The 144,179-nt window shown below is 43.8% G+C and overlaps 1 protein-coding gene across 2 annotated transcripts; it reads left to right on the top strand.

The window, feature by feature from the left end:
- The first annotated feature begins 38,300 nt into the window (after positions 1 to 38,300).
- Positions 38,301 to 137,219, top strand: LOC130291236 (G-protein coupled receptor 83-like). 2 transcript variants are annotated; one of them, XM_056539794.1, is made up of 7 exons: positions 38,301 to 38,472; positions 43,524 to 43,729; positions 49,105 to 49,226; positions 50,216 to 51,030; positions 58,986 to 59,111; positions 84,049 to 84,182; positions 136,596 to 137,219. In XM_056539794.1, the coding sequence occupies exons 4-7, from the start codon at positions 50,641 to 50,643 to the stop codon at positions 137,188 to 137,190; spliced, it is 1,245 nt and encodes a 414-aa protein (XP_056395769.1). In that variant the 5' UTR covers positions 38,301 to 38,472; positions 43,524 to 43,729; positions 49,105 to 49,226; positions 50,216 to 50,640; the 3' UTR covers positions 137,191 to 137,219. The 2 variants fall into 2 exon arrangements, with proteins under 2 accessions (XP_056395769.1, XP_056395770.1); XM_056539795.1 differs by lacking the exon at positions 49,105 to 49,226.
- The last annotated feature ends 6,960 nt before the right edge of the window (positions 137,220 to 144,179 follow it).

Raw genomic sequence — 144,179 nt, 5'->3', positions numbered from 1 at the left:
GTTCCACCCGATAGTGACTCAACCTCACTGACAGCTGAGACAGGCGCAGTACACAAGGACAAGGCAAGAGCAAGGTCGGACATAGCAGAAGGTCTGGGCAGGCAGCAACGGTTCGTAGTCAGGGGCAACGGCAAGGGTCTGGGTACACAGGCAATGGAACACACAGAAACGCTTTCACAGGGCACTAGGCAACAAGATCCGGCAGGGACAGGAAGGGGAAGTGGGTTTTTAAGGAGTGGGGAGTGCTTAGAACTAATTGGGCCAGGCACCAATTAATGGTGCACTGGCCCTTTAAATCTGAGAGACCTGGCGCGCGCGCACCCTAAGGAGCGGGGCCACACGCGCCAGGACTGAGCAGAAGGACGGGGCCAGTAAGTTACACGGAATGCGATGTAGTGGTCCAGCCTGCTGCATCACCCAGTGGCCATCCGCTCCCTCCTTCATCCAGCCAAGGCTCCAGCACTTCAGCCACAGGGAGCTGTGTGTCAAACCCTCCTTCTGTCGCTCCAGATGCTCTTGCTTCTCCCGCTTTTAGTCAGCCATTCCGCCAACAATCCATCGGCGAAGCCATGTCCAAGAGACAACAGTATGCGCCCACTCATCCAACGGCGCAGAAGTTGAATGTACTCCTGTCCAAGTTGCTGGTGCTGCAGTCCCTCCCTTTTCAAGTGGTGGACTCTGCACCTTTCAGAGAATTGATGGCTTGTGCCGAGCCGAGGTGGAGAGTCCCAAGCCGCCATTTCTTTGCAAATAAGGCAGTACCAGCCTTGCATAAGTTTGTACAAGAGAAGGTGGGCCAGTCCTTGAGCCTTTTGGTGTGTTCAAAAGTGCAAGGCAGCGCCGACGTGTGAAGCTGTAACTACGGGCAGGGACAATACTTGTCTTTTACGGCCCACTGGGTAAATGTTGTTCCTGCACAGCCACAACAGCAACCTGGACAGGTCACACTGCTTCCTCCTCCACGCTCTCGCTCTCAGGCAGTTGGTCCTGTGTCATTGTGCAACTCCGCCTCCTCATCCTCCACTGTGTCCTCGGCCTCCACTGCACGTAGAAATCTCAGTGGCCCTTCATCGTACCATGTGTGTAGGGCATGGTGGTGTCAAGCTGTTCTTCACATGTTCACAATAGAGGTAGTGCGGCACTGCTTGTGGTGTCCTGGGGTATAAGACGGCAGATGGGTGCTAGTGTAGCTGTGTTGCTGCAGGTGGTGCTCAGATATGGCGAGCAATTTTCAAAATCAGTCCATAAGAAACAGAAAATATAGGCACTCACCAATTCAGCTTGCAAGTCTTCTTTATTGAAGCATACTTACAAATAGGGTACAGAAGAGAAGGGTAGTGGGGGGACAGTGGATGGCGACCGAGCTCCTGTTTCGCACGCTTGGCGTGCTTCGTCCGGCCATGTCTGAAGGTACCTGTGACTGCTATTTACATGAGTGAACCAAGTGATTCACCTATCCCGTACCTGCACGCCTCTCACGTGTGCAGGTGACGTGAAAGGTGGGGGAGTGCACTAAAAACAAGGTTTTAGAAGCACGCCGAGAGCTCCGTCCTGTCGTTTAACCCAATATTGCCTGTGGCATTAGTTTTTACTATCCATAGTGTTTCTATGCGCAGTAATTTTTGCTCTATCCGCTCATATTTGTTACTAATGATTTTTTCTATGCCTACAAAACGTAGAACTTCAGGATTATTATTATTATGGACCTCTTTTACATGGGTTTGCAGACGAGACGCTCCTGGTCTTCCAGTGCGTTTGGTATAAAAGTGTTCCCTAATTCACATCTGGAGCTGACATTTGGTCTGCCCTATGTAAAACGAAGTCGCATGGACACATAATGGCATATACTACGTTTTTGGTGCGGCAGGTGATCAAATCTTTTATGGTGTGAAACACCGGGCCCAGTCTAATATGTTTTGTTTCCCAGCAGTACTTACATTGATTGCAGTTTTTACACTTGAAATTGCCTTTAGGTGTAATATCATTTAGCCAAGTTTAATTTCCTTTTTCTGTGTTGTTTCTCTTACTATTTTTAAGTTTATCACCTATGGTGGCATTTTTTCTATAGGTTATACGAGGTTTCATTATTGCTCTTTTTTTCAAATCCTCATCGGCTTCCAATAGGAACCAGTTCCTCCTTATTGCTCTCTCAACTATAGGGTTCATAGGGGAGTTCTGGAAAACAAAAGTAAATCTATCTATTCGTCTTTTTGGACAATCCATTCCTTGCAGTCCTACGCTCAATGTGACCGAGCCCCAAGAGGTCTACGAATGTTTTAACCACCAGCAGTCTTTCAAGACGATGACATTTTCATTAAAGCCTGGACTGAGGCTCATCATGAGCATGCAATCAAGCTACTTCATATAGTCCATACACGAACCCGCATTGAGCACGATAAAATCTCAGAACAGCTACAGGCAGCCAAACTGGAATACATAAAAAGATCTCCACAAGAAAAAGCAAACATATTTTTGGATAAACTTAAAGATAAGCTACTACCTCTACAAGAAGACCTGAAAAGCAAGAAAAAAGACAAGTTCATCACGGACAAAAGGGACTATGATAACAATCAAGAGTTTCCATGGCATAGTCAGCACCAGGTAATAAGCCTAATAACCAAAAGCCTAGAATAAAAGTTATAATACTAAACAAACAAGCAAAGTCCCTGCAGAGAACCTCAAAACTGCAGCAGATAAGAAAACGCAACCAGAAAGTAATATTCAATTTGAACACAGTCCTACAGATAATGTCCTTTAGGAAAAGAAAAAGAACCAGAAGAGGGAGATCGAAGTAGAGAAGACGCAAGCACAGATCCACCTGTACAGGAATACAAGAAAAAGAGAACCGCAGCTTGGAGAGGAAAAAGTTAAACTCCAACGTCATAAATCTTACAGTAGATCCATTGGACCCTTCTACCCTGTCACTCCTTACTAAGGGATTGAATTATGGTCTGAACGAAAGCTTCAATGAGACTGCCTTTGAAATAGATCTGGCAACGGCTGTTCGTGATATTAGCTAACAAAAGTTTTTTCTAATAAATCCCCACATTTTCAGCAGTTAAATGAGAGTGATAAAATTATTTTATAGGCTCTCTAGGTTTTTTTTCCTCCTGACACTGACCAGACAGATCGTGAGTGTATCACAATGCTAGCTACTGAGTTTGCAGATAAAAAAGAGTCAGCTGCCAGCCCTATTGAAGAAAAGAGATTTTTTTTAAAAGGAAAAAAGTCTAAATTTACTCCTTCAATAGTACAGGGCAGCAGCATTGACTCTTTCACTAAAGCAGTAATGAAAGATGTGAAAGCCATGATTTACCCTAATCCTATCTCTAACCTTTCTGGTCCCGAACTTCAGGCGTTGAAAAACACAGAAAAAAGAAAAGATCTAACTGTGATTCGTGCCGACAAGGGAGGCAGTGTTGTAATGCAGTACACAGCCGAATATGAAGAGGAAGCTATGAGACAGCTTGCCGACACAGAAGCCTATACCCCCTTGCCGGCCGATCCAATTCCCAAAATACTTACTAATTTAAAATCTCTTCTGCACAGACATGTGGTCAAGTAAAGCACTTTCAGAAAAAAATGCTGAAAAATTACTACCAGATATTGCCAAACCTGCACGCTGGTATCACTTACCCAAGGTCCATAAGTCGCTGAGCCGACCCCCAGGCAGGCCAATTGTGGCCGGGATCGGCTCAGCGACCGAATTTCTATCTCAATATTTAGACTGGGTACTCAACCCCTTACAGACATCTATCTTACCATATGTCAAAGACACTAAGCACCTCGTCCAAATTTTGAATGATTTTCATATAGAAGGGATATAGCTTGTGTTCCATAGACGTTACCAGCCTGTATACCTGTATTCCACACCTAGCGGGTATACAGGCTGTAAAAGAGTCTCTTGCTTATGCCAATGTGTCAGATAACATGATTAATTTTGTTACAGAAGGCCTCTCATTTGTGCTTAATAATAGTACCTTTATGTACAAAGATCAATGGTATAAGCAGGAGACCGGTACCCCTATGGGGACACCGGTCTCCTGCACGTACGAAAACCTATTTCTAGGACATTTTGAAAACATCTATGTGTACAGCGTCAACAATCCCTATCTCCCCTTCATCAAAATGTACTATCGCTATGTAGATGACATTATAGTATTATGGACAGGTACAGAAATATTGTTCAAAGAATTCACAGCATATCTTAAAAACAATCAGGGGAATATGCACTTCACCCATAACTATGGTGGTAACACTTTAGAGTTCCTAGACTTGAAGCTCATTATAGGAAAAGGACACATAGTAACAGAAAATTACAGAAAACCTGTTGCGAAAAATACGTTGCTGCATTACCATAGTTCGCACAGATTTATAACTAAAAATAATATTCCATTTGGACAGTTTGTCCGCTTAAAACGAAACAGTAGCGACACCACTTAAAAAATACAGGCAGACGAACTAGAGAAAAGGCTTACAGAACAAGGTTATCCAGATGAAATAATAAGACACTGCAGATTGAAACAGAAAACCTTAACAGAATAGATTTATTAAAAAACAAAACAGCTACCTTTGAAGTGGATAGACGAATAGATAGATTTACTTTTGTTTTCCAGAACTCCCCTATGAACCCTATAGTTGAGAGAGCAATAAGGAGGAACTGGTTCCTATTGGAAGCAGATGAGGATTTGAAAAAAAGAGCAATAATGAAACCTTGTATAACCTATAGAAAAAATGCCACCATAGGTGATAAACTTAAAAATAGTAAGAGAAACAACAGAGAAAAAGGAAATTAAACTTGGCTAAATGATATTACACCTAAAGGCAATTTCAAGTGTAAAAACTGCAATCAATGTAAGTACTGCTGGGAAACAAAACATATTAGACTGGGCCCGGTGTTTCACACCATAAACTTAGTATATGCCATTATGTGTCCATGCGACTTCCTTTACATAGGGCAGACCAAACGCCAGCTCCAGATCCGAATTAGGGAACACTTTTATACCATACGCATTGGAAGACCAGGAGCTTCTCGTCTGCAAACCCATGTAAAAGAGGTCCATAATAATAATCCTGAAGTTCTACGTTTTGTAGGCATAGAAAAAATCATTAGTAACAAATATGAGCGGATAGAGCAAAAATTACTGCGCATAGAAACACTATGGATAGTAAAAACTAATGCCACAGGCAATATTGGGTTAAACGACAGGACGGAGCTCTCAGCGTGCTTCTAAAACCTTGTTTTTAGTGCACTCCCCCACCTTTCACGTCACCTGCACACATGAGAGGCGTGCAGGTACGGGATAGGTGAATCACTTGGTTCACTCATGTAAATAGCAGTCACAGGTACCTTCAGACATGGCCGGACGAAGCACGCCAAGCGTGCGAAACAGGAGCTCGGTCGCCATCCACTGTCCCCCCACTATCCTTCTCTTCTGTACCCTATTTGTAAGTATGCTTCAATAAAGAAGACTTGCAAGCTGAATTGGTGAGTGCCGATATTTTCTGTTTCTTACGGACTGCTGTTCTTCACATGGTTTGCCTTGGCGAACGGAGTCACACAGGGGAGAAACTGCAAAAGTTCATTCATAAAGAAATCCGAGTATGGCTTACTCCACGAAATCTGGAAGTGGGAACCATGGTGACCGACAACGGGAAGAACATTGTGTCCATGCTGCGACAAGAAAGTGTGAAACATGCGCCCTGAATGGCACACGTGTTCAATCTGGTTGTCAAGCAGTTCCTCAAGTCTTCACCCCATTTGCAAAACATCCTGACAATGGCAAGGAAACTGTGCAAGCACTTCAACCACTTGTACACCGCAAAGCACACCCTCCTTGAGCTGCAGCGTCAGAACGGTATCCCACAACATAGTCTTATTTGTGACGTTGCCACACATTGGAATTCCACTCTCCCTATGTTGGACAGACTATACGAACAAAGAAAAGCCATCACCGATTTCTTGATGATCCAAGCAGATACGAGTACTCCCCTGTGTAATTTCAATGTGAACCAGTGGCAGCTCATACGTGACACCTGCCGTTTGCTGAGGCCCTTTGAGGAAGCCCCATTATCAGTAAGTCGCCTGGATTATGCCATGAACGACATAATTCCACTCCTTCATTTCCTACAACAAATGATTGAAATGATGGCTGGTCATGGCATTGGAGACGTTGTGCCTACATCTCAAGACTACATGAGCCCTGTGGGGGGTGAACTGGATGAGGGGCAGAGTGGAGCACAGGTTAGGTAGGATGAGATGGCCTGTGTTTCTAGTCATCGGAGAGGAGAGGAGGAGCAGGAGCAACCAGAGGAGCTAGAGGGTTATGAGTAAGGCGAGACAGAGGACCCAGACACACCGTGGCAGTATGCAGTGGAGATGGAGGCAGGTAGTCCCTCCATGTCACTGGTGCAAATGGCACGATGCATTCTCAATTGCTTGCGTAGTGACCCCTGAATTGTCAAAATTCGTCAGCGGGATGACTTCTGGATCTCCACCTTATTGGACCCTCACTACCGTCCCAGAATGGGGGACTTTTTTACACCCACCCACCCGCTGCGCTCACCTTCCATTGCCATGGCTGCTGGGTAGGGGAGGGGTGGCAGAAGCAGTACCAGCTCAATCAGCAGCAGCCTGAGTCTACAGTCGCTGATGAGTAGCTTTCTTCACCCGCATAGTGAAGCAACTCATCAGCAGCAGGTAGATATGGAGCAGGACCTGAACCAGCAGGTGGTGGCATACCTTGACATGGCCATGCCAACAAACATTGAAGTTCCACTGGACTTCTGGGAAGCCAAACTTGATTTATGGCCGCAACTAGCAGAGTTTGCCCTGGAAAAGCTGTCCTGCCCGGCCAGTAGTGTCCATCAGAGCGGGTGCTTTGGGCGGCCGGGGCCATATTCACCCCAACGTGAACTCGTCTGTCCACGAAAAATGTAGAGAGACTGAGGTTTGTCAAGATGAATCAGGGATGGATCAGCCAGGATTTCCAGCCACCAATGCCAGATGCCTCAGAGTAGATTGACCATGCTGCTACACCAACACTTCCCAATTATGGTTATGAAACCCTCTTGGGTTATCAATTAGGGTTATTAAACCCTCTTGGGTACTGCGAAAACCTGCTCCTGACTCACCCTGTGTCTTTCAGGAACTACTTGCCTCACTGATGCTTCTGGCCTTGGGCCTTTAATTTTTGGATGTTTAGCAGTAGCTAAATACATTCTTAATGCAAATTTCAAAATTGATCTTTAAATGTAAGGGGTTATTATACCGTAGCTAATGCATGCTTAATGCTAATTTCAACAATGATATTTAAATCCTACCCCGCCCGGGCCAATCCGAGGACCTCACTAAACCATCCAATCGGTAGTAGAGACAAGCGATGTGTACAAAGGGCAGGGACTTAATGAACCCAAGCTTATGACCCGCATTTAGTTGGAATTCTTCTTTCATGGCAAATAATTGCAATCCCCGATCCCTATCACAAACGGGGTTCAGCGGGTTACCTGCACTTGTCGGTGAAGGATAAACACGCTGGTCCATTCAGTGTAGCGCGCATGCAGCCCCGGACATCTGAGGGCATCCCACACCAGTTATTGCTCGATCCCGCGATTGATCGTGCAATGTAAGGGATTATGAAAGCCTCTTGGGTACTGCTGATGCCTACTCCTGACTGCTCCTGTGTCTTTCAGGAACTACTTGCCTTCATGATGCTTCTGGGCTTGGGCCTTTAATTTTAGGATTTTTGAAATAGATACATACATGCTTATTAAACCCTCTTGGGTACTGTTTTTTTTTTTTTTTTTCTGATAATTTTCCAGAATAATAACCGTTACACCATTGAACGCTTGTTGTGTGTGATTTTTTAATTAAAATTTTCAAAAATAATACGGAGATGGATGAACTCTGCTTCTTTATTTCAGAAAACCTTATTTTAGAGAAGAATGTCTTTTTGTGGTCCACCGTCCTGCACCGTCCTTGGATATGCGCTTGTTCTTAAACAAAGGTAAAAAAAAGGCAATGGAGACGTTGCGCCTACATCTCACAGCCACATGAGCCCTTTGGGGGCTTGTTGGATTTGGTCCTTCGTACCCACATGCTGGGGTCCGGGAAACTCAAAGTTTAATTTAAATTTCAAATTACAAAATCAGACATTTCAATGGTCTCCTCGTGCATCAGCCAACTCCAGGCTGTTTCATTCAGGCAATATATGGTTTACTGATGCAGCTTCTGGGCCTGGGTCTGGGAATTTCAAATTTTCTCATAGGTAGCACCCGCTATCCAAAATCTTCTTCAAAAATTGCTAAAATTGTTGTGTTTTTGGGGGGGATTGTGAAGCCCTGGTGTGTACTGATGCATCAGCCAACTCCAGGCTGTGTCATTCAGGCAATATATGGTTTACTGATGCCGCTGCTGGGCCTGGGAAATTCAAATTTTGTCATGGGTAGCACCCGCTATGCAAAATCTTCTATTTAAATTTCTAAATTTATCTTTTAATCTTAGGGATTGTGAAGGCCTCGTGCCTACTCATGCTGCTGGTAACTCCGGGCAGTCCCATTCATCCACTATACGGTGTCCTCATGCTTCAGCCTCATCCAAGCTGTGTCATTCAGCCACTATAGGGTGTCCTTATGCTGCCAACACCTCCACGCTGTGCCACTCGGCCACTATATGGTATCCTCATGCTGCCAACACCTCCACGCTGTGTCATTCAGTCACTATATGGTCTCCTCAAACTGATGCCACCACCAGGCTCTGTCATTGTGCTGCTGTGCGGCAGTTATTCTAAAAGCAAAGCCGGTAATCTGCATGTTATTCTGAATAACAGTATTATTTCACAACCCCAGCACACTCCATATGTGTTTTAGAACACAGCAAAGTGTTCTATACCCCTATTGAGGCTGTCTGTAGGCTAGAAATACTCTTTTTAAATATAGATTCCAAATCAAATTTTTCAAAAGTTCGCTCATCTCTACTCTATGGGTCTCCATTTACTGGCTCTTCAAGACCTAGTGAGGATCACAGCTTCGAATAAAATTTTTAGCTAAGTGTCTGTACACCAAATTTACAGATGTTGTTTGGATGAGTACATTCTGAAACTTGTTTACTGTTTGTCATAAAGAAATTGACGGCTGATATTACTTTAGCTTTGTCATGTCCTAAATCTCATAACTCTGTTTCTGATTGGTCCTTTGGAGAGTTGCCCTTCTTTTACATTGGCTTTACGATGGTGCCATTGATTTAAAAATCGTTGCAAAATACCTCAAATTTGGAATTTATAATCTTTCTGTCCTGAGAGGCAAACCATATAAGATAACATCCATTAAAGTTTACAAAAAGGATACATTCACCCTTCTGTGTCCCAGAAGGGGGCATAATTTTTCTTTGTTAGGAATAAGATGGTGGCCTCAAACTATGTATTGATTACAGAGAATTACATAAAATAAAAATAAAGGTAGAGTCCCACGTGCAGTATTTTGCTGTGCATTTTTCTTGACTTCAATGTGTATGAAAATATGCAGCAAAATATACAACAAAATAACCATCTCATTGGAAATGTGACAAATCGAAAACCACGTTAAACACAACTGAAGGGCATCTAAAGTACCAGGTCAGACCTTTTGGCTTGAATAATGCTCCAGCAATTTTTTCAGAACGTGGTTAACAATATTTTCAAGATTTACATTGGTAGATGTAAATGTATTCCTCTGACTGGCCCTCTCAGGTACACAATGTACCAATGATTCTTTAGATTCTGTTTGTGGGAACCTTTTATTTGTAAAATTGGAAAAAATGTGTGGTTGGGTTGTAGGGGTGTAGCTTTCCTCGTGTATATCCTGACCCCAAAAGCATTCAGGATGGACCCCACAAAGGTTCATACAATTGCAGATTGTGTCTGCCCCTCTTCTTGCAATGTTTTTTTGGGGAGACTTTCTAATTACTACTGCAGATTCGATACATTTTTCTGTTATTGCCACTGCAAGGAAGGCCTACCACACTGGTAACTTGAGGCAGTGTTTTACATAAACTTACTTAAGCTTCTGTCATGTCAGACAAAACCTTTAGTTGTAGAAGTGGATGCTTCTGAGGTAGGTCATTGGGCTAACCAAAACTGCAGGCTGCTCTGTAACCTCCTCCTCTATGTTTTCATACAGGAGAGGAAGAAGCACAGAGAAGTGCTAGTCCCATCCTCACTTATTGGACTTTGTCCCAGCCGGTGCTTAAGTTGGATAGGGCTGTGTTCTGTGGACCCCTAGTGGTCTTTTTTTTTATGAGCCATGATTACTATAAAAGGGAGATAACTTTTTTGGGAAATGTATATCAGTAAGGTTAATGTGCATAGTATAGAATATTAAATATTATTTAATAGTATAGTTCAGTAAATTTTTCATAGTATAGTATTATCATCCACTACATTATACATAATTAACTTGGGTTCATGAATTTGTTACTGTAAGTATATTTTCCATTCTTGTATATCATTAACTTAATGTTTTAATCAGTTATTAGTTGATTGGCGATACCAATTTTGTGGTAATTTGATTTGTAGATCTCTAAAAGCAAAGTAGGTGTTTTCTGATCTCCAGTTTTTTTTTGTAATAAATATAAAATGTAATTTTTTTTATATTAAACCAAACATCTATCTTTTCATAATTCAGTGGTTGTGTTTTTCCTCTTGAAATTATATCATCTTTATTCTATCTTAAAAAGATGTTTTGATGTCTATCTCCAGGATTGGCATTTATTTATAATTTTGAGTGATTCAAAGATATTTTTTTATGCATACAAAGCCCGTTGCTTTCCTAGGGCACATCCTCCCTCATGCAACACCAGCCTTTTACATTTCTCTTGATGGGATTTTCCCCCACAGAGAAAAATTATGATATAGGTAACTGAGAAATATGTGCTATCAAGTGGGCATTTAAAGATTGGTACCACTTCCTCAGCAGAACACAACATTATGTCAAAGTTTTAACTGACCACAAAAAACTAACATTCCTATAATAAGCCAAATGCCTTGCTGAGCTCTATTTTTTACTTGATTAAGCTTTCTAATCACTTACGGACCTAGTTCAGAAATCGTTAAGGTGAATGCCTTGTCTTAAACTATGCCTTGTCTTAAACTTCTATGTCAACCATTCCCCTACATCTGAACTAGAACCCATATTGCCAGCCGGTATTGTTATATGTGCATATGAAATTAAAGCCATTCAAAAACTGGCACCTATAAAGATAAAATATTTGCTACCATTCAATTTCAGCTTCTTCTAGACAAACTATATAACTTTGTCTTGTCAGGACACCAGGTAATTGCTGGTACTAAGAAACTTGTTTCCAGATTTTATTGGTGGCCAACTATTGTAAGGGATATTGCTGCATATGTTTGGGCAGGTGAAGTCTGTATCCAAACCGAAATTCCTGCTGGCAAACTTCACCCACTACCTATTCCCAATTGTCCTATATCTCATATTTTTTGATTTGCCTATGTCTCAGGAGAAAATAGTAATGTGGATGGTGGTTGACAGGATTAATAAACTAATTCTTCTCAGTTACCATCATCCTGTCATTTACCATCATGTGGTATGCATGCATGACATGATTTATGAAAATTGAGCAATTGCCCCTTAAAGAGTACCCATCACCATCTAAACTTTCCCTAATCCCCCTCCCCATCTGTCCCTGACTCTGGCTAAGTCTATCCCTGCATTTATTTTGCTTTAAAAAAAACTAAAAATACCTTTTTTTCTATGCTCTTCAGTAGCTTAGTTCAGAGCACTGTGAAGGGGAGGTTGTCAAAGCAATGGCAAGTCCGGCAGAGAGAGCGAGATAAGCACGGGATATGCATATATAATTAGCCATGTGCTATCATGAATCAGTGCCGGTATACAGCATTCTGAACCTGTGGGAAAAGAACAGCTGGAGGACCAAGAGTGGCCAGAGAGTTAGCATGGAGGGAAACAAAGGGAAAGTGGAGAGAGGGGAGAGGGATTGCGCATACAGCCCTGCTGCAATAAGGCACATGGTGCTCAGCACTCCCTCCCTCAATCAGACAGGTGGGGAGCTGCACTGAGATTGTACGTGTCCTGGTGGCAGTGTGATTTAGGACTCACGCCCTGAGTCTGAAATGCTTGCAGCCAGGGAGACCCCTAGTGGAGGAGTTTTTAAAGTAAAAAAATAAAATGTAAGGAGGGAACATTTTTGAATAAAAGCAATTGAAAAGTTGTTCAGTAGGGCTTTATCTTTAATAAATAAATAGTGTGTTTCATGAGAGGTACACTTTAAAACAATCAGTTTGCTTTTTTTAAAGGTCTTTTTTTATAAAATTAAAGAAGTAATCTAACTGGCTGCTACTGGCAACTGGTCAACTTTTCCACTGTACAAGTTTAAAAAAATCTTCTGCATGTAGTCCGACTATGGGGTTTAGTTTGTGTACAAGTTATGGAGAGCTTTCGGTAATAAGTTTGGAAATACGGGTTAATTTCATATTTAGCTTTAGCAGAGTTTCTTAACCCCTTAACCCCTTAAGGACCAAGGACGTTCTGGAAGGTCCCCGCACCCTGGGCTTTAAGGACCAAGGACGTTCCAGAACGTCCTGGTGTTTCTCCGGTCTCTGCCGCGCGCCGGGCAGAGATCGGCATGGCTTGTTTGCTGTAATCGTTCAGCAGGCATGCCGTGCAAATGCCTAGGGGGGTCCCGGGACCCCTGCATGTCGGCGATTGCTTGCAAAATCACGCAAGCGATCTTCGCGATTCGGGTCATTCGGGTCACTTGTGACCCGATGACCCGGTAATACATGGTGATCGGCGGTATACAATTCACCACCAATCACCTGCTGTTGCTGGGCAGTGGTGACAATACTGTCACCGCCCCAGCAACGCTGCTATTGGCCGGCGATCGTCCAGCCAATAGCAGTGCGGCAGAGGAGGGGTTAACGGTCCCTTCCCGCTGATGCACCCACTCTCTGTGCTCAGTCAGACAGGTAGGATTTAATAAAGTAATTTTTTTTTTAAAGTAAAAAAAAAGTAAAAAAAAAAAAACGTCCCCCCGCCAACCCCCTAATAGGTCCCCAAGGGTCCTATTAGGGTCTGATCCCTGACCCCAGGTCCTATTAGGGGTTCAGGAAGCTGCATTTGCCACCCCTTTTTTGGGGGGGCTACAGCTTTTTTTTTTCTATTACTGTTATTACACTTTTTACACCAAGCACCACACACTACATACTTGCCATGTACAACGATTTTGTACTATCCAAGTACGCTGGCAACACAGGGACATTCCTCCAGTACCAAGAAGTCCTAAGGTTCCTGATCTTTGCTGACCAGGAAAGATCAGGCCGGACTTCCCAAGGGTCTGGAGTTATAGGTGCCAGGATCGTCCCAGGCCAACACTTTCCAGGTGAGGTCCCCCCCCCCCCAGGCGAAAAAAGGGACGATCCCAGAAAAAATGCAGAGTGTTTTACAGGAAGGGGAGATGGAGGGACACCACCATTCAGTGTGACACTTGCCCAGATAATCCGGGCCTCTGCATAGGCTGCTTCAGGGAGTATCATACTTCCCTGAAGCCCTAAATTTTCCCTTTTTATTTGAATTTTCCATAATTTGACCAATGTACCAAGTCCAGAGAACATTCCAAAATATAACCCCCATAAATCACTAAATTGCCCAAAAAAAACTAAAAAAAAAAAAAAAAACCTGATAAGACCTCTGTGGGTGTTTTGTCAAAAATGGGTCATAGGTCACGGAGTCACTATCATCGGGGACTTTTTTATGTTGCCTCAAATGTGCAGTACTCTCTCTCCACCTGAGCGGGTGCGCATTTGAGGCAACAGGTTAGGGACGGCCACACACATCACAATCCCAGAATGATGATTCAGAGCATAGGGTTTGGGGCGGGCATATTTTTTTAAAATTTTGGCTATGCTCTGTGTCATCATTCTGGGAACATATCCTGTTTTATGTTTTATAATTTTCTGGCCCACTGTACCCCATATTACGGGCCTCTGTACCCCACCTGTCTACCCCAGTTACGGCCCTGTGGGGTAATAAGGTTCACTTTACCCCTTTTTACGTTCCTCAGGGGGTCTTGTTTCCATAATATAATGCCATGTGTTTTTTTTTTGCTGTCCTGGCACCATAGGGGCTTCCTAAATGCGGCATGCCCCCCAGAGCAAAATTTGCTTCCAAAAAGCCAAATGTGACTACCCCTCTTCTGAGACCTGTAGTGCGCCAGCAGAGCACTTTTCACCCCCCTATGGGGTGTTTTCTGAATCGGGAGAAATTGGGCTTCAAATTTTGGGCGGTATTTTCTGCTTTAATCCTTTGTAAAAATGAAAAATTTTGGGGAAACCAAGCATTTTCGGTGATTTTTTGTCGTGAAACCCCTGTGGGGTATTAAGGTTCCCTTTACCCCTTTTTACGTTCCCCAAGGGGTTTTGTTTCCAAAATATAATGCCATGTGTTTTTTTTTTTTCTGTCCTGGCACCATAGGGGCTTCCTAAATGCAGCATGCCCCCAGAGCAAAATTTGCTTCCAAAAAGCCAAATGTGACTACTCCTCTTCTGAGACCTGTAGTGTGCCAGCAGAGCACTTTTCACCCCCCTATGGGGAGTTTTCTGAATCGGGAGAAATTGGGCTTCAAATTTTGGGGGGTATTTTCTTCTTTAAGCCGTTGTAAAAATGTAACATTTTTGGGAAACCAAGCATTTTATGTAAACATTTATTTTTTATTTTTTTAGATTTGCAAAAGTCATGAAACACCTGTGGGGTATTAAGGCTCACTTAATTCCTTGTTACGTTCCCCGAGGGGTCTAGTTTCCAAAATGGTATGCCATGTGTTTTTTTTTTTTTGCTGTTTTGGCACCCTTGGGGGTTCCCAAAGGTGACATGCCCCCCAAAAACCATTTCAGAAAAATGTTCTCTCCAAAATCCCCTTGTCGCTCCTTCCATTCTGAGCCCTCTACTGCGCCCGCCGAACAATTAACATACAAATACCAATTAACATACAAATACCAGTAAAAATTTCCCCTTTTACCCCTTGCAAAAATAAAAAAAATTGGGTCTACAAGAACATGCAAGTGTAAAAAATGAAGATTTTGAATTTTCTCCTTCACTTTGCTGCTATTCCTGTGAAGCACATAAAGGGTTAAAACACTTACTGAATGTCATTTTGAATAATTTGGGGGGGGGGTGCAGTTTTTATAATGGGCTCATTTATGGGGTATTTCTAATATGAAGACCCTTCAAATCCACTTCAAAACTGAACTGGTCACTGAAAAATAGTGAGTTTGAAAATTTTGTGAAAAATTAGAAAATTGCTGCTGAACTTTGAAGCTCTCTGGTGTCTTCCAAAAGTAAAAACTCATCAATTTTATGATGCAATCATAAAGTAGACATATTGTATATGTGATTCAAATTTTTTTTTATTTTGAATATTCATTTTCCTTACAAGCAGAGAGCTTCAAAGTTAGAAAAATGCTAAATTTTCATTTTTTTTCATCAAATTTCTGGATTTTTCACCATGAAAGGATGCAAGTTGCCATAAAATTTTACCACTATGTTAAAGTAGAATATGTCACGAAAAAACTATCTCGGAATCAGAATGATAACTAAAAGCATTCCAAAGTTATTAATGTTTAAAGTGACAGTGGTCAGATGTTCAAAAAACGCTCTGGTCTTAAAGGTGTAAAATGGCTGGGTCCTTAAGGGCTTAAGGACGGACCCATTTCTTACCTCAATGACCAGGCTCTTTTTATTTTTTTTTATTTGACATGTATCTCTTTAAATGATAGTAACTCTAGAATGCTTTTTCTGAGCGGAGTGATAATGAGATTGTTTTTTCGTGACATATTGCACTTTATATAAGTGGTGCATTTTTGTTGACACATGCAGCATTTTTTGTGAAAAACTCCAAAATATTGTGAAAAACTGGAAAATTTGGGGCGTTTTTAAAATTTTTATTTTTAAGGTGTACACTGTGCGGTAAAAGTGATGTTATATTTATTCTGTGGGTCAGTATGATTATGGCGATACCCATTGCAAAATTATTTTTCTGCCATTCATTTGTTGTCCGACGCCATTGAGTAAGGGCTTATTTTTGCGGGATGAGCTGTACTTTTTATTGGTATTATTTTTTGCGATACGTGCTACCTTTTGATCTTTTTTATTCCGCTATTTGTACCAAAATTAGCGAATTTTGCACTTTTTGTGATGTTTTTTTTTTTTTTACGGCGTTCACCGTGCGGGATAATTTACATTATAGTTTTATAGTACACGTCATTAGAGATGTGGCAATACCAATTATGCATATGATTTGTGTTTTTGATCTTTTTTGGTGATAATATAGGGCTTTTATTGGGAAATGGGCATTTTTTTTTTTTACAGCTCATCCTTTTATTGAAGTACTTTTCATTTTATTTTTACACAGCACAGCCTGTGGCTGGATCTCACAGGCTTCCGTAGCAGGCAGACAGGAGGTCATGATCTGACCTCCTGCTGCCATAGCAACCAACAGCGACCCGCGATCCCTCTGTCAACACCATAGATGCCGTGATCAGCATTGTCACGGCATCTACGGGGTTAATGCTGCCAGGATCGGCGTGTTCGTGGCTCCGGCAGCTGCAGCGGGACTCCGGCTGTGCTTGACAGCCGGGTCCCGCCACCGATCTCCTGCACTGCCCGCGGCAGTGCCGGAGATCGTTATGACGTATGCATATGTACCATCGCCCGAATGTGTCGGGTGCTGGGACGTATGCATACGTCCTATAATGGGAAGGCATTAAACAACCATGATAGTTTATCTGTTTAAGCATTTTATGGCAATTATGAATTTTATCCTTGATTCTGTTGTGGATGTCATGTGGATATCATGACTAAAGATCTGTGCACAGTCTGGGCCCAGGTCCAACAGAACATGAGGAAATTCCTGGACATTCAAAGAAGGGATGCTAATAAGAAACATACCTGTGGTTCTGGCTTCATTGATAGTGATTAAGTGCAGCATTCTACAAAACAAATTACACTTCATAAATCACATAATTAGTAAATAAGATTGACATGTGTTATTTCAGTATTCAGTACCAGTTCTGTGTGTTAGAGAGCACTACTGAATAGCAGCGTGAAGACCAAGGAGCTTACCAAACAGGTTAGAAAGAAAGTTTGCAGAAGTGCAAAGCAGGGTTAAGTTATAAACAAACATATCCCAAGCTTTAAACATCTTACAGAGAACCATAATCAGAAAATGAAAAGAATATGGCACAACCGTAAACATACCAAGACAACACCGTCAACTAAAACTGACAAGCCAAGCAAGAAGAAAATGAATCATTGTAAACCTGGAGGAGCTGCAAAGATCAACAGCTGAGGTGGAAGATTCTGCCCACAGGACAACTATTAGTCTATACAAATCTGACCTTCATGAAAGAGTGGCAAGATAAAAGATGTTAAAATTGAGCCACAAGAGATCTTGTTTGGAGTTTGCCACAAGCCATGTGGGAGACAAAGCAAACATGTGGAAGAACGAGGTCGGTCCAGATGAGACCTTTTCGTTCTATGATAGGAATTTATTATCATGAAACCCACACTTTTTTATTGGGTTACAAGATACAGTTTTGGGACATTGCCTGTGCCCCAAAATTGTGTCTCACATGCGGCAGAAAATTAGAATGAAACGCTACAATTTGTAAAGAGGGGGTGTGTCCTAGGTTAGGTTTACAAAACCATCAGATTCATCATTTATCATTAGTTTTTTTGGGGCACAAAGCCCCCAAAAATACCCACACTTGGCCACTGCATTTCTCGTTGGGAAAAACACTGTGCCCAGATATTAGCAGGGAATCAATAGGGAAACGCAAAACACCTCTGCCAGCAATTTGCATCTTAATGACCATACCTTGCACCTGTCTCATGCTGGGCCAGACTAGAACCATAAAAAGGTTAAGACATTGTATGCTAAGCAGCCCATGTGAAGGCAGAATCACAAAGGGTGGAGGGGGGCAAATGTCAATCATAATTGGGTACATAACCAGGGGCGTACTGGGGGAAAAAAACAACCCTGAAAATAATTGCATACCAGCCCCACAGCACTGTGTCATATGCTACATATATTACAGAAGAAATACAGCACCACTTTGCTGTTATAGTAAAAAATTGTGGCAATGCTTGAAAAGGTTCTATGGTGGAACTGAAGCATTGCATGTAGAAATGTAGAAATCCTTTATACTGAGACCAATATTAGAGCTGGGCGGTATGACCAAAAATGTGTATCACGGTATTTTTGTAACTTATGGCGGTTCCACGGTATATAATGGTATTTCTTTCACCCCCCCCCAAAATCATGTGACCCGTGAGTGCTGTTCTGCTCCCCCCACCACCAAATCATGTTACCCGCCAGCGCTGTTCTGCTCCCCCCACCCAATTAATTATCAGCCCAGCGGGGTACTACTCACATATGTCACCCGCAAGCACTGCTCTCCTCCTCTTTGTTGCGGGCTGACACCGGCGCTGGAACTCTATCCTGTATGCCAGTGGTCTCCAACCTGCGGACCTCCAGATGTTGCAAAACTACAACTCCCAGCATGCCCGGAGAGCCAACGCTGTCCGGGCATGCTGGGAGTTGTAGTTTTGCAACAGCTGGAGGTCCGCAGGTTGGAGACCAATGCTGTACGCTGTATCCCTATGCCCGGGCTGCAAAAGATAAAGAAAATAAACTTTAACTTACCTACGTCGGCCTCACGCTGGGGACGGGAACGTCGGACAGCCGTCAGCCTATCACTGGCCGCAGCGATGTCCTGCCCTGGCCAGTGATAGGCTGAGCCCACTGTCATGTAAGAAGCCGGCCAGAGCTTCTTACATGACAGTGGGCTCAGCCTATCACTGGCTGGGGCGGGACATCGCTGCGGCTAGTGTTAGGCTGACGGCTCTCAGACGTTCCCGTCCCCAGCGTGAGGCTGATGTAGGTAAGTTAAAGTTTATTTTCTTTATCTTTTGCAGCCCGGGCATAGGGATACAGCATACAGCAGAGGAGAGCAGTGCTTGCGGGTGACATATGTGAGTAGTACCCCGCTGGGCTGATAATTAGTTGGGAGGGGAGCAGAACAGCGCTCGCGGGTCACATGATTTGGTGGGGGGGAGCAGAACAGCGCAGGCGGGTCACGTATTATTAGTTTCCCGATGTGGGGACAGCGATGCGCTGGGCTGATAATTCATTCCCAAAGGGGAGGGGCCCAACCGGTATTGCGGCATGGGAAAAATTAATATCGTGCAGCCCTAACCAATATTATTAATAATTCCAGTATACAAGGAGGAATACGATCACCATTAATGTTACTATCATACTGTTACTGACCAAATCCTGTATACTGAAACCCATTTTACCAATAATACCGATATACAAGGAAGAATATTATCACCATACATATTACCATCATACTGTTACTAACCAAATCATGTATACTGAGATCAATATTACCAATAATACCGGTATACAAGGAGAAATATTATCCCCATATACATTATAATTATAATGTTACTGACCAAATCCTTTATACTGACCAGTATTACCAATAAAACGAGTATACAAGGAATAAATAATACTGCCACACCATGACCACTAACACCACAGAATGACTAATACCCCCACGCTGCTCCTAAATAAAATCCCCTATGCAAAGACCAAGATTCCCACATACAGTGCCCATATACAGGTAGACACCAACACTACACAGGCAGTGCAGACCAGATAAATATTTACAGTTACATTCAGTGAACCACAGGTGACATCTTCTTTGTTCAGAATAGTTCAGGTAGACCATCCCCCCTTACACACATTAGCTAGATAGATCTCACCCCTTAGATTAGGTAGGTAAGTAGGCAAATAGGCAGGCAGCCATCCTCACTCCCCCCCCCCCCCCCAAATTAGCTTAGTAGATCCCACCCCTTAGATTGGGTAGGTAAATACGCAGGTAGACAAGCAGACCTTCCCACCCCAAATTGGTTACCCCTTAGATAGATAAAGGCAGGTAGACAGCCCCCCCCCCCACACACACACACACACATACATACACAGAGGTATACACCTTATTCCAAGTTATTATGCAAATTATCTTTTTCTCATTTACCTAAATAATTGATTTAACCCCTTAAGGACCGGAGGTTTTTCCGTTTTTGCATTTTCGTTTTTTGCTCCTTGCCTTTAAAAAATCATAACTCTTTCAAATTTACACCTAAAAATCCATATGATGGCTTATTTTTTGCGCCACCAATTCTACTTTGTAATGACGTTAGTCATTTTGCCCAAAAATCTATGGTGAAGCGGGAAAAAAAATCATTGTGCGACAAAATTGAAAAAAAAAAACGCTGTTTTGTAACTTTTGGGGGCTTCCGTTTCTACGTAGTACATTTTTCGGTAAAAATGACACCTGATATGTATTCTGTAGGTCCATACGATTAAAATGATCCCCTACTTATATAGGTTTGATTTTGTCGGACTTCTGGAAAAAATCATAACTACATGCAGGAAAATTAATACGTTTAAAATTGTCATCTTCTGACCCCTATAACTTTTTTATTTTTCCGTGTATGGGGCAGTATGAGCACTCATTTTTTGCGCCGTGATCTGAAGTTTTTAACGGTACCATTTTTGCATTGATAGGACTTATTGATCACTTTTTATTCATTTTTAAATGATATAAAAAGTGACCAAAAATGCACTATTTTGGACTTTGGAATTTTTTTGCGCGCACGCCATTGACCGAGCGGTTTAATTAATGATATATTTTTATAATTCGGACATTTCCGCACGCGGTGATACCACATATGTTTATTTTTATTTTTATTTACACTGTGTTTTTTTTTTTATTGGAAAAGGGGGGTGATTCAAACTTTTAATAGGGGAGGAGTTAAATGATGTTTATTCACTTTTTTTTTTCACTTTTTTTTTGCAGTGTTATAGGTCCCATAGGGACCTATAACACTGCACACACTGATCTTCTATGTTGATCACTGGTTTCTCATAAGAAACCAGTGATCAACGATTCTGCCGGATGACTGCTCATGCCTGGATCTCAGGCACGGAGCAGTCATTCGGCGATCGGACAGCGAGGAGGCAGGTAGGGGCCCTCCCGCTGTCCTGTCAGCTGTTCGGGATGCCGCGATTAGCCGCGGCTATCCCGAACAGCCCGACTGAGCTAGCCGGGAACTTTCACTTTCACTTTTAGCCGCGCGGCTCAGCTTTGAGCGCGCGGCTAAAGGGTTAATAGCGCGCGGCGCCGCGATCGGCGCTGCGCGCTATTAGAGGCGGGTCCCGGCTTCACTATGACGCCGGGCCCGCCATGATATGACGCGGGGTTACTGTGTAACCCCGCGTTATATCAGAAGAGCAGGACCAAGGACGTACCGGTACGTCCTTGGTCCTTAAGGGGTTAAATAACAGTCAACAAAATTCACATGTTATCAACGAGTACAATTTAAATTTTATTGAACAAACCTCCTATGATAACGGTATTTTTTTTAAACATAAAAAACTTACAATGCACTGTTGCAAATTAGGCACAGTAAGTTTCAAAACACTTTATAGGTTGTAAAGAACTGAAAATTGTCCTTTGCTGTGTTTGCATCATATTTACTGAAATCAAAAATTATTTCAAAAGCTATTTATTTTTATACATATAAACAGGTCATTACATTTTAACATAGGACCACTTATTTGATAGCAGCTTCACAAGTCTTGCATCCATCGAACTTGTAAGTTTTTGAACAGTTTCTGCTTGAATTTGTTTGCAAGATGTCAGAATAGCCTCCCAGAGCTGCTGTTTGGATGTAAACTGCCTCCCACCCTCATAGATCTTTTGCTGGAGGATTCTCCAAAGGTTCTCAATAGGATTAAGGTCAGAGGAGGATGGGGGCCACACCATGACTTTTTCTCCTTTTATCCCCATAGCAGCCATTGATGCAGAGGTATTCTTTGCAGCATGAGATGGTGCATTGTCTTGCATAAAGATGATTTTTATTACGGAAAGCATAGTTCTTCCTTCAGTACCAAGGAAGAAAGTGTTCAGTCAGAAACTCCACATACCTTGCAGAGGTCATCTTTACACCTTCGGGGACCCAAAAGGGGCTGACCAGCTCTCTTCCCATGACTCCACCACTGCCTTGCTGACATCGAAGCCTTGTTGGAACAGGGTGGCTGTCCACCAACCATCCACTACTCCATCCATCTGGACCATTCAGGGTTGCATGGCACTCATCAGTGAACATGACTGTTTGAAAATTAGTCTCCCTGTATTTTTCGGCCCAATGAAGCCGGTTCTGCTTGTAAACATTGGTTAGTGGTGGCCGAATAGAAGGTTTATGCACAGTTGCAAGACTCTGGAGTACTCTACACCTTGATGTCTGTGGGACTCCACCAGCAGCTTCAAATATCTGTCTGCTACTATGTAATGGTATTTTAGCAGCTGCTCCCTTGATCCGATGCATGGATCTGGCAATCTAATTATCACAGGTGTTCGAGATTGTTTTCAGTTATCAAAAGAGCCCTGAGACACAATGTCATCCATGAGTTAAACTGAAAAACACAATATTTAATCTTTGTGACACTTAAATTGAATTAGCATAATTATTTGAAACAGGGTGTAGGTTAATTCCCCCCCCCCCTTAGATTATATTAGGTAAGTAGACAGACAGATAGGCCGACAGCCCCCCTTCCACCACACATAAAATAGGTAGATCACCCTTTTATTAAACCCTTAAGGACACAGCCCATTTTTACCTTAACCTGTCCATGACCAAGGGCGTACAGGAACGCCCTTGCATTAAGGTACTTAAGGATCAAGGACGTACATGTAAGGAATGGGATGCCTGATGAAATCATTTAGCAGGCATCCCGTCCTGAGACACCCCATGTCGGCCAGCATAGGGGGTCTCAGACCGGCTATATGAGGCAATTCCGGGTCAATTGGGTCTTCTGTGACCTGGTGACCGAGAAAAAAAAAGGGTGATTGGGGCTGTCCGAGACAAGACAACAACTTCCAGCATGTACAGTCAAGGGGCATGCTGGGAGTTCTAGTTATGCAACAGCTGGAGGCACAACTACAACTCCCAGCATGCCCTTTTGCTGTCTGGGCATGCTGGGAGTTGTAGTTATGCAACAGCTGGAGGCACATTTTTCTATGAAAAAGTGTTCCCCCAGCTATTGCATAACTACAACTCCCAGCATGTACTGACAGACCGTATATGCTGGGAGTTGTAGTTTTGCAACAGTTGAGGCACACTGATTGCGAAACACTGATTTAAGTAACAAACTCTCAGAGTTCTGCAACCAGTGTGCCTCCAGCTGTTGCATAACTACAGCTCCCAGCATGAACGGTCTGTCAGTGCATGCTGGGAGTTGTAGTTTTGCAACAGCTGGAGGTTTGCCCCAACCTCCTCCCCCATGTGAATGTATAAGGTACATTCACACAGGCGGGGGTTTACAGTGAGTTCCCCGCTGAAACTCTGAGCTGAAGCAAATTTTCTGCTGCAGCTCAAACTCCAAGCTGGAAACTCGATGTGAACTACCGCCTGTGTGAATGTACCCTAAAAACACTACACTACACTAAATTAATAAAAAAAACACTGCATGTACACACCCTTACACAGTTACACCCCCCCCCCCCACCCTGGGAGAAATTGCCTAACACATTTTGGGGGGCTTTATCTCCTTTTAGTCATTATAAAATGGTAAAGTTGGGGTCTACACTAGCATGTTATTGTAAATTTTTTTTATTTTCTACACTAACATGCTGGCGTTGCCCCATACTTTTAATTTTCACAAGAGGTAAAAGGAAAAAAAAGATCCCCATAATTTGTAACAATTTCTCCTGAAAACGGAAATACCCATTATGTGGACATAAAATGCTCTGCGGGCGCACTACAAGGCTCAGGAGTGAGAGAGCACTATGTACATTTGAAGTGATTTGAACAGGGGTGGCTGATAGTTACAGCGGTTCTGAAATAAACACAAAAAAAACACAAAAAAACAAACACCCATATGTCACCCCATTTTGGAAACTGCACCCCTTTTAACACCCCAAAGGTGTTTGACGAATTTTCGTTAAAGTTAAAGTGAAAATAAAAATTATGTTTTTTTGTTCACTAAGGGCGAGATTTATCAAAACCTGTCCAGAGGAAAAGTTGCTGAGTTGCCCATAGCAACCAATCAGATTGCTTCTTTCATTTTTCAGAGGGCTTTTCAAAAATGAAAGAAGTGATCTGATTGGTTGCTATGGGCAACTCAGCAACTTTTCCTCTGGACAGGTTTTGATAAATCTAAAATATTGTTGTTACTTCAAATATTTCATTTTCACAAGGGGTGACAGGAAAAAAATCACCCCAAAATGTGTAACACCATTTCTTTTGAGTAAGGAAATACCCCATATGTGGATGTGCTCTGAGGGCGAACTACAGGGCTCAGAAGAGAAGGAGCAATATTGGGCTTTTGGAGAGAGAAATTGGCTGAAATTGAAGGCCATGTGCATTTCTAAAGCCCCCATGGTGCCAATACAGTGGAGCCCCCCACATTTGACCCCATTTTGGAAACTAAACCCCTCACAGAATGTAATAAGGGGTGTAGTGAGCATTTACATCAGTGTCATAGGCGTGCACAGCCTATTGCATTAGGGTGTGCACCCTAAAGCACAAACTCACGCTGCACGCGTGCGTATATATACATATATATATATATATATATATATATATATATATATATATATATACACACACACAAAAATACACTCTTGCTTGCATGCACACATACATAAACAGATAAGACAGCACTAGATAAATCCATTGTCCCCGTAGTCATCCACATAGCCAATCCGGATTCCTAACATGCAAGAAAGTCCAAGACCACAGCCCCAAAATTGGAAAAAAGAGCTATTATTTATTGGTTCCTCAAAAAAAACTTTTGGGGAACCAATAAACTACAGCTCTTTTGCACATATCAGTTTATAATTTTTGGTGCTGTGGTCTTGGACTTTGTTGCAGGACCTGTATACCATATAAGTAATTGTATCCAGGATCATATAAAGGTAGATACCAGCTGTACACAGGATCTGTATACCATATAGGTGATTATAGTTACAACTAGGGACTCACAGGTAACATCATTTCTGATCAGCAATGCCCTCTTTCGTTTTCTTGTGCATCTGGATCAGACTGACATGTCAACTTCTTCCAGGTAAAAATTGTCTCTTTAGCATCTGCAGGAAAAACATATTTGACTCTGCATTTTTCCAGTGCAATGCCCTCTCATAATAAGGATAGTAGGTCCCCCATTAAGTTGGCCTATCCCCCACCATAGACCCCCTCAGTAGATAAATACGTCTGATAGTAGGTAGGTTGTTAGCTCGCTAGATAGGTAGCTAGGCAGGTAAGTAGGTAGCTAGCTACATGGGTAGGTTGCAACTATGTCAGTAGCTAGGTATGTTCATAGCTAGCTTGGTTGTTAGCTAGATAGCTTGTTATGTGTCTAGGTAGATTGTTAGCTAGCTAAGTAGATAGCCATACATGTAGGTAGTTTGGTTGCTAGGTAGATAGCTAGGTAGGTAGCAAGGTTGGTTATGAGCAACATAGGTGGGTAGCTAGCAAAGTAGCCAGGTAGGCAATTAGCTAGGTAGGTTGTTAGCTAGCTAGGTAGCCATGTAGTTAGGTTGCTAGGTAGATAGATAGCTAGGTAGGTAGTTAGGTAGATGGATAGTTAGGTAGGTAGATATTCAGGTTGCTAGATAGCCAGGTAGGTAGGCAGGCAGCTAGCTTGCTACGTAGGTAGCCAGGTAGTTAGATAGCCAGGGAAGTAGGTAACCAAGTAGGTAGGTTGTTAGCTAGATTGTTAGGTAGGTATTAACACATTAATAATATAGACACTGATTTGAATGGTTGTCCGTTGTAATTCCATCACTCGTTTTACCATAAAATGTATGGCGCAACCAAAAAAATACTATTTGTGTGGTGAAATTAAAAAGAAAACCGCAATTTTGTTAATTTTGGAAGGTTTCGTTTTCACGCCGTACAATTTACAGTAAAAATGACATGTGTTCTTTATTCTTTGGGTCAATAAAATTAAAATGGTACCCATTATAACATACTTTTCTATTACTGTTGCCCTTAAAAAAATCACAAACTTTTTAACCAAATTAGTACGTTTAAGATCCCCCTATTTTGAAGACCTATAACTTTTTCATTTTTCTATATAAGCGGCGGTATGAGGGCTAATTTTTTGTGCTGTGATCTTTACTTTTTATTGATACCATATTTACTTACATAAAACTTTCAATACATTTTTTATAAAAAAAATTTTTGGAATAAAATGTTCCAAAAAAGCAGCTATTTTGGACTTTTTGTTTTTTTACGCTTCACCGTACGGTATCATTAACATTTTATTTTAATAGTTCAGATATTTACGCATGCGGCGATACCAAATTTGTATACAAAGTATATTTTTTAACTTTTTTGGGGTGAAATAGGGAAAATCGGCCAATTTTAGTTTTTATTGGGGGAGGGGGTTTTTCAAATTTTTTTACGTTATTTTTTTACTTTTATTTTTACACTTTAATAGTCCCCATAGGAGACTATTTATAGCAATCATTCGATTGCTAATGCTGTTCAGTGCTATGTATAGGACACAGCACTGATCACTATTATCGGTCATCTTCTGCTCTGCGGGAAGGCAGATCAGAGCAGAAGACTCCTGGAAGGCAGCGGAGCCAGGTGAGGGGACCTCCGTCTGCCGTGCTGGATGATCAGATCGCCGCGGCAGCGCTGCGGGCGATCCGATCATCCATTTAAGTGACCGCGATGCTGCAGATGCCAGATGTCCGCCATTACCGGCGGGTCCCTGGCTGCGATCAACAGCCGGGACCTGCCGCGCATGATCTGGGCATCGGATGGTTATGGTTATGCTTAGGACGTTAATGTACGTCCTTGTGCGTTAAGTACCACGTCATCAGGACGTACATTTACGTCCTTCGTCGTTAAGGGGTTAAATGGAACTTAATAAAAGGTATATTTTATCATATGGAAGGTCCCTATTCAAATCAGTGCCTATAATGTATGCAGGTTGGTTTTTAGCTAGCTAGGTCAGTTGGTAGCTAGGTGCATTGGTAGTTGATAGCTAGGTAGATAGCATGTAGGCAAAGTCAGATCACAATACACAGTGTCACTTCACACTTTGTATGTTTAGTTCACAAATAGAGCAACTGATAGAGTCACTTCATACAATCATAGATGCAGAGCCTCTAGTGTTATTCAAAGTGCATATATAATTAGTTGTTACTGTTTCACATTTTGTGTAAACTGTGCATTCATAAACATAAGATGCATAACTTTGCCTTGATGTCAGGACCCTTGTATAATTGCACAAATTGCTGTGTATTACATCGGGTCCCTATATTAGCACCAGGTAATGTATTCACTGTTCACGTGCCAACACTGCGCTATTGCATTAGTGCCCGTCACTGGTGGCCCGTGAAACTATATTAGAAGAATACACGCTACAACGTGATCCCTGATTAATTGATGCATGTAGGATCACCTATGGCAATGTGAACAGAGCCCAATTACTTGAAACCAGCTACCACTACCTAGGAAACAGCGAAGTGCAATGGCATAGTGTTATACAATCTACAGCCAATGCATAACAAAGGAAGCTGTGTACATGTGTGGATTAGGAAATGGAGTGAGGGGCACTAGTGCAATAGCGCAGTGTTGGGACATCTGCAATAACGTGAACAGTGAATACAGTACCTGGTGCTAATCTAGGGACCCCATGTAATACACAGGACTTTGTGCAATTATACAAGAAAGGTCCTGACATTAAGGTAAAGTTATACACCTTATGTTTATGAATGCACAGTTTACACAAAAAAACAGTAACACCTAATTATATATGCACTTTGAATAACACTAGAGCAGTGGTCTTCAACCTACGGACCTCCAGATGTTGCAAAACTACAACTCTAAAACTACAACTACTGAGTTAATGTCACAGCCTTCTCTGAACTGTGTGCGCACACAGTCCAGAAGCTCCGGCCGTGAGTGAACAGCTATGAATGCCTCCCTGGGTTAAATAGACCCAGGGAGCATATAATACAGCAAAGTCTGCGGGCAGAATTGGGGAGGATTCCCCCATTATCTGTCCCCCTGCATGATTTTCTGGGGGGGATGTTTTCCCCCCGGTTCCTACGCTCCCTGGATATCCCGAATGTGACGGGAGCCTGGGCTTGATTAGGGTGTGCCCAGGCACACCCGGCACATCCCGTGCGCACGCCTATGATCGGTGTCTGACAGATTTTTTTGAACAGTGGTCCATGACTATTTCTCATTTGCATAGCCCACTGTTTCAAATCCCAGTGGGGCTGTAAATGTTCACTGCACCCCTTATTACATCCCTTGACTTCCATTCCAACCAGATTCTCTCTCCAAAAGCCCAATGGAGCTAACTCTCTTCCCTTGTGAAAAAAAACAAACATTTGGGTTAACACCAGCATTCTAGTGAAAACATATTTTTTCGTTTTCACATACAAGTTTCATATTTTTTCATTTTCACATACAAGTTTCACTGTCACAAGGCTCACTGTATCCCTTGTTACATGCCTTGAGGGGTATAGTTTCCCAAATAGTGTGCCATATGTTTTCTCTTTTTTTTGGCTGTTCTGGCACTGTTGCGGTTCTAGGGTGAAAATCCTGTCTGCAGTTCAAATTATTGTGGAAAATCCTGCTGACTACACCAATTGTGGTTTTTAGGATGAGTACAACAAAACATGCCCCTCCCCCGACCATGTGCTTTCTTTGTTAGCGTCCCCAAAAAGGCCAACTATATGAAACGGAAGCAGGAGGTACAGGCTAAATTTATAGGGCCTAAATATGTTTGTAAAAAGCACCCAGAAACACTGATTAAGATTTTTTGTACAACTATGAAATAATTGTACCAGGTATTTTGGCAGAAATGTCTTATACCAGCAGTGTATCCCACCCAATTAACAATCACTCGTTAACCAGCAAAGTTGTTAACATTTAATAAAACATTAATTAGCTAAACCAAATAAGACATACATACAAGCATTAATACAATAGTACATACTTAATGTTAACCCCTTAAGGACCGGGGGGTTTTCAGTTTTTGCATTTTCGTTTTTTGCTCCTTGCCTTAAAAAAATCATAACTCTTTCAATTTTGCACCTAAAAATCCATATGAGGGCTTCTTTTTTGCGCCACCAATTCTACTTTGTAATGACTTCAGTCATTTTGCCCAAAAATCTACGGTGAAATGAAAAAAAAAATAATTGTGAGACAAAGTTGAAAAAAAAACACAGTTTTGTAACTTTTGGGGGCTTCCGTTTCTACGTAGTACATTTTTCGGTAAAAAGGACACCTTATGTTTATTCTGTAGGTTCATACGATTAAAATGATACCCTTATATAGTTTTGATTCTGTCGTACTTCTGGAAAAAATCAGAACTTCATGCAGGAAAATGTATATGTTTAAAATTGTAATTTCTGACCCCTATAACTTTTTTATTTTTCCGTGTATGGGGCGGTATGTGGGCTCATTTTTTGTGCCGTGATCTGAAGTTTTTAACGGTACCATTTTTGCATTGATGGGACTTATTGATCGCTTTTTATACATTTTTTTATGATATAAAATGTGAACAAAAATGCACAATTTTGGACTTTGGAATTTTTTTGCGCGTACGCCATTGACCGTGCGGTTTAATTAACGATATATTTTTATAATTCGGACATTTCCGCACGCGGCGATACCATATATGTTTATTTTTATTTACATTGTGGTTTTTTTTATGGGAAAAGGGGGGTGATTCAAACTTTTAATAGGGGAGGGGTTAAATGATCTTTATTCACTTTTTTTTCCACTTTTTTTATGCAGTGTTATAGCTCCCATAGGGACCTATAACACTGCACACACTGATCTTTTACATTGATCACTGGTTTCTCATAAGAAACCAGTGATCGATGATTCTGCCGCTTGACTGCTCATGCCTGGATCTCAGGCACTGAGCAGTCATTCGGTGATCGGACAGCGAGGAGGCAGGTAGGGACCCTCCTGCTGTCCTGTAAGCTGTTCGGGATGCCGCGATTTCGCCGCGGCTATCCCAAACAGCCCACTGAGTTAACCGGCATACTTTTACTTTCACTTTAGACGCGGCGTTCAACTTTGAACGCCGCGTCTAAAGGGTTAATAGCGCGCGGCACCGCGATCAATGCCGCGCTCTCTTAGCCACGGGTCCCGGCCGTTGTTAGAGGCCGGGCCCGACCCGCTATGATGCGGGGCCACGGCGTGGCCCCGCGTTATAGATCGGGAGCGGACACATGATGTTCCAGTACGTCATGTGTCCTTAAGGGGTTAAGCAAACTAGCATGAATCTACCCAAGTGATATATGAATATTTAGTGTAGAAATGATACAATCAATATACTTATCCATCCCAGGCTAAGGATCAGAAGATACTCCCCTCTTGAAGGACAATCCAAAAAGAGACAGAGGGCCATATGTTTCCAGTAAAATCCCCTAATGCACCACCCCTTTGGCTTAGTAACCGCCTGCTCTCCTCTCATAAAGTGGAAAAATAGGTTATTTAGCCACACCTACTGTGGCTGTGTTTGAAACTAAGCTTTAGACCTTGGGGGCAGGGAAATGTATACTAAATGGGATATAATGGATGTAAAAACACAATTTCAGTGTCCATAACAGGCACCATGGGGACTGCGTAAATGCAACATTCCCCCCCAAAAACCATTTCAGCAAAATTCACTCTCCAAAAGCCAAATGTTGCTACTTCCCTTCTGATCCCTCTAGTGCACCCTGAGAGCACTTTACATCCACATTTGAGGTATTTCCTTCCTAGAGAGAAATGGGTTTACAAATTTTAGGGGACATTTTCTCTATAACCCCTTGTGAAAATGAAAAATATTGGTTAACACCAGCATATTAGTGAAAAAAAAGTAAAATTTTTCATTTTCACGTCCCACTTTAACAAAAGTTTGTCAATCACATGTAGGATGTTAAGGCTAACTATACCCCCTGTTATGTTCCTTGAGGAGTGTAGTAGTTTCCCAAACATTGTACCATGTGGTTTTTTTTTTTTTTATGTTCCGGTACCATGAGGGCTTCCTAAATGTGACATGCCCCCCAAAAAACATTTCAGCAACATTCGCTCTCCAAAATCCCATTGTCGCTCCATCCCTTCTTAACCCTGTAGTGTGCTCGTGGATCTCTTTACATCCACATGTGAGGTATTTCCTTACTCGAGAGAAATGGGGTTACAAATTTTGGTGGATTTTTCTTCTTTTACCCCTTGTAAAAATGAAAAAAAAAATGGGTCTGCAAGAACATGTTTGTGTAAAAAATGAAGATATTGAATTTTCTCCTCCACTTTGCTGCTATTCCTTTGAAACACCGAAAAGGTTAACAAACTTTCTGAATGTTATGTTGAATACTTTGAGGGATGCAATTTCTATAATGGGGTCCATTATGGGGTATTTCTAACAGAAAGACCCTCAAATTCACTTAAAAAATTGGAAAACTGCTGCTAAACTTTGAAGCCCTCTAATGTCTTCAAAAAGTAAAAACATGTCAACTTTATGATGCCAACATAAAGTAGACATATTGTATATGTGAATCAATATATAATTTATATGGCATGTCCAGTTTCCTTACAAGCAGAGAGCTTCAAAGTTAGAAAAAGGCCCCAAAAAATATATTTCATTACATTTTTTTATTTTTCACCAAGAAATGATGCAAGTATTGACAAAAATTTACCACTAACATAAAGTAGAATATGTCATGAAAAAAATATCTCGGAATCAAATTCATTAGTAAAACCATCCCAGAGTTATTAATTCTTACTTCTGTATTCCACTGAAAAAATTTTTTTTTTTTAAATCAACTGGTGCCAGAAAGTTACAGATTTGTAAACTACTATGTAAAAATTGTAATCCTTCCAGTACTTATCAGCTGCTGTATGGTCCCCAGGAAGTTTTCTTTTTGAATTTCCTTCCTGTCTGACCACAGTGCTCTGTGCTGACACCTCTGTCCATGTCAAGAACTGTCCAGAGCAGGGGAGGTTTGCTATGGGGATTTGCTCCTTCTCTGGACAGTTCCTGAAACTGACAGAGGTGTCATCAGAGAGCACTGTGGTCAGGCAGAAAGGAAATTCAGAAATAAAATAACTTCCTGTGGATCAGTTGATAAATACTGGAAGGATTATGATTTTTTTTATAAGAAGTAATTTACAAATTACATTGCTTGATTTAAAAAAAAATAAAAATACCCGTGAAGAACCCCTTTAAGGTCAAAATGGGCTTGGTCCTTAAGGGGTTAAGGACACAGCCAATTTTATTTTTGCGTTTTACTTTTTTCCTCCTCGCCTTCTTAAATCCATAACTTTTCCATTCACAGACCCATATGAGGGCTTGTTTTTTGCATTACCAGTTGTACTTTGTAATGACATCACTCATTTTAACCTAAAATGTATGGTAAACCAAAAAAAATAATAAAATTCATGTAAGGAAATTTAAACGAAAATCACAATTTTGCCAATTTGGGGGAAGAAGTTTTGTTTTCACGCTGTACACTTTACAGTAAAAATTACATGTTTTCTGTATTCTCTGGGTTAATACCTTCTCTAACTGCCTCATCTTTCTGTAAACGGGGATATGTGGGGGCTAATTTTTTGCGCCATGACCTGTAGTTTTTTTGAATCAATTTTACATATATATGACTTTTTGATCACTTTTGATGAAATTTTTTTGCAATGTGATGTGACCAAACAGCAGAAATTTTTGATTTTTTTTAACGTTTACGCCTTTAACCATATGGGATTATTAACATTATATTTTTATAGTTCGAACATTTACGCACAAGGTGATACCGCCGGGACCCGCCGTGCATGAAGCTTTGCTGCAGCGCAATACCCCTTAAGGGGTTAAAAGTATTTGTTAAAAAAAAATCACTCGGCCATCCAGCAGGTATTAAACTGAGTGAAGCAGCTGTGAGCTTATAGCTCTTGGCTCCGATACTCTGCGGCCGCTGCACACAAGGTCATGATACAAGTGTAAAATGAGTGGCCGGACCGGCCGGGCTTTGGATGACCAAACACGAGTTACCCCCTGCCGGGCCACCTTCAGGGCGAGCGGCCTACTAGGAATTTTCCCTGAATCCCAGTATACATGCACATATTTATGTGTATATAGGTATGACAATGATAGACACATGTACCTCTAAATAAATCCTATAGTTACCAAATAACAACAGTGTATAAGGTATAAATATTATCACACACATGTTACCATCATACTGTTACTGACCAAATCCTGTATGCTGAGACCAATTTTACCAATAATATCAGTATACAAGGAATATTATCACAATACATATTACTATCATACTGTTACTGACCAAATCCTGTATACTGAGACCAATATTACCAATAATACCAGTATACAAGGATGAATATTATCACACTACATATTACCACCATACTGTTACTGACCAAATCCTGTATACTGAGACTAATAAAACCAGTATACAAGAAAGAAATATGATCACCATACAGTAACCCTATAGTGGAAGATCAGCTCTACAGCGGGACCTACCTACAGATGGCACCTTCCTACTCTGGGCATATGTGTAATGGGGGAAACTATGCAAAGGGACCTGTCTACCTACTGGAGTGACCTATGTACTAAATGTGTTGAACAACAAAGGGCCACTATAGGTGCTGGAAAAGTGCAGAGCCTAAAATGTTTGTCTAGCAGGCTCTTTGGAGACAAGTTGTGGTTGGAAGAAATTGTCATGATGGTCTGGGCCAGATGGAGAAGAAACGGGAAAGTGAAAAAGGAGTAGACATCACTATGAGTAACCCAATGTACTGTAATCACTTATATGTTCTTCAGAGCCTGAGTAGAGAGTTACTCCCTGTATATAGTAGCAGCCCCCTGTAAGTAGGGGCTACTCCCTGTAGGTAGGTTTCTATAGTTTCCCTGTATGTAGTTGCAGCCCCCTTATATAGTAGTAGCAGCAGCCTCCTTAAGGTAGTAGTAGCCACAGTCCCCTTTAGATAGTAGTAGTGGTAGTACTGGCAGTCCCCTTTAGATAGGAGTAGTAGTGGTGGCCCCATTTAGATAGGAGTAGCATGGTAGCCCTCGTTAGGTTGTAGTAGTAGTGACAGCCCCATTTAGGTAGCAGTAGTAGCAGTAGCCCCTTTAGGTAGTAGTAGTAGTTGCAGCCCCCTTTAGTAATCTAGTGGCTGCAGACCCCTTTAGGTGGTAGTAGTTGTAGTAGTTGGAGTCCCCTTTAGATGGTAGTAGCAATGACAGCCCCCTTTTAGGTGGTAGTAGTAGTACTAGCAGCCCCCTTTAGGTAGTAGTAGTGGCAGCCCCCCTTAGATAGAAGTAGTAGTGGCCCCCTTTAGGTGGTAGTAGCAGTGGACCCCTTTAGGTGATAGAAGAAGTAGTAGCAGCCCCCTTTAGGCGGTAGTAGTAACAGCAGCCTCCTTTAGGTGGTAGTAGTAGTAAAAGCCCCCTTTTAGATAGGAGTAGTAGTGGCAGCCCCCTTTAGGTGGTAGTGTAGTACTAGTAGCACCCTTTATGTAGTAGTAGTAGTAGTGGCAGCCTCCTTGCAGTAGCAGAAGTAGTAGCGGCCCCCTTTAGGTGGTAGTAGTAGTAGCAGCCCCCTTTAGGTGGTAGTAGTAGTAGCAGCCCCCTTTAGGTGGTAGTAGTAGTAGCAGACCCCTTTAAGCGGTAGTAGTAGCAGCCCCTTTAGGTGACAGTAGTAGAAGCAGCCCCTTTAGGTGGTGGTGGTAGTAGTAGTTGTAGAAGCAGCCCCCTTTGGGGGGTAGTAGTAGTAGCAGCCCCCCTTAGGTGGTATAAATAGCAGCAGCCCCCCTTAGGTGGTGGTAGTAGTAGAAGAAGCCCCCTTTTAGATAGTAGTAGTGGTAGCCCCCTTTAGGTAGTAGTAGTGGCAGCACCCTTTAGATAGTAGAAGAAGCAGAAGCCCCCTTCATGCAGTAGTAGTAGCAACCACCTTTAGGTGGTGGTAGCAGCAGTAGAAGAAGTAGTAGTAGTAGTACTATTAGTAGAAGTCCCCTTTATATAGTAGTAGCCCTCTAGCCCCCTTTAGGTGGTCATATTCGTAGCCTCCTTAGGTGGTTGTAGTAGTAGCCCCCTAGCCACCTTAAGTTGGCAGTATTAACAGCTCCCTTTGGTGGTAGTTGTAACAGTAGTAGTAGTAGTAGCAGCAGCCCCCTAGTCTCCTTTAGGTGGTTATGGAAGTAGAAGTAGTACACCTAGCCTCATTCAGGTGGTAATAATAGTAACCGCAGCACTCTAGCCTCCATTAGGTAGTAGTTGTGATAGTTGCAGTCCCCTACAGTCTGTGTGTTTTTACTACATAGAAAAAACAGGCAAATGTTTGTCAGGTTTAGAAAATTGCCATTTATTAGAACAGGCATTGGTGCCACTATGCTTATTATCCATGTTAGGGAAGTGAACAATAGTGACTTACGTGTTCTTACTGGACTTGAAAGAGTTAAATGGCCACTACCCCCATCCTTCCACATATAGTCTTTATTACATGACTGCATGTCCCCAGCCCCTCCACACACAGTCAATGCAGTATGTCCCCAGTCCCCAACCCAACACACAGTCATTACAGTATGTATTTAGACCCCCCCCCCCCCACATACACACACCCACCCTCTGCACTGTAATCACAGCGCACCTCTCCCCCCAAAAGACAGTCACAGGTCTCCTACCATCATATAGAAGCCAATTGCATGATGTGGGGGGGCTTGGCCCCCTCTGGAAACTCCATTGCCCGTTTGGCCCATAATTTATCACACAATCTCGGTAGATAGGGAGGAGCGAGAATTCCTCTGTGCACGTCCCCAGCTTGTCACTCAACCTGCAAAGAGTTAGCAGTGCAGCACAATTAGTAATATATTACTCAGAGGTATAGATCTGCATACATTGATCAGCCTGGTGGTCTGTATACAGACGTTCAGACTCCCCATAGAGAGCTATCACCTCTCCTGTAATAAAGAATAGACAGCAGCACATCACCACACAGATCCCGCACACAGCCATGCCTGCAGAGCACTGCCTAAAGTTCTATCCAGCAGGGCTTCAGCTGACATTGTGACTGCCTAGGAATGCCTCTTTCTTTACTTAGCATCTCAAAGGCAGTAGACAGCAAAAAAGCAAAAATAGGTTTGTATGTGCAGTAAACAAGGCTAACCGAGATACTTTCACACCCAGAGAGTGAAAAAGAGAGCTAAAAAAATCAAGATTCCTCAGTTTACCATCTGTCACAGGTACTAATGGATGGTGTATGTTTGCAAACCTTACATTAGTCAATATAGATATAAAATAATATTTATTGTATAAAATGGACAATCCACAATATTAAAATACAAAAATCCAATAAGGATACACAGACCGCCCTACGGCTGTGTTACCTAAAATTATTACCTTTACTTCACACGTAGATTAAACTCTAAGGGACCAAGGGTACAGGTACGCCCTGACACCATGGTACTTAAGGACCAAGGGCGTACCTGTATGCCCGTGGGAATTCCGGCTCCCGCCGCTAGCTGGGCGGGGACCGGACCGGGATGCCTGCTGAAATCATTCAGCAGGCACCCTGTGCAAACCCCTGGGGGGGGGGGGGGGGTCACGTCACTGAAAATCGCCGGTTAATTCAGACCAGCAATCTGCGGCGATTCCAGGTAATATAGGACTCTGGTGACCCGGAAAATAAGGGGGATCAGGCTGTCCAAGACACTCACGATCTCCAAGAAGGGATAGGAGTGAAGTGGCAGGGTTGCCACCCCTCCTATTCCTGCTATTGGTCGGTCAGAAGCGACCGACCAATAGAAGATCGATCAAGGGCGGGGGGAGTAAAGTTTGGTTCCCCCGCTCTGCTCAGAACGAGGGAACTGTGCCGTGACCGGTGGTCACTTGCCGGCAGCTATCGCCGGCAGCAAGCGGCGATAAGCTGTGGCTCCCTGGTACAGACTACGGAAGCCAGTGCCTAGCAACATCTGGAGGGCTACAATGTGGAGATCACTGTGCAGTGGTTTCTAAACCGTGGCCCTTTAAATCTTGCAAAACTACAACTACCAGCATGCACGAACAGCAAACGGCTGTCTCGCTATGCTGGGAGTTGTAGTTTTGTGCCCTTCGGTGATCAGTACATGCTGGGAGTGTTAGTTTTGCAACAACTGGAAGCACAATGGTTGGAAAATACTGAGTTAGGTAACAGAACCTAACTCAAGGTTTTCCAACCAGTGTGCCTCCAGCTGTTGCAAAAGTACAACTCCCAGCATGCACGGCCTGTCAGTGCATGCTGGGAGTTGTAGTTTTGTAACATCTGGAGGGCCACTGTTTGGAGTTCACTGTGCAGTGGTTTTTAAACCGTGGCCCTTGAAATCTTGCAAAACTACAACTCCCAGCATGCACGAACAGCAAACAGCTGTCTCGCTATGCTGGGAGTTGTAGTTGTGTGCCCTTTGGTGATCAATACATGCTGATAGTTGTAGTTTTGCAACAGCTGGAAGCACACTGGTTGGAAAATGCTGAGTTAGGTAACAGAACCTAACTCATGGTTTTCCAACCAGTGTGCCTCCAGCTGTTGCAGAAGTACAACTCCAAGCATGCACGGTCTGTCAGTGCATGCTGGGAGTTGAAGTTTTGAAACAGCTGGAGGGGCACCATTTTCGGCTCACTGTGCCGCAAGGTAGAAGGGGGAGGGGGACGCAGGGGGTGGGGGAAGCAGTGGGACGCAGGGGGGAGGGGGACGCTGTGTGCGCAGTGGGCACACAGGCTTCCCTTCCCCCCTGCGCCGCCAGTCATAAGCACACAGGCCGGGGCAGGATATTTAAAAAAAAAAAATCGCAGCAAAATCCCGCGGTTGGGAATCACTGGACTAATGTAAGGTTTCCAAACATACACCATCCATTAGTACCTGTGACAGATGGTAAACTGAGGACTGAGAAATCTTGATTTTTTTTAAAGATTTAAAAAAATATGATTTTGAAAAATAAAAGCATAAGTGGTATTGTAATAACAGAGGAAGGTGGCAAGAAACATTTACAATTTATTTACATGTATCTTTTAATATACTGTACCAAGAGGAGGTGTTACAAAAAAGAGACTATTTGGATACATTTACAGATGTACATAATAGATGATGTCAATAGTAGGATGTTTTTTGTGTACATTCTTATGGATTTTAAAGTTCTAGGAAAATCTACAACTAGAACTCCTCCTACTGAAGTAGTGACTGGCTGCTACAGTCTGTGTGCTCCACATGTTTTCTGCTACTAGAGATAACTGGCAGGCAGCTTCTGACAGACCTAAAGCTTCCTTTTAGGACTTGTGAGATGAACAGCGAGCTATAAAAGCCCCTCTGCTGTGAGCTCACCATCCAGGTATGTTGTTTTACCATTTCTATATAGAACATTTAAATGATTATATCATTCTGCTATATCTGTTAATGACTTTGTCATTCGTACTGTACAGCGAATGACATGTTTATTGCCTTTTGGTGTGTTTTTGCATACATATACTGAACTGGATATGGTAGTATACCTCTTTCTTTGTTTTATGGTCAGTCAGTTTTGATTTTGCGATGTTTGTGCAATTATTATTATCCAAATTATAATTATTATGATTATTATTATTAATATTACTACTACTATTAAAATAAACCTTGCAAATTCAAACACATAATTGCAAATCATTTTGTTTGCTTTTAGCTGCATCATAAAAGTAGACAGTACAGAGAATAAACCCTTTGCCTGGCACCAAGAATCCGCAAACTAATCTCAATGGTCACAACTATTTTAAAGTAATGATTTGTTTATTTCAAAGGGGTATTCTGTTTTTTGAGACAGTGAATGAAATCCAGCTTTTTCCATCATTATAACTATTAGTATAAACACAAATTAATTACTCTAAAAACAGAAAATCTAACAAAACAAAACTACTTAATTATATGTTCATATGATGATTTAATACACCCCATGTTGTACAATGGCATGTATGTGCAGTCCGTTGATTGAATATTTTTGTGTGTGTATACATCTGTAATTTTATATGTGTATATGTATGTACAATATATTAATATGTGCTTATGCATATACAGTATGTGTATACTTTTGTGTACTGTATGTGTATGTACTACATGTGTGTACATTTTAAGTTTATCTGGTAATGAAATTTTGGTCTGAACCTGGTTAATTTGAACAGTTGCAGAAATGATATTAAGACATTTTCCAGCATAAAATTATCAACTGATGCCAGAAAGTTAAACAGATTTTAAAATTACTTCAATATAAAAATCTTAATCTTTACAGTACTAATCTTTACAGTCTAATCAGCTGCTGTGTGCTCCAGAGGAAGTTCTTTTCTTTTTGAATTTCTTTTTTCTGACCACAGTGCTCTCTGCTGACACCTCTGTCCATGTCAGGAACTGTCTAGAGCAGGACAGGTTTGCTATGGGGATTTGCTCCTGCTCTGGACAGTTCCTGACATAGACAGAGGTGTCAGCAGAGAGCACTGTGGTCAGACAGAAAACAAATTAAAAAAGAAAAGAATTTCCTGTGGAGCATACTAGAGATGAGCGAAGTTACAGTAATTTGATTCGTCACAAACTTCTCGGCTCTGCAGTTGTTGACTTTAGCCTCCACAAATTAGTTCAGCTTTCAGGTGCTCCGGTGGGCTGGAAAAGGTGGATACAGTCCGAGGAGAGAGTCTCCTAGCACTGCAGCTACATTTTCCAGCCCACCGGAACACCTGAAAGCTAAACTAATTTATGCAGGCTAATGTCAGCAACTGCCAACCCGAGAAGTTCGTGACGAATCGAATTACTGTAACTTCGCTCATCTCTAGAGCATACAGCAGTTGATAAGTACTGGAAGGATAAGTAATTTACAAATCTGTTTAACTTTCTGGCATCAGTTGATTTCCACCGGAGTACCCCTTTAACCACTTAAGGACTCAGAGCGTATCCTGAGCTTGCTCCCTTTCTATATAGTGGTACTAAACAAACTACCCTAGGGTAGTATGGGGCCATATATCGACCCAATAACTAAACCCCTATTGCTTACCCCTTAAAAAATAACTTTTATTAATTATTATTAAAAGATAATTCCCAACTACAAAATAAGATTAAAACTGACATCCAGGCGATCCAAATATAACAGTGAGTTCGTTATACAGGAGCAGTATCCTCTTAAGTAAATAGGTAGCCCTGCAGTGGCTGCCTATTGTAAGGATCACTCTGGTGTCGCTTAAAAGATCACACAATTGCCGCCTCTACATGTTTCGCTGCCTCCGTGGCTTTCTCAAGAGGCAATGGTGGCAATGGCAGCTGCCAAAATGGTGGAGGGGATATATATAACCCATCCCTCAGATGTCATCAAAATGAGCCCGGTCCTTCTCTCCAATGTGGTCCGTTATAACAAACATTAGCACTAAGGTTACCAATCAAGTGTCACTCGTAATTAACACAACCTGTGTGAGAAACACATTCACCAATACAGAGCCTAGGATACCTGCTAATACGTAGTCCAGTGGTCCCACGTCATCAGATAACGTCGGTATTTACTCCCGATGTCATCAAAGCGCGCGGCGCATGTCAAATGCCGACTGCGGGGGAAACTAAGATCTCCGCTGGTCTTGTGGAATCTACTGCGCTTGCGCTGATATCTGCGTAGATAATCTCAGCAGAGAAAATTCTGTCACCTGGTACTCTCTCTGAGCGAGCATATTGGTAAAAAGACAAGAAGCGCTCCATAGTGCATTAAAAGGGTAATATAACTAAGCCGATATTATCGGAAGCGCTTACCCAATAGGTTGTGCAAAGTCAGGTAAAACACTGTAAAAGGTATTCCACAATGCAGCCAGTCCCACCACCGCAACGGTGTAGCAAATGTAGCAAAAAACCTCCAGACTCCACAAGGACTTGAATCGGCGCAGAATGGATGAAGAACAAGAAGATCACTAGGCGACTTATTTGGAACAACATGTTTCGACGTCAGGATAGGCGTCTTTTTCAAGGCTGTGAACTTGAAAAAGACGCCTGTCCTGGCGTCGAAACTAGTTGTTCCAAATAAATCGCCTAGTGATCTTCTTGTTCCTCATCCATTCTGCACCGATTCAAGTCCTTGTGGAGTCTGGAGGTCTTTTGCTACATGAGCGAGCATATAGAGAATAGATAAATGTAACAACCTCAGCCTTAACCTTAACCATGATTATATAATGTAAAGAGCAATCAGCTGATTAAGGGTAACAGTATAAGACTGTGAAGGATAAATGGAAATAAAAAATTAACAATGTACCTCGAGGTTAATTAATTGGTGAGTGAAATATCTAGTCAGTTCCCAGCCAGGTGTGTGACATTATTATGATATTCAGATATTAAACATGATAAACAACACAATATAAAATAGCAACTGCTCATCAAAGTATAAGAACTAATACATAAGGAGAGAAGTTCAAGACAAGACTCAGATGAAAAATAAATCAAATAATAACCAAAAGGCTGCTGCCAACAGATTTATATACATGACTTGGGAAGGTTAATAGTATGTATCTTAAGAAATAAGAACTATACTTATAAAAAAGCTGCAAAAGAAAAGCCTTCATTCAGGCCCAAAGGTGATTGACTATGCAATCGCCAGATCCATCTCGCCTCTTCTTGTAATAGGCGAGTATCTATGTTTCCTTTTCGGGGTCCTAATTTTAATTGGCAAAGTCCAGCAAACTTAAGATCCTCCAATCTCCCATTATGGATTGCGAGCACATGTCTCGCCAAAGGAGTGTCCTTACCTGTTCTGATATTACTTAAATGTTGTGAAATCCTTCTCCTTGAAGAGAAACATGTAGAGGCGGCAATTGTGTGATCTTTTAAGTGACACCAGAGTGATCCTTACAATAGACAGCCACTGCAGGGCTACCTAGTTACTTAAGAGGATACTGCTCCTGTATAACGAACTCACTGTTATATTTGGATCACCTGGATGTCAGTTTTAATCTTATTTTGTTTTTGGGAATTATCTTTTAATAATAACTTTTATTATTTATTTTTTAAGGGGTAAGCAATAGGGGTTTACACCCCGGACTCCGGCCTTGGGGTTTAGTTATTGAGTCTTTCTATATAGTGGCTCATGCCTGGCCTCTAACAATGTCCGGGACCCGTGGCTATTAGCGCGCAGCACTGATCGGGGTGCAGCGCACTATTAACCCTTTAGACGCGGTGTTCAAAGTTGATCACTACGTCTAAAGTGAAGGTAAAGTTCTGCCGGTTAGCTCAGTGGGCAGTGCGGGACCGCCGTGGCGAAATTGTGTAATCCTGAACAGCTGGCAGACACAAGGAGGGTCCTCACCTGCCTCCTGCAATGCCGATCACCGAATGACTGCTCAGTGCCTGAGATCCAGGCATGAGCAGTCAAGAGGCAGATTCATCGATCAATGTTATCCTATGATATAACAAAGGTCGATGTAAAAGATCAGTGTGTGCAGTGTTATAGCCCCCTATGGGAGCTATAACACTGCAAAATAAAAAGTGGAAAAAAAGTTAATAAAGGTCATTTAACCCCTTCCCTAATAAAAGTTTTAATCACCTCCCTTTTCCCATAAAAAAAAAAAACTGTGTAAATATAAATAAACAGCATGCGAAAATGTCCGAATTATAAAAATATATTGTTAATTAAACCGCATGGTCAATGTACGCGTAAAAAAAATTCCAAAGTCCAATATAGCGTTTGGTCACTTTTTATATCATGAAAACATTAATAAAAATCTATCAAAAAGTCTGATCAATACAAAAATGGTACCTCTAAAAACTTCAGATCACAGCGCAAAAAGTTAGCCCCATACCGGTCCGTACGTGGAAAAATATAAAAAAGTTATAGGGGTCAGAAGATGACAATTTTAAACATATAACTTTCCGTGCATGTAGTTAGGATTTTTTACAGAAGTGCGACAAAATCAAACCTATATAAGTAGGGTATCATTTTAATCGTATGGACCTACAGAATAAAGAGAAGGTGTCATTTTTACCGAAAAATATACTGCATAGAAACGGAAGCCCCCAAAATTTACAAAAGGCGTTTTTTCTTCAATTTTGACGAACAATGATATATTTTTATACATTTTGCCGTAGATTTTTCGGTAAAATGACTGATGTCATTACAAAGTAGAATTTGTGGTGCAAAAAATAAGCCATCATATGGATTTTTAGGCGCAAAATTTAAAGAACTATGATATTTTAAAGGTAAGGAGGAAAAAAATGAAAGTGCAAAAATGGAAAAACCTTGAGTCCATAAGGGGTTAAACACATAGTTAAGAATATACATAGTTAAGAAAATGAACACCTTCTCATCTGGGATTCCCACTTTTGCCATTGAAAAAGGGGGTTCTCCCCAAAAGGCGTCTGCCTATTAGCTATGACAAGGATTGATTCTCATTTATCAAGTGCTGGAGTCCCCTGCTAAGTGGACCACCATTCACTGAGTAACTGCCACAGCACGAGGAAGCGGCCGCAGTGAGTGATCTGCATATCCCTGCTGCTATCAACTCATCCATCCAGAGCCGGACGCAGCTCCGAGCAACCTACCACCATAGACCTACTTGCCAGGATATCTACAACAAAGACGGAACAAACACCTAAGAAGACTGCAGGTATTTCTACCATGCCGGGTGCGCTGTGAGCACCAGCACCTGTGCTAATCTGTACAACGCTATACTTCATCATATTCATTCCTTACACATTAGACTGCTACAAACTACAATTGTATTTACAACGCTGCTACTATTTTTACTCTATTTTTATAATACATCATTTTACAAGTGATTCTAACTTTTTCCTTGTCAAAGACTGGTACCATCATTTTAAAACCATTTTTAATGTTGCATTATGCTATATTGCTTTAAACCTATATATATATATATATATATATATATATATATATATATATATATATATATATATATATATCTGTAGCAAGGGCCCTGCTCAGAGACTGGATTTTATTACCGACTATATTGCCAAAATATTTGTATAAAGCACATTGGGGGATATTTATCAAAGGTTTTAGACTGGTTTTTCCTGTCTACATTTGTCGCACAGACTTTTGCTTTAAAGGATTTTTAGATCATGATGCATTCTACTCTATTTTAGACCGAAAAATGCATTGGTGCTGAATTTATCACAAGCAACTTTTCAGCGACAAGTCGCATCGGCTTAAAGTACGCTGAAATGTCAGACCATGCTGAAACAGTTTTAAATAATATCTAAACCATAGATCCCGAAGTCTGTGCACAGAATTTATCAAGAGCCGTGTGCCTTTTGATAAATTAGGCACACAATAGACCGGCCTAACGCTCTGTAATTTGGTCTATATTGATGCTGGACATAGACAACTTTGATAAATCTCCCCCATTATATTTAGATACCAGACACATCTCCCATCTCATTTTTCCCACAGACACACACTAGCACAAAATACTAACTGTGACTAGAGGTCTAAATTTCTCAATTTTATTACTAGTTTCTTTTGGCACTACGGTTAAGTGTATCTCAGCACCTCGGCCCAGTTAAACTATACATTTATAATATGCAGCTCCCCGACATAAAAAAAAAAATAACATATTTGTAGTGGATTTGACCTGAGGAAAACCCTGCAGATCAGAGAGTATGTATAAATAAAGCAAAATGTAGGGAAAAGTGCAAAATGTAGGGAAACATTAGTAAATACTGTGGAAAAAAGATTTTAGGGAATTAAAACCCACAAACAAAACTACACAACACACTTAGTAAACTTCACACTCTTCAACACTTCACAAAACAATATTATGGTTCCACATCTTATTTTTCAGTTCTGAAAGTGTTTCATGTAGCAATAATACAATTTACATTACAAACAATATTTAAAAATTGAATTGCTCCTAATTGAAAAGCTGGATGCGGTTGTCGCATATCTCTCTGGAGTGGAATTAATCTTCTTTCATTAATCCATCAGAACAGTACACCATGTACATGTAGCAAAATGTGGAAATGAACAATTACAACGATGACAAAGGATAAAGTTGTGAGATCCCAGAACCCTCAATCCCCTGTTGGATTAGGTTTTAGAACGAGTTGTTCTCTTATTTGATAATTTCCTTCTTTAGATCTGACATACCGTATCTTTCTCATTCACTGAATGTACTGGATTTGTCCTTAACAGCAAATTAGAGAAAGCCCAATATTGTGATTAAGAGATACTGAGGTACTTCTAGACTGGGACGGGTGTCAGGGCGACAAAATCACAACTCTTCGTAGTTTCACATGCTATACAGTGATCAAACCATTTGCCTAAACTTGCATTTTTGTGCATGTATGGTCTGCCAGTACTTTTTAGCAGTCTATACAAATGTTCTGTAGCACACATACTGATATAAGTATGAGAGTTGCTTAGAAGATAGCGTATGTACTATAATTTGTATATTGCTCCATGTTTCTGTATATTAAAGGGGTACTCAACTGACTTCAGAAAGTTAGACAGAATTTTAAATTACTGCTATATAAAATTCTTAATCCTTCCAGTACTTAATCCTTCAGATGATGTTTACTACAAAGGAAGTTGAGTTGTCTTTTCTGTCTGACCACAGTGCTCTCTGCTTACACCTCTGTCCATGTCAGGAACTCTCCAGAGCAGATCCCCATAGCAAACCTCTCCAGCTTTGGACAGTTCCTGACATGGACAGCAGAGGTGTCAACAGAGAGCACTGTGGTCAGACAGAAAATAAATTCAAAAAGAAAAGAACTTCCTTTGGAGCATTCAGCAGCTGATAAGTACTGGAATGATTAAGATTTTTTGATAGAAGTAATTTACAAATCTGCTTAATTTTCTGGTTCCCCTTTAAGGACTAAGTTAATATCACCTAATAATAATGTACCATAATTTTAGATGTAGTAAACTTGACACTGAAGACATGCATGTTCCCACAAAAATGCTCTATATTGGGTAAAATGTCCAATTAACATTTGCTACATCTGTATACCAATGTGTAATGGCAAAAGCATACCTTGGACACACATTTGTCATATAGGAACTTATGGATACTGTAAAGTATGGTTTATATTTGGTGAGACTGTCCATTTTTAAGGTAGTCTGAAAAAAATAGGCAATTCTGGTGATTTGCAACAAATCTCCCGAATTTTAACTAAGAATCATAAAGAGAGCTATTAACAGGCATAGATTTGCACCAAAAATATTAAATCTCCATCTGTTCCACATGGTAAGTATTTACGTACCCTTCACTAGTGATGAGCGGCATTGCCCATATTCGAACTCGCGATATTTTGCGAATATATAGATGAATATTTGTCCTATATTCGTGAATTTCGTGTATTAATTATATTCGCATATGTGAATATTCGCATATGTGACTATTTGCTTATTTGAGGAAGAAAACAGTGAAGGGGTGGGCAAATTTACTATTGGTTGCTAGGGATGTTGTTGACAACCTCTGACAAGTGTATTTGCATCATTCAAATTGGCCCACAAGTGAAAAGAAGGAATATGCAAATATTCACATATGCGAATATGCACATAAACGAATATTCACATATGCGAGTATACGGGTATGTGAATATTCACGCATGCGAATATTCACATATGCGCATATACAGGAAAAAAAACAAATATTCGCAATTTTGAATATATAGTAGGGATGTCCCGATACCGATACTGGTATCGGGGCCGATACTAGCCATTTGCATAGTATCGGGGACTCGTTTAATGTCCCCGATACCATGCCCGATACCTGGTGCCGCTCTGCTGCCCCGTTCTCCCGTCCTCCGGTCCGCATCATAGTGTTCCAAGGAGGAGCATGTGACACACACGTCACTCCGCCTCCTCCCCTGCGCTCGGCGTAACGCAACGCAGGAAGCAGAGTGCCGTGTATGTCACATGCTCCTCCATAGGACGACACGATGCAGACCGGAGGACAGGAGAACGGGGCAGCAGAGCGGTGAGCTGCCTGCAAGGAGGGGGCTGCTATTAATGTCTAAGCGGGGGGGCTGCTCTCTACAGGGGGGATTTCTACTAATGACTGCCGGGGGGCTGCTGCTAATGTCTGCAAGGTGATACTACCTAATATTAAAGACAATCTTACAGCAGAGTCACCTAGGTAGATCGTGCAGGTGACCCGGTTTCTACCGCTGCTCACCATGTGATCATCAGTCTTACCGCTAATGCAAATTCCCTGTTCTGTCCAATGGAGAAGAGAGAAATCTTGGCTCATACTACAGCAGCCGCCTCCATTGTACACAACAAGGACACACATATCATACGGTAAACAGCGCCAGAAACCGGGTCACCCTGGTGTCAGATTCCCTTTAAAATAAAAGAACTCGTACTTGGTATCGGCGAGTATTAGAATTAGAGTATCGGTACCCGTACTCGGTTTTTAAAAAAATGGTATCGGGACATCCCTAATATATAGCAAATACATTCGCAATATTCGTGAATTTGCGATATTCGCAATAGAAATTCGAAGTGCGAATATTCCCGCCCAACACTACCCTTCACCACACCCAGGTGATATACCGACCTTGTTGGTAGTTGCACTGGGATGTGCAGCACTGGAAAAAGGCAGAGGTAGTTGCAGTTTCTGGCTACTGCACTCTTGCCGGTATCGGACCCCAATGATGGTGACCGATGAGGAATAGCGGATGGAGTATTGCGGTAAAAAAAAAACAGTTTGAGGCGCGGCACAGATTTTGGTCGGGAAAGACTCAAGCAGCACAGGACAATGAAAATGTTATTGGTGTACAACGTGTTTTGGCATACACTAATGCCTTCCTCAGGTCCACTTAAAGATGTAAAATACATATATACAGATATAGAAAATATTCTCGTTGTAGGAGTAAAAAAGGCAGAATTTTGTTGTTAATAAACTGTGTTGCCATGGGACTGATTGGCTTAAAAAGAAGAAAGTAAAGTAAAATCTTGACTATTAAATAATAAGATACTGGATAGAGAAATAGTGCGTGTAGGTCAAGCACAAGTGGAAATAAAATCCAGATGGAGTTTAAAAACAATGTGTAGCCAAATTTAGTCATATGCTAAAAAGGTACAGAAGACATATACCAATATTTATTGTATATAAGAGGCTGTATGTGATGGGATAGTATGATATGAAGATGACTGACAGAAATAAATGTGGAACTGGATATGAGAGTTGCTGGGAGAATAAATCATATATTGTGGTGGTGTGTGAGTAGGATTAAGGTGAAAACTCTATATGGAAACTTGAGGAATATGTGGTTTGAGGGAGGTTTATAGAAGGGAGATGGAAAAAATGGAGAGGGGATATGATGTGGATTGCGGCCTATTCTGGGGGAAGCAAGGGTTGGGATGCACATATGTTATAGTATATGGTATATGGGGTTGGAAGTACTGGGAGGACAAGGGGCTGGGATACACATAAGGTGTAAGGTATGTGGGATGCACATGTGGTATATGGGGTAAAGCTGTGCTGGGGGGACTGGTGTGTGTGTGTGTGTGTATATATATATATATATATATATATATATATATATATATATGGGGTTGTTAGGTAGGAACCAAGAGGTTGAATGTGTATACGGTATATTGGGTGGTTATATGCTGGGGAACCTAGAGGATATGATACATATAATGAATCGGATGAAAGTAGATGGTGTAAAAGATAAAAGGCGCTATTGGGGGTGGGGTATATATGTGTTGGATAGGATGTCGGTTATGGGTATTGAAGTTCTATATTTTTATTATTATTCGAAGTGGATGCTAAATGTGGTATGTGTAATTGTTATGAAATGGAGGAACCAGGGGGTGAAATACACATGATGGATTGGGTTAAAGTTCTATCCATTCATTCAGTCCATTGGGTAGGAGACATTTTAAATATCCAGAAGGCTTCCCTTCTGTTCAGAGTGGCCACTTTGTTTGGGTTTCCAGTGCAATCTGTTTGATTAGCAAAATTCCTTTCTGTGAGAACTCTCTGTTGTTTTTTCTTTTTTTGTCTAGATGTGGGAGACGCTGTATTTCTGGTATCTGATGGTACAATTGTGGCGGTGATCGTTGAGGTGTTTCGGCAGGGGTTGGATGGTTCTTCCAATATACTGGAGTCCGCAGCTGCATTCTATTAGGTATATCATGTGTTGAACTACAGTTGAGGTGGGCTTTGATTGCGTAGGATTTGGAAGTAGTTTTAGAAGTAAAAGTGTCTTTATTATGGCCAATGTTGCCGCAGCATAGACATTCTCTATGGCCCCATTTGAATGAGGGATAAAATTAACCATCAGTGTTTGTAAAGTTATGAAAGTGCCAGGCTTTGTTTATTTGTTAGCAGCTTAAGTGGTGGTGAGCTACAGAAGCATGCCTACTCCCTCCTCAACTGTGCCCAATCAATGATTTTCAGGCAGGGGGCATGCTAGTGCAGCACAGCACCACAAGTTTAACAGATTTCCCTGTATTAGGGTGCGTTCACACTGAATTCAGCGAGCTGAGATTCCGTCTGGTGGCTGCAGCCGAAAATACTTCGGCACTAGGGCCGCGGGCACTGAGCCGTCACCATTGAGGGCTATGCAGTGCTCGTGAACTCCTCACAAAGAATGTACATATTCTTTCATTGCTCTGAACAATTTCAGCGACGGAATTGTCCACCGCTGAAATTCCGCAGTATGAACGGGTCTCGCGGAGACCCATTCAAACTAATGTTAAGTACACACCGTGAAATCCGGCTTGTGGAATTCCGCCTGAGGAATTCCGTGGAAATTCCGTAGTGTGAATGTACCTTTAGTCAAAGCAGGGTGGAATGTGGAGGTAGGAGGCATCCTGCTTCAGCTCAGCACCCCCAGTGTGACACTGTAGCTGCTAACTGAAAAGGGATTTTACAACTTTAAAACGATCGGCAAAACTAAAGGTATGGCAAATTTTATCCTCCAAGCACCTATCTGCTTGGATCTGCAGCTCTATACCTGGTACAAAGCTGAAAGAATCCATTTAACAAGGAATAACATTATACAACATGCAGAGAAATGTATTTTATATATATAAAAAAAATCTACTTTAAATGTACATATTCTCCAAGATAGCCAATTCAGTTTGTGATCACTTTTTTTTTTCTTTTAATAAGATAATGACTCCAAGCAAGTGGAGGCTTCAGTCACAACAAGAACATCACCCAGACAAGCAGTAAACATTGTAAATACACAAGCCAAGTATCCTCTCAGAGCAACGTACAATGATTGGGAATTAATCCAGAATAAAGTACGACTCGGGACAGTCTGACATATGCACGTTGTGGGTGCACATATAATTCAGGTGGCATATGCAGCAGCTGGCTAAAGCTTATGTTAAATTACACCATCTGGTTTGTATGGTTACAGAAATAATATTTCTATTTCACAAGTCACATTGATCAAATCTAACATTTACAATGGATTTTCTTGGATAAATACTTCATTAGATTTGAATGTGAACCAGAAGCTATATTTTTGGCCAACTAATTCTGCTGAGTAAATATTTTTGAACTTGTAACTGGATTTACCTTGAAGAACTATGATTCACCTCTTACATAAGCCTTTCCAACAAATTCCAGGGTCCCATGGTACTTTTGAAGAACACAATATTAATTCCTCCTTTGGTGCTATGTTTACCAAACTTCAAACTATGAACAGGTCAACATTCAATTGGACAGCCGGGAACATTGATGAATGGAAAAGGTTTGCAGAGTTAGCGAAATATGAGGCTGATTCCCAGAAGCCTATCGTACAAGCTCTACTGATTGTAGCCTATTCTGTTATCATCGTTGTGTCCCTTTTTGGTAACATGTTGGTTTGCCATGTGGTAATGAAGAACAAAAGAATGCACTCTGCCACCAGCTTGTTCATTGTCAATTTGGCTGTTTCAGATATCCTGATCACCCTGCTCAATACCCCTTTCACTCTGGTGAGCAATTCTCTCTGGGTATTGGTTTGCAGTGTATAGATATGTCAGTGAAAATGAATGATAGAGTTGAAAACAATGAAGTTATACTGCACACAAATAATCTAGCTCTAACATTTGAACTCTGAGCATCCCCCCCCCCAATAAAAGTTGATAGAGTATACCATTACAAAGACAAAATCTAAAATTTATACAGGCAGCTAATATTTTATTAGGTACACATTTATAGTAGTGGGTAGGACTGCCTTTGGCCTCCTAAAAGCCTGATTTTATTATGCCATGGATTCAGAGTGGAGCTATAAATATTTTGTAAACATCTCAATCTCGATTCACACGCAGTATTCATGTGGTGTTTTCACTTATTGTCACGATGCCGGCTGGCAGGAGGTGGATCCTCTGTGCCAGAGAGGGATTGGCGTGGACCGTGCTAGTGGACCGGTTCTAAGTCACTACTGGTTTTCACCAGAGCCCGCCGCAAAGCGGGATGGTCTTGCTGCGGCGGTAGTGACCAGGTCGTATCCACTAGCAACGGCTCAACCTCTCTGGCTGCTGAAGATAGGCGCGGTACAAGGGAGTAGACAGAAGCAAGGTCGGACGTAGCAGAAGGTCGGGGCAGGCAGCAAGGATCGTAGTCAGGGGCAACGGCAGGAGGTCTGGAACACAGGCTAGGAACACACAAGGAAACGCTTTCACTGGCACAATGGCAACAAGATCCGGCGAGGGAGTGAAGGGGAAGTGAGGTATAAATAGGGAGTGCACAGGTGAACACACTAATTGGAACCACTGCGCCAATCAGCGGCGCAGTGGCCCTTTAAATCGCAGAGACCCGGCGCGCGCGCGCCCTAGGGAGCGGGGCCGCGCGCGCCGGGACAGGACAGATGGAGAGCGAGTCAGGTACGGGAGCCGGGACGCGCATCGCGAGCGGGCGCCACCCGCATCGCGAATCGCATCCTGGCTGGAGACGGTATCGCAGCGCACCGGGTCAGTGGAGCTGCCCGGAGCGCTGCGGTAGCGAGAGTGAAGCGAGCGCTCCGGGGAGGAGCGGGGACCCGGAGCGCTCGGCGTAACAGTACCCCCCCCTTGGGTCTCCCCCTCTTCTTAGAGCCTGAGAACCTGAGGAGCAGACTTTTGTCTAGGATATTGTCCTCAGGTTCCCAGGATCTCTCTTCAGGACCACAACCCTCCCAATCGACCAGGAAAAAGGTTTTCCCTCTGACCTTCTTGGAGGCCAGTATTTCTTTAACGGAGAAGATGTCCGAGGAGCCGGAAACAGGAGTGGGAGAAACAAACTTAGGAGAGAAACGGTTGATGATAAGTGGTTTAAGAAGAGAAACGTGAAAGGCATTAGGAATTCGAAGAGAAGGAGGAAGAAGAAGTTTGTAAGAGACAGGATTAATCTGGCACAAGATTTTGAAAGGACCAAGATAGCGTGGTCCCAATTTGTAGCTAGGGACACGGAAGCGGACATATTTAGCGGAGAGCCATACCTTGTCTCCAGGAGAAAAAATGGGGGGAGCTCTTCTTTTTCTATCAGCAAACTTCTTCATGCGTGATGAGGCCTGTAAAAGAGAATTTTGGGTCTCTTTCCATATGGTGGAAAGATCACGAGATATTTCATCCACAGCGGGCAAACCAGAGGGCAAGGGAGTAGGGAGGGGGGGAAGAGGGTGACGGCCGTACACCACAAAAAATGAGGATTTGGAGGAGGATTCAGAGATTCTGAAGTTATACGAAAATTCGGCCCATGGTAGAAGATCTGCCCAGTCATCCTGGCGGGAGGAAACAAAATGGCGTAAATAATCACCCAGGACCTGGTTAATTCTTTCTACTTGCCCATTGGATTGAGGATGATATGCAGAGGAAAAGTTTAATTTAATCTTGAGTTGTTTACAGAGAGCCCTCCAGAATTTTGACACGAACTGGACGCCTCTATCCGAGACGATCTGCGTGGGCAACCCGTGAAGACGAAAAATGTGTACAAAAAATTGTTTTGCCAACTGAGGCGCTGAAGGAAGACCAGGAAGAGGGATGAAATGTGCCATCTTGGAGAATCGATCAACGACCACCCAAACAACAGTGTTGCCACGGGATGGGGGTAAGTCCGTAATAAAGTCCATACCAATCAGAGACCAAGGCTGTTCGGGGACAGGCAGAGGATGAAGAAGACCAGCGGGCTTCTGGCGAGGAGTCTTATCCCGGGCACAAACAGTGCAGGCTCGTACAAAATCCACAACATCCGTCTCCAGAGTCGGCCACCAATAGAAACGAGAGATGAGTTGCACGGATTTCTTGATACCCGCATGACCTGCGAGATGGGAGGAGTGACCCCATTTGAGGATTCCGAGGCGTTGGCGTGGAGAAACGAAGGTCTTCCCTGGAGGAGTTTGCCTGATGGAGGCTGGAGAAGTGGAGATCAGGCAGTCAGGGGGGATGATGTGTTGCGGAGAGAGCTCTACTTCCGAGGCATCCGAGGAACGAGAGAGAGCATCGGCCCTAATGTTCTTATCGGCAGGCCGAAAGTGAATTTCAAAATTAAATCGGGCAAAGAACAGAGACCACCTGGCCTGGCGAGGATTCAGCCGTTGGGCAGACTGGAGATAGGAGAGGTTCTTGTGATCGGTGTAAATAATAACTGGAAATCTTGATCCCTCCAACAGATGCCTCCATTCCTCAAGTGCTAATTTAATGGCTAGAAGCTCTCGGTCCCCGATGGAGTAGTTCCTCTCAGCTGGAGAGAAGGTCCTAGAAAAAAAACCACAAGTAACAGCATGCCCGGAAGAATTTTTCTGTAGAAGGACCGCTCCAGCTCCTACAGAGGAGGCATCAACCTCCAATAGGAAGGGTTTAGATGGGTCAGGTCTGGAGAGCACGGGAGCCGAAGAAAAGGCAGACTTGAGCTGTTTAAAGGCGTCTTCCGCTTGAGGAGGCCATGACTTAGGATTGGCATTCTTTTTGGTTAAAGCCACGATAGGAGCCACAATGGTGGAAAAATGTGGAATGAATTGTCTGTAATAATTGGCGAACCCCAAAAAACGTTGGATAGCACGAAGTCCGGAGGGGCGTGGCCAATCTAAGATGGCAGAGAGTTTGTCTGGATCCATTTGTAGTCCCTGGCCAGAGACCAAGTATCCTAGGAAAGGAAGAGATTGACATTCAAACAGACATTTCTCCATTTTGGCATACAGTTAATTGTCACGAAGTCTCTGAAGAACCATGCGGACATGCTGGCGGTGTTCTTCTAGGTTGGCAGAAAAAATCAGGATATCGTCCAGATATACAACAACACAGGAATATAAGAGATCACGAAAATTTCATTAACAAAGTCTTGGAAGACGGCAGGGGCGTTGCACAGGCCAAAGGGCATGACCAGATACTCAAAGTGTCCATCTCTGGTGTTAAATGCTGTTTTCCATTCATCCCCCTCTCTGATGCGAATGAGATTATAGGCACCTCTTAAGTCCAGTTTGGTAAAGATGTGGGCACCTTGGAGGCGATCAAAGAGTTCAGAGATGAGAGGTAGGGGGTAGCGGTTTTTTACAGTGATTTTATTAAGACCGCGGTAGTCAATGCAAGGACGTAGAGAGCCATCTTTTTTGGACACAAAGAAAAATCCGGCTCCGGCAGGAGAGGAAGATTTGCGGATAAAGCCCTTCTTTAAATTTTCCTGGATATACTCAGACATAGCAAGAGTCTCTGGGACAGAGAGAGGATAAATTCTGCCCCGGGGTGGAGTAGTACCCGGGAGGAGGTCAATGGGACAGTCATAAGGCCTGTGAGGAGGTAAAGTCTCAGCTTGTTTTTTGCAAAAAACATCCGCAAAGTCCATATAGGCCTTAGGGAGACCGGTTACAGGAGGCACCACAGGGTCACGGCAGGGAGTACTGGGAACCGGTTTAAGACAGTCCTTGGAACAAGAGGGACCCCAACTCTTGATCTCCCCAGTGGACCAATCCAGGGTAGGGGAGTGGTGTTGAAGCCAGGGTAGTCCAAGGAGAATTTCGGAAGTGCAATTGGGGAGGACCAAAAACTCAATTTTTTCATGGTGAGATCCGATGCACATTAGGAGGGGCTCCGTGCGGAAACGTATGGTACAGTCCAATCTTTCATTGTTAACACAATTGATGTAGAGAGGTCTGGCGAGACTGGTCAGCGGGATGCTGAACCTGTTGGTGAGAGAGGCCAAAATAAAATTTCCTGCAGATCCGGAATCCAAGAAGGCCATAGTAGAGAAGGAGAAGGTAGAGGCGGATACCCGCACAGGCACAGTAAGACGTGGAGAAGCAGAGTTGACATCAAGGGCTGTCTCACCTTTGTGCGGGGTCAGCGTACGTCTTTCCAGGCGGGGAGGACGGATAGGACAATCCTTCAGGAAGTGTTCGGTACCGGCACAGTACAGGCAGAGATTCTCCATGCGGCGTCGTGTCCTCTCTTGAGGTGTCAGGCGAGACCGGTCAACCTGCATAGCCTCCACGGCGGGAGGCACAGGAACGGATTGCAGGGGACCAGAGGAGAGAGGAGCCGGGGAGAAAAAACGCCTTGTGCGAACAAAGTCCATATCCTGGCGGAGCTCCTGACGCCTTTCGGAAAAACGCATGTCAATGCGAGTGGCTAGATGAATGAGTTCATGTAGGTTAGCAGGGATTTCTCGTGCGGCCAGAACATCTTTAATGTTGCTGGATAGGCCTTTTTTAAAGGTCACGCAGAGGGCCTCATTATTCCAGGATAGTTCTGAAGCAAGAGTACGGAATTGTACGGCGTACTCGCCAACGGAAGAATTACCCTGGACCAGGTTCAACAGGGCAGTCTCAGCAGAAGAGGCTCGGGCAGGTTCCTCAAAGACACTTCGAATTTCCGAGAAGAAGGAGTGTACAGAGGCAGTGACGGGGTCATTGCGGTCCCAGAGCGGTGTAGCCCATGACAGAGCTTTTCCAGACAGAAGGCTGACTACGAAAGCCACCTTAGACCTTTCAGTGGGAAACTGGTCCGACATCATCTCCAAGTGCAGGGAACATTGAGAAAGGAAGCCACGGCAAAATTTAGAGTCCCCATCAAATTTATCCGGCAAGGATAGTCGTAGGCCTGAAGCGGCCACTCGCTGCGGAGGAGGTGCAGGAGCTGGCAGAGGAGATGATTGCTGAAGCTGTGGTAGTAGCTGCTGTAGCATCACGGTCAGTTGAGACAGCTGGTGGCCTTGTTGCGCTATCTGTTGTGACTGCTGGGCGACCACCGTGGTGAGGTCGGCGACAACTGGCAGAGGAACTTCAGCGGGATCCATGGCCGGATCTACTGTCACGATGCCGGCTGGCAGGAGGTGGATCCTCTGTGCCAGAGAGGGATTGGCGTGGACCGTGCTAGTGGACCGGTTCTAATTCACTACTGGTTTTCACCAGAGCCCGCCGCAAAGCGGGATGGTCTTGCTGCGGCGGTAGTGACCAGGTCGTATCCACTAGCAACGGCTCAACCTCTCTGGCTGCTGAAGATAGGCGCGGTACAAGGGAGTAGACAGAAGCAAGGTCGGACGTAGCAGAAGGTCGGGGCAGGCAGCAAGGATCGTAGTCAGGGGCAACGGCAGGAGGTCTGGAACACAGGCTAGGAACACACAAGGAAACGCTTTCACTGGCACAATGGCAACAAGATCCGGCGAGGGAGTGAAGGGGAAGTGAGGTATAAATAGGGAGTGCACAGGTGAACACACTAATTGGAACCACTGCGCCTTTAAATCGCAGAGACCCGGCGCGCGCGCGCCCTAGGGAGCGGGGCCGCGCGCGCCGGGACAGGACAGACGGAGAGCGAGTCAGGTACGGGAGCCGGGACGCGCATCGCGAGCGGGCGCCACCCGCATCGCGAATCGCATCCCGGCTGGAGACGGTATCGCAGCGCACCGGGTCAGTGGAGCTGCCCGGAGCGCTGCGGTAGCGAGAGTGAAGCGAGCGCTCCGGGGAGGAGCGGGGACCCGGAGCGCTCGGCGTAACACTTATGCCTTTGTGACCATCTTAGAAATGCATTTTATTTGTATTTGTTTTGTACTTATGATGGTGCAATAATCATTTCCATATTAAGTCTTTATTGAAAAATTTACTTATTTTCTTTTTTACAGCCTCCACAGCTTTTTGTTCTGCTATGACTCTACACTTGTATGCAGCCCATATAATTCTCCGTTGTAGACTACCTTGTGTCTGGTTTGCTCTCCTTCTACATCCTGTGTGAGCTGTACTTTAAGGAATCTCTCTTTCAATCTGAGTTAGTGTGTGTAACGCCTCCCTGCTGGTAGCTCTTACACTGAGGGAGCAGAAACTCCATCTGATAGCCTATAAATTAAGTCAACCAATCAATCAATCATAGCATATTGGGTATAACATGGTTGTCTGCATTCTGCCATTGTTACAGCCAATTGAAGGGCATGTATGTCTGAAACATTGTAAATTGTTGACATTTTTGCACCACAGCATGGAATATAAACTTTCACTTATTCTTTAATCAACATCATCATCATCATCATCATCATCAAAATCAATTGTGATAAAAAAAATTGTTGAGAAAAAATATGGTCCAATTTTGTCAAATGGGTGTCCAATAGCTCAAAATGTAGATTTCTTATTCACCATTCAGTGGTAACATCGCTTTTTCTACAAACATCATTAACTGGAATTTGTCAGCAGCATCACTCACACTAACCTTCTGATAGAGCCAGTTAGTGCAGACGATGCTGATCAAAATGATGGTTACCTTATTTTCTTAGGTGCCACAATTACGGATATATAAGAAAAATCCAAATATATAAATGAGGCTTTTGGTGCTTTCAGGGCCTTCAATAGCCCCAAAGTGCACTGGTTCTTCTTCCCAGCAGGTCTCTTGCTCATACCCACTAATAAATATAATGACTAGTCATTTGTTCGCTCTTCTTCACATAGCTGCTGAGATTCCATGTGATCTAAGATGTGCAGGATCTCCACACATAGCAGCTGGATGCAGAAGAGGCAAAGTATGAACATTCCTTAGGGGCATAAGTAAAGGGCCAGCCATGAAGAAGAACCATTTCCATTTTAACATTTTTAACGATATCTTGGGACTGGTGCTACCTTGGAAGAAAGCGGGCAATAGCAGCAGGTTGGTGTGGTTGATGCTGCTGACAGATTGGGCCTCATTTACTAAGCTGAAACCGACCAGTATTTGTAGGGTTATTTTGGTGCAGAGTGTCTGAGACATATCTGCGCCAGTCTGTGCCAGTGTGCGCCAGGAAAATCTGACAAACCCGACATTGCATTGGGAAAAGCCAAAAATGGGAATGGTCTGTCCAAAAGGGGGCGTAGTGTCACAACCCGACCTATGTACTATTGAATTCACAGAGAATCCTCTGGATAAATGGCTGGAAATTTCCACCTAGACAAAGCTGGTCAGAAAATTTTCCCGACTTGTAAATCTGTGATCCCCATAGTAAATAAGGTGGAATCCTGAAAGTCTGAAACAAGATTTCCCACTAGTAAAAACCCGACACTCTTAGTAAATGAGGCCCATTCTCTTTAATGATCCCATTGTCTTAAAGCAGTACTGACATTTGGAAAAAAAACTTCAGACATGTCAAAAATTTTGATTGTACCGAGCCTCAGTCCTAGGACCCACTTTGATGATAAGTTATAGGCTGGCAAGGTGCCAGGATATGTCATGCACTTCACCGGCTTGTAATTGTCAATGTGGTAGGTCTCAGGACTGAGACTGGATGTGATGTAAACTTTTGACATGTCTGGACGATTTGTCAAAAGTTTTCCAAATATTAGTATCATTTTAAGCATCTAGTCGTGTTATATAAGTTTTATTCCAAACAGTACATTTTTTATGTTTTATATTTATATATGTATGTTTGATTTCCTTTATTACTGGGATATATTCAATGTAGAGAAAACTAACATCATGATCTGCAGAGTAAAAGCCATTATAATGTTTTCCCTTCCTTTTATCAGGTACGCTTTGTGAACAGCACATGGGTCTTTGGAAAGGACATGTGTCACATCAGTCGCTTTGTTCAATATTGTTCCTTGCACGTATCAGCTCTTACACTTACTGCAATAGCTTTGGACCGACACCAGGTACTTTATTACCAATATTAACATTGTATCACTTTATTATCTTTTATTCATGAATACAGGTTTTATAAAGGGAAGTTGTCACCATTACATCATGCTCAGAGCTGCAGACATGGGAAGACAACTGGAAGATAAAACAAAAAAAAACCTTGTCTCTTAACTGATGGTTGTTTGCAAAGTTATAAAACATTTTTTTCCTTTTAAAGGGGTCCTCTGGCCCTAAGATATTTTATCCTCTATCCAAAGCATAGGGGATAAGATGTCTGATTGCGTGGGCCCCGCCGCTGGGGACCGCCACAATCTCTCATGCAGACACCCACCTGTGGCAGCTGCACAGAGCGATGTTTGCTGTGTCTGAAGGGTCACAACTACGGGGCCGGAGTTTAGTGACATCACAACTCCGCCCCCTTGTGACCACACCCAGCCCCCTCAATGCAAGTCTATGGGAGGGGACGTGACAGCCACCACACCCCCTCCCATAGACTTGCATTGAGGGGGCGGGGCTTGTCATCACAAGGGGACATAGTTGTGATGTCATGAAACTCTGGCAGGACCCTCACGATCAGACATCTTATCCTCTATCATTTGGATAGGGGATAAGATGTCTTAGGGCCAGAGTACCCCTTTAAACTCATGAGTTGTAAATGCCTGGTTGTTCCATAGTATGCATGACTCCTCCCACCCCCACCACTCCTTGTCCTGCATAATTGATATACAGGGTTTGGCTTCCAGCACTGAGCCTTATAAGTTGATCTTACAGGACAGGGAAGGGTGGGAAATGAGGAATCATGTATGCTGCAGCTCCGCCTGGTCTCTACCACTCTTGAGCTTAGAAGAAAAACATGATTATGTATAACTTCACAAATAGCCATCAGCTAAGAGACATGTATAATTTGTTTTATCTCCCTATCTGCTATCAGCACATGTCTAAGGCTCTAAGCTTGACATAGAGCTAAAAGATTTCCTTTAAAGGGTAACTCCCAATGAAAACTTTTTTTTTTTTGTTTTTAATCAACTGGTGCCAGAAAGTTAAACAGATTTGTAAATTACTTCTATTAAAAAATCTTAATCCTTCCAGTAATTTTTAGGGGCTGTATGCTAAAGAGAAATCCAAAAAAGAAAGCAGAGGTCAGCAGAGAGCACTGTGGTCATGACATCAGAGGAAATGCATTTCTTTTTGGATTTCTCTTTAGTATACAGCCCCTAAAACGTACTGGAAGGATTAAGATTTTTTAATAGAAGTGATTTACAAATTTGTTTCACTTTCTGGCACCAGTTGATTAAAAAAAAAAAAAAAAGGTTTCCACGGGAGTACCCCTTTAATATACCTTTTCAATATAAACATCATTTTTGGTGCATTTTCCATAAATAAAGGGATATATAAGCATATTGGCAGCATTTTTTTATTGCAAGCTTAACATTTTCATTGCAAGCAGTAGGGATGGTAGCATAAGTATATATAAATATTGGCATTCAATACTAATGCAATGTAAACATCAAGACACGCATAATTTTTTAAAATAATTCCTATGTATGAAGGCCAAGTGCTTACATGTATCAGGCATTTTATTAAACCCTTGATTAATATTGTGTCAGTCCCCCTAATGCTGGACTCCACAATTACTCTAAAGGTGCCTTATGGTATCAGGCACAGAGATATTGGTAGCAGGATCTTCAAGTCCAGTAAGTTGCAACATGAAGCCTTTATGGATCAGACTTGCATTTCCCATACATCCCTCACATGCTCAATCAGCTCAATCAATCTAGTGAATTTGCAAGTAAAGTCAACACCTTGTACTACATGTTCCTCAAACCTTTCCTGAACAATGTACACTGTGGTGGGCACCATAACCTGTTGAAAGAGGTTACTGTTATTAGGGAAAACTAGTGCCACAACGTGGTATACTTGATCAGCAACAATGAATTCCAAGATCCCCATTTGACATGCCTCTATGATACACGCGAAGACATTATTCCCTGTGGACAGACTTTGAGAGGGTCTCATTATTGAACTGAGAGAGGCAGGATGGTTGTTGGGAAAAAATTGATTTTCATCTAGGCCTTTCTGACCAAGTTGATAGGGGTTTTGGAAGAAGTGCTTATGTCGAACAGGCACCAGATGGCCCAGACAGACCACCAGTAGGATTATTTAATATGCCAAGAAGCAAGAGCAACTACCACATTTTCCTTGTCCACCAGGGCCATCAGAATTTTCAGGGCCCCATAAAGTCATAGCATCTGGGCCCCCCTCACCAAAAGCAATAGTCCCAAAAAAACTTTTTTAATTTGGGTCATATCTCTGACTGTTTACAAAATATGTGCAGCAGTACAGGTCAAAATATTGCTGTATTTTAGCAAGTATACCTCAACTGTCATGTAATCTTAGACAGTGAGGGTCTGGCTACTGAGACCACACTGATCATTAGAACAAAGAAACAAAAGAGTTTTCTTGGTTATATTTTCAGCCAAAATACTTTGTCTGAACAAAGCGAAAAGTTGAGCCATTGCTGCCTATCATATACTGCGGTATAATATTTGACAGCAATGGTGACTTGCACTATGGATTTGCAACAAGGTTGTGAATTTCAATACACCGGAACAGAAGTGCTGAACTTTTCCCTAAGAAATCTTAAATCTATATATATATATATATATATATATATATATATATATATATATGTATACATATACAGGCATATTTAAATATAGATTATATACATGCATCAGTGGATTATCTACTATAGACTGGGCTGTTCACTTAACAAAACCAGCATACTAATACCAACATTATCAATAATGTCACTACACAAAGGACAAAAAATACCGCCACCTCATTGTCATATACAATGGCTAAAATATGTGTACATTGTGATTGTTTGTCATTCATTACTTATGATATATGTCCTGCATGAATGTCCATCGGTATGCACAACTTTTAATTCCATTACCCTTATCTGTGTTAGTTTAACATTCCAAAGAATCCATCCTGTTTGATCAAACTACCAGGAGATGACAGCCTATGATATTACATCCAGTGGCCAGTTGGGGACAATTAACATAATTGTGCCAATTAAGGGACACAGTTTGCCTGGATGGTAAATTTGACACCTTCACCAGCCAAACAGACTCCAAGACCTGGTGTCAATAGATGAAAGAGAGGTTTGGGAAGTAGCCCCCATGCCATATGCCATATCTTCCAATATTAAATATCGGGTCAGGGAAGAATGTCCGCAGCCCCTATCTTATACAGTTGGATTCTCTATCATACTACCTTTAAAATGAGTCCTCACATGACCCTTGTGTATTGATCCCTGCCCGAACTGTATGCACAGGGTAAATCGTACACAATAAGGGGGTCATGTCAGGTACCCCTAGAACGAGGATTTGGTGGAGAACCCAAATATAAGAAAATTATGTGGGTGACTGGCCCATGATAGAAGATAGAGTAGCTTTCTATTCTTTGGGCATAAAGGTATCATAAGGAAGTGGACAACATCTATCTCTCCTCCTTGTCCCGCCCAGGGGCTGAACATAGAAGGATCACCAGTCCATAGCAGGGTATAAAATAAACACACCTGGGGGGGTCTAGGGCAAGCTTGCATGGGGGACAAGATCTAATTTTGTATGCCAGACACCTGTGAATATTTTTCTTTCATAATAAATCAGTAATTTATTAAGTCCCGCCTTATGTCTGGTAAAACGGACGTGCATTGTCTTTGAAGAGTGCTAAGTTATAGTTTTGAATTTACTTAGGCCCCTTTCACACTACAGGTATCATCCTGCTTTTTTACTGCCGTTATTTTACAATAACGGAAGAAAAAAAAACTGGTTGCAAAAACTGGTAATAACGGATGATAACTGATGACCTTTTTCCGTTATTTTTAATGTTTTTTTTTCTTAAAAAACCTGATGTTGTTCTCCGTTATCATCAGTTAAATCCATTTTTTTAATCAGATTTTTATCTCTTTCTTTTGTAAAGCTGTACTGAGCATGCTCAGTACAAAAAATGGATGTTAAAAAAACCTAATAATAACTGATGATAACGGATGTTTTTTTTTTGAACATCCGGTTTCCAAAGACTTCAATGTAAAATTTTAACGTCTGGTTTTTCACAATTGTTTTTGCCGGACCAAAAATTAGTGCATGCATCGTCTTTTGTGCTGGCAAAAATAACTGACATTAGTAAAAACAGACTTGAATGGGATTTTTTGCAGTCCGTTTTCAGGACTTTTTGCCAGGAATAATAATGGAGGTTTTTTACAGGATGATACCTGTAGTGTGAAAGGTGCCTTACCTGTTCTTTTGATATACTACTTGAAAGAGTAGATTATATTTGGGAATTGTAGGATATCCAGATAAAATTGGTAGCTTTCTGTGGGCTTTAAATTGACAGGTGGTGGCAGCGATACCTTTAAATTTGGTGATGTAGGAGGGATTTTTATCATTATTTTCGGTCTAGTGTAGACAAATAGGGGGAGATTTATCAAAACCTGTCCAGAGGAAAAGTCGCCCAGTTGCCCCTAACAAACAATCAGATCACTTCTTTTTTTTAACAAGGCCTCTGTAAAAATTAAAGAAGCAATCTGATTGGTTGCTATGGGAAACTTGGCAACTTTTCCTCTGGACAGGTTTTGATAAGTCTCCCCCATAGTGATTTTATAGATAACTCTACCACCCGCTCGTGTCGGTTCCTGACAAACTGGTGGCAGCGGTGGCATATTTGACCAGATATTAGTGTGCTAGATTTGCGAATACAGCCACTAAAAGAAACTGTCTTCCAATTTTCAAAGGTGGAACTCTACCTTAAAATAAGTTTCACCACAACAGACCCCTCCCCCCCTTCTTTGTTTTTCTGTCCTATCTTTTGTTTGGCTGGACTGCAAGATCGATGCATACCAAGCACAGTCCAGGAGTGCTCTGGAGCAGCTTTGCCGGGAATGATTGATCCCCTGTTGTGGGGAAAAAGAGGAACTTAAACAAGCATTGGAGGACTATGATACACAACAAGCTGCCCATAGGGTCTGCAATACCACTTCAGCAGGCAGGATTACTGAGGAGATACCTGCAGTTGTCCTCAGTGATGCACCACCATCTACAGATCCCTTGGACAAACTGTTTTAAAATATGTAGACTCAATGGACATCAATGTACGCTACAGCTAATCCACAATTATGAGGAGCGACAAGCCGCAGAGTGCCAGGCTGAGAGAAAGAAAGAGGAGCAGCAAGCGGACAGAGAACATGAATTTAGACTGGCAGAGTTGGAGAAGTTAACTGCTTCTCTTATCATTGTTAACTTGAGAGACTCTTCTGCACCCAGACCCCGGGCAGAGAATTTCCCAACCCTGGACAAAGATGGGGATCTGGATGTTTTTCTGCACAGTTTTGAAAAAGTCTACCACCAATTTCAGCTGCCGAGAGACCAGTGGGCAAAGTACCGCACCCCAAATCTCTGCAAATGCTTGAAGAATTTGCAGAGCTACCAGCAGAATCTGACCAGGACTATGATGCCATTAAACAGAAACAGTACAACCTTACCCCTGAGGTGTACCAAAAGAAATTCAGGACTTTGCAAAAGAAATCCAACGAGAGTTACACCGCTCTTGTGGGACACCTGACCACCGCATTTGGACAGTGGACCAGAGGGTTGGAGATTAACACCAATGATCATCAAAGAGCAGTTTTACAGCTGTGTCCAGCAGACGAACAAGAATGGCTGCTGGACCGGGAACCCAAAACACTGAGGAGATGGCAGATTTCCACACGGCCAACCGGGCATCAACAGACCGGATCAGAGGATTTACCAAGGGATGGAGGACCCCTACACCACAACCTCCCATCACCCAGCCTACTGTGCCATATCAAAAAGAGTGAGAGCTGTTACCACTGCTATACATGGGGATAACTGCAGATGTCATGTTTGCAATAAAGTTGGACACCTTAGTTCTACATGCCCGGTGAAAAGGAAGCCTACACCATCTACCATTGAAGGGCTCCCCTCAGGATTACCGCCTAGACCCTCAACTGTAGCGAGGTGTCCCTCAGGATTACCACCTTTGGTTTTGTTTGTTACCCAAGCCAAGGACAGCGCTAATGTGAATTTGCAACCAGTCATAGTAAATGACAAGGTAACTGTTGGGCTGCAAGACACTGGGGCAGATGTAACTCTTGTGCGCCCAGAGCTAGTGAGCTCTGAGGATTTTATTCCGGGAAAGACTTTAACAGTGAGAGGTATTTGGGGAGTACGACCTGCAGTGCCAATGGCACAGGTGTATTTGGACTCGGGAGCGGGGAAGGGTCTCAAAGATGTTGGGGTGGCTGATAACATTCCTACAAATGTATTACTAGGTACTGACTTAATACATAGATTTTGGTGCATTACTGTGGTGGATGTAAACAGTAACATTGACTAACCCTCAAAATGATGTTAAAATTGAGACATTAGCCAGTATATCCTTATATGAAGGACATACCTGAGCCCGCACACCAAAGCCAAGGTTTCTCAAGTGGCACGGGACCTAACACTAAACCTACCTGTGCTGTATGGGCAATACCAGGGGCCAGTGAGCAATTACAGCAGCATTAGGTCCGACTCACAGCCTGTTCCCAGTTTTCTCCAGTGTGTGAGAATGCAGGGGAGGCACCTGACTGTGAGGAAGGGCAGAGAGTGAGTGATTGTCTGTGTCAGGGACAACCCAGCCCCAAGATCCAGTATCCCAAGATCCAGTATGTGGGCAGAGAATGGGAGTGAGGCAGGGGGCTTGAATGTAGCCGTGGTAACCCGTCAACAATTGACAAAACATAAAGGGCAAGTACTGACTCAGACTGCAGCTCCGGTACGGACATCTGCAGGGGGGCCTCAGTCCCCTTTACCCCTCCCTATAGTAGCTCAGGAGCTGAATTCTGAACCAGAGCCCATTGTGGACTCTATGGTACAGAACCCAACATTCCAGCAGAGAGATCCCACGTTAAAGAAGCTGAGGGAAGAAGCTAGGCAGCTATCCACAAACACTGATAAGGAGAGGGTATCCTGGGATCAAGGGAGATTGTACAGAAAGACTGTAGCTGAGGAGGGACAGAATCCTTGGGTAACCAGGCGCCAACTTGTGGTGCCTAGAAGATACAGGGACCAGTTACTGAGGGTGGCCCACGCCATTCCAATGGCTGGACACATGGGAGTGCTGAGGACCAAATCTCGGTTGTCGCATCATTTCTATTGGCCTGGTATGGGCGCAGATGTGGCCAACTACTGCCGTTCCTGCCCAGAATGATGGAAGGTCAGGAAATCTGGGGAAGTGGGTAAGGCTCCCCTAATACCTTTCCCCAGGTTGATATAATAAGCCCCCTAGCTACCCCACGTAGCTCCGGGAAGAGATATATCCTGACGGTAGTGGATTATGCCACTCGATACCCAGAGGCAGTGGTATTGTCTTCTATCAGGGCCAACAAGGTTGCAGATGCTTTACTGAGCATCTTCTCCGGTGTGGGATTTCCCAAGGAGATGCTGACTAATCAAGAGCCTTAAAGGGGTATTCCAGGATTTTCTTTTCTCGTTTGACTATGCTACAGGGGCTGTAAAGTTAGAGTAGTTAATAATATAGTGTCTGTACCTGTGTATGATGGTTTTCTCACAATTCTTCTGTGATTTTCACCCCACTATTTATTTTTAACAGCATACAAAATCACTGTTGTCTCGGATTTTTCCCAGCTTGCTAAGCGGCCGAGACCTGACTCACTAGCCAGCTGATGACAGGGAGCATGTCTGCTTCAATGGGTGGAGGGATCAATCTGCAACTAATGCAACAGCTGGAGGCACCCTGATTGAAAACCACAGGTCTTTTGATGAATGCAGCTGATTTATGTTTCAATGGGTGGGGTGGCTGATGTGTGGGAGGGAGGAAAATGGAATTTTGGGATTTGTAGTCAAAAAAAGAAAAGTCAAACAGGAAATACAAGTTCACAAAAAAGCTAGCCACATTGTTATGGTAATCTCACAACACAGCCATTTAGCTCCAAGATAAGCGCAGATCCTTCCTAAGCATATCCATTACTGTCTGTCAGTTACATACTAAAATCCCCTTATGGTGGATAATCACTTTAATTTACCTCTGATCTGATGCAAAGTCTTTGCCAGAAGGTTCAGGTGGAACATCTACTCACCAGCCCCTATCACCCGCAGACAAATGGCTTGTGTGAGAGATTTAATGGAACCTTAAAGCAAATGTTGAGAATATTTGTGGAGTCACATGAGAGGGACTGGGAGCGATTCCTGACACATCTTCTAGTTGCTTACAGGGAGGTGCCGTAGGAATCCACTGGCTTCTCCCCTTTTGAACTCCTCTATGGGCATAGAGTGCGTGGCCCCTTGTCCCTAATTCGAGAAAAGAGTGGAAAGGTTGGGGTCCCCTGGAACGTGTGTGGTGAAGTATGTCATGCGGTTTAGAGACAATATGCAGGCTTTAATGGGGGAGGTGGGTTAAATTCTAAAAGCTGCCCAGTCTAAACAGAAACAGTGGTATGACAGGGATGCTCGAGAGAGGGTGTATGAGGAGGGACAGTGAGTGCTTGTGTTGCTACAGACAAGCTGCAGGCTGCCTGGGATGACAAAACAAGCTGCAGGCTGCCTGGGATGGCCCCTTCACTGTTCTAAAGAGGCTAAATGATGTAAATTATGTAGTTTCTTTAGACATGAACCAAAAAAGGCAGAAGGTGTATCATGTCAATAAGGGGACAGCTTTTTACAGCGCTTAGGCCTTACCACAGTGTTTTCACTGGTAAGCTGGGCAGGACCCCCCTAGTGGCCCATCATGTTGACACTGGAGATCACCACCCCCTCAGACAAGCAGCATACAGGTTATCACTGGAGGTAGTAGCTGACATTAAGAGGGAGATAGAAAGGATGCTGGCACTGGGCATGAAATCCCACAGCCCTTGGGCCTCCCCGGTAGTACTAGTCCCAAAGAAAGATAAGACCACTAGGTTTTGCGTGGATTACTGGCGGCTGAATCTGGTAACTGCATTTGATGCCTACCTTATGCCCCGCATAAATGCCTTTCTGGGCCAGCTAGCTGGGGCCAAGTACTTTAGTATAATGGATCTTAGCCGAGAGTACTGACAAATCCCAATGACCCCAGAGGCACAGGAGAGGTCTGCTTTCAATACCCCCTTTGGGTTGTTTGAGTTTCAAGTGATGCCCTTTGGAATGAAGAATGCCCCTGCCACCTTCCAGGGGTTGGTTAATCCTCAGCTAGAGGGGCAGGAGTCACATGCTGTAGCATAATTGGACGATATAGCAGTGTTTAGCGATACCTGGGGGGAACACTTGCTACATTTGACCCAGGTCCTGGATCAAATATCCAGCGGTGGTCTTACTATTCAACCAGATAAGTGTCAGCTGGGAATGACGGAGGTGCAATACTTGGGCAACGAGTAGGTGGGGGGACACTCTGCCCAGAGCCCAGCAAGATAGAGGCCATCATGGCCTCGCCAGTCCCGCAAACTAAAAAAAACAGGTGATGTCGTTCCTGGGTATGGCTGGCTAATATAGGAAATTTGTGCCCCACTACAGTACCCTAGCTAAACCCTTAACGGACTTAACCAAGAAGAACCTCCCACGAGTGGTTAAGTGGACCCCGGAATGTGTGGTGGCCTTTAACTCCTTAAAACAGGCCCTTACCGCTTCTCCTGTACTTCAGGCCCCTGATTTCCACCTAAAGCTCATTGTTCAAACTGATGCCTCTAATTATGGGTTGGGAGCCGTCCTAAGTCAAGTGGATGGAAAGGGTGAAGAGCATTCTGTGGTATATCTAAGTAAGAAATTGTTGCTGCAGGAAATGGCTTATGCCACTGTGGAGAATGAGTGCCTCGCAATTGTTTGGGCCTTGCAAAAACTACAGCCCTACCTGTATGGATGCCAATTTACAGTGATTACCGATCACAACTCCATACATTGGCTACACCAGGTAGCCGGGACAAATGGAAAACTACTCAGATTCTACCTCAGGAACTGGTCACAGCAGGAAAAATTAACAGCTTTAAAACAGGATTAGATAAATTCCTGGTACAAAATAACATTAATGCTTATGAAGAAATATAAAATCCCATCCCTTCCCAAATATCGCGCCACACCCCTACCCTTCAATTCCCTGGTTGAACTTGATGGACGTATGTCTTTTTTCAACCGTACTAACTATGTAACTATGGAGCTTGATTCTACAGCAGTATGAATGTACCATACAACACAAAAAAGGGTTATGCATGGAAATGCCGATGGATTGTCACGTCAGGGGGAAGACAGCCTAAGACGCAAAGAAGAGGCATGTGAACCTCCTCCCAGTGCATCTCTTGTTGGGGGGAGGTGTCATATACAATGGCTAAAATATGCATCCATGTTGCATTGTGATTATTTGTCATTCATTACTTGTGATATACGTCCTGCATAAATGTCCATTGGTATGCACAACTTTTAATTCCATTACCCTTATCTGTTAGAAAAAATGGTAGAGAGGCTCGTATTAACCTAGTGACTAATGGCTCGAGCTACCCAAATAGCACCTATACCCACGGTGCCAAAAAAGGGGAGATGTAAATTATAGAAATTGGGGCTCAGAGTCTTGAATATTGGATTAAATTGAAACGTTCATTAAATATGATATAAAATTGTACATATAAGTATATATAAGTATAATATACTGCGGATCACAGGGCCCTTGTAATCCCACAGTAAAATTAGTAAATATTTAGAGGGGTATTCCAGGCCAAAACTTTTTTATATATATCAACTGGCTCTGGAAAGTTAAACAGATTTGTAAATCTTAATCCTTGCAACAGTTATTAGCTTCTGAAGTTGAGTTGTATTTTTCTGTCTAACTGCTTTCTGATGACTGACGTCCCGGGAGCTGTGCAATTCCTATGGGGATATTCTCCCAGCATGCACAGCTCCCGGGACGTGACATCATCATTGAGCAGTTAGACAGAAAACTTCAGAAGCTAATAACTATTGAAAGGATTAAGATTTTTTAATAGAAGTTTTGCCTGGAATACCCCTTTAATCCTTTGCAATTTGATATATAATGTTAAAATACAATAATTATAATAAACAAATAAAAATGTAAAACAATAAATAAGTGTCCACGTATCTATAAGTATAATCAGAATTGATGATTTGTGAAAAGTGGTAATATAACAGTTTGAGTTGCTATTTTCACAAATATTTGTATCCAGTTGGAAGGGAAAGTGGTTAAAGTCTTGAATAGAAAACAGCAAAAACCAAATGGTAATTGTATCAATTTGTATATACTTTTGCATCAGGTTCCAATCCTCTGTGTAGAGGGCTCGCAGCTGGAGACACTGCCGTCTCCTGATTATGCAGCCGCATTATGACAAATGAATAATGAATTAAATTTCAACGTTTTGTAATAAGTTCTAATCCTCTGTGCCGAGGATTCGCTGCTGGAGACACTGCTGTCTCCTATATATTCAGCGGCAATGTTGAATGTAAAACAGCGCTTATGAGATAAGTTTATGCTTATGTCTTATAATCAAAGTGGGTACTTTATGTGGTTAGCGCTGGTCGTCAGACGGGTCATGGGCCCTGAATGGAGGGTCCGCTACTGGAGGCTTGGTAGCCTCAGGTAAACAGCGGCAGAAGTGGGCTCCGTCTATGGGTACTGCAGCAGTTGTCCTGCTGGCAGTAATGCTGGGCCGGCGGTCTCCTTGTGGTGGGAAGTAGCACGTACTGTCAGAGGTTGATTGACAGATATGGTGAATCCTTTGAGCAAGCTGTATTCTTTGGTAAAGATAATGTGGCACTTCGAATGAGTGGTTAAAGCTGGACGCGTTTCAGGTCCTCCTTAGGACCTTTCTTCAGTGGCAAAGATAAATTTGATGTCCTTAGAGATCATTTGGTGGATTATATATCCATTGCTCCTCCTTTTTGTGATGTCACATCCAATTAACAAAAAATGTGATTCATGGAAGACATGGAAAGGGTAGGGACTTGAAGGCAGACTAATCTTCAGTCTCCTACTTTACCCTTGGCCGTATCTCACCTGACCCCAGGGCACCTCTTTTGGACACCATTTTTTATTTGGGGACCGCCCCCGCAGGGATTTCCCACCACCGGCTAGGTACCGCCGCAGCTTCACCATCCAAATCTCTCCAACTCTTCTCCAGATGTCTCCCAATGCCTCCAAGTCCCCCTCCAGCCCCTACCACAACGGGCGCGAGTGACACCTTACTCGCGACCGGCCGCCCACAAGGCCACAGCACGCTCCACCGCCTCCCGGATAGACAATGCCCACAGATCAGTCCCAATGGCATTCAGGTGAACACCATCAGACGTCATAAAATCCCTCAATGGCACCTCCAGTTCTTTGTGGCGCACAACGAAGCCCCCATTCCGAGCAACGAAGCAGCCAACCTTCTGATTGACCTTGGCCCGGGCCAGATTAATCCTCCCGACAGACCTGGCATGATGCCAGTCCAGCCGCGCCACTATGTCCGACCACACCAACAAGATCCCCGGGTACGAGGACCACAAACGGAGCAGATCCAATTTAATGTCGCGCATGAGGGACCTAGACGCCTGCACTCCCAGGTCAATACCCCCCGCGTGCAAGACTAATACATCAGGGGCCTTATCCACCCCCACATAAGACTGAACAAAAGGCAGGACCCCCGCCCACAACATCCCCCCTTTACTCAACAACCGGACCTGAGCCAAACCCTGGGCCAACCATAGCTGTCTCCCGGTAGGACGAACCTCCGCCCGTGCAGCACCCCTCCAGACGTATGAATGCCCCAAGATCCAGACTAGACACGGTTTGGGCCCTGTAAGACACAAAATAATAGAAAAATAAAACCCCACACAAACAAGATCCACCCAGCATCAAACACTGCAAACCCTCAGAGTGGCTGAGGCCGTACATACAATCGAAAACGCTCTGACTCCCAACGCCCGATCTGTTTAATCGCCTCCGGTTCCAGCCCCCAACGCGCCGCCTCAGTAGCGGCCCCAATTCTAAACGAATGAAAACTAAAATCCCCCGGGGACCTACCCAACAACTCCAAACAGCGCTGAAAAACCTGCGTAAACTGATGCCTGGACAAAAAATCCCCATTCTCATGAATCAACAGGGACCTCTCCCCAAATGGGCGAAGCAACATGAAGTCCCTGAAACACCCCACCGGACACATCGAGGACCCACCCACGGCAGCCAAACGCACCACAAAACCCTGGCCTAATTTATCCGTCTTGGAACTCCTAATGCGGCACTCTAAGGCGGATCCCTCCAACCTCACATCAATTACCAACAATCCCCCCGCCACTTGTCTACTGGGAGCGACCAATTCCGAGGCCCTAAAAGTCCCAAAAAATGCTAATGTAAAGGCCAATTTAAACAACGCCACCTCGAACGCCGAAAAAACACACCCGATCCAAAACCCCACCCAACTCCAACAACAAGGAAAAAGACACAGGCCGCCTGGAGTCCCTAACCACTGCACCTCTCCGAAAACCCTTAGACCAAAAAGGACTTGGTAGCATCCCCCAAACCTCAGACCTTGAACCAAAATGCAAGGGCCTCCCCAGCCCAGAGGGAGACACCCCATCCCCAAACAACCTACCTACATAGAAAAAAACCAGCACATCCCAGTCACCAGTGCCCCGTTCTCCAACTACCTCCAACAACAGTGTCTCCCATTCCCCCCAACAGCGACTATAGCCTGCCCACGTGGAATCACTCACGGACCGCTGCACCAAGGCCAGCGCCGCCCTCACACCACGCTCCACAGCTGATCCGGGCAAGGGATGCCCCGAACCTCCGCCTCCGGCGCCAGCTCCCGGAATCGCTCCCACTGGAAACGAGAAAGAGAGTCAGCGATATTATTAAGAACCCCAGGCACATGCAACGCAACAAACTGTGCATTCAACCTCAAACCCCACAACACCAACTGTCGCAACAACCACCACTGGTGGGGAATTCGCCATCTGCGTGTTCACCGCTTGCACTACTCCCAGATTGTCACACCGCAAACACACTTTCCGATTCCGCAGGCGGTCGCCCCAAATTTCGACCGCCACCAGAATGAGAAATAACTCCAGCAACGCCAGATTACGCACCAAACCAGACCTAACCCAAGCCTACGGCCACTCACCTACACATCACTGACCCTGGCAATAGGCCCCAAACCCATGACCACCCGACGCATCGGTGCACAATTCGATGTCCCAATTGGACACCTGCGGTTCCATCAACGACCTACCGTTGTACATCCCCAAAAACTCCTGCCACATCACCAAATCCGCACGCAGATCGGCCGTCAGGCGCCCAAAGTGCCTCGGCCGACGCACCCCAGCCGTAGCCGCCGCCAGCCGCCGGCAGAAGACCCGCCCCATCGGCATAATCCGACAGGCCAAGTTAAGGCGGCCTAATAACGCCTGCAGGTCACGCAACTGTATCTTGCGCGCACAACACGCCGCCCCAACCTCTAACTTAAATTCCTCCAGTTTTTGCTCCGGAAGCCGACATTCCATGGCAACCGTGTCAATGACGATACCAAGGAACTTCAGCTCAGTAGCGGGCCCCTCCGTCTTGTCGGGCGCCAAAGGCACCCCAAAGCGGGCCACCACCTTTTCCATAGTCTGAAACAAGATGGCGCAGACAGCCGACCCCCTGGGACCGATGAACAAGAAGTCATCCAAGTAGTGCAAAACGGAAGTCACCTGCGACTCTGAGCGCACCACCCACTCCAAGAACGTGGTAAAATACTCAAAGTAAGCACACAAAATGGAGCAACCCATCGGAAGGCACATGTCGACGAAAAACTCACCAACACCCCAACAAATGAAAACTATCTGGATGCACCGGCAGGAGCCGGAACGCCGCCTCTATGTCAGTTTTAGCGAGCAGTGCCCCAGCCCCATATCTCCGGACCCAAACCAAGGCCTGATCAAAAGACGTGTACGAAACAGTGCAAAGGGCCGGATCAATACCGTCGTTAACCAAAGCTCCCGCCGGGTGCTAGATGGTGAATCATGCGAAATTTATTCACCTCCTTCTTAGGCACTAACCCAAGTGGAGAGACCCGCAAATTCGGAATCGGGGGCCCCGTAAACGACCCAAACCAACTTATTTCAACAAATTCTCCCGCACAACCTCAGGATGCCGAAAGGTCGACACTAAATTCCTAACCCCCCCCCCCTCCCCGAACCCGTCCGAAAACCCAGCTGCCAACACTCCAGCAACCTACCTATTGGGATACCTGTCGAGGTAGGGAAGCATCCTTCCCACCATCACCGGCGTCGCCCCTCTTCTGGTCAGCATCCCCACTTCCCCGCCCCTTCCCTCTCTTGAAACAACGGGACAAGCTATGTCCCCCCCACACCCCGAGCACTCGTGCTGAAAGCGGCAGGACTCCCCAAACTTACACTGGCCTTCATTGAACTGCCAGCAGCAACCCTTACTGGCACCCGCCGGCCGCCCGGACCCAGGTCCAAAGCCACCGGCCCCTTCTCGAAAGGACTGTGGGCCCACCGGGGCCCCAACCCCTTTCGGTGCCGCCATGAGGCGCATCCAAAGGCTAATGTCCTTGTGATCCCACCTCAAGGATGCCCGCACCGCCTTCCGCTGATGGAATTGCTCATCGTATCGGAGCCAGGCCATGCCCCCATACACCCTATAAGCCTCCCCTATAGAGTCCATATAGCAAAAAAGCCCAGAACAATTCATAAAAGTACGAGGGATGAGGCTGTACCGCTGCCTCTCCTCCTTCTTTGACTCGTCCGGCTTAACCCGGTCCAAGTAAAATTTTTCCAAAGGGAGCAGGGAGAAAATCTCCACGTATTCTTCCTTCCAAATGCACTCCCTGACTTCCTGTCTCAAATGAGCCCCCAGCGGGCCCTCGAAACACACATACATCTGACCCCTGGCGGCATCCGCCAGGCGCACCTCGTCCCCCCCTTTGGCCTGAGCCGCATCCGCCACCACAGATGCAGGAGCGATCACCTCAGACACACCCAGGGCCCCCAAGGACCCCCCCCGTCCCACTAGAAGGCCCACCACGGGCCCCGAACCCCCGCAAGACCACGCCGCCACCATGGACCCCGCCGCCACCATGGACCCCGCCTGCACCCCCCACCCCTCCAACAGCACCCGCACATCCCGCATTAAAGCCTGCAAGCCCTCCAGCAACCCCCCCCCCCCCCCCTCGCAACCCCAGAACTGGAGAAGGTGGTAGACTCACCAAAGCGCACCGGCACAGCAGAAGCGGCAGCCGTTTCTCCAGGAGGAACACCGACAGCAGCAGGAACCGCACCCTGGCCCTCAGCTCCACCGCCCATGGCGGCAGGCATCACCACCACACTGCGCACCGCAGGCCGGCGGCCGGACGGACCAGGTCTCTCAGCAGCAGCAGGATCCTCCACATCCGCCAAGGCACGGGAGGGGCACCCTCCATCCTCATCAGCTCCCGACAACTAAGAACCGGAGTCCACAGCAGCAGCAGTCACGGGGGCAGGGCCTCCTCCATGCCCCCCCCCCCCCCCGCAGATCAGGAACATCCTCACTGCCCGATCCAGAAGACGGCTGCTGTCCCGCTCCATTCCCAGGGGACGCGGTGCGGGAAGCTGCAGCAGACTTCTTCCCAGACACCCTACCGGCCCGACGCCGCTCAGCCGGACGGGCCGCGGGTGACACGCCCCTCCTCCTCTGCGCCCGCCGAGCCTCGCCGGCACACGGAACATCCATGCCGGCTGCGGCCGCCATTGCAGTCCTCCGTCTGCTCCACCCACTGGCCCTCACGACCGCTTGTTCACCCGACGCCTCCGCCACCCGCTGCTGCCAAGGGGGAATTTCCTCCCGGACCCTCCACCGCTCGACTCCGCCACAAAGGGGGGAAGGAAGCCCGAGGGTCCCTGTCGGGGCTCCCATGGTGGCAGATACAAACACATGCACACTACATATATACATTCATAATGCTAACAGATGTACACACGTGATTAGGCTCAATATATATATATTTGTGGTTGGTGCTATAGAATAGCGAGCCTACCTAACTAAAACTAACTCAGCTAAGACTAGGCAGTCTGAATTGTGCCATATACTGCCGCGTAAGGGTACACCTTGGAAAAATAAGAGGGCATACCTTAAAAGGAGTAGAAAAAAGAGAGGGGAGGGCAGGGTGGGACAACGCGAGAGCCGTGGCGTACTGACCAAGGGGAGCCGCGGCTTTTAAGAGTGAGTACCGCCCCTCCCACAAACACAGGTTAAATGAGTAAATCAATTAACCTTCGCACTTGTGGTCGGTGCTATAGAATAGCGAGCCTACCTAACTAAAACTAACTCAGCTAAGACTAGGCAGTCTGAATTGTGCCATATACTGCCGCGTAAGGGTACACCTTGGAAAAATAAGAGGGCAAAACTCAGATATCAACACACAAATCTTTATTAGGCATTACATTACAAGTGATTCAAAAGCATATTGCATCTCCACCTTCGGGTTTGGAACATAACGCATATACGCGCTGGACTTCCAGCGAACTAATTTCCTAATGACATGAGCAGGAACGCCATGACGAGAGGCCGATGCTGCTGCCCCTATCCGAAGCGAATGGCCGGATATAACTGAAGCATCGTGACCCAAGGATTTAACTAAAACACGTAAATAACGTACAAAAACTGAGGAAGTAAGAGCAGCATTATCAAACAATAACAGCGGGCTCCCTAGACTGTCGTGAACACGGAGAGCAAGTAACGCATTGAAGACCAACACCGGACACCACTTGTGAGAGGTTTTAAAAATATTTAACGTGCACCTCCTGACCAGGAAGTGATGTCTTTGTGTCGCGCAACACGAGAATGAAATGATCCGTGGCACGCTGCAATTGCCCAAACTTGAGAAACGGTGCGGTGCTAGTTTTGCACGTGAACTCGCCCGGTCTCAGAAAGCCGTAATAACCTAAGAAGAGGGCTGCTTTTAGTGTCAAACTATTACGTAAACCAAACGAGGAGTGATCCAAGGCATCAGCCAGCTGCCTAAATAGAGACCCTGAAATGGGCTGCCTCCCTGGTGGCTTTGGTACTCTGCTCTTAGCAACCCCTTTAAGGGCAGCCTTGACTGCATGTGATGTAAACAACGACGCCCTATCCGGGAACTTCAAGGTAACAAAGTGTTTTATGCCTGCCAAATAGATTTTTATGGTGTTATATGCTAGCCGTAAGGAAGAGTGGCAAAACCCTATAAAGGCTAAAAGAAAAGACACAGAAAGGAAATCGTCATGCGGGTGAGACTGACAGAATTTGGTAAACAGATTAAAGGCCGTACGATAAACTTTCAGAGTGTTACGGGAAAGTGAACTATTAATCAAATCCTGACCAACAGACATATAGGCATTTAATTCAAAATCAAATCGTGGAACGCTGAAACCGTGCATCCTGACGGATCGGCCTCTGGCATCACCTGGAAGAAGAATGCAAAATTGAACCTAGATAGTGCATCGGCAGCCGTATTTCTAACACCATCTATATGAGCACTAGAGAAGTGAAAATTATGCGACAATGACAACCATACTAGTTTACGCATCAAAGACATAACCTGTGGGGATGTGGATCTACCTTTGAGTAAAATATTCACCGTAGCTTCATTGTCAGAAACGAACAGAACTGACTTCCTAAACCATAGATGACCCCACACCCCGGCAGCTGCAACTATAGGGTACAACTCGAACAATGCTGATGACCTGCTAAAACCTGGAGACAGGGATACTTCGGTTGGCCAAGCACTAGCCAACCAATGGTTTTCCCAAATAGCTGCAAAACCCACTGAGGGGGAGGCAGCAGAGAAAACTAGAGGAGAGGCATTGTCGATACCAGGGGTGAAAAAGGATACCCCATTCCAGTCAGCCAAGAACGTATGCCACATGGCGAAATCAGCAAGCACGTGTTTGTCAAACTTGACTACATCGTTTTGGCCAGGTACAGAATTCATAGCGTCTAACAACCTGGACACAAAACTCCTGCCCTTTGGAATTACACGCATGGCAAAGTTCAGCATGCCGAGAATGGATTGGAGTTGTACCTTAGTCACCCTGGGTGAATTGGCAAGAACATGCATGGTCTGTCTAATACGTAAGAGCTTGTCAAACGGCAATCTGGCTTCCATGGCCTGTGTGTCCAGAATAATACCTAAAAAGGTCAGTGACTTGCAAGGGCCCTCAACTTTTTTATCTGACACCGGAATTGCCAGTTGCTGAAATACTGCTAACGAGGTCTTCAAATCTCTGGGGCACTCATTACCCGGTTCAATAAACAAAAAGTTGTCCAAGTGGTGGATAACATGGGAACAGTCGAACCTGTTTTCCAAGAGCCAGTGTAGGGCCTGTGCAAATTTATCAAACAACCAAGGACTGCTTCTAGCGCCAAAAGTTAATTTCACAGCAAAATAATACTTATTACGCCACCTAATACCGTGCCACTTCCATAACTGAGGCAAAATGGGCAGGAGCTTAAAGGCATCAGATATGTCGATCTTGGACAGCCACGTGTTACCGCCCATGCTCAGGATGACCGCTATTGCCTCATCTATGGAAGCATATTTCAAGGAAAATTCTCCTGCGGGGATAAGAGAATTTAAACTAGGTGTGTGTGCAGAGTAAGGGGCGGACAAATCATAAATTAAACGTAGTTTATTGCTGAATTTCCCAGCCACCAACCCTAGTGGACTTACTCTCCAAACGTCAAAGGGGGGCTTATCAAACGGACCAATGACAAAGCCCTTGTCTACTTCTGCTTGTAACAGGGTATCTACAACCATAGGGTCCCTTAGAGCAGAACGTAAATTGTCACACTCTTACGTAGCAGAGGGTAAAGTAACAAAACCTGTATGGAAACCTGACCGTAAACCATTAAGCAAAAATTGAACAAAATTCTTATCTGGGTGATCAGCGAGAAAATACTCTAAACAGAAGACATCTATCACAGCTAGTCATGCTTTCGACTTTTGTGAACAACTGGACTTAGGATGGGCTCTGAAACAGACTGCGCAAACATGTAAAAGTCTACACTGGTTATAATTGCAAGACCCGAAATTGTAATTATTGCAGATTTGCGATTTACCGAGATATTTAATGGGTCTACCTAGTTTGTCAATCAAGCCGGCCTGTTTCTGATTCCTAGGCTGAAATGTGGGTGAGGACGTACCGGGAGTCACTTCAGCTGGGGAATTAACGGTATTGCACCACTCGGTGGTATGGGTGATGGATTGACACCGAGAGCAAACTGGGGCTTTAAGACCTGCAAAATGATTGCAAAAAATCTCGGTGTCGACCAACGCCCAATTGACTGTGTAGTTATACTGTACTAGAGCAGCCGCAGCCTTAGCTGAAAACGATTTATGATAATCATAAAACGTGGACCCACCGTATTTATGAGCCAATTCTGTGACTTTGTACAGATACATATCAAGCTCTTCGCGTCTCTCTGGCCTGACTGAGCACAAGACGTCACGATAAATGGTGAACGTCATACTGAATTCAGCTAGTGTAAGCTTGCTACTTAACCTAACGTCCTTAGCTTTCAGGATCACTGACACCTCACCACAAGCAATAGTCTTGTTCTCAGAAACATCGTGAGATGCAATAAGCAAGGAAGCGAGGTTAACGTCCTTACCATCGAGAATGTCCTTCTTCAGATTAGCCGGAATGAAATGAGCTGGTGCGATATTAGGCACGAGCATGTTAAGTCCAACCGGTAACACTAAAACCTGTGGAGTAGCAGAAACCTGAGGGGGAACGGACGTCTGCGGAACGGCAGGAACCGAACCAACTACTGGGGCAGAAGCGGGAACTTCTGAATTCTTGCACTCCAAAGTGTCAATTCTAGAACACAGCGAGTTAATTAAAGTATGCAACTGCAGGATGGACGTATTAAGTGTCTGCATGGACACTTCTCCGCTGCTAGTGCCTGCTTGATCACAAAGTCCTGACTGCTCCGAGACCAATAAACGATAAAGTTCCGCCTTGCGGGCAGTGGCCGGGAACAATATGCCTTTGCGGACGAGTTCAGCCGTGAGCTTGGGAATAGTCCAGTTGCGAAGTGAGGGGACGCTACCCAGATCCGACGTTCTAGCGACGATGTCCAGAACAGAGGCTGCATCTTCAATGTCTGAAGCGTGAGACATTTCTGAAAAAATTAGACACATAACAATCAAACCCTGACACCGGAAGGCAGCAGCCCACCACAGTGAAATTCACCAATCAGCGCAAAACCAACTTGGAACCAAAGCCACGGATGCCACACAACAGTAGTGAAGGAACTAAGTCTAAAACGTAATTAGACTAGTAAGTGAAGGGTGACATGTAGTGAAGAAAATATGCTAATTGCGTGCTACGTGAGAGTCATTCGTGACAAACGAAGCCCTGGCCCAGAGATGTGGTGGGTAGGGGGTAAAGGCATACCCAAGGACGTGATGGGTAACAACTAAAACATGAATACCTGTGCTACTCAGAGTTCCAAACAGACTGTGCCTAAAAGAAAAAGCAATAAGAACCGCGATCCTACTTAAGACAGCGCCTGGAGGAACAGTTTACCAACCTTGATTACTGAGCAACGTAGGTCAACCTTGACACGAACAGAGCGCTGGACCAACGTAGAGGCTAAAGCGAGAAGAGACCACCGGAGTGAAAACTGTGGGCTCAAAGGAAAGCCGTACAAAGAGAACGTTTATCATAACTCACCAACAGCGTAGACTGCACATACCTGTACAAGGATGGATATGCTAACACGACGTAGATGACGGCAGACGTCAAGCCACTAGAACGAGCGTGGACAACTGCTGGATAAAACACACAGGCATATAACTAAACACCAGCTAACACGGACCCACACGAAGACCCAAGGACGAGTTGAGTCAGTGGGAAGAAAATGTACCGAGCCCCAAAGGCGAGATGGGGAGAACAGACCAAGCTGCACATTAACTAATACCTTTATTTATTAACCCCCTTTCTTTTTTTTTTTTTTTTTTTAATACCTTTAAAGCGACCGAGCCAGGGACAAGGGAGAAACGGACTCACGAAAAGACGAACTTCGAGACCAGACAGATACACAACCAATGCTGAATGAAAAGATGACGCTCTAATGTAGGAGGTAGACTTCTGATAAATATGCTGAAACAGAAAACATGCGTAAACTCACAGCTTGACCTCGACAAGATTGTAATGGACAACTGCATGTAGGCAACCACGAGTACCACGGATACTTGCGACTGGGGTACTGAACACGATGATGATTAGGAACACAGCGAGGAAAGCGAAAAATAGACTAGTGAGGAAAGTGGCAGGAGCAACAAGACAAGTACCAGGTACACAGAGGGCGCCTAATTAGACAGCAAATAAGGGCTAGAGAGGGGAGAAGCTAAATAAATGAATAGAAACAAGACAAGGTAAACAAACCACATGACTAAACAAGAGCCGGCGAGGACCGTCACCCAACAGAGCATACCAGGAGACCATGACAGAGCTTTTTTTTTTTTTTTTTTTTTTTTTTTTATTATGCCAGCAGACATAACAAACATACTTAACCAGTTAACAGTGAATATCATTGCAGTACAGATACGGCCCACCTTGGCGACAAGGCTTCTAGCCGACTTGGCAGAAGAACGAATATGGTAACTACTATGACTAGCAATAAACGCCATAAGGAGACCAGACCATGACAATGTAGTAAAGCAGCAAAGGAAAACCAACAATGTGAGACCGAGTTATAATATCATACTAGCAGTGGAGTAGTAGTAGTGAATCAGCAACGTATGAGGTGGGAACGTAACCTGGGAAGCTACGCACACGGTGATTTAATAGTGAGAACTAACCGTGAACTAAGAAAAGCAGCAGGGAAAGGAAACCACGATATACAATTAAACTGTATAGACCAACAAAACTAGACGTCCACTATTCCACATCCCTCTATTTTCTTTTTTTTTTTTTTTAAACAGAAGCCCCTCCCCCCCCCCCCCCCCCCCCCCCACAGGGAACCAAACATCATTAACAACACATACTCTTTACTCTCCCCCTTTTTTTTTTTTTTTTTCACCAAACTGCAGGCACAGACTAACAATGCTGTAAAGAGCAAGTAGCATTGTAACAACCGCAGGAAGACTCATGAGCTATAACTAAACAATTAAAAGTTAGTAGCAAGCAGCAAGAGAAAATACATGAAATGGGAAATAGCATGGGATTTGAGAAGCGACTGGGAAATAAATAGTATGAATGGTAGAATATACAGGAACGGGGCAGAGTTAATTTATAAAGGCAAAACACAAACATGTGGTAGCGACTAGCATTAGCAATAACGAGCACTGTTATCACAACATGACTGAGAAAACCTACTGAGGCTAGAAGCAACAAGCAGCGTAGACCAACAGAGACAGTAGGTAACTGCGGAACCCCATAAAAACCTGAGCTCCAAAGACACCTCCATCTGAAACCCCAACCCCCCCCCCCCCCACCCCCCCGATGTGCAGAGCCGAGCAGCCGGAAGCGTGCGACATCTGACATCAGCCCGACGTGGCCATTAAATAACAAAACAACGCAGGCATGCGACAGGCAGGGTACCCGGCACCCGACAAACAGCAAAGACATGCCCCTGGAGTGCACATAACAGCACGGGGGGTCACCACGGAGCCCAGCGAAACCTGAATACCAGCGGTGACCCTCCGTCAACACCCCCTAACCCAGCGCCTATTACTAACCTGCGACAAAGCTTCGACAGGGGAACTTCCTCTGGCGTCTGACGTCACGGACCCAAACAACGCGAGAGCCGTGGCGTACTGACCAAGGGGAGCCGCGGCTTTTAAGAGTGAGTACCGCCCCTCCCACAAACACAGGTTAAATGAGTAAATCAATTAACCTTCGCACACATATATATATATATATATATATATATATGTACACACACACCTACTTTTTGGCAGGATTGAGCAGCTGCAGGGGGGTCCACATCTTGTGTGACTTCCAGTTTCAGTTTCACTTCAGTTCCAGGCTTCAGACTGTGCACCTTGCAGCCCCCTCCTCCTCCTATTACCCGACTGCTGAGCTGTATACAGCAAGAAGTCAGGTGGGAAAGGGGCCTAGGAGAAAAAGATGGGCCTGGGTACATCTTCCTCCCTGTACGTGGAGAAGTGTTGATCCCCAGAGCTTCTAAGCAGGTAGGCTCTGCAGAGTCTAGGCAGGGGATGGGGGGAGGAGAGGGGATTCAGACCAGAGTAAGTGACTCTTTGCATACATCAGCTTGGACACCCACACTGGGTTAGAAAGCCCTAGACTGTGTGTGTTCTTGCTCAGTCCAATCACCTCTCTGGCTAAGTGGGGATATCTTGTTTTGGAGGTTGTGAGGTAGTGTGACACTGCAGACAGACCATTCTACAGCCCAGTGACCCAGGAGCACCAGTACTCAACCAAGAGGTTCTACATATTCCTCAGCAAAAGTTCCAATGACAAAGGGGGGGGGGAGGTCATCTTTTGTATATTCCTCATCAAAAGTGCCAGTGACAAAGAGTTACACGTCTTACAGCCAGTAAGGAAAAGTTGAGCAAATACCTTACTGCATTCTAGGACTTGCTGGGCTTCAGACTAGGCCTAGTCATTAGGGTAACAGAGAGCTATTCCAAAATTATCTAAACCTCGCAGTTTGGAAAGGGACATTGCAGAGTGTCAGGAGAACTGCAACTATGAGAACCAACCAGGAATTAACTTGTGTAAATCATTATACCCGCTTTGGGGAAGGAAGGTAACAGGTCTGTGACTATTTTAACTAGTTGAAAGACTGAGCAAGAGGAAACAGGGACCCCTACAATACATTCCAGATTAGTCGGGTCTTCTGTGTACTAGCTTTGAATGTTAAAAAAGTATTATCACCCTATTTTGACATTAAAGACTCTCTTCGCCCAAGGTTATTCTTAATCCTTTGAAGCCAAGAATGTCACTAACGAGAGGATTTCTAAGCATTACATTCATCTGGGTCATGGCAACATGCTTCTCCTTGCCTCATGCTATATACCAGAAGCTTCTCCGTTACAATTACAGGTAAGCTTATGTCATTTATAGTTATGATTTTCCCTGCCTTTCCTTATATGTTGTTCTTAGGCTAGGCTCACATAGCCATTTGCATCTGACCCGTTAAGGGTCCAATCGGCTCTTTTTTTCTTTTTGAGCCGATCAGACCCTGAAACGGGTCGGATGCAAACCGCTACTACCAGGTCCCAACTGACCCCATTCACTTGTATGGGGTCCGTCGGTGATCCGGTATTTTTACAGGAATTTAGCAGAGAAAAAACTAGTGCTTGCACTATGTTTTTCTCTGCTAAACTCTCATCCTTCCAGCCGGATTGCCAACTGAACTCCAAATAGTGGAGTCTGACAGCAATGTGAAAGAGGCCTTAGACAATTACTCTGTAAATTCAACTTTAACAACATAAATTTATTTTAAAACATTGGGCCTGTAGATAGTTTAACCCCTTAACAACGCCGGACGTAAATTTAACGCACCAGAATGTACATTTATGTCCTATGCATAACCGCGAGTATCGGAGCGATGCTCAGGTAATGCGCGGCAGATCCCAGCTGCTGATAGCAGCCAGGGACCCGCCAGTAATGGCGGACATCCGCAATCGCACAGATGTCCACCATTAACCCCTCAGATGCTGTGATCAATATAGATCACGCCATCTGCAGGATCGTGATCTCTAAATTGGATGATCTGATCGCCCGCAGGGCTGCCGCGGTGATCCGGTCATCCAGAACGGCAGACGGAGGTCCCTTCACCTGCCTCCGCTGCCTTCCACAGGTCTTCTGCTCTGGTCTGTGATCGAGCAGACCAGAGCAGAAGATGGCTGATAACACTGATCAGTGCTATGTCCTATGCATAGCACTGAACAGTATTAGCAATTGAATCATTGCTATAAATAGTCCCCTGTGGGGACTATTAAAGTGTAAAAGTAAAAGTAAAAAAGGATTTTAAAAAAGTAAAAAAAAAATGTGAAAAAACCCTCCCCCAATAAAAACGTAAATTGTCCCATTTTCCCTATTTCACCCCCAAAAAGTGTAAAAAAATAAATAAATGTATATACATATTTGGTATCGCCGCGTGCATAAATATCCAAACTATTAAAATAAAATATTAATGATACCGTACGGTGAACGGCGTCAACGTTATACAAAAGCAGTTATTTTGGACTTTTTTTAACATTTTATTACAAAAAAAATTAATAAATGTATTAAAAGTTTTATATAAGCAAATGTGGTATCAATAAAAAGTACAGATCAAGGTGCAAAAAAAGAGCCCTCACACCACCGCTTATACGGAAAAATTAAAAAGTTATAGGTCTTCAAAATAGGGGGATTTTAAACGTATTAATTTGGTTAAAAAGCTTGCGATTTTTATTAAGCGCAACAGTAATATAACAATATGTTATTATTGGTATCATTTTAATCGTATTGACCCAAAGAATAAAGAACACATGTAATTTTTACCGTAAAAATTTGCTAAATTGCGGTTTTCTTTTCAATTTTCCTCACAAATAGTATTTTTTTGGTTACTCCATACATTTTATGGTAAAGTTAGTGATGGCATTACTACGGACAACTAGTTGCGCAAAAAACACGCCCTCATACTAGTCTGTGGATGAAAATATAAAAGAGTTATGATTTTTTGAAGGCGAGGCGGAAAAAACTAAAACGTAAAAATAAAATTGTCCTTAAGGGATTAAAAAATGTTGCCATTTCCGATGGACTATGCCCATGTAGCTATAAAGGGTGTTGAGCTGTTGTGTACTCATGTGGAGATATATACCTGTCATTTCCTCAAACTTTACACACTGGCAAAAATGTTTATAATTGATATACTATATTTTTTATACATGTTTATAATTCTATTTATGTCATGTACATTAATGCAACATTAATATATTAATTTCAGCCTTTATAGGTATTGTACAGTGACATTGCACATTTGTAATGACTAGTGTTATTATTCAATGGTACTACAGGGTGGGCAATTTATATGGATACACCTTAATAAAATGGGAATGGTTGGTGATATTAACTTCCTGTTTGTAGCACATTAGTATATGTGAGGGGGGAAACTTTTCAAGATGGGTGGTTACCATGGCGGCCATTTTTAAGTCTGCCATTTTGAATCCAACTTTTGTTTTTTCAATAGTAAGAGTGTCATGTGACACATCAGACTTATTGGGAATTTCACAAGAAAAACAATGATGTGCTTGGTTTCAACGTAACTTTATTCTTTCATGAGTTATTTACAAGTTTCTGACCACTTATAAAATGTGTTCAATGTGCTGCCCATTGTGTTGGATTGGCAATGCAACCCTCTTCTCCCACTCTTCACACACTGATAGCAACACCAGTATCCGTAGTTTCAGGTGCTGCGAAATGGGCAAAACAAAAATTGGAACAGGACCCTCAGTTTACGCAGAAGATTTTGTTCAGTGATGAGGCAAACTTTTATGTGAATGGTGAAGTTAACAAACAAAACCACCGCTATTGGTCTGACACTAACCCACATTGGATAGATCCCTCCAAGACTGTTGGAACACAAAAATTGATGGTATGGTGTGGTATATGGGGTACAAAGATAGTGGGGCCATTCTTCATCAATGGAAACCTCAAGCCCACTGGATATGCAAAATTGCTACATGATGATGTGTTTCCCTTTTTATGCACTGAAGCTGGCACGTTCCCTGAGTTTTTCCAGCAAGATGGTGCACCAACACATTATGGGTGTCAGGTCCGAGCATTCCTAGAGGAACAGTTTCCTGGAAAGTGGATTGGTCGTCGTGGGCCATTTGAATGGCCCCCAAGGTCTCCCGATCTGACCCCCTCAGACTTTTATCTTTGGGGTCATCTGAAGGCAATTGTCTATGCTGTGAAGATACGAGATGTGCAGCACCTGAAACTACGGATACTATAAGCCTGTGCTAGCATTTCTCCTGTGGTGTTGCTATCAGTGTGTGAAGAGTGGGAGAAGAGGGCTGCATTGACAATCCAACACAATGGGCAGCACATTGAACACATTTTATAAGTGGTCAGAAACTTGTAAATAACTCATGAAAGAATAAAGTTACATTAAAACCACATCATTGTTTTTCTTGTGAAATTCCCATAAGTTTGATGTGTCACATGATCCTCTTCCTATTGAAAAAACAAAAGTTGGATTCAAAATGGCCGACTTCAAAATGGCCCCCATGGTCACCACCCATCTTGAAAAGTTTCCCCCCTCACATATACTAATGTGCTACAAACAGGAAGTTAATATCACCAAACATTTTATTAAGGTGAATCCATATAAATGGCCCACCCTGTATAATGGCAACATTATTATACAAGGCCGTTAGTCATCAGCAGTTTATTTGTTCTAGTAGTATCAGTTTCAATTAAAAAAAACTGTAACACAAGATATACAGAGAGCGTTCTGTGGCATGTTATCCTCAGAATAAATAATTACTACCCAACAGTAGTGTGCACACTTAGAAATTGTACACAGCCTAGTACAACATGGGAAAGGGCATGGGAAGCGGATCTCCGAGAAACGTGTTGCATTATGGGTAAATAAAGTTCTTTTACTGGGAAAGTCTCTCAGCGCCTGTTCATCCCTGCCCACACCTGGAGGATAATTGTTTGGTCGTTAATAAAAAAACTGTGACACTTGAGGCAGTGAAACATGGTAATGGAATATGCTGTATCTCTATAGGGTTTATGGCCCCATGTATTTATAATATAGGAACTGCTGACAAGTTTTTACCCAGGAATTAATTTCATATAGTTTATGTGGAATATATAAGATTAGTACCTTTATTTAGTACCACTGATATAACATAGTATATGACTGTTAAACAAGGACCAAATATACAAAGAATTGTAGGTGAACATGATCAATAACCAAACAGCATTTTGCATGATTTTATTCTGGGGACCCAACACATGAGTAACATAATGATTGACATAATCAATAGTTGGAAAATATTGTATTTGGTTATACCCCAGGAGCTACTTTCACATTCAACATGATTGATGGACACAATTAAAAGCTAAATAGGGTCAAGACCACTATGTTAAAATCAATAGTATTAATCAATACTAAGATCCCTAATACAATGATTCAAAGTAGTGTCAATGATAACATGGAGAGTATAAGATAGAAATCAAAAGCACCTGGGCAACAAGCACATACAAATCAGAGTATAGGTAAGAGTGGAGTGTCCATCTGATTTCCACAAGACGTAAGCCACGTAGCAGTTGTTACGCCGAGCGCTCCGGGTCCCCGCTCCTCCCCGGAGCGCTCGCTACACTCTCCCCGCTGCAGCGCTCCGGTCAGATCCACTGACCCGGGGCGCTGCGATTCCGCTCCCAGCCGGGATGCGATTCGCGATGCGGGTAGCGCCCGCTCGCGATGCGCACCCCGGCTCCCGTACCTGACTCGCTCTCCCTCGGTCCTGTCCCGGCGCGTGCGGCCCCGCTCCCTAGGGCGCGCGCGCGCCGGGTCTTTGCGATTTAAAGGGCCACTGCGCCGCTGATTGGCGCAGTGATTCCAATTAGTGTCTTCACCTGTGCACTTCCCTATATCACCTCACTTCCCCTGCACTTCCTTGCCGGATCTTGTTGCCATCGTGCCAGTGAAAGCGTTCCTTGTGTGTTCCTAGCCTGTGTTCCAGACCTCCTGCCGTTGCCCCTGACTACGATCCTTGCTGCCTGCCCCGACCTTCTGCTACGTCCGACCTTGCTTCTGCCTACTCCCTTGTACCGCGCCTATCTTCAGCAGCCAGAGAGGTGAGCCGTTGCTAGTGGATACGACCTGGTCACTACCGCCGCAGCAAGACCATCCCGCTTTGCGGCGGGCTCTGGTGAAAACCAGTAGTGTCTTAGAACCGGTCCACTAGCACGGTCCTCGCCATCCCTCTCTGGCACAGAGGATCCACCTCCTGCCAGCCGGCATCGTGACAGTAGATCCGGCCATGGATCCCGCTGAAGTTCCTCTGCCAGTTGTCGCTGACCTTACCACGGTGGTCGCCCAGCAGTCACAACAGATAGCGCAACAAGGCCAACAGCTGTCTCAACTGACCGTTATGCTACAGCAGTTACTACCACAGCTTCAGCAGTCATCTCCTCCGCCAGCTCCTGCACCTCCTCCGCAGCGAGTGGCCGCTCCTGGTCTACGCCTATCCTTGCCGGATAAATTTGATGGGGACTCTAAGTTTTGCCGTGGCTTTCTTTCCCAATGTTCCCTGCATCTGGAGATGATGTCGGACCTGTTTCCCACTGAAATGTCTAAGGTGGCTTTCGTAGTCAGCCTTCTGTCTGGAAAAGCCCTGTCATGGGCCACACCGCTCTGGGACCGCAATGACCCCGTCACTGCCTCTGTACACTCCTTCTTCTCGGAAATCCGAAGTGTCTTTGAGGAACCTGCCCGAGCCTCTTCTGCTGAGACTGCCCTGTTGAACCTGGTCCAGGGTAATTCGTCCGTTGGCGAGTATGCCGTACAATTCCGTACTCTTGCTTCAGAATTATCCTGGAATAATGAGGCCCTCTGCGCGACCTTTAAAAAAGGCCTATCCAGCAACATTAAAGATGTTCTGGCCGCACGAGAAATTCCTGCTAATCTACATGAACTTATTCACCTAGCCACTCGCATTGACATGCGTTTTTCCGAAAGGCGTCAGGAGCTCCGCCAAGATATGGACTCTGTTCGCACGAGACGTTTCTTCTCCTCGGCTCCTCTCTCCTCTGGTCCCCTGCAATCTGTTCCTGTGCCTCCCGCCGTGGAGGCTATGCAGGTCGACCGGTCTCGCCTGACACCTCAAGAGAGGACACGACGCCGCATGGAGAACCTCTGCCTGTACTGTGCTAGTACCGAACACTTCCTGAGGGATTGTCCTATCCGTCCTCCCCGCCTGGAAAGACGTACGCTGACTCCGCACAAAGGTGAGACAGTCCTTGATGTCTACTCTGCTTCTCCACGTCTTACTGTGCCTGTGCGGATGTCTGCCTCTGCCTTCTCCTTCTCTACTGTGGCCTTCTTGGACTCTGGATCTGCAGGAAATTTTATTTTGGCCTCTCTCGTCAACAGGTTCAACATCCCAGTGACCAGTCTCGCCAGACCCCTTTACATCAATTGTGTAAACAATGAAAGATTGGACTGTACCATACGTTTCCGCACGGAGCCCCTTCTTATGAGCATCGGATCTCATCATGAGAGGATTGAACTTTTGGTCCTCCCCAATTGCACCTCGGAAATTCTCCTTGGACTTCCCTGGCTTCAACTTCATTCTCCAACCCTGGATTGGTCCACTGGGGAGATCAAGAGTTGGGGGCCCTCTTGTTCCAAGGACTGTCTAAAACCGGTTCCCAGTAACCCTTGCCGTGACTCTGTGGTTCCTCCAGTAACCGGTCTCCCTAAGGCCTATATGGACTTCGCGGATGTTTTCTGCAAAAAACAAGCTGAGACTCTACCTCCTCACAGGCCTTATGATTGTCCTATCGACCTCCTCCCGGGCACTACTCCACCCCGGGGCAGAATTTATCCTCTCTCTGCCCCAGAGACTCTTGCCATGTCTGAATACGTCCAGGAAAATTTAAAAAAGGGCTTTATCCGTAAATCCTCCTCTCCTGCCGGAGCCGGATTTTTCTTTGTGTCCAAAAAAGATGGCTCCCTACGTCCTTGCATTGACTACCGCGGTCTTAATAAAATCACGGTTAAGAACCGCTACCCCCTACCCCTCATCTCTGAACTCTTTGATCGCCTCCAAGGTGCCCACATCTTTACTAAATTGGACTTAAGAGGCGCCTATAACCTCATCCGCATCAGAGAGGGGGATGAGTGGAAAACGGCATTTAATACCAGAGATGGACACTTTGAGTATCTGGTCATGCCCTTTGGCCTGTGCAACGCCCCTGCTGTCTTCCAAGACTTTGTTAATGAAATTTTTCGTGATCTGTTATACTCCTGTGTTGTTGTATATCTGGACGATATCCTAATTTTTTCCGCCAATCTAGAAGAACACCGCCAGCATGTCCGTATGGTTCTTCAGAGACTTCGTGACAATCAACTCTATGCCAAAATTGAGAAATGTCTGTTTGAATGCCAATCTCTTCCTTTTCTAGGATATTTGGTCTCTGGCCAGGGACTACAAATGGATCCAGACAAACTCTCTGCCGTCTTAGATTGGCCACGCCCCTCCGGACTCCGTGCTATCCAACGCTTTTTGGGGTTCGCCAATTATTACAGGCAATTTATTCCACATTTTTCTACCGTTGTGGCTCCTATCGTGGCTTTAACCAAAAAAAATGCCGATCCCAAGTCTTGGCCTCCTCAAGCGGAAGACGCCTTTAAACGACTCAAGTCTGCCTTTTCTTCAGCTCCCGTGCTCTCCAGACCTGACTCTTCCAAACCCTTCCTATTGGAGGTTGATGCCTCCTCAGTGGGAGCTGGAGCTGTTCTTCTACAAAAAAATTCTTCCGGGCATGCTGTCACTTGTGGTTTTTTTTCTAGGACCTTCTCTCCGGCGGAGAGGAACTACTCCATCGGGGATCGAGAGCTTCTAGCCATTAAATTAGCACTTGAGGAATGGAGGCATCTGCTGGAGGGATCAAGATTTCCAGTTATTATTTACACCGACCACAAGAACCTCTCCTACCTCCAGTCTGCCCAACGGCTGAATCCTCGCCAGGCCCGGTGGTCTCTGTTCTTTGCCCGATTTAATTTTGAGATTCACTTTCGTCCTGCCGATAAGAACATTAGGGCCGATGCTCTCTCTCGTTCCTCGGATGCCTCAGAAGTTGAACTTTCTCCGCAACACATCATTCCACCTGACTGCCTGATCTCCACTTCCCCTGCCTCCATCAGGCAAACTCCTCCAGGAAAGACCTTTGTTTCTCCACGCCAACGCCTCGGAATCCTCAAATGGGGTCACTCCTCCCATCTCGCAGGTCATGTGGGCATCAAGAAATCTGTGCAACTCATCTCCCGCTTCTATTGGTGGCCGACTCTGGAGACGGATGTTGTGGACTTTGTGCGAGCCTGCACTATCTGTGCCCGGGATAAGACTCCCCGCCAGAAGCCCGCTGGTTTTCTTCATCCCCTGCCTGTCCCCGAACAGCCTTGGTCTCTGATTGGTATGGATTTTATTACTGATTTACCCCCTTCCCGTGGCAACACTGTTATTTGGGTGGTCGTTGATCGATTCTCCAAAATGGCACATTTCATCCCTCTTCCTGGTCTTCCTTCAGCGCCTCAGTTGGCTAAACAATTTTTTGTACACATTTTTCGTCTTCACGGGTTGCCTACGCAGATCGTCTCGGATAGAGGCGTCCAATTCGTGTCTAAATTCTGGAGGGCTCTCTGTAAACAACTCAAGATTAAATTAAATTTTTCTTCTGCATATCATCCCCAGTCCAATGGACAAGTAGAAAGAATTAACCAGGTCTTGGGTGATTATTTGCGACATTTTGTTTCCTCCCGCCAGGATGACTGGGCAGATCTCCTTCCATGGGCCGAATTCTCGTATAACTTCAGAGTCTCTGAATCTTCCTCCAAATCCCCATTTTTCGTGGTGTACGGCCGTCACCCTCTTCCCCCCCTCCCTACCCCCTTGCCCTCTGGTCTGCCCGCTGTGGATGAAATTTCTCGTGACCTTTCCATCATATGGAGAGAGACCCAAAATTCTCTCTTACAGGCTTCATCACGCATGAAGAAGTTTGCGGATAAGAAAAGAAGAGCTCCTCCCGTTTTTTCCCCTGGAGACAAGGTATGGCTCTCCGCTAAATATGTCCGCTTCCGTGTCCCTAGCTACAAGTTGGGACCACGCTATCTTGGTCCTTTCAAAATTTTGTGTCAAATTAATCCTGTCTCTTACAAACTTCTTCTTCCTCCTTCTCTTCGTATCCCTAATGCCTTTCACATCTCTCTTCTTAAACCACTCATCCTCAACCGTTTTTCTCCCAAATCTGTTCCTCCCACTCCTGTTTCCGGCTCCTCGGACATCTTCTCTGTCAAAGAAATCTTAGCTTCTAAAAAGGTCAGAGGGAAAACTTTTTTTTTAGTGGACTGGGAAGGTTGTGGTCCTGAAGAGAGATCCTGGGAACCTGAGGACAACATCCTAGACAAAAGTCTGCTCCTCAGGTTCTCAGGCTCTAAGAAGAGGGGGAGACCCAAGGGGGGGGGTACTGTTACGCCGAGCGCTCCGGGTCCCCGCTCCTCCCCGGAGCGCTCGCTACACTCTCCCCGCTGCAGCGCTCCGGTCAGATCCACTGACCCGGGGCGCTGCGATTCCGCTCCCAGCCGGGATGCGATTCGCGATGCGGGTAGCGCCCGCTCGCGATGCGCACCTCGGCTCCCGTACCTGACTCGCTCTCCCTCGGTCCTGCTCCCTAGGGCGCGCGCGCGCCGGGTCTTTGCGATTTAAAGGGCCACTGCGCCGCTGATTGGCGCAGTGATTCCAATTAGTGTCTTCACCTGTGCACTTCCCTATATCACCTCACTTCCCCTGCACTTCCTTGCCGGATCTTGTTGCCATCGTGCCAGTGAAAGCGTTCCTTGTGTGTTCCTAGCCTGTGTTCCAGACCTCCTGCCGTTGCCCCTGACTACGATCCTTGCTGCCTGCCCCGACCTTCTGCTACGTCCGACCTTGCTTCTGCCTACTCCCTTGTACCGCGCCTATCTTCAGCAGCCAGAGAGGTGAGCCGTTGCTAGTGGATACGACCTGGTCACTACCGCCGCAGCAAGACCATCCCGCTTTGCGGCGGGCTCTGGTGAAAACCAGTAGTGTCTTAGAACCGGTCCACTAGCACGGTCCTCGCCATCCCTCTCTGGCACAGAGGATCCACCTCCTGCCAGCCGGCATCGTGACAGCAGTATTGTGGTGTAGTTCTGCTTTTGAAACCCTCCACGTCACAGAGAGGATATCACTACCTGGTGCATCTACAGCAGATAGAATGGCATTTCCCACAACATGGATTAGTGTGCATTCATACCACGTTTTTGCAATACAGTTTCCGTATACGTTTTCAATGTGAAAACCGTACGGAAGCGTATTGAAAACTGTATGCATTGACTCTCCATTGAAAACCGTATGCCAAAAGATGCATCAGGTTGTGTCTGTTTTGCATCCTGTACGGTTTTGTCTGTTTTTTCCCCAAACCCAAAACCATAGTCTACCACGGTTTTTGGTCCGGGTGAAAAACCGTATAAACCGTATAAATTTTTTTTAACATGGGAGTCAATGGGAACCGTACAGAACCGTATGTGCATACGGTTACATCCGGTTTTCACCACACGTTTTTTGACTTTGCACAATTTTTTTTCTTGGAATTTCAATCAAACAAGTGAAACTTTATTCAAAATGGAGTGAAAAGTTAAAAACGTATACATTTTTTTTCTTAAAAAACGGATGCAACCGGACATCATTTTTTCAAACCGTACATGGTTTTTAACTGTATACGGGTTGAAATTTGTGCACACATTTTGATACAGTTTAGTCAGGTTTTGAGGAATCCGTTTTTCATCAAAAACCTGATACAGGAATTGTATTGCAAAAATGTGGTATGAATGCACCCTTATAAAAGTGTTGCACTGTGAGATAAGGCTTCTTCTTTAGTGACCAATAGTTCCTTATGATGCCGTGAACTTTGCTGACAAAGGAAGGAAATGTATTGACAAATGATGTATGTTTGGATGCTGCTTAATATTTTTATGTCATATTTTTAAAGTAGATTTTCATAGTTTATTTATTGTGAATTGGATCCTCAAGTGAATAGGATCCTCTTTGCCCGTTATAACTCCCGTTTTGCTCCATTACAATAATGGACGTTAAAGGCAGCCAAAGTAGAAGAAAAAAAAAGAGCAATTAAAGTCTGTTTGTAACGGACCAACAGTATAGTGTGAAAGGAGCCTAAGTGACATTTTGGTGGAAAAGAAGATTAAAACTAAAATTTAACAATAGGCTATTATGGTCTGTATGCTCACTATACAGGTCTAAACATGTCTGCAGTGTGCCATTGGGATCCTTGGATGCCAAAGTGTCCAGTAAGCAATGAATAAAAAATTCTAAGTCTGGACAGATTCCAAAGTACCGTATATATGTAGCTTTAAAAAAAAAAAATGTTGACATGTCATAGAAAGATGTCAAAAGTTTTAAGCAGTGGAGTGTTCACACACCGATTGTTAGATATAGCCGGGAAAGTTTTCAGCATTTGCTTATTTGTGCAAAAAATGTTTTTACAGCATGTCAAAAGTTTTTTAAAGGGAAAGTGCCCATTTAAGTACTTGTGCAAGTGGGCTAGTGGGTCATGTTGCACTCCGCATATGCAAAAGTTTTATTCAGTCTATCCCTTCCAGGTAGGGAAGGTATATGTATATGCAATTTTCATATGGAGGGAGCTACATTGGACCCCATTGTGGTGACCTGTTTGTAGGTTTAAAACAGGAAATGAGGACTAGTGTAAGCAGATCTATGTAGAAGTCTATATGAGGCTTATTTCTGCAGACATTAGTGTCTAGTGTATTACTGTAAAACTTTTACTGTATTGATAGAAACAACAAAAGCAACTAGCGCTCAAGGTACATGACATATGGCATGATAGAATTTATCTAGATATATAGAATGTAATTTATTCAAAGTAAAAGACTCCGTCAGCAGGGCACTTGCTATTGAAGAACAATTTTACATACTCTTATGAGATAAAATGGAACTAATTAGACATATGTGCAGCTAATTAGACACATAAAATTATTAAAAGTAGATATTGATAAAAAGTTCTCTTGAAAAGTCCTAAGCTACATCCAAACTTGATCCCCATTAATCTCTTGACAGGTGTAAATAGATAGTATGACCGCAAGTCTTAAACACAGTTTGATGTGTACAGAAATAAATGGTATGATGTACCTCTCACCTGACTGGCACAGATCCCCAGGTTGCGGCTGCCGGCTATGTGAGATGCAAACTGCCGAGTGCAGACCTCTTAGTGAGAGCGTGATGCTGCGGACAGAGCAGCTGTTTAGATGTGTTTCGGTCCCACCTTAGGGACCTTCCTCAGTAAATCAGCATAGGAAATACCGTATTTTTCGACGTATAAGACGCACTTTTTCTTGGGGGGGAAAAGTCGGTGCGTCTTATACCGCGAATACACCCCTATCGCGGCGGTCCCTGCGGCCATCAACGGCCGGAACCCGCAGCTAATACAGGACATCACCGATCGTGGTGATGCCCTGTATTAACCCTTCAGACGCGGCGATCAAAGCTGACCGCCGCGTCTGAAGGGAAAGTGATACTAACCCGGCTGTTCAGTCGGGCTGTTCAGGACCGCCGCGGTGGAATCGCGGCGGTCCTGAACAGCCCGACTGAACAGCCAGGTTAGTGCTTACAGGACACCGGGAGGGACCTTACCTGCCTCCTCGGTGTCTTCTCCGTTCAGGGATCCCCTGTATGGCCGGCGTTCTCCTTCCTCGTCATCACGTCGTCGCGTACGTGCGTCACGACGTGATGACGGCGACGGAGAGCGAGGATGCCCGGCCGGCAGCAGAGATGTTCAGCAGCAGGCCGGCAGCAGAGCGACGGGGACACGGCGACAGCGATGAAGCAACATCCAGGGCAGCGGTGACGGGTCCGGAGTGGCAGGGACACGTGAGTATTACCTCCTATGCAGTGGTCTTCAATCTGTGGACCTCCAGATGTTGCAAAACTACAACTCCCAGCATGCCCGGACAGCCAACGGCTGTCCGGGCATGCTGGGAGTTGTAGTTTTGCAACATCTGGAGGTCCGCAGGTTGAAGACCACTATTGGGTTCAAAATCTTACATTTTTTAGATTTTGCACCTAAAAATAGGGTGCGTCTTATACACCGGTGCGTCCTATAGGGCGAAAAATACGGTAGGTAACATACCTACTCAGGATATATATAGGGTGTTAATGTCATCAAGATTGCCTTCAGGTGTGGCATAAATGGAGCACAGGAAAAGCCAGAAATGGATGACTATAAATGGATACTAATGCCCGATATAAAACCTGGGATGGAATTGACTTTTATGCGTAAACTCATATAAATAGAAAAGACATCAAATATGGTGGCTAATGAATCATCAATGATATACTATGCAAAACTATAGATGTAAAAAATATATAAAAATTATGAAAAAATATAGAAAATAATATAAAAAATGAATAGAGCTATGTCCGCATCTCAGATTATACGTAAAGGTAGATGCTGTAGTGATGCCCACTATGATTAGCATGATAATAATAATAATAATAATAACCATTACAATAAAATAAAGAGGAACATTGTTATAGATAGAGGTAAGTAAGTAAAAAATAAACTGTATTACTATTTAGTTTATCTTCATCTTAGTGTTCAGTGTAAACACATTATCATATAAAAGCAATATACTGTAGTGTATATTCTTAGAGAGGAAAGAAAAGTACAAATAAAAAAATGTATTTAAAAATAAATAAAAATAGTAAAAAAATAAAAATATAGTAAAAAAAATGAATAAAAATAAAAATTACCAAAAAAATTTATAAATAAAAAATAAACAAAAATGAAATAAAAACTAAATAAAAAAATACACATAAAGATGAAAATACAATACTAATGTATGATTATACCACTAAGCGTCTATGAAATGTTATTGTTACGTGTCATCTTAAATAAGGGAAAATAATGAGAAATAGGATGAAAATTTAGTACAAGACACAGGAAATGGTCATGAAAATAAAATGAATCAAGGAATGAGCTGAGAGGGGCACAATGTATATACAATGAAACAGAAAAGATACATATGATTATGATAAGGAATGGTTAAAACTGGTGCGCAGAATTGATCGGTGCGCTGTAGACAGCCTGCCACTGATGGGATGTGGGCGGAAGCCCATATCCAGATCTTATTTAGAATGTATTTATGATTCTTTCAAGAAACCAAATAGCTCAAAGTCAACATTGAGACCTTTAGGGGTCAATGACTCAAATTCGTAAAATGTTTCTAGTCTCAGCTTGAGACAAATTGGCTAAATAATTACCGCCTTGCCAATCTTGTCTCACTGTTTGTAATGCTGCGTATGTCATTTGGGTTGGATCACTAGAGAATAATTCTCTATAATGAACTGAAAGAAGATGCCTGTGTTTATTCCGAATGTTGAACATATTCACGCATTCAGAAATGCAGGTTCTTGGGGATCTGGAAGTCCTGCCTACATGTTGCTTGTGGCAAGGACATTGTATGATATAAACCACTCCCTTACTATTACTGTTCCATGTAAAATTATTAGATTTTGAAAAACTAGGATAGTTTTTTTCTCAAATTTTGTGATTTTACCGCTAGGACAATGTGGGGAATTTATCATTGGTTTTACCCTGGTTTTGTCGTGTACATTTGTCTCACAGTTTGTCTCAGATGCTGTTTTGAGACTTTTCATTGCGACTTTTTCTTTAGAAGGTTTTTCAAAAGGAACATACCAAGTCATGATTTCAGTTGATATCATGCAGTGGTAAGGAATTCATAATATTCGACTTTTCAGTTTGTCGCATCTTTTGTCGCAACTGTGCTAACTTAGGCGCAAATCTACACCAGCCCTGACTTGGCTTACAGAACTGACTGTGGACAGCATTTTTAAAAAGTCTCACATTTTGTTGTACGGTATAAAAAGTCACACAAAAAGTCACAAAGGAATCACCATACAAATGGGTGTACTGAAGTAAGAAATATGATCAGCACCAGATTTATCACTTGCTCACTATTTAATAAATCTGGTGCAGGTGCACAGTTTCCACCACATGAATTAATGGGTAATAAGATGTTCACACACACCAATCTTGATGAATTCCCCCCAATGTCCACATCTGAAGAATCCTTTCAAATCCTTTCAAATCTGTTGGATTGCAAATAGACAGACAACACTCACATACATATTTTTTTTATTTCATTTTTTATTTCTTTTTTATTTAAAAAAAATGTAATTAAATTTTTTTTTTTTAAATGTATTTATACATTTTTAATTATTATTTTTATTTTGAATTTTATTTTTATTATTTTTATTTGTGGTTTTCTTTTTCTTTACTGTTCATCTTTATTTGTTCTTTTCTTTCCTCTAAGCATATACACTATATTGCTTTTATATGATAATGTGTTCACATTGAATACTGAGATGAAGATACACTAAATAATAATACAGTTATTTTTTTTTTATGTTTACATACCTCTATAACAATATCTCCCTATTGTAGTGGTTATTATTATTATCATGTTAATCATTGTGAGCATCACTACTGCATCTACCTTTATGTATAATCTGAGATGCCGACATGGCTCTATCCATTTTTTATAATCTATATTTTATATAATTTTCTATATTTTTAATAATTTTTATATATTTTTTACATTTATAGTTTTGCATGGTATATCATTGATGGTTCATTAGCCACCATATTTTATGTATTTTTTATTTAATTGAGTTTACACATAAAAGTCAATTCCATCCCAGGTTTTATATGGCTCATTAGTATCCATTTCTAGTCATCTATTTCTGGCTTTTCCTATCCTCTGTTTTGTCCCACACCTGAAGGTAATCTTGATGACATTCAAAGCCTATATATACCCTGAGTAGGTATGTTACCTATTTCTTTGCTGATTTACTGAGGAAAGTCCCTATGGTGGGACCAAAACGCATCTTAAAGGGGTACGCCGGTGGTTAAGATTTTTGGCTATATTGCATATTCTTTTTTTGCAATTGACATGTATTATATGTTTGTGTAGCATGTGCCTTTTTTTCTTACTTGTTTGTGGGCCAGGAAGTTCTGTAGTTCTGTGTTGGATCTCTTACTGTTGTCCACAGGTTGGGATTAGGCTGTGGACCACATGTTATGGCTTTTTTTTTTCTCTGTTCTTTCAGAACTGAATGAGCGAGATAAGCCATGCCCCCTCATCTCCCCTCCTGGCGGACGCAGGTGTGCATGAGAGCAAGAAGCTCCTACACAGCTCCTCATCTCCCCTCCCCCTGCTTTTGTCTTCTGAGGACACAGGTCTGCACTGAAAGAAGACAGAGAAGAGTGTTATCTGAAGGGATAACAAGGTGCACGGGCTGGGGATATATAGACTGCAGGGGAATAAATCTCGGACTGTGGATGATTTCTATGTGTGAAAGGGGGGGACTACTGAATGACACATGCTGGGAGTTGTAGTCCCTGTTATGTGTGTGTATGCTAGTGTTTACAAACTAGTGTGCCTCCAGGTGTTGCAAAACTACAACTCCCAGCATGCCTGGACAGACTTTCGGCATGCTGGGAGTTGTAGTTTTGCAACAGCTGGAGGCACATTGGTTGGGAAACACTGTCCTAACCTATTCAGCATACACATCAAGTTACACCAGTGTTTCCAAACCAGTGTGCCTCCAGCTGTTGTAAAACTACAACTCCCAGCATTCCCTGACAGTCTTTGGGCATGCTGGGAGTTGTAGTTTTGCAACACCTGGAGGCACTCTGGTTGGGAAACACTGGTGTATGCCCTATAGAGGTGTGGTGAACTACAACCCCCATGAGACTACAGAGGCAGCATGTTGGTGTTATACCACAGACTGAAGACTCCTGAATGACACATGCTGGCAGTTGTAGTCCCGTGTGTGTGTGTGTGTGTGTGTGTGTGTGTGTGTGTGTGTGTGTGACAGTGTATCCCAAGCAAGGCTGATTATATTAGTGTGCTGTGTATAAGGGGGCCGACCCAGGAAAATAGTAGGGTGGGTAAAGGGTGGAACAAAACAAAAAAAAAAGGATCTGCCCCAAACCAGCAAGGCATGTGGCATGCTGGGATTTGTAGTTTTCAGCACAGCAAGAAACAGGAAATAGAAGCAAAGATAGGAAAACAAAGTGGGGGATAAAAAGACAACAAAGAACGGAAATAGAGTTGCCTAAGCAACAAGAAAAGAAATGAAACAAAACAAATAGGGTAAGTCAAAAACGGAAAAACACGTTGACCACTGGAGTACCCCTTTAACAGCACCTATCTCCAATTGCCTCTGTTCTATACATTCAAGATCCACTCTTGACACGTTAACCTGAACCTTCACATGGACATCTATTCACATCCAGGATCCCCTTCATCATTCATGGCCACCTCGTCATCATTCACGGCCACCTCCATACACACCGAGGTCGGCGCACCACCAGCGGAGCAAATGCAAGAACCAGGAGGTGTGCATTATTGTGTGAGAGGAACAAAACCAACGACATAGCATTAACAATGCTGCTCCATCCGCAGCATCACGCTCACGCTAAGAGGTCTGCACCGGCAGTTTGCATCTTACATAGCCAACAGCAAGAACCAGGGAATCTGCGCCAGTCAGGTGAGTGGTACATCATACCATTTATTTCTGTACACATCAAACTGTGTTTAAGACTTTCGGTCATACTCAATATCTATTCCTGTCAACAGATTATTGTTGATCAAGTTTGGATTTATTTTAGGACTTTCAAGAACTTTATCAATATCTACTTTCAATTTTGTATGTCTAATTAGTTCCATTTTATCTCATAAGAGTATGTAAAATTGTCCTTCAGCTAGCTGCCCAGTCTTCACGTTGTACATCCAGGAGTAAAGAGCCATTCCTCTATTTTTTGCTTTGCTTGGATATATTGGATTAGAAGCAGTGGCGTACTCAAGGGGGGTGCCGGGTGCCACTCTCAAGGGGGGTGCCAGGGGCAGACTGACCCACCGCCGCAACTACTGAGGATCTGGGACACTCGTCCCAGATCCCCAGCAGACAGCGCTACATTCTCCTGTACGCGCGATACACGCACATACAGGAGAAGGCGTCCCCTCTGTGTAAGCAGGATCTGAAGCTCACACAGAGGAGACTTGACCTCCGCCCCCACGCAGCACGCAGTAACGGCGCTGATGAAGTCACTCATCAGCGCCTCTACTGTGGAGGGGAGAAGACGCAGGCCCTGCAGCTGAGATCGCTGCGTGGGATATCAGGTGAGCATCCTTTTTATTTATTTTTTAACCCTGCCTAGGGAAGGGGGGGGGGGATGGGTGCTTTGTATATACCTATGGGTGAGGGGGTGCTCTGTATATAGCTATGGGAAAGGGAGGGTGAGGGGGTGCTCTGTATATACCTATGGGAAAGGGAGGGAGAGGGGGGTGCTCTGTATATACCTATGGGAAAGGGAGGGAGAGGGGGGTGCTCTGTATATACCTATGGGAAAGGGAGGGAGAGGGGGGGTGCTCTGTATATACCTGAGGGAGAGGGGGGGGGGTGCTCTGTATATACCTATGGGAAAGGGAGGGAGAGGGGGGGGGGGTGCTCTGTATATACCTATTGTTACGCCGAGCACTCCGGGTCCCCGCTCCTCCCCGGAGCGCTCGCAGCGTTCTCTCATTCGCAGCGCCCCGGTCAGACCTGCTGACCGGGGTGCGCTGCGATATTACTCCCAGCCGGGATGCGATTCGCGATGCGGGACGCGCCCGCTCGCGATGCGCATCTCGGCTCCCGTACCTGACCCGTTCCCCGTCTGTGTTGTCCCGGCGCGCGCGGCCCCGCTCCTTAGGGCGCGCGCGCGCCGGGTCTCTGCCATTTAAAGGGCCGCTGCGCCACTGATTGGCGCAGCAGGCCTAATCAGTATTCTCACCTGTGCACTCCCTACTTATACCTCACTTCCCCTGCACTCCCTCGCCGGATCTTGTTGCCATTGTGCCTTGTGTGTTCCTAGCCTGTGTTCCAGACCTCCTGCCGTTGCCCCTGATTACGATCCTTGCTGCCTGCCCTGACCTTCTGCTACGTCCGACCTTGCTCTTGTCTACTCCCTTGTACCGCGCCTATCTTCAGCAGTCAGAGAGGTTGAGCCGTTGCTGGTGGATACGACCTGGTTGCTACCGCCGCTGCAAGACCATCCCGCTTTGCGGCGGGCTCTGGTGAATACCAGTAGCAACTTAGAACCGGTCCACGCCAATCCCTCTCTGGCACAGAGGATCCACCTCCAGCCAGCCGAATCGTGACACCTATGGGAAAGGGAGGGAGAGGGGGGGGGGGGGGGGTGCTCTGTATATACCTATGGGAAAGGGAGGGAGAGGGGGGGGTGCTCTGTATATACCTATGGGAAAGGGAGGGAGAGGGGGGGGTGCTCTGTATATACCTATGGGAAAGGGAGGGAGAGGGGGGGGTGCTCTGTATATACCTATGGGAAAGGGAGGGAGAGGGGGGGTGCTCTGTATATACCTATGGGAAAGGGAGGGAGAGGGGGGTGCTCTGTATATACCTATGGGAAAGGGAGGGAGAGAGGGGGGTGCTCTGTATATACCTATGGGAAAGGGAGGGAGAGAGGGGGGGTGCTCTGTATATACCTATGGGAAAGGGAGGGAGAGGGGGTGCTCTGTGTATACTGTAACGATCCGTCTTGGGGATTAGCTCTGGGATCGTCCTGGACCACGCCGCAGGATGCGTTTCTTCTCAATAAACCAGCAAACAAATGCTTATGATGCCAATCTGGCACCTTGCCAGTTTTATTAGACAGGTTGCAGGGAAATAAATAAACAAAAAGCAGGAACAAAACAAAATCCTAGACCGTCTGGTCACTGACTAAACAGATCAGCTTGTCCTGACTAATAACCACTGAGCTTCCCTCAGCCGGTTAAACATATGTCCCCTGCAACCTTCTACTCACAATTTATGTCACTCTTTGAGCCACTCATAGCTCGGGCTGTGTACTCCTCAGCAGGCTCTGTCTCTTCCCTACAGCCCACATGCTGTCTCCTAGGAAGAGCCCACATTAGACTGAGTCTCCATCTCATATACACCTCCCTTCCCTCCTGCCACATTACTTAAGAAGCAGGTGAGAGCTTCTGCAGGGTGAGCCAAGGAAATACACCCTTTCCTTGCCACACTGCCACATATCCCCCTCCTTTGCTCAGACCACCAGGAAGGAGCACATGCATTTGAAAGGCAGAAAATCTGCCTTTCCTTTCGCTTGGACAACTTTTGTCCCACAGTCTCTGAAGTCCTTGACTTTTTTCTTCCGGACTTTTACCAGCCACCAATTGCAAGTCTCTCGGTCACACCTCTCCAGTACCAGGTTCTTCACCCTGGTGTGGGCAGGGTTCTTGAAATTAAGGAGTGAGAGGACCAATGCTTCTAACATTTGTCTTCTTCTGGCTTGCCGGACCTCTGCCTCAGAGAATCTCTTTTGGCCTCAGTGGCTTCACCAACCACTGTCTTGTTCTCTGTACCGTCAGAGGACCTCTGACACGGGTCCATCTCAGTTTCAACTTTAGAGGACTTCCCACCTGGTTTCACCTCAGTCTTGACTTCAGTGGATTTCTCACATGGTCTCACCTCATCCCTTCCAGCTTTCTCTTCAGGGGCACCAGCTTCCTCAGGTTTGGCTTCAGAGTCTTTTGCTCCTTCAGATTCTTGTGTAGAATCAGCTTCTACTACTGCAGCTTCTTCAGGCTTACTCTTCTCTTCACCTGTAGCTTCAGTTGTGCCAATCTCTTTACTCACAGCTGTTGAGGTTGACTCTGGTTTAGCTTCTGCTTCAGAGGATTTCTCTGCCTCAGCATTACCTTCAGAATTTTTGGTCTGCTCAGGTTCAGAGGATTTCCCACCTCTCTTCTCCTTAGTCTCCCCTTCAGAGGATTTCCACCAGGTTTCAGCTCAGTCCTAGCTTCAGGGGACTTCTTACAGGACTTCACCTCAATTTTAGCTTTAGAGGACTTTTTGGCATTCAGAGAAAGCATAACTGTATCCTGTAACTTCGGCCCCAGAAGCCTTTCTTGAGCCAATTCCGCCATATCTTGGTCTCTGCTCTCTTTTAGGACTTCCTGGTCCTCTTCCTTTTTCTCACATTTTCACAGCTTACACTGGAGCTTAGCGGACTTCATCCTCTCACTGTCAAGTAACTCTGTCAAGTCCCTGACAGTATCTTCCGAAGACAGCAATTGTTTCCTCAATTGTTCATTGTCCGCAAGCACAGCCACCTGCTCGTAGAGTTGCGCTCCCAGCAAAACCAAGGCAGCTACGTGGGACCTTCTGCGCGTTTCGTTCTGCGCTTCCAGGCTCTCTTTTAAGATCTTCATGTCATCTTCCAGCTTTATATATTTCAGCTGCTCACTCTTGAGCTTTGTGGAGATCATCTTCTCACTGTCCAGCAACTGTTTCTTGGACTTCTCTAACTCATTGATAGATTTTCCACTCTCACCAATCTGTTCAGATAGATCTGAGATCTCCTGTTGCAAGTTCTTGTTTTCTTGTTTCAGAGTCTCAACTTGTTCCAGGGCCTCCTCACACTGCTCACAGAGCAAGTCATTGTCATCACGAGCAGATTGAAGAGCATGTGCAAGGGCCCTCTTCGTCTTGACTTCCTCCTCAAGTTGTCGCTTAGCTTTAGAGACACTCTCCAGATTGCTGGCAAGATCAACAACTTCCATCTTCATTTCATTCTTCTCTTTTTCTATTTTTTCCATGGCTACCAGGTTAGCCTTGTGATCACTCTGCAGAGCCTGATATGCACCATGTAGAAGACTCAATTCTTCCTGGAATGACATCCGCTTGGCCAGACTCTGCACTCCACTCTCCTTGCTGGTCAAAAGACCCTGGGAGTGGGACAGTTCATCCTGCAGAGCCACAAACTCACTTCTGTGGTGCTCCATTATTTTTTCCAGCTGAAGCCTTGCTTCTTGCTCTTTCTTAAAGTCAGCAAGTGATTTTTCCTTCTCCTCTGTCAAGTGATGTACCTCCTTTTTCTTTCTCCAACAACTTCACAGAAACCATCTGCAGGGTTTCTTCCAGATTCTGGATCTGCTCCAGTTTTTTCCCAAGGCCAGCTCGTCTTTTCCGAGACCTTTTACTGACAGCGGTCTCCTCACTCTCGCTGTTTGACAGAGTACCAGAGGATGTCTCAAGGTCTGACACTCGACCCAGCTTTTCTCCATCTCTAGATGAGGTCTCCCCCTTTTTCGGGGTTGCGCCCACTTGTGCCTCATTATTATCATCCACAACAGGTGCCACTGACACCTGGCACTCTTCCTCTCCCACCACGTTGGCAGCTCTGGAGACTCTCGCTAAACACTCCCGTCGGACCGGCAATCCCTTGGCAGTAAGTTTGTTGCCCCTAGCAACAACTTCAATGGCTCTTGGCACCAGCGAGTCAGGGAGATTCCTGATCAGTTCCTCTGAACTGTCTCTCGGCTTCTTGGCAGACTTTTCTTTTGTCTTGTCACAGTCTCCTTCACTTAGAACTCTGTCTGTGACCGTAAGCGCAGCCCCCAGCTCCACTGGTACTCTCTTCCGAAGTTTTGGGTTATCCACAGCTATCTCCGTAGCTTCTATTCCAGTCACCACTTTAACTTGACTCGTGGACTGTTCTTCAGCTCCCCTAGTGGTCTGGCACACTTCCACCTGACATATACCTAGGGTCTGCTGACACTCCCTGTCCTCAGCCTCTGCTGAGTTACTGTCCCCTGCTATGTGGTGAAAACCAAGTGTTGTGAGCCTATCAGGTGTTCCTGCTCTAGTCACCTGACTATCTTCCCACAACTGCTGAAAAAATTGAAAATCCTTCCCCAGCACTACTTCATACTGTAAGGTAGGCTCTATTGCAACCTTGTGACTTATGGTACCATAGGGAGTAGAAATACACACATTAACTGTTTTATAACCCCAAATACCGGCTTGTATAGACACTACAGCAGGGTCTGGCTTTCTGCCGCTGGTCTTTACCGGACTTATTACACATTTTGGATCTAACAAAAGTCATCTTTTTATCTTCTATTTCCAGCTCACACAGGTTTTCTTTTGTCCTGTGAGAGGTGGGAATAGAACTCTTTACATCAGAACACATTAACATAAGTGTTTCAAGAAAAACATTATCAGCCTGCATGGGTTCACGATATACAGCACCATTCACACAGTCCAGTAGAGACCCCCCCCCAGTCCTCACTCCTGCTGGAACCTTTGTGTGCGAACTCTCAGGTGCATTCTCAGCATCCCACAGCTGCCAGAAATACGGAAAGTCTCTGCCCAGTGCAATTTCCATTGTAAGTTCCGCACATACCTCCATCATATGGCTTACTGTCCCAAAACATGTATCAAAGGTAATTTGAACAGTCTTACCGGGCTCCGGGTGGGACTTCACAAATGGAATTATTTCTGGCATAATCCGAGATACAGTCTGGCAACAATCCAAGTCCACCCACAGTGGGATTCCGCCCATCGACAACTCACGGGACCTCGGCTTCATCTTGGCGACCACAGCTTGTGGCCCACGTCGGTTGCTCCCAGCAACGGCCTTTCGAGGTTGTCCCATTTTCTTGAAAAAAATTATCGATCCGTTGCCCCTAGCAACTCTCCTCCACAGACACCAAACTGTGCTTGAACTCCTCTGCTGGGCTCCTCCGACTTGCAATCTTGCAGGGGGTTGCTCCTAGCAACGGCTCCTCTCCAACTCTCCCGTTGGTTGCCCTTGGCAACGGGTTGCCCTTAGCAACGGCGTGCCCGCATCCTCCACCAAAATGTGACGATTCGTCTTGGGGATTAGCTCTGGGATCGTCCTGGACCACGCCACAGGATGCGTTTCTTCTCAATGAACCAGCAAACAAATGCTTATAATGCAAATCTGGCACCTTGCCAGTTTTATTAGACAAGTTGCAGGGAAATAAATAAACAAACAAAAAGCAGGGAAAGAAATAAACAAAAAGCAGGAAAAAAACAAAATCCTAGACCATCTGGTCACTGACTAAACAGATCAGCTTGTCCTGACTAACAACCGCTGAGCTTCCCTCAGCCGGTTAAACACATGTCCCCTGCAACCTTCTACTCACAATTTGTCACTCTCTTTGAGCCACTCATAGCTCGGGCTGTGTACTCCTCAGCAGGCTCTGTCTCTTCCCTACAGCCCACATGCTGTCTCCTAGGAAGAGCCCACATTAGACTGAGTCTCCATCTCATATACACCTCCCTTCCCTCCTGCCGCATTACTTAAGAAGCAGGTGAGCGCTTCTGCAGGGTGAGCCAAGGAAATACACCCTTTCCTTGCCACACTGCCACAATACCTATGTGAAAGGGAGGGAGAGGGGGGGGTGCTCTGTATATACCTGAGGGAGAGGGGGGTGCTCTGTATATACCTATGGGAAAGGGAGGGAGAGGGGGGGTGCTCTGTATATACCTATGGGAAAGGGAGGGAGAGGGGGGGTGCTCTGTATATACCTATGGGAGAGGGGGGGGGTGCTCTGTATATACCTATGAGAAAGGGAGGGAGAGGGGGGGTGCTCTGTATATACCTATGGGAAAGGGAGGGAGAGGGGGGTGCTCTGTATATACCTATGGGAAAGGGAGGGAGAGGGGGGGTGCTCTGTATATACCTATGGGAAAGAGGGGGGTGTAGCATAGCTCTACATATACCTATGGGAAAGAGGGGGGTGTAGCATAGCTCTGCATATACCTGTGGGAAAGAGAGGGGGGTGTAACTCTGCATATACCTATGGGAAAGAGGAGGGTGTAACTCTGCATATACCTATGAGAAAGAGGGGGTTACCTGGCTACCTACCTACCTGCCCTTTTACTGTGCAGGACACCAAGGAGGGCATTATTACAGTTTGTGGGCCTATAGATGGGCAGATTATGTATAGGAGGGGAGGGCACTAAAAAAATGCAGAGTCTGACATGTTTTTCCTGCAGATGTTAAGAGATCCACATGGCGGTCTTATCCGGACGGAGAAGAAAAGAAAAGAGGATGCCGCTGATCAGAAAAGACGTAATTGTGAGTCCCAAAATGTAACTGTAATCGCTTATATGGTATACACATCCTGTGTATAGCTGATATCTACCGCCATATGGCCCTGTATATAATCACTGATATTGTATACAGATTCTTTATAGTATACTGGTCTGTGTATAGTGGTTTTATTCAGTACAGTATGGCGGTATTATTCAGTTATTGTGTGCTGGTATATATTTACTCCTTGTATACCAGTATTATTGGTCATTGAAATTTACCTACTTTAAAGTGTTTTCTTACATACCATATTTATCGGCGTATAACACGCACTTTTAAAACTTAAATTTAAGGCAAAAAGTCTGCCTGCGTGTTATACGCCGATAAGTCTTCTGGTCACTGATTTAAAGCGTCCGCAGCAGCGTTTGCTTGTTCAGTATTAACAGCACGGCCTCGGCCACTTTAAATCAGTGACCAACGGCGTCTCCTCCCCGCTCTGTCACTTGTTTTCTCCCGCACTATCCACAGGTACTGGTGTGGTGGATAGTGCGGGAGACGCTGATTAAAATGAGCCCTACCTTCTCAGGATCTGCCCTACCTTTTAATCAGCGGCTCCCGCACTATCCACCAGTACCTGTGTAAAGTGCGGGAGAACCTCTCCCCCTTTTCCTGCTTTTTATAGTTTTGTTTATTTTCCTTACCTGGCTGCGCTTCGGCAGGTCAGGCGGAGGGTCTTGCGGGGTCAGTGAAGCAGATGAGTTATGTCCTCTGCCGGCTTCTCTGTGCGGCATCACTTTTCACTTCGCCGCCAAAAAGTGACATCCCTGATGCCGCACAGAGAAGCCGGGAGAGGACGTAACTCATCTGCTTCACTGACCGCAGCCTGCAAGACAGCCGAAGCACAGACAAGTAAGGAAAGGGGAAGAGTGGTCTTCAACCTGCGGACCTCCAGATGTTGCAAAACTACAACTCCCAGCATGCCCGGACAGCAGTTGGCTGTCCGGGCATGCTGGGAGTTGTAGTTTTGTAACATCTGGAGGTCCGCAGGTTGAAGACCACTGGATGCCATAGGAGGAACATGATGGGGGGGATGATGAGACGGGGAAATGATGAGGGGGGGGGGGATGATGGGGGGGATGAGTAGGGGGAAATGATGAGGGGGGATGATGAGGCAGGGCGGGGGGAATGATGAGGGACATGATGAGGCAGGGCGGGGGGAATGATGAGGGACATGATGAGACAGGGTGGGGGGATGATGAGGGGGGATAATGAGGGACATGATGAGACAGGGTGGGGGGGATGATGAGGGGGAATGATGGGGGACATGATGAGACAGGGTGGGGGGATGATGAGGGGGAATGATGGGGGACATGATGAGACAGGGTGGGGGGATGTTGAGGGGGAATGATGGGGGACATGATGAGACAGGGTGGTGGGATGATGAGGGGGAATGTTGGGGGACATGATGAGACAGGTTGGGGGATGATGAGACAGGGTGGAGGGATGGTGAGGGGGGAATGATGAGGGACATGAGGCAGGGTGGGGGATGATGAGACAGGGTGGGGGATGGTGAGGGGAGAATGATGGGGGACATGATCAGACAGGGTGGGGGGATGATGAGGGGGAATGATGTGGGACATGATGAGACAGGGTGGGGGATGATGAGGGGGGAATGATCGGGGACATGATGAGACAGGGGGAAATGATGGTGGGGGAGGCACTAAATGCTTAATGTCTGTATGGCTATTTTATTTTTTTTACTTCAATTTCCCTGTTAAAATGGGGGTGCGTGTTATACGCCAGTGCGTGTTATACGCCGATAAATAGGGTATATAAATTTAAATTTATTGTGTGTGGGATTTGGGTGGAATAGGAGCGTGGCAGAAGATTGACGAGCTGCAAAGCCTAGCAGGGGCCCTTGCCTTTTTTTTTGGTCCGGGGGCCCCGAGTGTTGTCAGTCTGCCCCTGGGGGGAGGGGAGGGAGGGGGTGTAATTAAGGGGTGTGTGTGTGTGTGTGGGGGGGGGGGGGGGGGGGGTGCGCCAAACAAGGGGTCCGCCCCGGGTGCCAAATGCTCTAGGTACGCCCCTGATTAGACGTGTATAGACTGTTCACTTCAAATGTAAGCAGGATCACATTTGGCTCTGTTGTCTTGATGTTCCTGGCCATTTTCAAAAAAGTTGAACTGTCAATGTTTCTAAAAGTATTGATAATTGAGACAATATGGAATTTGTTAGGGGGTTAGGTAGTGTTGTACAGAGAAAAATCTTCTGCCATTATGGCCAGGTGGCGTGAATATAAAACAACAAGCAGAACTACCACTGCTCCCCAGGACACTTGCCCTGGAATCCCAAGCAGGCGAGCTCTGCTTTCAGCTGTATATGCAGCTCCCGCGCGTAGAGCTGAAAGCTTCCTCTCTGTGTGAGCAGCATCTGCGGCCTACACTGAGAGGAGATGTGACCTCCGCCCTTGCCGTAGAATACAGGTGCCGATGACGTCACTCATAGATGTCTACTCTGAGGAGGCAGAAGAACACGGTGGTAGTGCAGAGGAGAGGTGAGCATCCTTTTTTTGTTTTGTTTTTTTTACTTTTTTTTAAACTAATTTCAACCTGGGGCAAAGGGGTCAACATACTTGGCTACCTAACTCGCTTCATACCTGGCCTACATACTTGGCTGCCTAACTACCTACCTACATACCTTGCTACCTAACTACATATAGTAAGGTAGCAAGACCTTGATCTATTTGGTTCAGGGGCCCTGAGTGTGGTCAGACAGAAAAGAACTATAACATTTCCTCTGCAGCATACAGCAGCTAAGAACCGGAAGGATTAAAATTTTTATATAGAAATCACATCTGTTTAACTTTATGGCACCAGTTGATTAGAAACAATTTGTTTGAGTACCCCTTTAACATATGTATGTTTTAAAGGGGTAATCCGTTGCTAGACATCTTATCCCCTATCCAGCTGCTGGGACCTGCATGCAACAATGGGGGAGATTCTCAAAGAATTTTGCACCCAAAAAAATGAATCAAAGTATTGACCACATTTTCAAAGAGTTTTGTGCCGCGGTTTATACTGTTCACGTCAGTTTTGTAAAAGTGATCGTGTCCACGTATTTTGTCTGCTTTACATGATATTTTCAAAGGGGTGAAAGTCCAGTTTGCATAAAAAATTTCACACCAGCTTTTTGATAGTGTAGAGTTTTTTGGGGAAAAGGTGTTATTTAAGTAATTATTAAAAAAAATATAATAATAATTACGGTATTGAAAAATGTTATAAAAAAAATTATAATTTTTTTTTCTTGATCACTGTACCTGCACTCACATTTAAAGGGTACCTCTCATCAAATAAACTTTTGATATATTTTAGATTAATGAATGTTGAATAACTTTCCAATAGCATGTTCGGGAAAAATACAATAGAAATAGGCATATTTTTCAATATCAGTCCTGTCAGCAAGCATTTCTGACTCATGCTGGAGTCCTAAACACTCAGAGCTGCCAGCCTGCTTTGTTCACAGCCAAACAGGCTGTGAACAAAGCAGGCTGGCAGCTCTGAGTGTTCTCCTTTGTGAACAAAGCAGACTGGCAGCTCGTAGTGTTTAGGACTCCAGCATGAGTCTGAAATGCTTGCTGCCAGGACTGGTAGGGAGACCCCTAGTGGTCATTTCTTCAAAGTGGAAAATTAAATAGAAAGAAGCATATTTTTTAATAAGATGCAATTGTAAAGTTATTCTGCATACATTAATCTATAATATATCAAAAGTTTTTTTGATGAGAGGTACCCTTTAAGCTCAGAAATGTTTTATTTATACAGTTGTTGCTTGTCTGGGAACTAGTAACCATGGAATATTTTGTGAGAAGTTTCTGCCTGAATTTTCTGGGATGTAAAATTTGGTGCAAAAAACTTCAATTTTTGGCGCCACACTTGGCAATTTTGGAGCAAAAAATAATAATCCAATGTGGCTGTAAAAAAAAAATTGGGCGCAAAAAAACCCAAAAGTGCCGTGAAAATTTTTCACTTATTTTCAAGGCAGCACAAAAGACCTTTGAAAATGTGAGGAGAAAAAAGAAAGGTGTGAATAATATCCCGGAACAGAAATTACAGTAGTTTTTGAGGATCACCCCCCAATATGTTCAGAACGCTGGGTTCGGGAGGCTGTGGTTGTGATGTCACGCCACTCCCCCCCCCCCCTAATGATATCACAACACGCCCCGCCCATTCATGTCTATGAAACGCCCCCTCCTATAGACATGAATGGAGGGGGCGTGGTGTGACATCACGAGGGGGCATGGTGTGACGTCACAACCACTGCCTCCCGAATTCAGCATTTTGAACATAATGTTCAGATCGCAGGGTGTCTGCACAGAGATCGTGAGGGTCCCAGCGGCCAGCAATCAGACATCTTATCCCCAATCCTTTGGATAGGGGATAAGATGTCTAACATTGGAGTGACCCTTTACCCACCATTAACTTTTTTTTTTTTTTTTTTGAAAATGCTTTTGATTATAGTAAAATTTCATTTTTCACAACGACTCTTTACAGCTTGAGAAATATTTATCTACATAATTATAATGATATCATGTTCAATGCATTAAATTGTCTACTGAATAATATATTAAATACACTGCTTAAAAAAATAAAGGGAACACTTAAACAACACAATGTAACTCCAAGTCAATCACACTTCTGTGAAATCACACTGTCCACTCAGGAAGCAACACTGATTGTTCCATTTGCACAACAGCATGTGAAATTGATTGTCAGACAACAGGTGGAAATTATAGGCAATTAGCAAGACACCCCCAATAAAGGAGTAATTTTGCAGGTGATGACCACAGACCACTTCTCAGTTATTATGCTTCCTGGCTGATGTTTTGGTCACTTTTGAATGCTGGCGGTGCTTTCACTCTAGTGGTAGCATGAGACGGAGTCTACAACCCAATCCTAAAGAGACCAATGGTTGGAGGGTAATAACTTTAATTACAAAAAGCCAAATAGATGGCCACAAAAGACCCTATTTTTTACCAACCGCTAAATAACTAAATATAAAATGGTGTATACTTTATTGAAACAGAAAAGTGACACACATTTAAAAACCCAGAGCGCTATACTCTTTGGTAGGCAGTACTGTCTGTGTTATCACAGCCACGTCTGGCTGTAAAGTGTCGCTGAATGGTAGCCATATGTTGAGCTCTTATGTTTAGCGCAAACTATCTATTCTTAAAATACCAAACACAAAGCCACCCCCACCCCCCCCCCCCCCCACCCCTAAACATTTCACCATTAGATGTGGCTTTATGAGGCTAGGGGCAATGGCACTGAAAATGCTGTGCAGATAACAGATCATAAATCCTCTGCTGCCACTTGTAATCATGTACTTGGATGTTACCACTGACTTATCTAGTCTGTCATTTGACAGGCTGCGTGATTATAAGCTGCGTACGGACTTGTCTTTACCATCGACTGGATTGGTAAATTGTTTGGTTCGTGGTATATATTTACAAAAAGAGCAATTTCCACATGGGAAGGAGCCCACTATTGAGGACTTCAGCCACATAGATGGAATTTCTTCATTAAAATGACTTCTCACCAGGAATTCTTTTACATTTTTACCTCTGCAATAAGTTATTGCTGGTTGTGTTGGAATAACGCCACCTCATTAGGAGCGTGCCCAGGCGTAGGGAGGTCATACGGGCACGTGGAGGACACACACACACTACTGAGCGTCCTTTTGACTTGTTTTAAGGACATTACATCAAAGTTGGATCAGCAAGTAGTGTGGTCTTCCACTTTGATTTTGAGTGTGACTCCTTATCCAGACCTCCATGGGTTGATAAATTTGAATTCCATTGATAATTTTTGTGTGATTTTTTTATTCATTCAGATCTTGGATGAGTTATCTTAATGTTCCCTTTATTTTTTTTCAGCAGTGTATAACCATTTATTCTACATAAAGGGAATCTGTCGCTGCGTAGGTGGAATTAGGATATAGTTAGATAAAAGTTTGGTTTGGTTTCAGCAGTGGCCATTTTTAAACTTATATAAGTCAGTATTTTCTTTTCCAGCTCAACAGTTGGAGAGGCAGTGCCAGCCACTGTTGCATGCCTCCTTCCTACCTTGTTTGATTCAAGCATGGGCCCAACACATCAATCAAGAAAAGCAGGGTGGGGGGGGGGGGGATGAGACACATGCCACAGTAGCAAGGGACCGCCTCTGTCTTTTGAGCTAGAAAAGAAAATATCTGCTTCATACTCTAGGTTAAGAAATGGGCATCGCTGAAACCAAAGATTAGTTCTATTTAACAATTCCCTCGCTGACAATTCCTTTAAGCATCCAACATGATATCACTTTTGTCACACTAACAGTTCTCCACAGGAACTCAAATATAGAAATATATTACAATATAGACTGATTAAAGAATAACATATTAAAAAGCAGCCAGAGGCGGCTCTAGACTTTGTGAGGCCTTAGGCGAAACTCAATCATGAGGCCCCCCCCCATCCCTTGGCCTGTGAATTTAAGAGAATGGCAATGCATGCAATGTATTCATCACTGCTTACTAGTGGCGGATGCAGGATTTTCTCACGGGTTGGGGTTTAAAAAACATAAAATAATACTTCCACACTAGGACAACATATTACTACTGCAGTGACTAATAACATCATACTGTTATTAAATGAAAACCACTATACAAGGGACAAATAATTGCACCACACCATGACCACTTACCACTGACATTACCACAATATAGAGACGAGATAATACTACCATATGGATATTGAATAAAAAACACTATACACAGACCAGTATCACCAATTACACCACTATACAAGGGGCAAATATTTTCATTACACCAAGTCTACCATTACCACCGTATAGTTACTGGATAATACTACCATACTGACACAATAAAAAACTCTGTACACAGTCAGTGCTGACCCCAGCTCTACATAGACTCTACAGACCATATCAGTGATTACGTACAGTTACAGGTGACTTGCAGGTGACATCCTGCCTAATTGGAGTTGTCCCCTTTTCTTCTCCATCCAGCTAAAACTATCATGACGATTTCTTCGAGCCACAACTCGTCTCCACAGAACCTACCAGAGAAACTTTTTAGACTCTGCACTTTTACAGCACCTATAGTGCTTCATATGGAAATAATAATCCCCTTAGTGTCCTACATAGTAGAATGGGTAGATCATTAGGTTAGGGCAGGGGCGGATCCAGAGTCTAGTCCTGGGAGGGGCACTATTAGAGTATCATGCACTGGTCAACACGCCCCCTCCCATAAATTTGCATTGAGGGGGTGTGGTGTGACATCAAGGGGCGTGGCTATGACATCACAACCCCCGCAGCCTGCACCCAGGGCTTGGAACAAAATGTTCAGAATGCTGGGGCAGTGGAGTACCCCTTTAAGTATGCAGCATAATGCCCCCACACTAGGTAGGCAGCATAGTTCACAGTTCTCCCACACTAGTTAGGCAGCATAGCTCCCCCACATTAGGTTGGCAGTATGTTCCCCCACATTAGGTTGTAGTCCCCCCCCCCCATTAGGTTGGCAGTATAGTTCCCCCACATTAGGTTGTAGTTTCCCCACATTAGGTTGGCAGTATAGTCCCCCCGCATTAGGTTGGCAGTATAGTTCCCCCACATTAGGTTGTAGTTCCCCCACATTTAGTTGGCAGTTTAGTTCCCCCACATTAGGTTGTAGTTCCCCCACATTAAGTTGTCAGTATCGTTGTGAGTATAGTTGTGATGCCCGCGGTGTAGCAGGTTGCAAAAAATAATTTCCAGTATAATAATCAAATATACCAATTGTCAGAGAATGGTAAAGTGCTAAAGAAGTTTTTACCATCTAAAACTACAGTTCCCAGTATGACCTAAGTAGTGGTAAGATTATGCTGGGAGTTGTTGTTTCACCCATGAAAACTGCAAAACTTACAAGTGACTACAGCTCTGATGGGACATAGTGAAGCAGAATACACAATATCAGTGACTACAGGTGACAGCTTCAATGGTACATATTGCTTTGTAAGCTAAATCTTCTCTCTGCTGAAAAGGACACCCAGATGGCTCCTTAATTTGTCAGCGGATTCTGATCCTCTATATGAAAACAATAATTATTATAATACTGCTAAACACTGTATCCTCTGAATACCACACACTGTACCCTCTGAATATAATACTACCACACATTGCACCCTCTGAATATAATACTACCACACACTGCACACTCTGAATATAATACTTCCACACACTGCACTCTCTGAATATAAAACTACCACACACTGCGCTCTCTGAATATAAAACTACCACACACTGCGCTCTCTGAATATAAAACTACCAAACACTGCATTCTCTGATTATAATACTACCACACACTGCGCTCTCTGAATATAATACAACCACACACTGTACCATCTGAATATAACCTTACCGTGCAGTGCACGCTCTGAATACAATACTGTAATGTATTAAGGCCCATAAAAATCATACCAACCCTGAAATTCCTTTATAATATACACCATACCTCTAAAATGCAAAACACTCCTTCACATGTGCCTTCACATATAGTAATAATGCTCCATCCTGTGCCCCCACATAAAATAATTATGGCCCCTCCTGCGCCCTCCACATAATAATAATAATAATGTCCCTCCTGTTCCCCCCCACATAATAAAAATGCCCTCTGTCCTGTGCACCTAACATATAATGCCCCCTATGCTGTGCCACTCACATATAATGCCCTCTGTCCTATGCCCCTCACATATAATGCCCCCTGTGCTGTGCCTCTTACATATAATGCCCCCGTCATTCTCCCCTAACATTTAATGCCCCCTGTGCTGTGTCCCTCATATAATGCTCTCATCATGTGCCCCTAACATATAATGCCCCTCACATATAATGCCCGCTGTCCTGACACTCAGGGGGCATCATATGTGAGGAGCACATGAAAGGAGCATTATATCTGAAGGACACATGATGATAGGGGCATTATATGTGAGGGGCACAGCACAGTGGGCATTATATGTGAAGAGCACATGACAGGGGACCCCCTGTCATGTGCTTTTCACATATAATGTCTCCCTGTCAAGGGCACCTCACATTAAATGTATCCTTTTTTGTGCCCACTAAGTTTTTAAATTGCCCACTGACCCCAGTGCCATAGTTGTGCCAAACAATAAAAAAAAAATACATACACTTATATTACGTTCCCCCACTTAGCAGCTCTCTTCTTCTTACTTGCACAGACTGTGCAGACAGGTGAGCGGCGAGCCGCAGTGACGGGATCTTCAGGCGTCGCTGCGATAGTGTGACATCATTGCGCCGGCCTGCCATTGACCTCCCAGCAGCGAGAAAGGTAAACTAATGAACAAATGGTGGAGCAGGTGCTGACAGCTGCGGCTCCACCATGTTAGAAATCGGGGGGCAGAACTCTCGGGGGGGGGGGGGGGATCCACCACTGCCCCCTTTAGGTAGTAAAAGTTGCAACAGCAGCCCCCTTTAGGTAGTAAAAGTAGCAGCAGCCCCCTTTACTTAGTAAAGGCAGCAGCACCTTTTAGGTAGTAAAAGTAGCAGCAGTGGACCCCTTTAGGTAGTAAAAGAAGCAGCAGCGGCCCCCTTTATGTAGAAAAAGTAGCAGCAGCGGCATCCCCTTTAGGTAGTAAAAGTTGCAGCAGCCCCCTTTAGGTAATAAAAGTAGCAGTAGCCCCCTTTACTTAGTAAAAGTAGCAGCATCACCTTTAAGGTAGTAAAAGTAGCAGCAGCGGACCCTTTAGTTAGTAAAAGTAGCAGCATCCCTTTTAGGTGGTAAAAGTAGCAGTAGCAGCAGCAGCCCCCTTTAGCTAGTAAAAGTAGCAACAGCAGCCCCCTTTTGGTAATAAAGGTAGGAGCAGTGTCCCCCTTTAGATAGTAAAAATAGCAGCAGCGGCCCTCTTTAGATGTGTGCAGCAGTACAGGTTAAAATATTGCTGTATTTTAGTAAGTATACCTCAACTGTTATGTAATCTTAGACAGTGAGGGTCTGGCTACTGAGACCACATTGATCATTAGAGCAAAGAAACAAGAGTTTTCTTGGTTATATTTTCAGCCAAAATACTTTGTGTGAACAAAGTGAAAAGTTGAGCCATTGCTGCCTATCATATACTGCGGTATAATATTTGACAGCAATGGTGTCTTGCACTATGGAACTGCAACAAGGTTGTGAATTTTAATACACCAGAACAGAAGTGCTGAACTTTTCCCTAAGAAATCTTAAATATATATACAGGCACATTTAAATATAGATTATATATATGCATCAGTGGATTAACTACTATAGACTGGGCTGTTTACTTAACAAAACCAGTATACCAATACCAACATTATCAATAGTGATGAGCGGTGTATGCCATATTCGAATTTGATATATTTTGCAAATATATGGACGAATATTCGTCCTATATTCGCGAAATTTGCAAATTGGACAGTCAAGGTTATTTTCGCTTTGTGTAAATGCGCATGCGTGTATATGGATAACTATCTACCTATCTATCAATCTCCTAATCCTTGGTCTATACAGAAGTGATAATGGGTCTATGACATTTTTCATTTTGAATATTGTCAAGTCATATTGGTGAGTATCGTCACTATCTATCTACCTATCTAATTTCAGTGACGATATTCATGAATATGAGGATATTTGCAAATATTCGCTTATTTGTGAATATTCGCTGTCCAGTCTAATACAGTAAATAGTATAGGAGCCTTTTTTAGACCACAAGCTGGAAGCAGGGAGGGATGAGATCACAGTGATGTGTTCTGTGTGAAAATGAAAATCCGAATATTTGTAATTACGAATATATAGCGCTATATTCGCCATATTTGCGAATATGCAAAATTCACAATAAATATTCGAATTGTGAATATTCGTGCTCAACACTAATTATCCTTAATATCACTAAACAAACCTCATTATCATACAGTACCCCCACACAGAAACCGAATAATGTTGCCATATACTGATACTAATTAAAAATCATAACCCTTACAGTTTAGCACCTAAAAATCCATAATATGGCTTATTTTTGTGCCACCAATTCTACTTTGTAATGACATCAGTCATTTTGCCCAAAAATCTATGGCGAAACAACAAAAAAAAATTGTGTGACAAAATTGAAGAAAAATTTTTTCATTTTGTAAGTTTTGGGGGCTTCCGTTTCTACGCAGTACATTTTGCGGTAAAAAAGACATCTTATCTTTATTCTGTACGTCCATACGATTAAAATGATACCCTACTTATATAGGTTTGATTTTGTCTCACTTCTGGAAAAAATCATAACTACATGCAGGAAAATTAATATGTTTAAAATTGTCATCTTCTGACCCCTATAACGTTTATATTTTTCCATGTATGGAGAGGTGTGAAGGCTCATTTTTTGCGCTGTGATCTGTAATATTTAGCGGTACCATTTTTTTTTATTAATCTGATTTTTTTTGATCGCTTTTTATTCATTTTTTCATGATATAAAAAGTGACCAAAAATACGCTATTTTGGACTTTGGAATTATTTTGGCGCATATGCTATTAACTGTGCGGTTTAATTAAAGGAGTACTATGATGCAGAATTTAGAACCCACCAAATATTCCCCTTGGCTGTACCTCTCTATCCATGTCATTCTTTCTTGAATCGATCCAGCCATTCTCCCGGTGCAGCAGCGCCTAGTTCTCGCCACTTCCACGTTTATGGTGGTGTGGAGGATGACTTAAAAATCGTCATCCCCCATGCTGCCTTGCTCTGATTTCCTGTCCCTCTCTACTCCTCACCCCCTCCCTTCACTTATGAACTCCCCTCCCCTGTAATTACAATAATCACACCCCCCTGCTGCCTCCCGGCATGTGAACCCAGCACTGTTTGGTGCGGGGGGAGGGAAACACACATCAAAGTGAGCTCCGACGCTGTACTCGGCTCACAGCGGAGATGCAGCTATTTGAGCGCACACTGCTCTCATAGCTATATCTCTCTGGTGCCTGAGACCAGGGCCGTTTGAAGGAATTTGGGGGCCCCAAGCAAAATGGACATGGAGGCCCCCCCTCCCCCTCCTGATGTTCACGCACGTCACGCTCTAGGGCCGGCGTCAGAACGTAGTAACGCCGGCCCTTGAATTCTGGAAGCGCGACGTGAGCGAACGTCGATACGAGGCCCCCACATTAGGTGCAGCACAGTTCCCCCCACGTTAGGTGCGGCACAGTTCCCCCCCCACGTTTGGTGCGGCACAGTTCCCCCCCATGTTTGGTGCGGCACAGTTCCCCCACATTAGGTGCAGCAGAGTTCTCCCCACATTAGGCTAGCAGTGTTCCCCCACATTAGGTGCTGTATAGGTCCCCCACATTAGGTGCAGTATAGGTCCCCCACATTAGGTGCAGTATAGGTCCCCAACATTAGGTGCAGTATAGTTCCCCAACATTAGGTGCAGTATAGTTCCCCAACATTAGGTGCAGTATAGTCCCCCACATTATGTGCAGTATAGCTCCCCAAATTAGGTGCAGTATAGTCCCCCACATTAGGTGCAGTATAGTTCCCCACATTAGGTGCTGTACAGTTCCCCCACATTAAGCTTTAGTTCCCCCACATTAGGTGCAGTATAGTTCTCCACATTAGGTGCAGTATAGTTCTCCACATTAGGTGCAGTATAGTTCTCCACATTAGGTGCAGTATAGTTCTCCACATTAGGTGCAGTATAGTTCTCCACATTAGGTGCAGTATAGTTCTCCACATTAGGTGCAGTATAGTTCCCCCACATTAGGTGCAGTATAGTTCCCCCACATTAGGTGCAGTATAGTTCCCCCACATTAGGTGCAGTATAGTTCTACACATTAGGTGCAGTATAATTCTCCCACATTAGGTGCAGTATAGTCCCCCACATTAGGTGCAGTATAGTTCTCCACATTAGGTGCAGTATAGGTCTCCACATTAGGTTGGCAGTAGAGTTTACCCCACATTAGGTGCAGTATAGTTCCCCACATTAGGTGCAGTATAGTTCTCCCCACATTAGGTGCAGTATAGTTCTCCCCACATTAGGCTATAGTTCCCCCACATTAGGTGCAGTATAGTACCCCCACATTTGGAGCAGTATAGTCCCCCAACATTAGGTGCCGTATAGTTCCCCACATTAGGTGCCGTATAGTTCTCCACATTAGGTGCATTATAGTTCCCCCACATTAGGTGCAGTACAGTTCCCCCACGTTGCTTTCCAATGGGCGCACGCACGGGACGTCAGTGTCGTCCCTGCGAGGGCCGCAGAAGGTTAACAGGGGCATGGGATGTCCTTTATAGGGATGTCATTAATAGTGATGGGGAAATTAATCTGGGGGGGCAATTGTCCCCCCCTGGATCCGCCACTCCATGCATTATATACACACAACACCCTGTACACATTACATACTGTACATGCATGCTTCATACACACACATACTGTACACATTACATACTGTACATGTATCATACACACAGATACTGCACAAATTGCATACTACATGCATGCTTAATACATACTGTACACATTACATACTGTACATGCATCATACACACACACACACTGTACACATTACATACTGTATATGCATCATACACACACACTGTACACATTACATACTATACATGCATCATACACACACACACTGTACACATTACATACTGTATATGCATCATACACACACACTGTACACATTACATACTATACATGCATCACACACACATACTGTACACATATACTGTACATGCATTATATACACACACAACATACTGTACACATTACATACTGTACATGCATGCTTCATACACACACATACTGTACACATTACATACTGTACATGTATCATACACTGTACACATTACATACTGTACATGCATCATACACACACATACTGTACACATTACATACTATACATGCATCACACACACATACTGTACACATTATATACTGTACATGCATTATATACACACACACAATATACTGTACACATTACATACTGTACATGCTTGCTTCATACACACACATACTGTACACATTAAATACTGTACATGCATTATATACACACACAACATACTGTACACATTACATACTGTACATGCTTGCTTCATACACACACATACTGTACACATTACATACTGTACATGCATCATACACACACATACTGTACACATTACATACTGTACATGCTTCATACACACACAGATAGAATAGATCAGTGTTTCCCAACCAGGATGCCTACAGAGGTTGCAAAACTACATCTCCCAGCATGCCCAGACAACCTTTGGCTGTCCGGCATGCTGGGAGTTGTAGTTTTGCAACAACTGGAGGCACCCTGGTTGGGAAACATTGATATGGATACACACATGCACTTTACATATAGTCATCCACAGTAGTAACACACATACAGACAGGCACAGTACATAGACATACACATGTACACACACACATATATCCACACACACCTGCTTATACACATATATATATATACATGCAGGGACACCTTCTTTAGTCAGGCCCCATGTTGTACAGCCTCTGCAGTCTCCTTTCCTCACAGCTCTGTGCTCTCTCCTCCCCCCTCCCCCTCCTCAGACGGCTGAGAGAAGAGTCCGGGGCTGAGGGAAGATACCAAGTGCAGCGGGGGTGGGGTGAGCGTGATTGTGGTGAGGTGAGAAGAACTCCAAAGCTGCAAGTGAGTTTATTTAAAAAAAAAAAATGTCAGCCATTTGGGGTCCTCTTGTTTGACTGGGTGCCTGGGGCCCGGAGCACAAACTCCAAGAGCATGATTGTTAATCCGGCCCTGGTGATGGGTGGAATTGCCCCGTCGCTACAGGACGGGCAAGCACTGGCTCTGCTCGGGGACCCCCAACCAGCTCGGTGCCCCAAGCAATTGCTTGGTTTGCCTGTCCTGTATCGACGGGCCTGCCTGAGACAGGCACCAGACAGGACAGACAGGACACAGGCTCACTTCGGTAATAAAGTCCTCTCCCCCCCCCCCCCCCTCAAGTGTATAATACAGTGTTTCCCAACCAGGGTGCCTCCAGCTGTTGCAAAACTACAACTCCCATCATGTCCAGACCGGCTGGGAGTTGTAGTTTTGCAATCGCTGGAGACACTGTTTTGAAAAGATATATATACATAAGAGAGAACATGTTTGTAATACATTGTTTTACTGTTTGAAAGGGTATTCTGACGTGTTTGCACAGCCCAGCCAATGACGGCTGTGCAAACGATGAGTATATAAATATGTAAAGGATGGAAGTGACCGGATCGCAGGGAGGGGGGACGGCTGAGAGAGGGGAGGATGATGAAAGCGGTGACGTTTCGTTACAAAGATGGCCGCGGTCGGCCGAACACACAGGGAACGAAATTCATAATTGTGGCAGGCAGGCTGTACTTCCGGATATCGGCAAAGTCGGGCATGCATGCAAGTGAGACAATGGAGGCAATTGATTTTCTTATATAACTTCTTGCTGTCTTTACAATGCCATAAAATAACTTTGCTCCAGAGTACTCCTTTAACTATATATTTTTATAGTTCAGACATTTACGTACACAGTGATTCAAACTTTTATTAGGGAAGGGGTTAAATGATCTTTATTTATTTTTTCTTTTTTTGCAATGTTATAGCCCCCATAGGGGACTATAACATGCATTACATTGATCTCTCATACTGTTCAATGCTATGCCATAGCATAGCATTGATCAGTGTTTCTGCCACTCTACTACTCCTGCCTGGATCTCAGGCACGGAGCAGTCATTCGGCGATCAGACAGCAAGGAGGCAGGTAGGGATCCTCCTTGCATCCTGTATGCTGTTCAGGATGCAGCGATTTCACTGCTGCGGTCCTGAACAGCACCACTGAGCCAACCGGCAATGTTTACTTTCGTTTTAGACACGGTGATAAAGTTTGATCGCCATGTCTAAAGGGTTAATGCCGGACATCAGCCCGATCGGCGATGTCCGGCATTAACTGTGGGTCCTGATTGCTTATAGCTCACCTGCTGAGTGCACGTCATACCTCGGGAGCAGCAGATGGATGTTAATGAACGTCCATTTGCAGCAAAGGGTTAAAAGTGTGCCCCACACTGTAGTGTCCCCATACGGTAGATTGTCCCCAATAGTGGCCACACACAGATGTCTGCCCCAGTAATGCCCCTTACACTGTAGTTTCCCTGATAATTTTGCTCTGACATAGTAGTTTACCCCCTAATGCCCCCATACAGTAGTTAGATCTCATTATAGTGCTCCTTACAGTTGATAGTAGGGATGTTCTAATATCGGTATCAGTGCTGTTACTGGACATTTGCATGAGTACTTGTACATGTGCAAATGTCCCTGATACATATTTCAATACCAGGGGAACGGAGGAAGAAGGCATGCTGAGCTGCACAGTGAGCAGTGGTGTTGCTGAGTTAGTGTGAAGGGCGGTGACAGTGAAAGGGCACTGTTTCCGTGACAAGTAGAGGGAGGACGAGCAGTCCATCACTTCTGGGGCATCAGGAGACTGGGAAATCTGGGTGATAGTACACAGTGCAGGACTCGCATTACTTTCCAAGATTTATGTACTGCCTGTCACCCAGCTTTCCTAGCCTCCTGAAGAGAATAAATGTCTGGTGAAGCAGCTCTATTGGAGACATTAAGTACCTTATGTCACACTAGTATTCTGCTATTCAGGAGTCTTATAAAGCTGGGGAAGTACTGTAAGTCCTCACTGAGACTCTTTTAAAGGGGTACTCCACTGGCCAGCGTTTGGAACATTTAGTACTGAACGCTATGCGCGTGCTGCGGGGGATGGCCATGCCCCCTCGTGACATCACACCACGCCCCCTCAATGCAAGTCTATGGGAGGGGGAGTGGTGGCCGTCACGCCCCCTCCCATAGACTTGCATGCATGGCCGACCCCCCGCAGCATGTGATTTTAGCTCTGTAAAAAGAACAAGCCCTGCTGTTTTGCAAGGAGCTTGTTCTTTTTACTGACATGCTGTGTGGAGTGCGGGAGGAGGGGGGAGAAAGAGTCGGCAGCAGTAGGGGGCCCCTGTTCAGGTCTGGGCCCCTGATGGCAGTACTGCCTGTAGTGCCCTGATGGCAGCCCTGCGTCACTCCATGTTGGAGCACTGAGGAAGGACACTGTGCCTCTTGTGGTTGCTTACGTAATGTGGACGGCCCATAAGAGTGCTTGACAGAGCTATGCATTGGCTCTTCGCTTTGTCAAAGCGGCTGTCAGAACCTATAGTTAAAAGGTTCTTTGTTTTTGTTGCCAGGTTACACTTATCAGAAAGTCAGCTGACCAGCCAGACAGCTGAGAGGACCTGCGTTGTTGCCTATTTAACCTGGCAGTTTGCTCTCATTCAATGCCTGTGAAAGAGTCCAACTCTAGTAGCTAGCAATTAGCCCTGTTTATTCTTGTTTACCCGGCATCTGTGATTTTTGGCTTATCTTCTCAACTTCTCTCTGGTATAAGCGATTTTGTACTTTGACAACTCCTGGTATTATGCGGATAGTGGACATTGACTTATTGTGTGAGTGTGTTAGTTTTGCTTCTGTCAGTCTGTCTGCTCCCTACTGTACCTTGACCTGTGTCTGTATTATTGTATTTTATTATTTTGACAGTTATGCCCCTCACTTGTCTAGGGAGGGACTGTCACCATGGTTACGGACCCATCTCCTAGGGCGGGTACGTAAGTAGGCAGGGATAGGGGAGTGGGTGAAAATGGTGTGCACTCGTTCCCTGCCCATACGTCACAGCAACTAAGTGCAGCATTTAATTATAGATATAGTTAGCTATAAGTATGCAGCAAGTACCCGCTTCATGCTCATAGATACCCCTATTATAGTGTGCTAAGCACAGATATCCCATAATTTGCATCATACACAGATCCCTCATAACAGTGTGTGTTATCTACAGATCCCCATACCAATGTATCTTCTACAGATACCCACATAACAGTGTGTCATTCACACATCCCCTCCCCCCAATAAAAGTGTGTGCTACGCCGAGCGCTCCGGGTGCCTGCTCCTCCCCGGAGCGCTCGCGGCGTTCCTCTCTCTGCAGCGCCCCGGTCAGACCCGCTGACCGGGATCGCTGCACTGACACTGCCAGCGGGGATGCGATTCACATAGCGGGACACGCCCGCTCGCGAATCTCATCCCAAGTCACTCACCTGTCCCGGTCCCCGGCTGTCACGTCCTGGCGCGCGGCGGCTCCGCTCCTTAGGGCGCGCGTGTACCAGCTCTCTAAGATTTAAAGGGCCAGTGCACCAATGATTGGTGCCTGGCCCAATCAGTCTAACTAGCTTCCACCTGCTCCCTATAACCTCACTTCCCCTTCCCTTCCTTGCCGGATCTTGTTGCCTTGTGCCAGAGAAAGCGTTTAGTGTTGTCCAAAGCCTGTGTTCCAGATCTCCTGCTATCGTCATTGACTACGAACCTTGCCGCCTGCCCCGACCTTCTGCTACGACTGACCTTGCCTCTGTCTAGTCCTTCTGTCCCACGCCTTCTCAGCAGTCAGCGAGGTTGAGCCTTTGCCGGTGGATACGACCTGGTTGCTACCGCCGCAGCAAGACCATCCCGCTTTGCGGCGGGCTCTGGTGAATGCCAGTAGCAACCCTAGAACCGGTCCACCGACATGGTCCACGCCAATCCCTCGCTGACACATCCACCAATCCACCTCATAAGTGTTATCTACAGACCTCCCCATAACAATGTGTCATCTACAGATCCTCCTCATAACATTGCATCATCCACAGAATCTGTAATAATAGTATCATCTACAGATCTCCCCCTAAAAGTGTATCATCCACAGATCTCCTATAGCTGTGTCTCATTTAAAGATCCCCTATTACAGTTTGCCTTCCACAGATCCTCCATAAATGTGGCATGTACAGATCACCCAAAAACATTGTGTCATCTACAGATTATGCAGGCGGTAATTCTGAGATCAGTATTATGCAAAGGTCCAATTCTGAGGTGTGTATTATGCAAGGGGGTGGTTCTGGGGTAGTTTTATTCTGTGGTCTGTATTATGCATGTCTGGTCTGGATTAGCATGGTTACCCATGCTGAATAAAACTTTAATGACTTTTGTAGACAATCCCCTCCCTCTGTATTGTCCTCGCTGTAAGGATATACTATACACTATAGCAAGGATAATATATAGAGAATAGTGATGAGTGAACATACAATATATTGGCTCAATGTGGCTCGGGTGTTGATTTTAGTCTACATAAATTACTTCAGATTTCCAAATGGTCCAGTGGCCTGGAAAAGGTAGATCCTAGGACACGTAAGGCTGTCATCCCCAACTTTTCCAGGCCACCAGAGTACTTAGAGAGCTTAAGTCATTTATGTAAACTAAAGTAATCAACGCCGGAGCTGCGAGGTTCATTACGAGCCAATGTACTGTAAGTTCACTCAATTCTAATAGGGACAATTCAGAGAAGAACCCATCCTGTGACAAGCCTCACCCCACAAATCCCACCCACAATAAACCACACACATAATAAGCCACACCCATATCCAAAACACCAAACAACTTTTAAATTATCTTTAGAACAGCACTACCAAAAGGATGCCTCCCCTGAAATACAATAACGTCTTTGTATAGTGAACATTTAGACAATAACATAAAACTTTTGGCTGACATTTATCATTGTCTTTAGACAGTTTTTTGTGTCTAGAAAAGGTGCAAAAAGGCACAAGCAGGGTTTATTTGTGCCTTTTTTGCTTCTTTTGGTGTACACATTTCTGCTGATTTAGAGTTGCAATACACAGATTTTGGCAATACACATGATATGGAAGGGTTTTATGAACTGCGCTTTTTCACAAAACAAGGCGCAAAGCCACTGAAAAGTCTCAAACTACACCAGCCCAGACTTAGCTTAGCTTTTTGGTGTATGTGAAGAGAGAAATTTCAGAAAATGTGACCTGCACAAAATTTATCAAATGCTCTGTTACCATTTAATAAATTTGATGCTCCTACACATTACCAGCACACAAAAAAAAGGTGTAGAAAAATGCTTCACTTACACCTACAATGATAAAATGCCGGCCTTATTGTTTAACAATAATAAACTAAATGGACTCCTGGGAGGTTTTATCTGTTCAATGGATGTGAAGCGTGCATCCACATTGTGCCAAGAGCATTATCTGGGAAATAACAAGTAATTTTGTGTGTATACAGTGTGGCTACTATATTATAATTTAGTTCAGCTGCGAGGAAGCTGGCTGCATACTAATAGACTGAACTGAATGGGAATATCTAAATGAATAGAGTAGGCTAGTAGGTGTGAATGCTGTGTGATTAGATTACGTTAATGTGGCCGTGATTTTTCATCTAGAAAGACAACTGTATTTATTGACCAGCCATTTCATAGGAATGGGTGTGTGTATGTATATGTGTATATATATATATATATATATATATATATATATATATATATATATATATATATATATATATATATATATATATATATATATATCTATATATATATTTTAGTGTGTGTGTGTGTATATATGTGTATATATGTATATATATATATATATATATATATATATATATATATATATATATATATTACTTATTCATTGACATTGACTTTTCAGTCAGCCATATAGAATAATGGGAAGTAGAAAAATAGTATTCTCTTTTTTTTTTTTTTTTAAATCAAGAGCTGAGGTATGTGCTCTCAAGTCACCCAAGTGCAAGCAAAAAGGGCAAAATATGTTCACAGAAAAACTGCACGAGGATGGGGTCCATCGCAAGCCCTTCTCCAAAAGGAGAGAGACCTCCCAATTAACCAAACTAGGTACAAGGTCCCCTTTTGCCAAAGCTACTCAGTGACCTTGAGTAGCAAAACAGTATTCATTCTGACCGCTAGGCCTAAAACTAAGAAGATACTTGCTGATATTACTTTTAAACCTTTGCTCCTCTAATTTAAAACAATGTCCTATTGTGGTAGTTTTTCTTTTTAAATATGCTCTCCTCCTTTACAGTGTTGATTCCCTTTATGTATTTAAAAGTTTCTATCATATCCCCTCTGTCTCTTCTTTCTTCCAAGCTATACATGTTAAAGGGGTACTCCGGTGGGAAACCTGATGCCTGTAAGTTAAACAGATTTTTAAATAACTACTATAAAAAATAAAAAAAACAATCCTTCCACTTGTTATTAGCGTCTGTGTAGTACAGAGGAAATGCTTTTCTTTTTGGATTTATTTTCTGTCACAGTGCTCTCTGCTGACACCTCTGTCAGGAACTGTCCAGAGCAGTAGAAAATCCTAATAGCAAACACATGCTGTTTTGGGCAGTTCCTAAAATGGACAGAGGTGTCAGCAGAGAGCACTGTGGTCGTGACAGAAAATAAATCCCAAAAGAAAAGCATTTCCTCTGTAGTATACAGCCGCTAATAAGTACTGGAAGGATTAAGAATTTTTATTAGAAGTAATTTACAAATCTGTTTAACTTTCTGGCACCAGTTAATAAAAAAAATACAAAAAGTTTTCCATCGGAGTACCCCTTTAACCTCTTAAGGACGTAGGGCATACCTGTATGCCCTACGCCCGGTCCCGGTGTGCTGCTAGTCATAGCCGGGACCCTGGGCTAACAGCGTGCGACACCGATCGTTGTGCCACGCGCTATTAACCCTTCAGACACGGCGATCAAAGTTGACCGCCGCGTCTGAAAGTGAAAGTAAACACTTCCCGGCAGCTCAGTCGGGCTGATCGGGACATCACAATAAAATTGCGATGTTCCAATCAGCTAGGACGCAAGCGGAGGTCTCCTTACCTGTCTCCGTGGCGTCCGATCGGGGTTTCATTGCTCCAAGCCTGAGCTACAGACTTGAGCAATCGAGCCCCTCTCTCGTTGATCCATGCAAAGCTATGGCTTTGCAGGGATCAACATAAGAGATCAGTGTGTGCAAAGTTATAGCTCCCTATGGGAGCTATAACACTGCAAAAAAAAGTGAAAAAAAAAAGTTAACAAAGGTCATTTAACCCTTCCCTAATAAACTTTTGAATCACCCCCCTTTTTCCCATAAAAAAAGTGTAAATAAAAGTAACAATAAACATGTGGTATCGCCGTGTGTGGAAATGTCCGAACTATAAAAATATATCATTAATTAAAATTGCACGGTCAATGGCGTACGCGCAAAAAAAAAAAAATTCCAAAGTCCAAAATAGCGAATTTTGGGGCACTTTTTATATCATGAAAAAATGAATAAAAAGCGATAAAGTCAGATCAATACAAAAATGGTACCGATAAAAACTTCAGAACACGGCACAAAAAAATTAGTCCTCATACCGGCCCGTACGTGGAAAAATTAAAAAATTATAGGGCTTAGAAGATGAGAATTTTTTACATATAAATTTTCCTGCATGTAGTTATGATTTTTTTCCGAAGTACGACAATATCCAACCTATATATTTAGGGTATCATTTTAACCATATGGACCTACAGAATAAAGATAAGGTGTTTTTTTTTTACCGAAAAATGCACTGCGTAGAAACGGAAGCCTCCAAAAATTACAAAATTAAATTTTTTCTTCAATTTTGTCGCACAATGAATTTTTTTTCCATTTTGCCATGGATTCTTGGGTAAAATGACTAATGTCACTGAAAAGTAGAATTGGTGGCGCAAATAAGCCATCATATGGAATTTTATGTGCAAAATTGAAAACATTATGATTTTTAGAAGGTGATGAGGAAGAAAGGAAAATGCAAAAACGGAAAAACCCTGCATCCTTAAGGGGTTAAGGTCCAGTAATCTTTCCGGGTAAGTTTTATCCTGCAATCCATGTACTTGTTTATTAGCTCTTCTCTGAACTCTCTCTAGAGTATCTATATCCTTCTGGAGATATGGCCTCCAGTACTGCGCACAATACTCCAAGTGATGCCTCACCAGTGTTCTGTACAGTGGCATGAGCACTTGTGGAGTTTGGTTTTGTATTTTCTGGTTTTGTATCCTGACCTGTATTCCTACATGTTTTGGAGTTTGGCTTTTGTGGAGTCTGTTCAGACTCATCTGGTTCTCAGTCTAGTGTTCCGTGTATTATATTTGTTTCCTACTAGGCCAGTATCTTGATCACACAGTGGTGTGTGCCTGCTGACTAGTAGTAGTATGTTTGGAGTGGGGAGTCTAGTTTGTTCTTTGTTCAGTGTTAACAATGTTGTATGTTTCCTGACCTGTTAAGTGTTTGACATTCAGTTCATCTTTTTATTCCCTGCATCTCCTGGTTCCTGCTATATACTTATTCCATATCTAGTTCATTTATTCATATCTGACGTTTATCTTTATTCTGGTTTCTGAACTGTATGTTTGTACGCTATATCCTGCCCTGTTTGTATATTTATATCCTGCCTGGTTTATCTGGTTATTTGGTTGTTTTTCAGTTACATTTGTGACCTGTCCCCGAATATGTATAGTATTATTTGTGTACCTTATGCCCATTGCACTTTAGCGCAGGGAGGGACCGGTCCAAGTTGTCAATCCACCATTTAGGGCAGATGGGCATGTAGGCAGGGAGAGGGTTTCTAGGGACAGCTTAGGGCTCACTCTCCCTGTCCACCCCTGGTCATGACACATACTAGGCAGACAAGAGGCCATCAGCTGGCCTCCTGCTGCCATGGCAACCAATGGGATCCCACATTCGCATCGCGGGATCGCCGTTGGTGGAAAGGGGGAGCCCCCTCCCCCTGTCAACCCCATAGATTCTGTGATCATGACTGATCACGGCATCTATGGGGTTAGTACTGCCAAGACTGGCGCAATCCCGGTCTTAGCAGCTACGCTGTGAAGGAGATGGCTGGGACATATGCATACATCCAGTTGTGCTAACTAGCTTGCAAATTGGACATATGCATACGTCCTAAAGCAAGAAGGAGTTAAAAACTGCAGTGGCAGATTTCCAAAAAGGGTACATCCAACACATGCATATTTTGCAGCAGATTTTCCACAACACATTTTCTACTGGAAATCTGCAGCAAAATACCCAAGGGTAATTGCTAAGGCCTCAGTCACACAGTGGAATTTCTGAGCAGAATCCGGCAAAAAAATGGGATTCCGCTGCATCATGCACACAGCAAAATCTCCAAGCCAGATGTTTCCGGTGCGGAAATTCTGCCATCTGCACAGTGCAGCAGAATTCAAATTTCAGCCAAATTCCGTCCTCCACAGAAAGACTTGACGTGTCAATTCATTTGTCGAAATTTGTCGGTAATTGCCATCTATAGAGACTGCGCATTTCCAAATGAAATATTTGTAAACATAGCCTTAATTTGACCCAATTCCAAACATTCAAGAAAATGATTAGTTTTTTTCTACTCTATTGAGGGTTCCTCAAATCCACCTTTATCCCCTGATGTAGAACAATATTTATATTTCAAATATTCCCTTTTCCTGTCCTATACTAGCCTATTCAGAATTCCTTGAACTTCTCAAAAACATTTCTCCAGGATCCACACCAAAGCTAAATTTAAATAATAAAGCAAGAATGAGGTAATGACCATTTTGACAAGCAAAATATATCTATTATGGAAAGGCCTTAACTCCTTAAGGATGTAGGGCGTACCTGTACGCCCTACGCTCGGTCCTGGTGTTTAAAACGGGGTCACGCCGTGACCCCGCATCACACTGGGTAGGTCCCGGCTGCTAATCATAGCCGGGACCCTGGGCTAACAGCGCGCGGCATCGATCGTTGTGCCGCGTGCTGTTAACCCTTCAGACGCGGCGATCAAAGTTGACCGCTGCGTCTGAAAACTAAAGTAAACGCTTCCCGGCAGCTCAGTCGGGCTGATCGGGACATCACGATAAAATCGCGATGTTCAGATTAGCTGGGACGCAGGCGGAGGTCTCCTTACCTGACTCCGCGGTGTCCGATCGTTGATTGATTGCTCCAAGCCTGAGCTACAGGCTTGAGCAATCGAGCCCCTATCTCACTGATCTGTGCAAAGCTATGGCTTTGCAGGGATCAGCATAGATCAGTGTGTGCAGTGTTATAGGTCCCTATGGGAGCTATAACACTGCAAAAAAAAGTGAAACTGTCCGAACTATAAAAATATATCGTTAAATAAATTGCAAGGTCAATGGCGTGCGTGCAAAAAAATTCCAAAGTCCAAAATAGTGTATTTTTGGTCACTTTTTTTATCATGAAAAAATGTATAAAAAGTGATCAAAAAGTCCAATCAATACAAAAATGGTACCAATAAAAACTTCAGAACATGGTGCAAAAAATGAGCCCCACACCGGCCTGTACACAGAAAAATAAAAAAGTTATAGGGATTAGAAGATAAGAATTTTTAACATTTAAATTTTCCTGCATGTAGTTATGATTTTTTTCTGAAGTACAACAATATCCAACCTATATAAGTAGGGTATCATTTTAACCGTATGGACCTATAGAATAAAGATAAGGTGTTATTTTTACCGAAAAATTAACTGCGTAGAAACGGAAGCCCCCATAAGTTACAAAATTACATTTTTTTTTTTTTCTTAAATTTTGTCGCACAATTAATTTTTTCCGTTTCGCCGTGGGTGAAATGACTAATGTCACTGCAAAGTACAATTGGTGGCGCAAGAAATAAGCAATCATATGGAATTTTATGTGCAAAATTGAAAGAGTTAAGATTTTTAGAAGGTGATGAGGAAAAAATAAAAATGCAAAAATGGAAAAACCCTGTGTCCTTAAGGGGTTACATAGTTACATAGTTACATAGTTAGTACGGTCGAAAAAAGACATATGTCCATCAAGTTCAACCAGAGAATTAAGGGGTAGGGGTGTGGCGATATTGGGGAAGGGATGAGATTTTATATTTCTTCATAAGCATTAATCTTATTTTGTTCCAGGAATGTATCTAATCCTGTTTTAAAGCTGTTAATTGTTCCTGCTGTGACCAGTTCCTGAGGTAGACTGTTCCATAAGTTCACAGTTCTCATGGTAAAGAAGGCGTGTCGCCCCTTGAGACTAAACTTTTTCTTCTCCAGACGGAGGGAGTGCCCCCTCGTCCTTTGGGGGGGTTTAACCTGGAACAGTTTTTCTCCATATTTTTTGTATGGGCCATTAATATACTTATATACGTTTATCATATCCCCCCTTAAACGTCTCTTCTCAAGACTAAACAATTGTAACTCCTTTAATCGCTCCTCATAGCTAAGATGTTCCATTCCCCATATTAGTTTAGTCGCGCGTCTCTGCACCCTTTCCAACTCCGCAGTGTCCCTTTTATGGACAGGTGCCCAAAACTGAACAGCATATTCCAGGTTAAGTAATAAATAATGGCATATTTTAGAAATGTTATTAGGGTAGAGAGAACCTCAGTAGAGAATGGGGGAGAGCTATAGAGGAACGCCAAAACCCTTTCTGTATGATAAAGACTGCAGTGAATAAACACAAATCTGCCATGACAATCAATATCATATAGTAATATATCAGGGGCATTGCTAGGTCTCCAGAAGACCAGGGGATAGAGCCCTTAGCTCAAGCCATGCCCCTAACCCCACCCCCAATCACACCCTTAACCATCCATGCCTGATTACACCCTGGGGGCAACTTTATAGTATACAGTACAAGGAGGAATATTATCACCATATTATTTTCTTTGGACAAATTACCATATATACTCGAGTATAAGCCGAGTTTTTCAGCATGATTTTTCGTGCTGAAAACGCCCCCCTCGGCTTAAACTCGAGTGAACTCTCCGCCTGTCAATCCCTTCTCAGTGGTCTTCAACCTGCGGACCTCCAGATGTTGCAAAACCACAACTCCCAGCATGCCCGGACAGCCATCGGCTGTCCGGGCATGCTGGAAGTTGTAGTTTTGAAATATCTGGAGGTCCGCAGGTTGAAGACTACTGTGGCCTTCGTAATCATCCAGACCCCCCTTTAGTTTTCTACGCACCTCCCCTCGGTGGGAAGGAAGGGTGAGCTGGTCTGGGAAATCTATGCTGCAGGGACCGACCGGTGGGGAGGGTTAGTCGTTCCGGGCTGTCCATATTCACCGGGAGGCCCTCTTCTCCGCTCGGGGCCGGCCCCATACTAGTGATATTGCCTTGACGACGACGTACAGGGATGTCCGTGTGCAGCAGAAGAGGGCCTCCTGGTGAAGATGGACAGCCCGGAACGACTAACCCTCCCCATTGGATGGTCCCTGCAGCATAACTGGCCTGGAACAGCTCACCCTTCCCACTGAGGGGAGGTGAGTAGAAAACTAAAGGGGGGTCTGGATGATGACGAAGGCCGCCAATGGCTGTCCGGGCATGCTGGGAGTTGTAGTTTTGCAACATCTGGAGGTCTGCAAGTTGAAGACAACTAATGAAAGGATTGACAGGCGGTGATGATGAAGAGGGGGGAGGGGGGAATGATGACAGGGGTCTGGATGATGACAGGGTGATGATGACGGGGGTGAAAATGACAGGGTGATGATGACGGGGGTGATAATGACTGGGGTCTGGATGATGACAGGAGGGGATGATAACAGGGTGATGATGACAGTGGTGTTAATGATGGGGTCTGGATGATGACAGGGGGGGATGATGACAGGGGGGTGGATGATGTATTTTCCACCCTAGGCTTATAGGCGAGTCACTAACTTTTCCTGGGTTTTTGGGGGTGAAATTAGGGGGCCTCGGCTTATATTCGGGTCGGCTTATACTAGAGTATATACGGTAAGATTATTTTAATATACAGCACAGCTTTAAATCATATCTTTGTTGTTTATTTCCTAGACAAAGTACAATAAGAAGCTTATGTATTCCTGATTTTCCTGAGCCTTCAGACCTGTTCTGGAAGTACCTGGATCTAGCTACTTTTGTGCTTCTTTACTTGTTACCCCTGCTTATCATCACAATCACATACAGTCGACTGGCCAAGAAGTTGTGGATGAGAAATGCAATTGGGGACATTACCACAGAGCAGTACATCACACATCGTAAAAACAAGAAGAAAAGCATTAAAATGTTGGTTTTGGTTGTGGTCGTCTTTGCAGTCTGTTGGTTTCCCCTGAACTGTTATGTGGTTCTTATTTCAAGTTTAGGCATAAAGACAAAAAATTCTATTTACTTTGCACTGCACTGGTTTGCAATGAGCAGCACGTGTTACAATCCATTTATTTACTGTTGGCTGAATGACAGCTTCAGGCTGGAGCTAAAGTCACTGATAAACATGTGTAAGAAGATACAGTGGCCTCACAACAACACACTACCACCTCTTATCATGCCCTATCGAGAAGCCTGGGTAGAAGAGGCAAACTACAAGCCCTGTCCTTCAGCAAAAAGTGTTCGATCTACATCCAATATGCAGCTTGTAAATACAGACCTATAACTTGTTTGTCTCCACTGTAAATAAATAGTGTGCCAAATGATTTATGGATTATTTTCTATATTGCTGTAAACATAGCAAAAACTGCATAGGTCTCTGAAAGGCTAAGTTTCTACTTGTTTTTTTGTCCTGCATTTTTTGGTTTGAAAAAAAAAAAGCAAGAAAAAACGCCTGTGCAATTTCCTGCATCTGGGTTTTTTTCTGGTATTTTTTCATTTGTGTGGAAATTGCATTTTTGGCCCCTTTGGCGTTTTTTTTGGTACCCAAAATTTGTTGGGTACCATAAACAAAAAAAGGATGCAGTAGTGATGGAAATATAATATATTTAACGAAATTGATATTTTTTGTAACTACATTTTTGTAAATTTTTAATAGTGTGTGTGTTGAACTTTTTCCCCCTCTATTTTTTAACATTGTTTAGGTAGTACTACTACTCCCAGCATAGAACAGACTGTTCAATGATGGGAATAGTAGTACCTGTACTAATAGACATATCGCCCGATGCAATCGTCCATAATATACAGTAGGGATCAAAAGTTTGGGCACCCCAGGTAAACATTTGTATTAATGTGCATAAAGAAGCCAAGGAAAGATGGAAAAATCTCCAAAAGGCATCAAATTACAGATTAGACATTCTTATAATATGTAAACAAAAGTTAGATTTTATTTCCATCATTTACACTTTCAAAATAACAAAATGGCGTCTGCAAAAGTTTGGGCACCCTGCAGAATTTATAGCATGCACTGCCTTCTTTGCAAAGCATAGACTTGCCAGTGTCATGGATGGTTCTTAATCACCATCTTGGAAGACCAGGTGATGTCAATCTCAAAGGTTTTAAAAATGCCCAGACTCATCTGACCTTGCCCCAACAATCAGCACCATGGGTTCTTCTAAGCAGTTGTCTAGAAATCTGAAACTGAAAATAGCTGACGCTCACAAAACTGGAGAAGGCTATAAGAAGATAGCAAAATGTTTTCAGATGTCAATATCCTCTGTTCAGAATGTAATTAAGAAATAGCAGTCATCAGGAACAGAGGAAGTTAAAGCAATCTGGAAGACCAAGAAAAATATCAGACAGAACATCTTGCAGGATTGTGAGAAAAACATTTCAAAACCCACATTTGACTGCTCAATCCCTCCAGAAAGATCTGTCAGACACTGGAGTTGTGGTACACTATTCCACTATAAAGGGATACTTGTACAAATATGGTCTTCATGGAAGAGTCATCAGAAGAAAACCTCTTCTACATCCTCACCTCAAAAATCAGCGTTTGAACTTTGCAAATGAACATATAGACAAGCCTGATGCATTTTGGAAACAAGTTTTGTGGACCAATGAGGTTAAAATTGAACTTTTTGGCCAGAATGAGCAAAGGTAGGTTTGGAGAAAAAGGGGAACAGAATTTAATGAAAAGAACCTCTATCAAACTGTTAAGCATGGGGGTGGATCAATCATGCTTTGGGGTTGTATTGCAGACAGTGGTACAGGGAATATCTCACGAGTAGATGGATTCAATAAAATTTCAGCAAATTTTGGATGCTAACTTGATGCCATCTGTGAAAAAGCTGAAGCTGGCTGGCTACAAAAAGTAGTTTACAAGCTGTGATACTTGCCGAAGGGGGCAGTACAAGATGATATTAACCTGCATGTTGCCCAAACTTTTGCAGTCGCCCTTTTGTTGTTTGGGCAACCCACAGGTTAATATCCTGTACTGCCCCTTTGGCAAGTATCACAGCTTGTAAACACTTTTTGTAGCCAGCCAAGAGTCTTTCAATTCTTGTTTGAGGTATCTTTGCCCATTCTTCCTTACAAAAGTCTTCCAGTTCTTTGAGATTTCTGGGCTGTTTGTCACGCACTGCTCTTTTAAGGTCTCTCCATAGATTTTCAATTATGTTGAGGTCAGGTGATTGTGAAGGCCATGGCAAAACCTTCAGTTTACGCCTCTTGATGTAATCCCCCATGGATTTCGAGGTGTGTTTAGGATTATTATCCATTTGTAGAAGCCATCCTCTCTTTAACTTCAGCTTTTTCACAGATGGCATCAAGTTAGCATCCAAAATTTGCTGAAATTTTATTGAATCCATTTTTCCTTCTACTCGTGAGATGTTCCGTGAGCCACTGGCTGCAATACAACCCCAAAGCATGATTGATCCACCCCCATGCTTAACAGTTGGACAGAGGTTCTTTTCATTATATTCTGTTCCCCTTCTTCTCCAAACCTACCTTTTGCTCATTCTGGCCAAAAAGTTAAATTTTAACCTCATCGGTCCACAGAACTTGTTTCCAAAATGCATCAGGCTTGTCTATGTTCATTTGCAAAGTTCAAATGCTGATTTTTGTGGTGAGAACGTAGAAGAGGTTTTCTTCTGATGACTCTTCCACTATAAAGAGATACTTGTACAAAGAGGGTTTTCATGGAAAATTGTACCACAACTCTGGTCTTCCAGATCTTGCCTTTACTTCCACTGTTCCTGATGACTGCCATTTCTTAATTACATTCCGAACAGAGGATATTGACATCTGAAAATATTTTTTCTATTTTCTTATAGCCTTCTCCAGTTTTGTGAGCGTCAACTATTTTCAGTTTCAGATTTCTAGACAACTGCTTAGAAGAACCCATGGTGCTGATTGTTGGGGCAAGGTCAGATGAGTCTGGGCATTTTTAAAACCTTTGAGATTGACATCACCTGGTCTTCCCAGATGATGATTGAGAACAATCCATGACACTGGCAGGTCTCAGCTTTGCAAAGAGGGCAGTGCATGCAATAAATTCTGCAGGGTGCCCAAACTTTTGCAGATGCCATTTTTTGTTTTCTGTTATTTTGAAAGTGTAAATGATGGAAATAAAATCTAACTTTTGTTGACATATTATAAGAACGTCTAATCTGTAATTTGATGCCTTTTGGAGATTTTTCCATCTTTCCTTGGCTTCTTTATGCACATTAATACAAATTTTTACCTGGGGTGCCCAAACTTTTGATCCCCACTGTAGCAGAGATGCGGAGCGGCTCTGTACATCGCTCGCATCTCTGCACTATACCCCGGCCAGTGATGTGAATAGAACATCACTGATTCATATTTTCCGCCCAGAGTGGGGATTCGCCGTATGGTTGCAGACAATCGCAGCTCTCAGAGGGAAATAGAGTGATGACAGAAGAATCACAACGGACCCGGGGCGATCTATCAATTAGTACAGGTACTACTACTCCCATCATGGAACAGTGTGTGTTCCATGCTGGGAGTAATAGTACCACCTAAAAAATAAAGAATAAAAAGTGAAAAACACACTACTTGTTGGCTATATTTTTTGTGCCCTGCCTGCCCCCACATTAATTAATCCCTGTTAAACAAAATTTATCTTATTTATAACATCATTTTTTTAATGTCACCCTACAAAATTTTATTCAAAATGGTATCTCCATTACTTTTTTGGATCGCTAAAGTCCAAAAGAGAATAAAAACCGCCTGAAAAAATGGCAAAGTTAAAACCCACGTGGCATTTTCCATGGCGTTTTTTTTACTCCCATAGACTTCTAAGGGAGAAAAACGCAACGCTTTCAGGGGAAAAATTGCCAGTGGCTCAACATGCTGCGATTTTGCAAAACCACCAAGGGGCTGAAAAACGCCAAAAAAAGTGAAAAAACGCCAAAAGGATTAAAAGAACGCCAAACTGAATACTCCAGAGCTGTAATCACTATTCTGCTGGTGGATTCACTGCGTACATACATTACTTCTCCTGTACTGATCCTGAGTTATATCCTGTATTATACTACAGAGCTGTACTCACTATTCTGCTGGTGGGGGCACTGTGTACATACATTACTTATCCTGTACTGATCCTGAGTTATATCCTATATTATACTCCAGAGCTGTACTCGATATTCTGCTGGTGGAGTCACTGTGTACATAGGTGGTGAAAGAAAAGAAAGAAAGAAAGAAAAACAAATACATTTGAAATAACAATAACATATTAATAACAAAAAGGTTGCTAAAATGGGAGGAGGTCCAATTTTTGAAAATGGGCTGCCAAGGGGTACTCGGGCAACAAAAGGTTGTGAACCACTGCTTTAGATAAAATCTAGAGGAAATTTAAGACATTAGGGTAGATAACCAAAATTGGCCATGGCAATTTATTACAGCTTTTTTTTTTTTTTTTTTTTTTTTTTATATTCTGCTCTGGCAATGAAGGCTGAGCTGTAATTGGTTGCTTTTATCCCCCTATGTTTTGTTATGTACAGTAACCATGAGTATAACTCAACAGAATTGGTAATTCAAAACATTTTGTAGATTTTTGCTAATCTGCTGCAGATATTAACGGGTGGATTTCACGCTGCAGAGTTTATGTTTCAGATTTTATGCTGACTTTATGAAAATCCGCAACCGGTGCAATATGAGCAAATGTACCTTTTGACAGTTTTTAACCCTTTAGGGTGCGTTCCCACAGGGCGTATATGCAGCGTATTTGACGCTGCGCAAAATGTATGGCAGCAGCGGGAAATACGCTGCATATCCCTTGCTCACTATACACACAGGGCTTTCCGGTGGCAGCCCTATGTGTGTAGTGAGTTTTGGAGGCGGAGCCGCACGTCACAGACACGCCGGCACACGGCCCCGCCTCCAAAACTCACTGCACACATAGGGCTGCCGCCGGAAAGCCCTGTGTGTATAGTGAGCAAGGGATACACAGCGTATTTCCCGCTGCTGACATACATTTTGCGCAGCATCAAATACGCTGCGTATACGCCCTGTGGGAACGCACCCTTAAGGACCGAGGTAATTTTGGCCTTAAGGACCAGAGCATTTTTTGCACATCTACCACTGTCACTTTAAGCATTAATAACTATGGGATACTTTTGCTTATGAATTTGATTCCGAGATTGTTTTTTCGTGACATATTCTACTTTATCATAGTGGTAAATTTCCATCAATTCTTGCATCATTTCTTGGTGAAAAATTAAAACATTCCATGAAAAATTCGAAAATTTAGCATTTTTCTAACTTTGAAGCTCTCTGCTTGTGAGGAAAATAGACATACCAAATAAATTATATATTGATTCACATATACAATATGTCTACTTTATGTTTGAATCATAAAATTGACGTGTTTTTACTTTTGGAAGACATCAGAGGGCTTCAAAGTTCCGCAGCAATTTTCCAATTTTTCACAAAATTTTCTAAATCGGAATTTTTCAGTGACCAGTTCAGTTCTGAAGTGTATTTCAGGGGGCTTCCTATTAGAAATACCCCATAAATTACCCCATTTTAAAAACTGCACCCCTCAAAGTACACAAGATGATATTCAGAATGTTTGTTAACCCTTTAGGTGTTTCATAGGAAAAAGAAAATTCTAAATCTCAATTTTTTACACTAACATGTTCTTGTAGACCCAGTTTTTGAATTTTTGCAAGGGGTAAAATGAGAAAATGCCCCCAAAATGTGTAACCCAATTTCTCTCGAGGAAGGAAATACCTCATATGTGGATGTAAAGTGCTCTGTGGGTGCAGTAAAGGGCTCAGAAGTGAAGGAGCGACGATGGGATTTTGGAGAGTGAATTTTGCTGAAATGGTTTTTAGGGGGCATGACACATTTAGGAAGCCCCTATGGTGCCATAACAGCAATAAAAAAAGAAAACAAAAAAACACATGGCATACTATTTTGGAAACTACACCCCTCAGGGCACGCAACAAGGGGTACAGTGAACATTAACACCCCACAGGTGGTTGACGACTTTTTGTTAAATTCGGATGTGTAAATTAATATTTTTTTTCTTTCACTAAAATGCATTTTTTTTCCCCAAATTTACCATTTTTACAAGAGGTAATAAGAGAAATGCCCCCCAAAATTTGTAATCCCCATTTCTTCTGAGTATGGAAATATCCCATGTGTGGATGTAAAGTGCTCTGCGGGCAAACTACAGTGTTCAGAGGAGAAGGAGCTTTTGGAGGGAAAATTTGTAGTTTCCAAAATGGGGTCACATGTGGGTGTTTTTTTTTTTGTGTGTTTGTCAGAACCGCTGTAACAATCAGCCACCCCTGTGCAAATCACCTCAAATGTACATGGTGCTCTCACTCCTGAGCCATATTATGCGCCCGCAGAGCATTTTACGTTCACATGGGGTATTTCCGTACTAAGGAGAAAATTGCATTACAAATTTTGGGGGTCTTTTTTTCCTTTTACCTTTTGTGAAAATAAAGTATGGGGCAACACCAGTGAGTTAGTGTAAAAAATTACATTTTTTTACAATAACATGCTGGAGTTGACCCCAACATACTGGAGAAAAAGCCCCCCAAAATTTGTTAGGCAATTTTTGCAGAGTACGGAAATACCCCGTATGTGGCCCTAAACTGTTGCGTTGAAATACGGCAGGGCTCCAAAGTGAGAGAGCGACATTTGAGGCCTAAATTAGGGATTTGCATAGGGGTACTCTATGCCAGTGATTCCCAAACAGGGTGCCTCCAGCTGTTGCAAAACTCCCAGAATGCCTGGACAGTCAATACTGGGAGTTGTTGTTTTGCAACAGCTGGAGGCTCCGTTTTGGAAACAGTGCCATACCAGATGTTTTTCATTTTTATTGGTTGGGGGAGGGGGGTAACTGTGTAGGGGTATATGCAGTGTTTTACTCTTTATTATATGTTAGAGTATTTTAGTGTAGTGTTTTTAGGGTACAATCACAAGGGCAGGGGTTCACAGCGAGTTTACCGCTGGGAGTCTGAGCTGCAGCGGAAAATATGCTGCATCTCAAACATGCAGCGAGAAACTCACTGTAGACCCCGACCATGTACATTCACATGGGGGGGGGGGGGGGCGCAAACTTCCATCTGTTGCAAAACTACAACTCCAAGCATGCAGTGACAGCAGAAGGGCATGCTGGGACTTGTAGTTATGCAACAGCTGTAGGCATACTACTACGACTTCCAGCATGCCCTTTGGCTGTCCGTGCATGCTGGGGGTTGTAGTTATGCAACAGCTGGAGGCACACTGGTTGCAAAA

Source organism: Hyla sarda, chromosome 9, assembly GCF_029499605.1.
Source record: "Hyla sarda isolate aHylSar1 chromosome 9, aHylSar1.hap1, whole genome shotgun sequence".
Taxonomy (NCBI): domain Eukaryota; kingdom Metazoa; phylum Chordata; class Amphibia; order Anura; family Hylidae; genus Hyla; species Hyla sarda.
This window is presented reverse-complemented; position numbering and strand designations above follow the sequence as displayed.

Excerpts from the sequence above, each read along its gene's own strand:
- LOC130291236 (XM_056539795.1), top strand. The coding sequence starts at position 50,641 with ATGATTCACCTCTTACATAAGCCTTTCCAACAAATTCCAGGGTCCCAT. Across the intron at positions 51,031-58,985 it reads TCAATACCCCTTTCACTCTG|GTACGCTTTGTGAACAGCAC; the intron begins GTGAGCAATTCT and ends TCCTTTTATCAG. Across the intron at positions 84,183-136,595 it reads CTTCTCCGTTACAATTACAG|ACAAAGTACAATAAGAAGCT; the intron begins GTAAGCTTATGT and ends TTTATTTCCTAG.